Here is a 117,203-nt window from a genome sequence, read left to right as displayed (position 1 = left end):
CTGACACGTCAGCAAAAGAGTTATACAGCCCGGAATCGGAAAACCTCAAAAAACTAAGGTTTTTCTTGATTCCGGGGTTAACGATTTTTTTTTACCAAAAATACCCCCGATAAGAAAAAATATGAAAAAAAGGATAAAAAATGTAAAAAAAAATAAAAAAATGTTAAAAAAATTTAAAATTTTAAAATTTTTTAAAAATAAATAATTTAAAATTTTTAAAATAAAAAAAATTTAAAAATAAAAAATTTAAAAATAAAAAAATAAAATTTAAAAAAATTAAAAAATTAAAAAAAAATTAAAAAAATTAAAAAAATTTTAAAAAAATTAAATTTTTAAAAAATTTAAAATTTTCTAAAAAATTTAAAATATTTTTAAAAAATTAAAATTTTAAAAAATTAAAAATAAAAAAATTTTAAAAATTTAAAATTATTAAAAATTTTAAAAAATTAAAAAATTTAAAAAATTAAAAATTTTAAAAAAATTTTTAAAAATTTTAAAAAAATTTTTAAAAATTTTAAAAATTAAAAATTTTAAAAAATTAAAAAATTAAAAAAAAATTTAAAAAATTTAAATATAAATAAATAAATAAAAAATAAAATGTAAAAAATGTAAAAAAAATATAAAAAATATAAAAAATATAAAAATATAAAAACATTAAAAAAATTTTAAAAAAATATATAGGAAAAAGAGAAGTAAAAAAAATATAAATAATAATAATAAGTATAGTTGGTTTTGTAACTGAGGGTAATACGGTAAAATATTAAATTAGGATATTCATTAAAACCTTCAAACAAACAAGTTTTTGTTGTATTACCTAAGTAATCACATAATCAAGGTTATACATGATAACTTGAACCAAACACACTCTAAATGTTGCACAATTACTAATAATATAGACTCGAAAGAGTTTGATTAAGCTCGTGAAATTGCAGGAGAATCTGGTTTTTGTTAAAGGGATGAGTAATGCACAATGCAGTGTTGTTACTGGCAAAAGTGACTGCCTGCACAGTACAGTGATGCTGACCAGACTTGAGAAAAAGTAGGTCCAAACCCGTGAACCAGAAATTAAATTAAATAATAAAATATATTTAAATATTTTTATTAATAATTAAATTATCTATATATTTACCATTATTATTTTTTAATTTAGATATTTAATTTTATGATTAATTCTGGAATTTGTCACGGATGATGATAAATTTCGAATCCAACGTAATAAATCATTTGATCTCCACGAATATAATACGTTGGGAGTGAGATTCAGACTCCTCACGTTGTAAATAATTCAAACTTCTTATTTTTAAGTTAGTAATAAATATTCAAAGTACATCTAATTTGGGATGATAGGTTTATTTTCATGAAAAAATTTTATCCATGATAAAAGATAAATTAAGAAATATTCATACCAGATAATCCATTCACTCATTATTTTTAGATTAACAACCTATTAAAAAAATTAATCTATTGATTTATCACTTGATCCTTAGATAATTACAAAAATTTTAAAAAATACCCTACCGGCTATTACTTAAGGCAAACTCCTCTTTCTCTAAACGTTAATTACACTAGCCTATTCCCACATTTATGTTCAAGTTTTATTGTGTCTTTTATAGTAATTAAATAAAACAATATTATTTTATTTAATTATAAAACAAATTTAATATAAACTCAATTTTTTATATTTATTCAATATTATAAAATAAATTTAAATATAAGCGAATTTAACTCCAAATACTAGTGTCACTACAGAAAAGCACAAGAAGCAATGATCATATATACCTATGGTATTTTTCTTAATTGAAAAATACTTGCATTCACTTCACATGTCTCCCATAGTCCATTTTAAATTATGTGAAGGAATTACGTATGATACGTTGATGTTGTTTGAAAATCGTGAAGAATACTAACTAGGTCTCCCATAGTCCATTTTAAATTATGTGAAGGAATTACGTATGATACGTTGATGTTGTTTGAAAATCGTGAAGAATACTAACTAGGGATGTGACTTATAGGTTGATCACATATAAATCTCGCTTCACTCTGCAACACAAGAAATGTCAGTACCGAGCTAGGGAAGGAGCCCCCGGCGTTAGTCCTCCAATACTCAAGTCAGTCACGGGAACAATGGAAGAAAGCGGAGCAATAGTAAGCACAGACATGAATAGTGAATAAGTCGGGAGGTTTTAGTGAGAGAAGCTCCAACTTCTCTCTAGGATTCTTGGTACGTCGATGGTTTTTCTTTATGTGGACAGTCCTCTATCATGGTCGAAGGAGGTTTTCTTCCTCACCGGTAGGACGAGAGCTTGTTCTCGCTATGGGCGTCTTCCACAACCTATGGAAGGCTTTCTTGTGGCTATTTTGAGGCTCAAACAACAAGGTAAGCGTTCATATAACTGATTTTTCTTCACTCGTGTCATACGATTGTTTTTTGCACCTCCGGCGAACTTTCGACGAACTTCTCCGGCTTCAGCCATCTTCTCTGGCCAGGACTAGCCCTCCCCTCCACTCTTGTGCTGCCAAGTGGTTGGGGGAAGTGTGGAGGCTACCTACTCACTTGATGTTTGGTCAAAGACAACAAATGTCAAGGGCTCTCATAGGCCAACTCGAGTGGTGAAGTACTTCCAACGTACAGTTGGTTTCCGCTTCTTGCATGGCTAAAGGAAAGGGAAGAGCAAGAGGTACTTTGGTCAAAAGGCACCTAGGGAGGTGGCAAACAAAGATGAGGTGACAAATGAAGTATCCCATGTGGCAAGCACAAGATGATGTGGCTAAGGAACCTGGTGAGGTGGCCACGCCACAGCGTACAGGGGCTTCCCCGCAACCACTTTACTCCCAAGGAAGATCTCCAGCACCACCACCACTGGTGGGGGAGAAGGAGACCTTGCTGGAGGTAGAAGAACAACAACATGGTCTGGCAACTAACACTCAGCCAAACCAAGATAATGATGCTGTGAACGTTGGTAGGAAGGAGTAGCCACCAAAGAAGCAAGATTGGGTCAGCCACTCAAAAACAACCACAAAACTAAGCTTGCTATGAACCTAGATCAGTAGGAAGTAAAGGGTGAAAGGTTAGCCTTTTCTTTTGAAGACATAGATAGTGTGGAGGATGCAATGGGGTTTTGCTTAATTGGATGCTTAATGGGTCGTCATTCGGGCAAAGACAAGGTATGAATCATTGGCTCTCAATGGAAGACTCCTCACAAGTTCTTCCTACACAAGAGTAGATGGTTAGTATACAAGCTTGATAAAGAAGAAGATCGCCAAAGAGTGCTCCATGGAGGACCTTATTTTGTCTACGGTATCTCGATGTTCTTAAAGATAATGTCCAAGTACTTTCTATTTGATGAGGATAACAGATTTGTGTCGGCTTGGATACAAATTCATGAACTTCCGCCAAATTGTTGGAGTCAATTAGTGCTAAGCAAGTTGGGTCGGAAGTTGAGAAGCCATTGTACACCGACAATTTAACACAGACAAGGAAACGTTTGGAATATGCACGACTCATGATGAAAGTTCCGGACTTTGGTGAACGTGTTCATGAGGTCCCCATCACCCTCCTTACTGGTGCCCAAGTGGATCTGAGAATATATCAAATGGTTTCAGACTTTTACCAAACATGTAATAGATTGGGTCATCGAGCGGAGAATTGACGGGGAAGGGTTGCACCGGTTGGACATCAACATTAACAAAATAGGACTGGACAGAATGACCAAACTGATCCAAATGTGCAAAGATATGGTAGACCGAGATCTCAATCAGTTAGAGGTCGTGGAAGGACAAGAATAAGGTATAGAAATCATACAAGGCAACAGTGGCAACCAATGCAACAAAGACCAAATATCGAGGTGTCGGTTGATCAATAAGAGCTTGCAATCGTGTTGGTGAATAGCCCAATACCAGTGGCAATTGTTCCTCCCAACTGTGAGAATAAAGCCCACCAAGGAGAGAATCAAGTGCCACAACAACAAACCCCACAAGAGGTGGAAACGAATGAGGAAGTACCTAGAGAAACTGAGCAAGGGCAATCACAGAAAGTAGTCAAGCAGCCGGCACATTTAAGTGAATGGAGCTCATCCCCCTCTTCTTCTTCATCCTCCACGGCATCACAAGAAAATAGGACAGCAAATGAGACTATTCATACGAAATCTAAGGCATCGACATCTTCCTCATTGCCCTCAACAACATCGGTGAATGCGAGTGGGGATACGAGAAGTACCACACCAGCCCCTACAATTGGCACAAGATTACGGGTGCGATCAGCCTGAGGAGGTGATAAATGAAGCTAACCTCTTGGAACATTAGGGGCTTTCACAAGTCCTTAAAGCATAGAGGAGTGCAACACCTCCTCCATCAAAAAAAATATCCAAGTTATGGCCTTAACGGAGACTAAGCTCAATGAAAATTCTTTAAGTCCAATATTACAAAGAAGGTTTGCAGGTATGAGTTATGCGCATAACTTTGATTTCTCTAATCATGGTCGTATTCTTCTTCTTTAGATTTGTAAAAGGTAGACATGGACATTATTATGACCACCGATCAATATATACATTGTCATGTTCGATGCCGCATTTCTAGCAGGGGATTCTTGGTGACCTATGTTTATAGGATGCACTCCATTTCTAGCAGGGGCCCACCTTGTAGGGGTTAGTTGCTACGGTGGTCAAAGTTAGGGCAGTCAACATTCAGGTATCATATGACCAAACGAATGATAACCGTATTGGTCGGTCGGACGATATGCAAAATATAAGCCGAGCAGCTACCTTGCTCGGCCCGGCAACAGGACTCGACACGAGCACAGTGACGTTCTATCCGAGTAGCTACCCCACTCGGCCCGGCAATAGGACTCGGCACAGGCGCAGCAGAGTTCCGGTCGAGCGGACGCGGCACAGGCGCAACGAAGCTCCGCCCGAGTGGCTAATCCGCTCGGCCTAGCCATGGACCCACTGTGTTATCTCTCGACATCCTTTTGGGAGTTAGTGCCGCTGACACCAGGCATGGTTAATAAGAAGATTGTACGACGGAAGTTTTCACTATCACATCAGAGATATGCTCGGCTTATTAAGGTATTGTGTCAGAGAAACTTTACCGACAAGTCTTTTCAGGAGAAACTTCAAGAAATGTGCCCGCTTAGGGAAGCGTGCACACGCGCTACAAGAACTCTATATAAAGGAAATCCAAGTATCGACAGAGATACGCAATATATACTATTTGTACTACAGTGTTCATTATTGTTGCTCCGTCTTCTACATCATCGTCGATGACTGATTTGAACGTCGGAGGACCAACATCGGAAACCCCTTCCTTGGCTGGACACTAATATCATCTGTTTTGCAAGGCAGAACAGAGTCTACGAGCGATCAACGAGACCATCCCTAACTTTCTATCTCATCGACTTTTGGACCGGATCAATATTTATTATACTAGTTAATTAGCAACAATTATTGAGGTAAATTCCGATATCATAGCAATTCTATGTATTCCATTCACACAACAGACATAATACTAATGATTTTGCATTGTAAAAAACAATTGATGGGGTAAAAATCATTTGGGATTAGTATAAATTGCTTTGAAAAATTGGAATTGATTTATAGCACAAACAAAATTGCAATACATTGAATTCAGAAAACAAAGTACAAGTGAGAAAAGCAAATGATCAAGGACTTCTAAACACAACAGCCTCAATATAACCCCACCCATCTTCAGTATCAGGACCCTCCCAATAGCCAGATATTATTGTGTGCATATTAGGCCTAACTATATCGCAAACCATAGTTTGGAAACAATGACTCCTTTTTGGCATTGATGATACATTTTGATAGTTGCCCATACTGATTGTTACCGTCTTCAGAGCAATAAGATAAACATTGAACACCCTCATTGCTGTAAACAAGAACATGGCAGTGTTAATTGATACGGTTAGAAATTAAGCTATGAACGTCAAAGAAACATAGAAAAAAGCAGGACTGCCTCCAATCACCTATCCTGTGTGATTGGCCGGATATCCCAACCAACTCGAAAGCATGTCCGTGCAAGTCCTGCAAGAACATCAGCAGTATTTATGTAATAAGCCTGTGTGGCAGAGAGTTAAGAAACATAAGTTGATTACTAATCATAAAGCCAATGTCAATTATCAATAAGCTCAGCTTCTCAAAATTTGATGACTACAAGTATAAAATAGCAAATAAGCCTGATTGATCCTTAGGACACACGACAATGAATTACTAATCATAAGCACAAATGAATAATCGAGCAGTGAATCAAGCACCCATAATGGAACTGAAAATAGCATATATGTCACATATAGACTTGGATATTGAAGATTGGTCTTTCAGCCTGTCAACCATCTCAGCATCTATTGATATTTGAGGGATGAAGCGAGCCTAACAAATTAGCAACACCTATCCAATCATCACTGTCACGAATGTGTATGTTATCTTAAAGAACTTCGGCTTACTCTACCATTATCTATCCCGTGAAGCCCCATTTGCAGGGTACCGGTAATATTATGTATTCACACAAACAGACTTCGGGAAATAAGTCGCATACATTCTTATTTTCTGCTTGATAATGAAAACAAGCTGACAAGCTTGAATCTCGGGGAAAGCAACTAGCTTTTTTTAATCTTCCCACGAAAAGAAGAAAAAGTAAACATGGGTTTACGAAAGAAGCAATTACAGTTTACCTTCTTCCTCGGCGTCCGCCGGCAAGGGACGAACCGAGGCCTCGACAAAATGTCGACGACCCCGGCGGCGATCATGGTTTCCGCTTCGGAGGGTTGCTCTACTCGGCGGTGGGAAAGGGTTTGGGTCGCTGCAGACTCAGACTTGAGTCGCTATGAAGACAAGTCCACTGGGCCGAGCTCATGGGCCTGGTTCACCTAGTCGAACTGTTCATCTTTTAATCAAAGATAATTACGCTCACCTAGACTCCTACTCAAGTTATGTGAAGAAAGATCAATCATGGGATGATTGTCAAATTAGTTTGGCGATGGGAAAAGGTTTAGCTTACGGGCCTGCTTCACCTTCTTTAAAAGAAGGTAATACTGAATCTAGGATGATTGACTTGGTCTCATCAAAATTTTCCATCAGTAGATAAATCTAGAAGTACTCACAACTATAGGTACCTGAGTAACAACTTGATGTCTTTTTGTCTTATTTCTACTCTTAATTCATCTAGAGCTAATTGAGAAATTTTTTATCGTCTACCAAGTAAATTTGATAAGTGCAATTAGGCCATGGGGAACAACCCAAAATTACAAGTGGTTCAAGAACTGAGATAACTGGTAAGGCTCCACAGAAATTTTTCTAGAATTACGAGTAATTCAAACGCCACAAGTATTTATTTACGCCGCAAGTATTTATTCCTTTAAAAACTCATCCATCAATTTACTATCACACAAAGCCCATGGGGAGTTAATCATTTAACTATTAAATCTACTAGTCAAACAATTATTAGTCAAATATATGTCCTTTACAATAGCCAAAATAATCAATTAGTTATTAAAACTTATTATTTTAATAAAACTAAGTTACAATGCATATAATCTAACAAAGCATTAAAAAAAATTAAAAATGATTCAGTTAAAAAAGGGGGGAAATATATGAAAAAAAAAGCAGTGCCTCGGTTATTCAGGGTGTCAAAGATTTTTAAAAAACATTGACACTCAATTAAAAATATGACAACTTCAGTATCACTCAATTACTTTTTTGATTCACAACTTAAATTCAATTAATTATCAAATGTAGAAGATCATCAACTCACAAAAATTTTCTTTGAATCCTTTACAAGTGCAAAAACACTGAGCATGGCAATGCTTTTACTCCACGCACCACATCGACCTTCGGTACTGTGTTTCAATGCACCAAGAGAGGGAAAAAACGAAGACGATAAAAAGAACAGATAAAAGATGGACGATAAATGAAAAATAAAAATAAAAGTCTTCTGAGCTTGAAACATGGTAGAGCCCACGCGACAGCCGAAGACTTCAATTTACCATCATAGCAGTTGCATGTTCCAGTGCAAACTCTGTTCGTTGCTCCCGACAGCTGCTCCCTTCACCACTTTATTAAATTGTTATCCTCATGTTGCTCATCATATGTAGTCTACACTCTACACCCTCTAAATACTGCTTATCTGTAGAAGATCATCATCTTTAACTTCGCAGTCCGTTTCAAAAAACCAATGTTCCTACACAACAAGTACTTTATGCAGATCATCATCAAATGTCGTTATGCTCAAAGCAACATCATTCTTCATGGTTCTGTTTAGTTGAATTAAAATGAGTTCTACGACCAATAAAGGAGGCTGCTGCTGCATGCAGATCATCGTCAAATATCATTATGCTCAAAGCAACATCATTCTTCATTGTTCTGTTTAGTTGAAATAAAATGAGTTCTGGGACCAATAAAGGAGCTCGGGGATAGGCACATGAGCTCTCTTTTACATCTACGGCACATGTCTTCTGCCTTTTTAAAGTAGATACATTAGATAAAATTATGTGGGTAGTGGATTAAAAATATGAGACAACATGACGTCCTACCAGAAGATAGCATGAGGTAAACAGCACAGAACATGGTGCCACACACTTTGGAATAGCATCAACTGTTTATAAATCGTTCGAAAATCACAAAATCGTGCGGCGGAAATTAAAAGATAAACAATAAAGAACATTTGAACCTATTGCCAAGATCAAAACCTCAAGCAAGTTCAATCGTATAATGCATCCTGTACCAACATGTTCAAAATAACTGAAAACCAAGGAGAGAATCAGTTAATTACTGAGTTAAAGCTCTGTGAATAAAAGAAAATCAACACAGGAAGACCATAAATGAATTTTCATGAAAATAATGAAAAGATAGAAATCACATGTCGGCCATCTGTGCTTTAAGTCACAGCCACAGGGATGCTAAATAAAAGTGCTGACTTGAGTAGAACACTTGGACAGCATCACAACTAAAACCACTAGAATCATAACAAAACATTAAAAGTGGACAAATTAGATTATGTAAAAAAGTAGCATGTGCTTAAGTTTTAACCTTTGATAGGCATGATGATATTTATTTTCTTTTAAGTATAAAATGTACACAAACTAAAAACATTTTCATGACTAATTGAGAGTAATAACATACAAATTATTACAAGAATCTCAACCATATATATAGAGTTATCACAATCAAATGTAGTTTACTAAACAATCTACAAATTTCTCAATTTTCTTTCTATTTATTTCTTTTCTTTTTGGTTGAAAACAAAATGCAAAATGTTCTACTTGTTTCCTTGCTATAGTAATGACTGCTAAACTTAGGGCCCATGACAGAACCTCTGAACCTAGTAGGAGTAATTGGCATTGAATCCACACAATCAATAATGTTTCTAGAGCCAAAAAATCAGTAAGAATTGTACGACCTTTAACCATAGTTGAGTATGCTCAGGCGTTTGCTTCTCTTGATTGAAGTGTTTGAAGTGTTGGAAGTTGACAATGAGGAGGGAAAAGGCCTTCAGCAGACAATCATTTTGTTTGGTTACCCATGAGCCGCCCCATCTAAAGTTCGACAGGATCACACTCTATCATTTAAATTAATCCCTTTTTTGTAAAGTTAGAAGCAAGCGAATACCGTGAGGATACCCCATCTAAAGTTAGGTTCAGTTCATGCATTTAGAGAATTACAAGTTTTAACTGGGCATAAATTTGAAAGCTTAACTAAATCTAAAAATTCAGAATGGCTATGCGTATACACATTAAACCATTATATTTACCAATGTAGAATAAACAAAATGCTCAAAAAACAAATTAGTTGCAAGGAGAGAGTAATCTATAGATTAAATTGATAAATCTTTAACAACTTGATAAAAATTCACTGGATAAAAAAGAAAGGAAAAAAAAACTTTTTTTTTATTAAACCCCAAAAATGGAGAAAATGAAATGGAAGGTAATGAAGATTGCTAACCTAATGTAACGACAAAGGAGAGTGGATAAGAACACCGAAGCAACAGAAAAAAAAAAACAAAATCCTTCCGACAACATTAACTTCTGTCAAAATCAACCAAACAGATCGGCGAGAAAATAATAGATCTAGATAAGAGAAGGAAATGGTTGAGGGGTTTACCTCAAGATTAGGACGGCAGTCTCTCCCCTGCGCGAAACCCTAGTTTGTTCGGGTAGGAAAATAAAGACGAGGGGTACAGCGTTGGGCCGTAAATCCCTACCACTCGTGTAAATCTCACTCCATCTTTCAGTCACTATAATTTATAGTCAATTTATTCCCTTTATTTTTTTCCGCTCTGTTCAAATTAAATAGTATTTTAATATTTTAAAAAAAAAAATTAGTTCTTAAATTTGAAATATCCTATTTACGAAATTTAAATTAAAAAAATAATAAAATAATTAATGTAATATAAATTCTTTATTTAGGAAAATTGACGTGGTGCATTTTTCATTAGTCAATTTATTCCTTTTATTTTTCCTCTCTTCAAATTAAATAGTATTTTAATATTTAGAAAATAAATTATAAAATTTAAATTTAGAAAATAACTGGATAACAGATGTAAAATTTTTTTTAAGGTAAAATATAAAATTTAATATAAATTTTGCATTTAGGAAAACTGACACGATGCTCTTATCCTAAATTTAAAGAGCCCTAATCACGAGAATTCATCCAGACCGTCTATTTCAATTTTAAATATAAAGAATTACTTTTTTATTATTTAAAAAAATTCGAATAGATGGAAAGGGATGAGTAGATAGAAAATTAAGTGCGCCTGCCTTTAGTAGACGACAATTAAAATATGGTGCTGCGTTCTGTAAATTTAAAACATTCCTATAGTATATTGAAAATTATATACGGGTTTTGTAGGTAATTTACGGAAATGGTCCACTATTATAAACCCTTAATTTAGATGAATTCTATCAATATAAAGATGGGCTCCATCCAAATCAATGATCCTCTGGATCATTCTCTGATCCGTAAATTACGGACCAGAAAATTCCTACTGGTGATTAACAGGATGATTTATCCTTTAAAATTTCAGAAAATTGGACGCCCGTTTTCTAAAAAACTGCAGTCGTATATGGTACATCATTTAATAATTGAAGCGCTGCCGATGTCCGTCCGTCGGTCCCGCCGTGCGTTTCCTGACGGTCGGATCCCATCTCTGTAGTGAATATCGTCTCGATTTATAGTCGACCAATTACACTTGCTTTTGATCCCAAAGTTGCTTCTGGATCTGCCGAATTACGGTCTCCGGCATGTGGTCTCTCCAGCCGTTGGATGTGTTCCTGATCGTGGTAGTGAGCTTGGTGCTGTGGGAATTGGGGAGGAGGAGGAGGTGGGGCAGGCTGCCTCCGGGGAGCTTGGGTCTGCCGGTGGTGGGAGAGAGTCTCCGGCTGATCGCGGCGTACAAGACGGAGGACCCCGAGCCGTTCATCGACGAGCGGGTGAGGCGCTACGGGCGGCTCTTCACGACGCACGTGTTCGGGGAGCGCACCGTGTTCTCGGCGGATCCGGAGTTCAACAAGATGGTGCTGGCGGCGGAGGGGAGCACGGTGGAGGGCAGCTACCCGTCGTCGATCTCCACCTTGCTCGGCGCTCACTCACTCCTGGTCATGCGAGGCGTCCGGCACAAGCGCATGCATTCCCTCACCCTGAACCGCCTCGCCTCGCCCGCCGCCATCCGCGACGCCGCCATCCTGTCCCAGATCGACCACCTCGTCCGCCGCACCCTGGACTCCTGGTGTTGCTCGTCTCCGGGCGCGGGCCCTGCCCGCGTCCTCCTGCTCGATCAGACCAAGAAGATCACTTTCGACCTCACCGTCAAGCAGCTGGTGAGCGTCGACCCGGGAGAGTGGACCGAGTCCCTCCGCCGCGAGTACCTCCTCCTCATCGACGGCTTCTTCACCATTCCCTTCCCTTCTTTCCTCTCCTTCACCACTTACGGCAGGGCCATCAAGGTTTGGTTAATCTATTCCTCTCCTCTCTCTCTCTCTCTCTCTTTCTCACTCAATACTATACGCAGGCGCGGAAGAAGGTCGAAGCGAAGCTCAAGGAACTGATAAGGAAGAGGCAATGGGAGAAGACGGCGCCGAGCAGAGGAAACGACGACACGGCGGCGAAGAAGAAAGTGGACATGCTGGAGGAGCTGATGGATGGCGCGGCGTTGGAAGGAAAGGCGATGACGGAGGAGGAGGTGGTCGACTATCTTCTGTCGATTCTGGTGGCGGGATACGAGACCACGTCCACCATCATGACCCTGGCCGTGAAGTTCCTCACCGACAACCCCGACGCCCTCGCCCTTCTCCGGGTGCGTCGATCGGCAGCCGGCCGGACGCTTCTACACCCACACTAAAACATAGATCCGTAATCTTCAGCACCAATGCTCACAGTTCCTATTTCGTGCGCTGCATGCAGGTGGAGCAGGACGAGATCAGAGCGAAGAAGAAGAAAGACAAGGGAGGAGACGCGGAGCCGTTGACCTGGACAGAGTACAAGTCAATGCCCTTCACCCAATGCGTAAGCCCTCTCTGTATTTGTTAAATTATCAAAAGTTAGATAATAACCCTAAAAATATTTTATAACATAAAAAAAATAGAAATCAACACAGTAATATCGAGTCACTATTTCAATCCAATAATGTCAGAACTGATGTGACCTAACAAGTCATAGTTTGAATGGATCCACGTGCACTAGATTCTTGTGTGAGTCAGACGCACACACGTGTATGTAACTAGACCACTTTTGATTGGATTTGCGTATCTTCCGGTCAAAATCCAATCCCGATTTGCGTCGGACTGGGTCCACTCCAGCGGACCGGTCCATCTCCGTCATTAAACCCGTATATTATTCTAAAGAGTATATTATTTTTTAATTAATTAATAATATTAGTTAATTAACCGGTGCACTGCAGGTGATTAACGAGACACTTCGCATGGCCAACATCATCAGCGGAGTCTTCAGACGCGCCACGTCAGACATCCAATTCAAAGGTATTATACCATATACGACATTAAGGCAGCTGAGAGATTTATAGCATAGTTTTTATATTATAAACTCTTCCTTATGAATTCATAATTACTGTATTAATTCGGTGCTGATTATCTTAATTGCTTTAAATTAATTAGGATACACGATTCCAAAAGGGTGCAAACTGTTCATCTCGTTCCGAGCCGTCCACCTCGATCCTGAGTACTTCGAGGATGCTCGGACCTTCAATCCTTGGAGATGGCAGCAGGTAATTAACTGGCTAATCAGTGAACAATTACTTACTAGCTAGCTAATTGAGCACTTATTATTTTAAGCAAATTGTACATGTGTATGCTTCACGCAGGAGGAGACGCAGCAATTCGGCGGCGTAAATTACACGCCCTTCGGCGGCGGCACTCGCCTCTGCCCCGGCTACGAGCTCGCGCGCGTCGTCATCTCCGTCTTCCTCCATTACCTCGTCACTCGCTTAAGGTAATTAAGCACAACGTGAAGTGATCTGATATTAATTAATTGTCAATTATTTCAATTGGTTAATTTAATTTGCATATAAAGTTTAATGTATATATGTGATGTACGTACGTAGTTGGGAGGAAGCTGAGAAGGATAGGCTCGTGTTCTTCCCCACCACAAGGACTCTCAAGGGATATCCGATCAATGTCCGCTTCCGTGACGGCGACCACAATAACGTCGGGCTAGCTAGCGGCTCCGGGAGCTAGTTAACTTTTTCCCTTTGATCATCTTCTTCTTCCTGATCCAATGGTGTTATACTCTGAAAAAAAGGGATAAAAAGATGATTATATACACTACAAATTAAGCCCATATATATATATGAATATTTGGTGGAAACAAAGTTAGAGATTTATGGCTTTGATTGCTTAATGAGTTCCATTATTGATGATTTGGAAAAATATGTTATTGGTTATCAATGCCTAGTAGGATGATTGACAAGATTTATGAACTTTGTCATTCTTTTGTTTGGTATATAAAGCATCCGTCAATATCCCGGGCAACCATATGTTTACCAAAGGATGAGGGAGGATATGGCCTTCTAGAATTGTAAGCATGGAACACTGCTCTCCTATGTCAAACTTTATGGAACATCCAAAATCAAACAAATTCTCTTTGGGTGCGGTGAGTTCATTATTGTTACCTCCAACGCGTGGATATTTGGCAATGGAAGAGTAAGCACTCAAATTCCCCTCTTATTAAATGTTTATTACATATTCACGATGTACTCCTAGAACGTACAAGTTTGATAGGTGCAACGAAGATGAAAAGTATTGAATGATTTGTAGGTGAAAGCAATTGTACTATGTTAGCTTATGAGTTTTTCTGCCCAAGACAACCAAAAGTCATTTGGGATTTGGTTGTATGGAAGCCTTGCATATTAGCCTAGCATCGATTTTTCTCTTGGTTACATGCACACCGAACGTTAAGGACAATAGACAAACTACCGTATGAACCTTACAAATTTTGTGCTTTATGCCATGAAGTTGAGGAGTCAAATGTCCATATTTTCTTTACTTGCACTATTGCTCAAACACTATCGGTCAAAATCAAGAGATGGTTGGACATCGGATTTGATATATATATCACAGATATGAAAGGGCTGACCCAAGTTTTTCGGAGGCACTACAAAGATAATAGCTGCCATATCAAGGCTCGTTACCTTGCTATGACTTCTATGATTTATTTTTTTGTGATGCACGTAATAGATGTGGCTTTGAGAGAGTTGTACCATATATTGAGAGAATGTTTCATAAAGTTCAGGTAGCCATTTATGAACATCTAGTGTTTGTAAGTGTTGAGTTTGGTTGCATAATACATTTATCTTCCAAAAAAAATAAAAGTTAAAGACTCCACTAGAAAGGAGAATTGTTTGAATAGACGACCCCGAATTCTCATAAAATCATACTTAATTAAAGGATTAGTATAAATTGTGTGTGTGAGGAAAAAACAAATATAATGCTAATACAGGAGTTCAACATGATTTAGAGAGACTTCTCTTACTTCATCAATACCATAGTCATGGCAGTATAACTACGTACCTCTAAGATGCAAATTCACTATAAAAGGTAGAGTTCTGACCCAGAAATGTTTAGAAGTTTATGTCAACTTTAACTATTAATTTACTGTTCTTAAAACAAATTACTATCGTTGAAAAGCAAAGGACGTCTAGTTTCCAACCAAAAAGAACATTGCTCAAAAATATTATTCCTATAAATAATTATGACCATTTTAATCGAGGTATGTTAGATTGAAAATATTGCTCGGAAAGACATATTGCTTAGAAAAGACATATTGCTCTAGAATTGGATTTGTATTCTTGATGATCTTCTTGGAACTTGAAAAGGTTTATGAGCCTTTAATAATACCTCATGCTTTTTCATTATTAAATTCACTTTTATTCTCAAGACGTAAGAAATATAAACCTAGTTTAATGAGGGTTTATGAAATATAAACGGTATTTAATACATTTTGACTTATCTTGGAGAGTTGTTCTAAGTCTTCCCTTTAAAGGGTTATCATTTGTATTGTTGAAAGAGAGATTGTTTTTGAGATTAAAATAAATTTTAACTTTTAAGCTTGTTAGAAAATTTTTTTTTTTTTATTGCTCTAAAACTCTTGGTCGATTTCCTAGAGTGGTGAGTATTAAGTGCGTCTTGTTTTGCCTCATATTTCTCATATGTTTTCCATGTCAAGTTGGTATCAGAGCTTTGGTTCTCAATGACTGATCGTAAAAAACAAAAGCCAAATGATGATGATGATCTTGCAGCTCATCAAATAGACCTTCGTGATGTCTAGTTAGATGACTCAAGGAGATAAGTGCAACAACTCGAGCAACGTTTTGCACTGTTGGAACACTCCGGAGCTAGAAAAAGGAGGGGGGGGGGGGGGGGGGGGGGGGAATAGCTCCTCTCGTTCGCTTGTTTTCTTCGTAGATGTTGTTGCAGGGGATAAACTTAAAGTGACAAATTTTTCAATGCTAACACTAGGATTTACTTAGTATCTACCTCAAGAAGAGGTAATTAATCTAAGAATCCATGCTAAGCACACTCTCCAATATCAAAATAACTCCCTTTCGGAACAATCCAGAGGTGGAAAAATCTCTTACAATTCAAAAACAAAAAAAATGTAACTCAAAAGTACAAGGAATCAAATGCAAATACAAATCGAAACACAACTAACACTTTGAACCTTGAATCCCACAAGTTTTTCTTGCTTTGAGTGCCTCTGAAAGATGAAAAATGCAACAACACTTTGTCTCTCAAATCTTCCAAGAACTAGAGGAGAAGATGGAGTAAAGAGTTGGTTTCATTTGAACTCGTCATCACCTTTATATCTGCGCTTTTAGGACTTCCAATCGATTGCCACATCAGATCCATTTCATGATAATAGAAATGATAGGGTTGAACTCCTTATTACCTAGCATCTGTTCAATCATGACCTGTTAGGACTTTGTCACCAAGTGCCCGATCAATCTTTTGACCCACTTTGACTTCTCTCCTTGTTCCAAGTGTCCGGTCAGCCTTGATCCACTTGGACTCACCGTCTCGTACTAAGTGTCGGTCCTCCATGACTCACTTGAATTTCAAAACACCAGGTGTCCAGTCAGCATTGACCCACCTGGATTTCCTACCTACCTTCACTCACTAAGGCTTTTCGTCTGCCTTCACTCACCAGGATTTTCCAACTGCATAGCTTCACTCATTAGAGTTTTTCACCTGGCTTCACTCATCAGGACTTTTTTTCATCTAGCTTCACTCATTAGGATTTTTCCAAACTACCTAGCTTCACTTATTGAGACTTTCCACTACTTAGCTTCACTCACTAGGATTTTCTCAAACTGTTTGGATTCACTCATCAAAACTTCCTCATTGCATGCTTCACTCACCGGGACTTTTCACACCAAGTGTCAAATCAAGACTGACTCACTTAGATTTTCATCTTCTGCCAACCTTTTCGTTAGACTTGCTCTTGTTTAACCTTCAGTTAGGACTTCACAGTCAAATATCTTGTCAACATTGACCTATTTGACTTTTCTTCACATCAGACTGGTCAACCCCTAACTAGAGAAAAATTATACCAATAATCTCCCCAAACGGACAATTACATCTAGAATTTTCATACATTGTCAAACATCAAAAGTTAAACATCAGGACTCAAGCTTGAGTCAACTCAAGTTTAATCAACTTGATCAACCTTGACTCAGGGGAAATTGCACCAACATTGCACATGGCGAACCTTTCGAACATGATGTTGAGGGTCATGGTTCAAAGGCTAGTTATGTAAATCAAGAAATCCATTTCATGATAATAGAAATGATGATTCTATCAACACTTTGCTACATATTGTCCAAATCTTATGATTGTTACTCATGTTGATAAAGAAGACAATGAGGAAATTATGAGGCATCACCTATCTAAGATGAATACGATGAAAAAGGAAAGATTATTTATGAAGATCATGGTGAATCTTTGATGGTACAACGTAGCCTCAATGTTACTTAAGTTGAAGATGATCATGTTATCCCTTTTCAAGTGCAATCTCTTCTCTAAAAATTTCAAGATGTGGTGTCGAAGAAGAAAGATGATGCGTGGCACATATGTATTGATAGTAGAACAATGAACAAAATCACTATCAAGTATCGCTTTCCTATACCTTGACCTGATGATCTTTTCGGCCAACTTTGTGGGTTCAAAATTAGTTTCAAAATTGATCTTCGAAGTAGCTATCACACAACTGCAAAAGATCAATGATAATGCTTATAAAGTTAAGTTGTCGAGTGGTTATGGTATTTCCACAACTTTTAACGTTGTCAACCTTTCTCTTTATATTGAATCTAATTTTGATTCAAGGGTAAATCTTTTTCAACCGAGAGAGCGACATTGAAAAGTTCAGAAGCCATTTGATTTTTGTGTCAACTTCAACTATTAATCTGCTATTCTAGTGAACAAATTACAATGTACGCCATATAACATTGGAAACCTACAAATGTCTAGTTTCCAAAAAAAACGATACTAAAAAATAATATTTGTATAGAAAGTTATGACTATTTTGATCGAGGCCTTTGAGGTTGAAAAGATTGCTCGAAAAAGATATATTGATCAGGAAAGATTATTCAAGAAGGATATATTGCTCCAAAAAAACATAGTGCTCAGGAAAAATTAATGGTCGGGAATGATATATTGCTCATGAAAGACATATTATTTTAGAATTGGAAAAAATCAATCTATGTTTTAGATATTTTTGATAATCTACTTGGAACTTGAAACTATTGACGAGCCTTTAGTACCTCTGCATGCTTTTTCTTTATTAAAATCACTTTTATTTTCGAAACTTAGGAAATATAAACCTAGTTTAATGAGACCTTAGGAAATATAAATCACATTCAATATATTTTTGATTTATCTTAGAGAGTTGTTCCAAGTCCCCCTATAAGCATTCATCATTTGTATTGTTGAAAGGGATATTGTTTTTGAGATTAAAATATATTTGAGTTTTTAAATTTGCTAAAAGATTTATCTTCTTATTATCGCACTAAACTCTTGGTGGATTTCCTAGAATGGTGACTAGTGAGTGAGCCTTGTGTTACCTCCTAGCTATTTCTCATACACTTTTCGATGTTAAGTCCACTCTAGGTAGGGGTGGCAATTTTTGACCCGACATGAAAACACGACCCGAACCGAACACGAAAAAATCAGGTTAGGGTTGGGTAGTTTCGGGTTCGGGTCGAAATCGGGTCGACCCATTTGACCCAATTAATAAACAGGTCGGGTTCGGGTCAACCTGAAATGACCCGATTACAACCCGCGAACCCGTTTATAAATAATTATAAATTTAAACTAAAATTACAAATTTAAAAAAGTTAAAAACCCTAAACATAGAGATATGTTATGCTATTGATTGCAATGTTGCTATGGCTTATCATTTATGATATGAATTTTCAATTTGTGTAGATAAATGTTATTTTTAATTTTTAATTAAATATACAAATTTTATTTAATGAATTCAGGTCATATTCGGGTCAAACGGGTCAAACAGGTTAAACGGGTCAAACGGGTCGAACGAGTTAAACGGGTTAAACGGGTCAAGCGGGTTAAACGGGTCAAACGGGTCGGGTTCGGGTCGGGTTCGGGTCAAGTGCAAATAAACAGATCAGGTTCAGGTTGAATATTTTGACCCGAAATAATAATCAGGTCGGGTTCAGGTTGTCATTTGCCAACCCGCCAACCTGCCAACCCGAACCTGTCAACCCGAACCCGAACCGAATTGCCACCCCTAACTCTAGGCAAGCTCACACATCCGTCGAGTTGCTCTTGACTTAGCAAAAGTCTACCAAGACTTGAACCACTTTGGGTCAAATTGAATCAACCTAAGTCGAAGTGGATCGTACTCCAAACTCTTTCAAGTTAAATCACATCTAACTCAATCAATTTAAAGTGCGACAACTAATTAAACCTTTCTTACACTCATCTAATTATGATCATTTTTGGGTTTTCAATATATTACTATTAGTAACATTCCAATAAAATATATTCATCAACTATTACCAATATTCTTTCTAATTTATATTGATCATTTCTACCGATTAACCAAGAATAGTAGGTAAAGACATTCGGTTAAACTGAATTTTTAATCAATTGAAAAGGTAAGCAAATGCAAAATATACACCTTTATAAAGCCTCTATTAAACTCTAAAAACGTTACTCTTTGCTTTAGGAGTCTACTTTTGTGCTTAGTCAAGTTAAGTAGGATCATGAGGTGAAAGTTTTGTATTCTTCTAATATTTCCTTTATTTAAAAGCTTCTATGTTAATACTCTGTATTTTTTTATAGATAATTAGAAGTTATATCTTATCGTCTTCTCGGGGGTTCATGGATTCACTTTTTCTCTTAGGAAATATGGTAAGTTTTTTTGTTTCATATTATTTATTATGAAACAAATTTGTATTAAATTTTTTCTATGTTTGAATTTTCAGAATCTCTTTCTACGAGGAGGTCGCAGACGGAGAGCTCAGCATACAACACCTATAGAAACTGTATCTATGCCCCCACCTAATCAGGCAAACAATGCAGGACCGTCGCATACACCTTCAACAATACCTTCCTATGCACCATCGTCTACTCCTTCCCCTTCGGTTGTACCTTCGCCGATCGAGTCCCCAGTAGCCTCTTCTATTCCTTCCCGACATTCGATTGTTGAGAGGCTAGACACTCGAGAGTCTATAGCCCCTTGTGAAGATTCGTAAGTAAAATTAAAATATTTTATTTTTTCAACTTCCATAATTATTTAACATGTTTTTTTGTAAATTATAATAGGCTCGATAATTATGTCCATGTTATTCACGAAATTAATAGAATTGTGAATAACCATTGTAGAGAGGACTCGATAAGTTATACTAGCACTCCAGCACCAACTAGAGAGTTATGGTGGAGTGAATTTAGGGTATATCCCATTTGTTTTATATCTTAAATGAAAGTAAATATATAAATAATTATTTTTTTTTCTATTACAACAATAATCATTCACTTGGGACATGAGTAATGAGATGGAAATAAGAAGGATTTTCATGAAGAAATGTGACGATCACATTCACCATGTACTCAATCATGCAAAGTCAAAGAGAAAAAAACCACCATTCATCACTGAGGAAAACTGGATAACGATTACCAATTATTGGGAAACTGAGGAGTTTAAAACAAAAAGTCACCAGAATAAAACAAATCAATCTTTTAATTCTGGAGATATGTCTACTACATATGCGGGAAGATCTATCAATATTGATGAGCATAGACGTAGATTGATAATTTTTTAACACTCCCATTATTTCTTAATCTATTTGACAATATTTAATTATCTTTAATCATCTGTTTTTAGTCCAAAGAACTAGGAAAGGAGCCTACATTTATAGAAACTTTTACCCACACCTTTCAGAAAAAAGATAAGACTTGGAGCGGGGACAGAGCTAGCGCAATCAAGGTTTGAATAAATTTTGGATCTAAATTTATAACTTAGATTCTATTATTAATGTACCCACATAACTTTATAGTCTTGCGTTCCTAAATTAATGTTATTATAATTATAATTTATTTTTTATTATAATACAGGAGAAATATGATGAACTAGAGGCAGCACAGAGATGTTCTGGTTCTGCTAGTGCAGATATGGAGGGGTTTGAGCCATCTGTTGGTACTGATTTAAATTTATGGCTACAGGCAAGTGGAGAGTCAAAAAAAAAAAAGGAGGAAAGATATTTGGAATGGGTTCTTTGAGCAGAACCCATAGAGTTGGTCGTATATCTTCTTCCTCCTCACAGACCCAGCAAATGAATCACTTGACTGAAGAGGTTTCACAGTTGAAGGAGATTTTAAATAAAAGGGATGAAGAAATGAGACAAATGCACATAAATCAAGAATTGACTTTACAACATTTTCAATTAATTTCTGCTCCAAGTAAGAATCCTCCCGGTGACGGTGATGATGGTGATCATGTGGCATGGCAATGGTGGTGAATCTTAGTTAATTTATGGTAAATTTTATATTAGACTTTTTTTAGCATGTATTGTTATAGTTTCTTTTATATTTTTATTTTCCCTTGATACTTTGCATATTATGTCATGTTTTATATTTTTGATTTGTCTACTACTAATCTATGCAAATTTAGTTATATATATTTCAATACTTTTATTATGTCATAAATATTTGATACATGTATTTTTGATTACATGATCTATACATTTTTATTACACTTAATTAAAAGTTTTATTTCATGTATGTTTCATGCAAATAGGAATAAATGATATTTTTTGCTATCTAATTCTTTGATATATTATGATAACCATGTAATAGGACACATCATATCCAGATATTGATAATTCATATAGTGTGGCACAAAAACTAGATAGTAGAATCATATGCATTCATTATTGAAATCCTTAGGTAAGAGAATATCTACACTATCAAATGATCAATTGGATGAATAATTTTAAAAGCATAACATAGCATGGTGACAGGACGAGGACACAGTTGATTTGGACAAGATGTTTAACAAAAGAATATATAGGTGTATAAGAAAAAAAATCTTCGGATTAATAGTGAATTTTCTTATTCTTGCTGGTATAAACTGATGATATTACTGTATTAACGTTGTAAAAATCATTTTATGTTAAAATTATGCAATCCAACTATTTTACTTCCTCTAGATTTATTTGGTTAATCTTTCTTGGATTTCTTGCTTTTTTTTAGCTATGAAACTCCATTGTTTGCGTTGAAGTTCACTTTGATCTTCTAATAGTTAGTGGGTTTTGTGGAAAGTTGAAGCTCACCTCGAAGAGATGAAAGAAAAGGAATTGGGATAATTGAAGAAAACTTATTTCCCACTTTGATTGATTTGTTTACTCCTATCTCATCTTTAAGAGAATGACCAAGATTTCCTTATAGCCTTTAGAAACCACAAGGAAATTTAAAGAATGAGAAAAGCAAAGATAAAGGCAAGGGGACATGGCATTGAAAAGTTAGTTGCATAAGTTGTAGATGTCTTATTTCAATATGATATCATTGATATGTTTTAAATATTTTTTTTTTGTTATAAATGTTAGTTATTATTCATTTGTAATTTAACGCAGAAAAAGAAGAACGAAAAACGGAAGAAAGCGCACGAAGCTCCCAAAGCATAACAATTAGTATTTTATTTTATGCTTTAGATGTTTTGAGATATTTGTTATTTGGATTATGAGTTGTTGAACCAAACTAGTTCTTGTTTTGATGTATAAATATGATGTGTGTTGAGTTAACATATTTGAATGTTGATATGAGATGTGTAGTTTTTGTTGTTTTTTGGATGTGTATAAATATGATGTATGTTGAAGTTTGAATAATATATTTTAAATTTGGATATGGGGATGATAAGAGATTTATAGATCAGATTATGTAATGATGTATTTGATATATCAATAGGATAAAGAAAATAAAAATGTAGAGAATCTTTTATTTTTTATTTTTTATTTTGGGATAAAATTTGGGGCGAACTAGGGTTCATCTAAAATTTGAAACGAATTTGAGTTCGTCCCTAATTAGAGATGAAATCGGGTTCGTCCCGAATTTGGGACGAACCTTAGGACGAATTTGGGTTTGCCCCAAAATCTCACACCGAATTACCCATGTTCATCTCAAATTATGGACAAATTGATTCGTCCCAAATTTGGGACAAACCAAAATTCGTCTCCAATTTGGGATGAATTTGGGTTCGTCCCAAAATTCGGGTTTACCTTCAATTCCCCAAATTCATCCTAAATTAGGGACAAATTTTGATTTGTCTCGATTTTGGAACGAACCATATTCATCCCGAATTCGGGACGAACAAGATTCTCCCCAAATTCGAGACGAACCAGATTCATCCATAATCTGGAACGAACCTTGGGAATTTGGGTAAACCCAGATTTTGGGACGAACCAAAATTCGTCTCAAATTCAAGACGAACCAGAATTTGTCCCTAATTTGAGACGAAAATATATTTTCATCCCAAATTTAAAGACACTATATGGTGTATATTTGTAATAAAATTTGTGACAAAAATTATAGTTTGTTGTAAAATTTGAGACGAATTATTTTTTTTCGTTGCAAAATTTAGCAACGACTGATTTGCGACGAATATTTTTTTATCCCTAATTTCCTATTGTTTTAGTATATATATATATATATTACATCCACTCAAATTTGAAAATTAACATATGTAATTACTTAGAGATAATTCAAGTACACAAGACAATTAAGAAACATATAAATATTACTCGACGACAAATTAATTAGAAAGAAAAAAAAAAATCTTTCAAGTTCACTGTAAATGAGCATGCACCAAAGATACTACCATAACAATGCATGCATCCCATAGCATTCCAGCTTAGTAAGCATTTTAATTTCAAAACAACCCAGTGAATACTTGCCATATGTAAATTTTCTGACTAACCACCTTCATAGCCAGCTATCTACAATCATTTCACTTGCTCATTTCAGACAAATAATTGTTTGTCTCTATCCATCCCCCTCAAGAACTTAAAGACGCAATTCTTAGACCACCATAACCATTGATTCACCCTAAACCAACGGCTATGAATAAAATTAATTACAATTTTCTCGTAAAAACCCGAATAATCGATATTGGTTTCATCTTCCTTGCTTTGGCTTTTGTCTATCCGGTATTTATATAGCTAAAAGTTTGGCTACATGAGCAATCAATCCCCCCTTAGCTTGATACTTTCGGGTAACATGCTTGATACTTTGCCAAGGGATCGTTCGATAGGATTTCTTCAATATTTCCCATTCAATAGCCTTTCGGAGGGAATGGATATTCCGATGCTCGGTGAGGGCTTGCGAAAGATTGGCACGTCAAGTACTTACACTCCCTTAGATCCTCTACTTATTAATCAGGACTTGGTGATCAATGACTCCCAATTCAACAAATCTTTCCAAGAAGAACATGAGCATGTTTCAAATTTGAAGGTTGGTGATCAAATATTGCAAGAAGAGGCTCATATTGATGTGGATGGTGAACTCGACCATAAAGTTGGCATCCAAGTTCAGAAGAAACCAGATTTAGTGAAAGGGCAGTGGAGTTCTGAAGAAGACAGGTTTAAATTTTTGTTCCCCCCTTTTTAATGTTTTTTATGTGGTATGTATTTCCTAAAACATGCATATTACTTATTGATTTTGGTAATCATAACTTTTGTACATGCATCTAATAAAATAATTGACTAATTTACTTTTCTTCTTGTGATTTTATTTTGTAGAATTTTGGTTGGCTTGGTTGAGCAATATGGTCTCAAGAAATGGGCTCATGTAGCTCGAATGATAAAGGGGAGAATTGGGAAGCAATGTAGAGAAAGATGGCACAACCATCTAAGGCCTAACATCAAGGTTAATATCTCTGCAATTTCATTGTATCTTCAAGATTTCGAGTCATGGAAACAGTTTCTTACAAAAATTCAAGATATATCCATGTACAAATTGATCTAATATAGTCCGACCCTTCTCCGGGACCAAAGTTTTTTGAGTTTTTAATGTGATTGGACTATCTAGTGCAACACCTTAATTCCTTGTTATGATCCTGCAGATGGATAGTTGGAGTGAGGTGGAAGACATGATCCTGATACAGGCTCACTCCGAGCTCGGGAACCGGTGGGTCGAGATCGCCAAGCGACTCCCCGGTAGAACTGAGAACTCTATCAAGAACCACTGGAACACCAACAAGCGTAGGCAGTGTTCCAGTCGGCCGCACCGCAAGTCCAGGCAGGATGGCAAACCCAGTGCACTTTTGCTCAATTACATCCAGAGCTTGAACCCAAAGAAACACAACAGCACCAATGAGACAGTGCCAAACTATTTTAGCACGACAACAGCTCCTCTTCCTCCACTACCACCTCACTACTTGAGTAGCAACTCCGTCGAGGACAACGATGGATTACGATTCCTCGACGATAGGGACTTCGTAGACCCTCCTGAGCTGCTGCTTGATCTAAGAGAGCTGCCCGGTAAGGATGCCATGAGTTGTGTGTTTGAACAACTAGCAGGAGGATGTGAGGATGTGATGCCAATTAGTCCAAGTGATGAGTACTGTGTTAAGAAGGATATGGACCTGATAGAGATGATAAATATGACCACCAAAAAGACCACCCAGTAGAATTATGATCCTGGTCATTGTAATTTATATATTCTTGTGATATAAGACGACGACATAATTTAGTGAATAGATAAAGTAACAAAGGTTTTGTTAAGATTGTTCTGTTGCCATCTAGTGATGGTTATTGTTTTAATTTTAGTTGCAGAGGATATTATGTTTAGTTGGGAGTTATCTTTAATAATTTTGATTATTCATTTAAGATTATCAACTAAAATACTGTTTGATTTAGGAAATCAATAATTTTTGAGTATAATTCTTGAGTGATTGCAACATTTAATTGTCTCACATCCTTAATCATATGATTTTGCGTGAACATGGAAACAGTTATAATTGATTTGCAATCAGCGTGAAAAAACAAACAAAATAATAATAATAATAATAATAAACAAGAGCAAGCTTAATCGATTCACATAATTGAGCAGCCGCCGCTAGCGTTCTCATCACTGAAGAAGGTGGTGAACGGCTCAGTGTGATACGTCGCCGGCAGCGGGGGCACGTGCATGTTGTACATAGTCACCGGCGGCGTCCGGGCATAGGCCATCGTCGGCTGAAAGGCAGGCCGGTCTTGCATCATCATCATCATCCTTTGCTGCTGCTGCTGCTGCTGAATCATGGCGGCCATGTACTGCTGCTGATACGGATTGACAGCGGCGGCGGCGGCAATCACCTCGGACGGCGGCGCCAACGCACCTCCCTGGTAGTATCCTGGCGCCGGACCTGCACCGCGGGCCACTGCTGGAATATTCCCCACTTGGACAGCGGGGACTTGCATTTTCCCAGCCGGAAAATTACCATGCCCCGCCATGCCAGGATTGGCCATCGGATGGCTCACGCTGCTGCCAACTACTCCGTTCTTCCCTTGCATCTTCTTGGTTATGTTGATGTCGTGCCCATTGAGGTTAAATTTCTCTGCGCCGCCATTGGCAGAGCTCTTGTTATCTTGTGGCTTAGCTCCGCCGCCTTTCTTACCATTCTTTCGATCAATGCTGTTACACACGGCTTTACTCTGCACTGGAGGAACTCGATCGCCTTTCTTGGCTTTGTCAGCCATCATGGCTTTCGCTTTCGGCGTCGAAATCGCTGGTTTGATCTTGATGCTCTTGAAATCTTCGTCGAAGTCGGCGTCGAAGCAGTCGAACTCGTCCATGTCGTCCTCGTCCAAGTCACCCTCCTCCTCGAAATCGACTTCGTCCTCTTCGTCGTCGTAGCCCTGACATCCTTTGGGAGGCAATTTGAAGTCGACAGATTTGAGATCTTTCTGAGGTGGGAAATTGAGGGGCTTCATTTGAGGCAGCGGCGCTTTCATTTTCTGCTGTTGTTGCAAATGCTGTCGAAATTGTTGCTGCTGCTGCTGCTGTGGAGTTGGCTTGGGATGTTGAACCTTCTGATCTTTGCCGTTTCCGCCGCTGCCATTTCCACGCTTCCCGCCCTGCTTCTCCGGCTGTTGCTGTGGTTTCTGGGCCTGGTTGTTGTTGCCGGCCTTAGGAGCCAGCAGTTCTGCGTGCTTCCCAGCTTTGGCGAGCTTCTTGAGGAGAGCTGCCGGATCGACATTACCCGACACAGTCACCTTGCCTCCTTCAGCATCTATGCTGGTCGTGTACACTCCTGATCAAATTAGCAACGAACAAATGAAAAAGAAATTAAATCATCTCCGAGGCACTAATTAAGAAACAAATCCCTCAACAATCGAAGTACCATCAACTTTGTGGAGCAGTTTCTTGACCTTCTTCTTACATCCATCACAATGTATGTTCACTTTCAGAGTGCATGTCTGCACATTTGAAAGCATTACAAAGATCTCGAGTTCTCAAGAGGCCGAAGAAGTAAAAAAAAAAAAATCCAACGAAAGTTCACCTGCATTGTGAGAAACTTGGTGCCTTCTTCTTTGTTCATCATCCTCTTCCTCTGTTCCCCCGCAATGACAAGTGAAATGCAGCAGTTCTCTTCTGGTTCTCAAGTATTATCAAGGCAAGAAATGAAAAGATAAAGACAAAGAGAAATCCACAGAGAGAGGGACTTCCGGTACAGTGATTTTCCTCATTGCAGGCAGCGCAGCCGCAGAGGAAGATCGAGATGGAAGACAGGAATCGTCCTTTCTCCTCAAGAAAGTTTCAGTCGTCCCTAGAATGACCAATGGCGACGGAGCCTTTCTCAGACTGCGAGGGAGGGCCGGTCCCACCTCCTCTTTCTTTATCCGCCTCCTTGCTTACACACGCACAAAGTCTCTTTTGACTAAACCCTGAAACCAAGAAGGGCATTCTTCGATGGCATGTGTACTTAAAGCTGCACGTCGTAGTTTTGGTGACGGGTGGAGAGCAGCATGCTCATCAATGCTCCTCGTCTTTTAGCTGCGGCATGGAAGCCCGCAACCGAGCTTTAAAGACGAGGGTGTCAGAGCCTGATGCAAAACCTGACCATCGCCCTTTAATTTGGTTCGCCAGCTTGTGTGGCCAGACCTGGCGGATCATTGACTCTTCTCCTCAGTTGTCTCCTATTTTGTTCTTCTTCATTTTTTTTTTTTTTGGAGTTTTCACCTCTTTGCTGCCCAGCCTTTAAATATACTTTTAACGTTCAATTCATTTTTTGAATTGCTTATAGAATGATCAATTGGCCTTATTTTCTGAGTCTAAAGTTTAAAGTTGATGTTAGCTAGCAATAAAGCTTGCATGCGCTGCAGATCACACCCTGCAGCTAGCGCCAAGCATAATAACTTGCCTTAATTCATGGAAAAGAAGAGAAGGGAAGAGAAGAGAAGTGAAGAGAAGAATCATTAGTCGTGGGATTCAAAGGCCCGCATGACTTGTGCGAATCATTTTTCTTCTTTTTAGCTTTTGAATTATATATTAATTGTTAAGTAGAGATCTATCGAATATAAAGAAAAGAAAAACTAGCTAGCTATTAGGTCAGTTGTTTCTGTACGGAATGGATCATCCTCTAATCCATAATTTATAGATAAGAGAATCTTATCTATTTATGTATCTATAAGCATTGCTAAAGAGAGTGCATCTTCTAGATTGTATTTTGTGATTTAGAATATGGACCACTATATTAATTAGTTTATTTAAATAAAATAGATAAGGTCTATCTAAATCAATCAATCAATTTATATCCTATATAGTCATATTCTGGACTTAGGGTTCAGTTTCTATATATATATATGGTAGTAAAAGATGAAATCTGTCACCCTAACAGCTCCACACGGTTGACTACAGGACTATCTGTGAAGAGATAAATTAGAAAGTTGTAGTTGATCAGTACCGAGATTCAAATTCTTATCATATGATAGTAACTCTGTTCCGTATTAACCAATTCAATCTTATCCCGGGTGCATACGATATATTACAGTGCACTATGAAATTAAACATAACTGATATATAAAAGAATAAATCGATTGATTTTGCTGTGGGTTTAGTTCGTCAATTAATTCATATAAAATGAAGATTCAGATGTTTATTAAATTAAAAAGGTAGATTTTTCAAAGGGCACGTCCAAACTTTTCATTTTCAAAACGGGAGCAATGGTAGATATTCATAATTTTTTTTTTTTTTTTTGAGAATTTATAGGAGGACAATCTTGTTGATAAACTCTTGTTTTAAGATGGCTAGTTGCGGGAGATAAATGAAAATTTATTAAAAATAAAAATAAATTCAGATTCTGAGTTGTCAAGATGGGCTTGACTTGTTGAACTCGGAGTCAAAAAGGCCGAGCTCTGAGTCAAGAGGTTGGGCTGCCGAGCTAGATAATCGGCCTAATAGGGAAGGTTGAGCTGTTAGGAAAAATCGAGTTGGCAAGGAAGGTCGAGTTGTCGAGCTGCCAAGCTAAGAGGCTTGCAGGGAAGCCGAGCTACCGTGTTAGGAGGTTGGGCAGGGAGCAGGATTATCAGGTTGGAAGGCCGAGTAAGGAGGTACGGCTGCTAGGCAGCAAGCAATAGACCTATTCCGGACAGGATCCGAACCCATCCAAATCGAGCCTGGACCCGTAATTAACTAGGTCAGCATACGATTATCCGTTGACTCGATTAACAGGCCTTGGACCATAAGCTGGGTCGACTATGGTTCAAGGCCATTTTTAATCGAAACTGCTGGTTCAACTGTTTTTTTGTTTTTTATTTTTATTTTAGATGATATTTTATTTATTGATGAAAATGTGATATATATATATATATATATATACCCTACACATTCTTATATGGACGACCATGAGCAACATCAAACGTGGCATGATGACATAACGTCAATTTAAAATTTTTAATCTCTCTCTTCCTTCCTCCGGACTTATTTATTCTCATTTTCTTCCTTCCCTTCCCTCTCTTTCTTAAAACAAAAGCCCTAAACCATCTTCCTTGCTCACCCCACTCCTCTCTTCTTTCGCTTCTAACCCTAGATACAGGTCATCCTTTTCAACTCTCGGTTCGTGCCAAGTAAGTTAAGATTTTTTTCTCACAACTATACTGAGTTTGCGCCAAGTGAATTAGGATTTTTGCTCACAACTATACTGAGTTTGCGCCAAGTGAGTTAGGATTTTCACTCACAACTATACTGGTCATCTCTCTCCTCTCCTTGTTCTACTCATGTTTCAGAATGATGCAAAAGGTGTTATGAAGGTATGTTAAATGTTTATCTTTTACTCATTATCTGTTGTCTAAGAACTAGTTGTTTAAAAACCACTAGGAGAATACTTTAATGCTTGATTTTGAAGAACATGATGATGCTGGTTTAAAAAATTACAACATTAGTGATGGTGTTCAAAAACTCATAAACTACACGTTGATGCCGGTTTTTACAAATCAATACTAATGTTGGCGTTGGTTTTTTAAAAATAGCACAAACTTTGATGTTAATTTTAAAAAATCCATTTACATATTAGTGTTGGTTTGCAAAGATCAAAACCAGCGTTTGTGCTGGTTTGCAAAAACCAACACCAATATTGGTTGTGGTTTTTAAAAATCCATTGATTATTACATTAGTGTTGATTTTAAAAAATGAACACATTGACATTGGTTTTAGAAAATCACCACTAATATGGTGCTGGTTTCTCAAAACCAGCATAACTCATTTTTTTTAAAAAAAAAACACAGAAGTCATATCAACATATTTTAGTATATGTTTGAAAAATCAATATTAATGTGGTACTGTATATGAAAACTAGCACCATCCTAATATATTGATAAAGACATAGAAGTCAAAAAAAAAAAACATATTATTATATCAAATGTCAAAATCTCAGAAATATTATTTGCATATGTACATTTATTTATTCATGTTAATAATATACACTTTGAATAATTTTTTTGCCATCCAACAATGAAAGGACAAGATCGTGTCACTTCGTTTACATGATCAACACAAAATGATTATTAAATAGTCTCCTTTTGCTATATTTTTGGACATAAAATATTCAATAAATATATTTTAAAGTTGGGATTCAACATCCCAAACTTTTAAATTTTCAAGTACATTTTCTAGTTTTGATAGTTTGAAGCAAATAATCAAAAATTAATCATTGTAAATTTATAAGTATCCCAACTACTTTGACTAGAAGAGATGTATCTCTATTACTAGATATTTCAAATAGAGATATTTCCGTTCCTATAAACTCAACTAATGCATCAGGTGACATCTTTCTTTCTCACTTCTCTAATAAAAAAGAACCTATTAGTATAGTGTTATTTTTCTCTAATACATTCAAGATTCTATTATATTTTATAGACATTATAGATGATTTTAAAAATTTAGATTGATTCAATTAGGTTGAAATGATTCAGCAATTTATTACCTTCTAATTATCTACTATAAAAGATCTTTTTTCATTAAATGAGATATATCAAACAACGAATTGAGTGTCAGAGCACTAAATAACTCCAAATCCAATTTATTGCTTCCGAATTTACTTTGGCTCCAATTCCAGTTCCCGAGCACTAAGTAACTCCAAACCCGATTCCTGAGTGTTCTCTGACTATGATTCCGATTCTTGAGCACTTGCCTATGAGGCTCAAATACAAGGCCCAATCTCTTTACGTACAACCCTAATCAGTCACTCTATCCTTGACATTCACATATTATTGCATTGTATTAGATGGATCATAAGTTGCTTGTCTGCTCTTGGCCATTTGCACTAATGGCTAGTAGTCACCCGTGATTTATCTCCTCCGTGTTGGTCTAGGGACGAGTTGGTGGGGGCGAGCGAATCACCTTTTGCCACATAAGTTGCTTGTCTATTTCAATTTTGAGGCGGGTAAGAAAAATAATTCGAGTAATAAAATATTGATTAGTTTACTTGAGCAATTTTTGAGAGAAGTTGCTTATTTGATGGGTCATAAGTTGATTGTCTGTTTCAATTTTGAGGAAGGTAGGAAAAATAATTCGAGTCATAAAATATTGATTAGGTTGCTTGAGTAATTTTTGCCATACTAATGTACTTGTATTCTAGGATCTAAATATTATATTGCTACAATAATATTTGTAGTTATGATTCAATATAAATTAGACACAATTCTATCTATTACTCCGTGGGACTAATTTTTATTTTCCATTCAGCTTTCTAGCTGATACGACCCATGACGTGGAAACTCTGGATTGGATCAAAGTCAAGAGATTAGATGATATGACGATCAAAATTAAGGAAGCGATCAACATTCAAATTCAGCACGATCAATTGTCATGGTCGAGAGTCCGTCCGACCAGACCGATAGGCCAGTTGGACATCGAAGCCCTCAACATTGATGAATTACTCAAAACAAGTTAGCACTCCTTAGAACCCAGACTTCTTTTCCACTCTAAGATGACATGCCTAACCAGCTCGATCAAGTAGGTTGGTCGATCAGAATTATGATCCGATTGGATAGAATGGGCGTTCGGTCCAATTAAACTCATTAGCTAAACAGGTAAACCAAGTTAGGGACGAGTGAGGGATAAATCCCCAATAATACTCTATAAATCTGATTGGTGGTCCTTGCGAGCGATGGCCGATCAGGTCATATGCAAAACTCAGTTGGCTTATCATATAATCATATGGTAGGTCCCTTAACCCAACGACATCATATTCTTTTTTTTTTTTGGCTTTTTTGTCACGGAGGTTAGATAATATTTCATATGTAAGTTTTTTGGCTTTTTTTGTCACGGAGGTTAGATAATATTTCATATGTAAGTTTGTACGATAGAAGTTTCTCTTAATTATGACAAATACAATAACTGTAAGTTTATTTTGAGAAAAGTGTCAGAGTATCTTCATAATTTATTCTTTTTTAAAAAAAAATATTTTTAGATTCATGCATAAATAATAACCCTATAGAAAAGTATGTGATGCTATACAATTTACACCCTGATGGTCATTGTTCATTCGATTATTCATTATACTTCACTCGACTTAATTATTAACTTGAACACTGGAGTGTCCACACTGGGACTTCTTTTCTATTTCAGTTGCTAACGTTATTTTTAATATATAGGATCCTTTCGAGTCATCTTTTGATGAGTAAGAGTCTCCCCCACAGTCAATATTGAAGTGATATTCTTAGTCAACTATTTTTTCAATTTTCGAACAAATCTATTTAAAAAAAAAGATAAATATTTAGATACATAATAATTTCCATCGTTACTGTAATAACTTTTTTTATACATTATATTTCAATATATTTACGAGATACAACATTGCTGCTTTTTTTATATGCACCAGAGAAAATAACTTTAATTAAGAGAAGCATGCAGACACACTTAAGAAATTCTGCACACTCGAAAGACTTACATAGTCTGTCTATTCATGGTTTCGCAGCATTAACTTTGATCTCCAAAAAAAAACAATGTTCAGCAGGTTGCGGGCATTTGCTCACTGCATGAGCACTGGAAGACACAAAAAACTATCAGAAACTTTGCACATTCACTTCATCACATGTTTCAGATTGTCAATGAATTAAAACTAGGTAGATCCACTTTAAAGATTGAATTCTACAAAAACACAGACACACACAACAGGACTATTTGTTTCAGTTTCCAGCCCTCATTATATTCGAGGCTGTTTCTACAAGATAAGACATGGTCTCTTTGTGCCGGCTTAGTCCGACACTGCCGGAAAATATATGGAAGCATTCCAGCTCCGACGTCGTCTCTTCCACAGACTCCAGCAGTCTCTCCATTCCAAATTTCTCGAATAATCCGACACTGTTGCCGTCGGAGTTCATCATCCAAATGGCTTGCTCAATCACAAACCTCCTTATTCTCGGGACCCTGATATCTGGATAGTCATACTCCTTCAGTATGTCTACAAGCTTCTCGACGAGCTCAATCTCTTGAATTCCAGCTTGCTCCAGTGCTCGAGAAAACTCACCATGATTTGTGATCTTGCAGAGCTGTGTGGCTAGACCAACAGATACTTCCAATAGTTTCCCTTTTTCCTTCAAGACGGCCTTCAGTACCGTGGGCATGGCGACGGCAACTTGGCTGAGACTATCACAACATTCCATTCTAGTATAAGCACACAAATTGCGCAAAATCCTCGAAGCGTTGATCCGAAGAACAGGATCTGTTAGCACGCCGATGAGCTTCTTCAATACCTCTGGTTTCTTCAATATACGATCACAATTGTCGCCGCTTTCCAATGCCAACAACGCCAGGGTCTCTCCTGCTTGATTGCATACGTAATTCTCCTCATCACTAAATCCAGGCATGAAAAAGGTCGACAGCAGCAGATTGATGACACCCCCTGTGTTACCAATCTCCTCCTTAGCGTGCTCATCCATACTCAAGCTTTTGAGTATCTCAATTCCCAGCTTCTGCATCCGGATATCTCCGTTCTTCACGATCTCCCTTATGTTGCTCACCGTGAATACTACTTTGGATATCTCCTGCCGGAGCATTTTGCCGACCTCTCCTTCAGCATCGACTAGCATTTTCACCACTTGCAATGATCGTTTGACTACTCTGCTTTGTGCTCTGCTTGAACCAGTCAGGTCTATGATCTTGGAGAGGAGGCCTCTGGTGGTTCCGATCTTCCAACAGTTGTCATGGTCAGCGGAGAGCTTCTTGAAGATGAGCAGGCCCAACAGGTTGAGCTCAGAGAAGACGTACTCCATATCAGGATTAGTCCGATCAGAGGTCCTGCCACTGTGAAGCAACGATGACAACGACTCCATTGCTCCAGGAATCGCGGCGACTCGAAGCACGTTTCTCCTCCTCCCTGCGAGCTCTGACAAAATCTCTGCCGCGCACAGCCTGATCTCTTCTTCTCGAGGGTTCTTCCAATTCAGCATCTCGATCAGCCTCTCCATCGTCGACGTCGAAGACCCAATTTTTCTCAGCGTGCCGAAGGCAAAACGGTCATTGTGCACCAACTTCCGCAGGACTCGGAGCCCCATGAGCTGTTCATCGTTGAATTCGGAGTCCAGCAAGTCCTTAGCGAAGCTCACCAAGTTCATCTTGAAGCCGTCTAAGGCGCTGTCGTTAATGCATTTGGTGTAAACCTCGTAAAAGAATCGCCTAATCGGGAGGATTCCCGTCGGGCCGAGCTTATACTCCCGACTAACATTCTCCAGAAGACGACACCAGTAGATCCTCCACGCCCAGTAGCTTCTTTCCACCAAAAAAATGAGAGCTTCACCGAGTGCTAGTCCGTAGAATAGATTTAACGAGATCTTCCCATGCCTGTCTTGCTTGCCATAATCCTGATCAATCAGGCGCATCAAGGAGAGCGTCACGCAGGTAACGGCAGACAGGAGCTGAAGGAAAGAGAGTGCTCTGCTTATGAATTTCGATGCGACGATCCAACCAGCATCTGGTCTAAAGTACTGAAACGGTCGGAAACTGTTACTGAGAGGGTGTGCGGGGAGCTGCTGCCACTGTAGCTCATGACTGCGGCTGAAAATTCGGATGCCTTCGATGACGAGAATTATCGTCAAAAAAGCGAAGTCCGTTCCCCGGAGATTGTTCGAGAAACCACCAAGAACAACAGTTGTAGCCCAGATGAAGGCCAGCGCCCCGAGTCCGGTGGCGGACTTCTCTAGTATCGCGAGATGGAAGGCGAAGAGGGTTAGCTTCTTTTCAGGAGTAGTGGTGTGGATTTTGCTGCTCTGCCGCTCCGTCGGGGTTGGATTTGGATCGCACGGTTCCGGATGAGGCGCGAAGAGAGAGTGGCCTGCGGTGTCCAAGGTAGGGGTGGTGCTGATGGGTCGTCGTACCGGAATTTGGACATCGTGCGGCCTCGTGTCGCCTTGTGGATCTCCTCCTGCTGATTGCTCTTTCGCGAACATCATCGATCGTGCGGCCTCGACGGTTTGCTCTGGTGCATGGGTTCAAATTTAGGAGATGATCGATGATGCCTTCGAATATATAAATTGCAGTATTGTAGCGCGGGCGTGCGTGTTGCCTTCTTCTCGTGCTTCTACTTTTCCAGGTCGACGAGCGCGTGCCGCGCGGCTGACCAACAGGTGACTTGTGTATGATATTCTCAAAAAACCAAGTCAACGAAGACTTGTATACGGCTGGATGTCTAGTTACTGACGTTCGAGGAAGGTTCTTTAGGCCAAATCAATTAGCGTTTAACATTGAATCTTGTGGGTCAAAAGATTCTTTGTTCGTGCTAGACATCTTATCGATCTATCTCTAGATTAACATGGATGATATGGTGATGATGAATGATCTCATCCTGTTACTATAGTGAAAGTTAAAGGAGGCCAAAGTCAAGACGGTCAACACATAGATGACATCGTTCAGTCGTGCGAAGCACGTCCCGACCAAGGAGAGGGCTCCGACCCATCGTCGCCTTTGCTACGAAGAGAAGGCAGACAACCGACGCTCAAGGAAGACGACGTATAAAAGTTGAGCCGAGCGACTACCCCACTCGACCAGACAACAGAGCCTAATTAACATCGATAGAGTTCAACTTCGGCCGAGCGAGTATCCCGTTCGACCTAATAAAAGGTCTCGACAGTGGCAGAGTGGAACGTCGGTCGAGTAGACACGTAAAGGGTTATCGAGGTTCTGGCCGACCAGACGGGACACCAGAACGACAAATCATCGGTCGAGCGGTCAACCCACTCGGACTAGCGGTACAGTATATTGATATCCATCAACATTCTTTTGGGAGTTGATGTCACCAACATCAGGCATGAACAGCCAGATGATCGTACGACGAAAGCTTTCACCGTCATTTCAAAGATATGCTCGGTCCGTTAAAGTACTATGTCAAGGACATTTTACTAACAAATCTTTTCAGGAAAAGTTTTGAAAAATGCGCTCGCCTTAGAAAACGTGCACGCACGCTACCGGAGCGATATATAAAGAGAGGTTCAAATATCGACGGAGGTACACAATACATGTGATATTGACTGTTTATGCTACAGTCTTCTTGTTGCTCTGCTTTATTCTTTATCGTCGGTGACTGACTTGTGCATTGGAGGGTCAACGCCGGAGACCTCTTTCTGGCTCGACATTGACGTAGTATGTATTGCAGGTCTACATGAAGTCCTTAGGAGGTCACTGTGAATGTTACATCCTTAGTTTTTTTTTTCTTTGATTTTTGGACATGATCAATCTATAAAGTAAATTATGGATGATTATTAATTATTAATATAAATGGTTAAAATATGAAAAAATAAAAAGACATACTCAGGAGGAGTGTCGAATTTCGACACCAAAATCGTATAGACATTCCATGTCCGAGAAGACGTATAACATTGAATCTAGAAAATTAATTTCGTGGGTTGAATAATAATGCATCTGATGGAGATTTAATTGCCTTGTTTGACTATGGTCGGACATGAATCTAGAATCTAATGTATTTCTCTATATAGGTTTTTTTATAAAAAAAAAATATCATTTTAAGAAACATGATAATAAAAAATAATAAACAGGATAATTTATCTAAGTTTTAATAGGTTTTTAAAAAGACCCTAATATTTTATTAATATCAAAGTTCGCCCTTTGGAAAGAGATTTGGTGGTGATTTAAAATGGTAAAATATAAATAGCAAAGCATTCTGAAAATTTTCCAAATAAATAATATATCATAAATTATCTAAATTTTATTATTAAGGCATCATTTTATAATTTTTCTTATTTAATGTATAAGATTGTTATGCACGGTAGGTATTCAAGTTAAAATTAATAAACAAGAAAAAAAAATGGATTTTTAAATTCTTTTCATTATGTCGGACTAATGCCACCAATCAATTAATGCTTGTGTTTTATTCACTATTCCTCCAGTGCTAACTCCGCTAATAAGTGCGTAGGATAATGATTGTAATAAGTGAGACTAAAATTTAATAGAAGATTTCATCATTTCTATGAACTCCACTCATACACTTGTCAATTTGGGTTTCTGTTGAACTCTCTCTCAATGATGTAGAATAGTCGTGAGAGGATCGCTAATGTGACGGTACCATACTTGTGTTATATTCACTATACTATATGGCAGGGATCAATTTTCAGCAAAGCCGAACTAACAATCCTCCTCGTAGTGATCAATTACAGCTTCTCGATTTACCTCCTCAACCATATGAAACCGTTGGATGACGAATTCTATCCTTTTACTACAATACATATGAAATTATACATCTAATACTTTAACTAAATGAAGTAATGATTATAAGAGCAATGAAATTCTCAATTGCCAAAAGCTCTATTTCTTGTACTATCGAACGCATGTAATTTTCATCCATGCATTAATTTTTCGATATGGTCAAACCCAAATAGTTTTATACTTTTATGATATAGTTAAGATTTTTCTAAATGAACAAGAAATAAGAAGAGTTGTACAATAACTTACAGGTACAGAAGAAGAGACAAAGTCAAGAGTTTTCTATAATAAACTACATGTTTTTTATTGGTTTGGGGAGTTAACTAGAAGAGACGAAGTCAAGAAGACCGAGCCAGGGGTTAGGCTTAACATGTAAAAATTGCTAAGAGAGTGAGAGAAGTGGAGGATTGACTGCAAGCTTACAAAAAAAATTGAATGACCGAGATGATCGCTGCAAAATTTAATAAAATAAATCATATCTGCTGAAGGATGGATGACATGGAATTGCTGGAAGAACATTAGTTCTGGAATGAAAGAGATCTTGTTGAGTACACCAACAAACACATCGGCTGCGACATGCCGGTAAACTAATTTTTTGGTCATTTGATTGAATTCAAGCCAATGGGAGTTGGCATAGAATATACAACTCAAAATTCTTTGGGTTTCAGTTCTAAATAGATACGACTTTAAACTAGAATTTTCTCCTCTGATCCGACAACTACTTCTTGGAGACATAAGCATAATACTGTGCCATAGGAACCACAAAAGCAATCACCAGCAAACCTCCGACTACAAGAGTAAACTGTCCCCGTTTCTCTTCAGTCTCTTCTCTAGATTTGAAGTTGGATTCACGCTTGTTATCCTTGAATGTAGGTCCTCCAGGATCTGGCAGCCCATCAATGGCAGCAACTAAACGTTTTGCAGCAGAGACTACAGCCTCGTTATATTTCTCATCTGTAGCTAATACTGCAAGACAATAATAACTATGAGTAGTACTTGCAATGTTAATAATCAGAATGCAAGACAATAACAGTTTCCATAAATGCTTTTCACTGGCTAGTTCCTGATTTCATATTTTCATAGATAGAATTTATGTTCTCAAAAGAGGAAAATTGTCAAGAACATATATAGCACATTAGTGATATCGATCAGAAGCAGAAGATAGTTTTTTTGTAGCTAAAGGGTAGTACGTGTAACTAATTAAAAAATAAAAAGGCGAGACAGATGAAGCTACCCTTATTTCTAAATGTCAGTGTTCTTAAAATGCTTGCTTAAATTTAACTAAAAAGCATAGAATAAATGCTTTGTAGAAAATGCAGCTAAATTAATATACAAAAGAATGTCACCAAGTTCAGGAGTGTAACCTGTTGTTTCAATTTGAAATAAAACCATTAAATGAATACTTCCTTTTGTTAATAATTGTTTTGAATTCTTTTAAGTTTAGTAATTCAGAATTTCAAGCAAAGTCATGTTTAGAATTGGTCAGATATCAATGCATCCTTCAGCAAGTAAGATTTTTTATGTCATAGAAGCTATAAGTCATACATTTTGTGGATGCTGACAATAGAAACATATACTATAAATCATTGTTTTACTCCAGATCATGTCTGAAAGTCAAAGGGACGGAAAGTTGGGGATATAGCGTTCACGCTGACCTCCTATGGATTCCGCTCGGACCTGCAACACAACTACATCAGTGCCGAGTCAGGAAAAGGGTCCCCGACGTTGGCCCTCCGATGCTCAAGTCAATCACCGGCGATGGAAAATAAGGCGGAGCAACAAGAAGACTGTAGTGCAAACGGTGAATATCGCATACCTTCGCCGATGCTTGGACCCCCTTTATATAGAGCTCCAGTAGCGCGCGAGCACGCTTCCCAAGGCGAGCACGCTTCCCAAGGCTTTTCTTGAAAAGACTTGTCAGTAAAGTGTCCTTGACACAGTACCTTAACGAGTCAAGCATATCTCTAAAGTGACAGTGGAAGCTTCCATCATACGATTTTCTGGATATCCATGCCCGGTGTCGGTGGCACCACTTGGTTATTACCGAAGCCTACTGCCAGGCCGAGTGGGGTAGCCGCTCGGCCAAAGCCTGTTGCCAGGCCGAGCGAGGAAGTCGCTTGGACAAAGTTGAACTCTGCATACATCTGTTTAGCTGAGCGGGGTAGTCACTTAGCTCGACTTCTGCACATTGTCTCCCTTGAGCGTCGGTTGTTCGATTGCTCCCCGTGTCGAAGGTGACGGCGGATTGAAGCCTTCTCCTCGGTCAGGGCAAACTTCGCCCGACTGGCCGATACCATTTACATATTGACCGCCTTGACTTTGACCTTTTTTAACCTCTACTGTATCAACAGGGTGGGCCTTCATTATCACCGCATCATCCCCCAATAAAGAATTTGGACGGACCAACTGTCCTTCCAATATATTTTTTTTATCAATTAGATATGATACAATGTAGTCTAAACCAATAATTGCAGCAAACCTAGAGTTTCTAATAATTATCAGCTCTACACGTGGAAATTTATCAATTCTATCATATTTCACCCCCTATGTTGACAGGATCTAGATGGAAATTTCATACTGAGTAGGGAAATTCAACTCAACAATTACTTGTTACCGACACAACACAAAAGAATGGATGTCATTTTTAGTTTGTGGCGGCGTGCATTAAGAGCAAGCCATAGAACCACGACAAATTGACCTATCAAAATCAATTCGTTAGGTCTTTGTCATAGTAACAATGACTTTGGTAGTCAGATTCCAAGGAGCTTATTTTTTTTTCGAGTTTGATGGGCAATAAACTCTTCCTTGACAATGCAAATCACAGAAGAGTTGTATCATAGAGGTAATTAGCCAGAAAAACACAACAAAAAAAAACGAAGAAATCCTACCAGGAAGGTTCTCCGACACAGTCGCATCAAGAATAGTATCTCCAACTGCTTGAATGAATGCAGGTCCTCCTGTGATTGCCCCTTCCTTTTGAGTGGTAACCAATACAACTAACCCTTTGTTGTTCCCTTGTTCAACAGTAGGATACCATTTCTCGAGCACCTGATCAGCATACTCAAAAGCGTCTGCTTTACTCTGTAAATCAAAGTCATTGGATGCGTTTAGATGAAGGGAAACAACACATCTCCGTGTCTAAATGATATTGCCAATCAAAATAAAATGCACACATATTCTCGAGACTTACGGCCACGGAAATAGCCAGAGAGAACACAATGAAAACCTAGAAGAAACCCTACCATTTCTCTCAAGTAAGCTGCTCACCGTGAGTTTGCGGACAGTGACGAAATTGATGTGGAGATTCTTCCTCGACTCCAGATCAGACAACAAGGTATTCAGATCCGACTTAGTCACACGACTGAGGACGCCGGCATCATCGAGGATGTACTCCTGCGGGGGGCCCTCGTTCAGCACGTCGAACTCCGAAGCGGCGGCAGGGAGATCGAGGGAGGGGACGGGGCAGAAGTTGATGGCGAGCGATAGGGCAGCGGCTGCCAGGCCATGGTGGAGGTGGGAGATCCAGGTCTTCTTGGAGGTGGAGGAGGAAGAAGAAGAAGAAGAGGTAGAAAAATTGTTGAGTGCGCAGGCAAAGGATTTGGAGAGAAGCGGGAGCTTGGGTTGCTTAGGGAATGAGTAGGGCTTGGGGTTGAAGAGAGGGGTGAAGGTGGAAGGTGAGAGGATGGTCTCCATTGAAGGAGGGACGAAGAGGAGAGGGAGCCGGGAGGAGATGACCGAAAAGGGAAGTGGTTGTGAATTTTTAGGCAGTTGGAGGTTTTTTTTTTTTAATTTCTTTCAAAATAAAATAAAATAAAATAAAATAAAAAGTTTTCTGGTAATGGATTTGATGAGGAATTGGAGTGGCGTGATTGGATGGCTAGTTTTTTATTCGGATAAGGCATTTTGTCTGTATCGTAATGGATGAATTTCGGGCGATTTATAAATACAACTAAAAATTTGGAGCACCTTTAAAACAATTAAACTAGTATTAAAACTGCATGGCGATTGCATTGACGGCTTAGGTAGGTAAGAATCGATCGAATTTTAGTGTTGATAAATTAATAGATAAAATTTTCAGTTAATTTAAAAATACTAAGTTAATGAATTGTCTTTGGGATCGGATCATTTTAAAATTAATTAATGTAAATTGATACTCGATGTCAATTAAAGAAATCAAAGGGCGTGTAGTTTGTATTTTCTATATTATTTTCTATTTTTATTTTCTGATAAAATAGAAATTTATATTTTTCCGTTTATTTTCAAAAAAAAAGAGAAAGTATTTTTTATGAAAATGAAAAACATAAAAAAAAATATTTTCTGAAAAAATAAGAAAATATGAGTTTTTGAAAAATGAAATGAAAATTTAAACAAACTAAACGCACCCAAAGTATTCAAAAGGAACAGAAATAATTTGTTTTTCTTGCTTAAGGAAGAGGATTAATAATTTGATAATAGGACATTTCCAATACAAGATTTTTCTTAGAGGTTCATGAAATTAAAAAGTTAAATAAAAAAGTTTAAATCATTATGGACATGAGATTTGAGATTTTAATTTAAAAGTAATAGTAAAAATCTAAATTACTTTTTTCTCTCAAAATTAATTATGGTGGAACTAATAATTAATTAATTAACAATGTGATTTAAGATTTGTAGGTAGATATTTTTATTACGGAAAGTAATAAATTTTTATGTCTTTCAATGTGACATATTAAATTTTTTTTTTTTAAAACTCATTTAGAAAATTCTACCTATGGAACATGCCCTAGCAATCTTAATAATCTACAATACTTTAATAATAATAATAATAGCTTTTACAAAATGGATTGTTTAAACGTTTAATTTTTTATTCATCTCTTCAGCCCTCTTGGGTAATAGAATGTCTCTTTAAAAATGCTAAGACTAATATACCATTCATTATAAACGCTTCTCGATTTAAATTTATAGGATTAAATTAATCCTCTCAGAATTAATTGACTTAAACTAGATAAATAATATCAACTAAAAACACTTAAGTCAATATTATTTTATTATACACTTACTAAATTTGAGGCAATCAGACTCATTCAGACCCAATTGAGCTTCCGACCAAGCATGATGGGATTCAAACCCAGCTGAGCTTCGAACCATGACGGTGCACTGACACCATCAAATACGAAGGATGAATAATTCATTGCGAAATAAATAATTGAAAATTTTCGACGAAAAAACTTTTTTTAATTTCCGAATCCATCCTCCAGTAAACAAAGAACAGGATCAGTGTTGCTAGTACCTGCACTCGATTCTGGTGTTTTGAGATATACCGTGTTGGCATGTACAACCAGGAAAAAGAGAAAGGAGGTAGATTGAATTGATCAATTAAAATGATACAGCCATATGAGATCATGCTTGACAAAACAATTAAAGCTAGAATATGAGCCATAACTAAACTTGCACATAAACTAGTTGGTAGTCCGTTTCAACTTTCTTTTGTCCCAGTAATGGCAAAACTTCTTCCACATGATGTTATGTGGAACTTCATTATGCACTGCGTCTTGGAATTTATCCAAGTTCGATTGTCCGGAACATTGAGTGAAGTGGGCTTCACCAGTGATATTTGAGTGATCCAGAGATACTGCATCCTTCTGCAAAGTTAGCGTCAATGCCAAAACACAGAAATGAAAAAGAATCTTTGTAGGTTTTTATATTCAGCTTACCTCAAATGATAGCCCAAAATTTCTTCCGGCAAACTAGCACAGGCTCCATCTTCTTTTCCTCATTTTCTAACATGTGCAATGTGAAGTCCCAAAGGAACTTGGGTGCGAGATTTCGGACTGTGGACACAATAGACTCCTCGTCTCTGATTATAATAAAGCCCTGGATATATACAGAAAAAAAATGGCAATTTGGTAACTAAATAAAGCCCTGGATATATGTGGCACCATTTATGTTCAGGTTTGTTGGTAGTGCACATGAAAAACAAAATGCAGAAGCCAAATTGAAGACCAATGTGCCTTGGCGAAGCAAGTATTTTGACCAACCAATTTTGTCCCCATTAAAAATAATGTAAGACTATCATGCAAGGACGTTCCAATCCAGAATAAAGGATAACCACTTTTCTTTCGAATTATGGCAAACATTTTTTGTGAAGTTCATGTAAAGTTTATACACTGTAACTAAATAACTAAAAGTAACAAAATTATACCTGAGGACGGATCATGCGATCCATCTCTAGCATGATATCTTCTATACCACAACCTTCCACATGGTCTTTGTAATGAGAAAAAAGATGAAAAGCGTGGAGCAGATCATATGAGCGTGGGTATGTTGAGAATGGGACACACCTATAACACAAATTTTAAGCAATGTAATATCTACAATGACAAAACTATTTACTAATAATAGATACAAGTTGACAACCTACCAATCATGATAAGCACCAATTAACCCACGGTCATAAATGGCAGACAATGTGTTACTCATGGTAGCCGGAACAATATTCATCACCCACATAGGCAAGGCACTTAATGCCACCGAAAATCCTCCATAATAAGCATTCATGTCCATGACATTTCGTATTTCAGTCAGGTTGACACCAATCAACTTCCAATATTCACTAACTTGTTCTTGCCAAAATCTATTATGCCTGTCAAATTTCTCCGGAGTGACCCCTGTTGGACATATCACATATGACAGTAAATATGATGTTGATAAAGTATGAACTTTGGAAAATAAAACTTTCAAAATGTCCATTTTATGTAGGCTGTAGATCAACGGCAATTTTCCTGGAATCAAATACATATAGTGAACGGTGAACCCACAAAGGAAATAAAAATGTACTATGTCTATGTTTATATTGGAACTCAAAATCAACAGCTGAGAGCTTTGAATGGGAGATCCACACTCTTCAGAATGATCTAGGGTTAATTAGTGCCTAAAAATCAAAGTACTTTATCATGTTACAAATGTTACATCCAGTGGAAGAAAATTGAAAATGAACTATTGTTAGCACAAATAGTTAATACAATTTTTATAACACATCAAAGTTCCAACTTAGCAAATTATAAAGAGCAGCTAAAAACTTGGATGCTACAATTGATATATCCCAAAACAAAATTTCCACATTTAACAAACCATCTATTTTTCACATTTTATGTTTGATGAATGGTTGAGATACACAGAAAATTGGTTTCCCTGATTTACAATATCATGTAAGAACATAATGTTTTACTGCAGAACATCAAAACATAATGTTGATTATTCAAAAATCATCAAGTACAGATTTTCCATGCAAGTGATGTACAATAAGCATCAATTGAAGAAGCCAAAAACAGCATTGCTTGAGCAATAAATTTAGATTTCTATTTGACATGGAAAGCCAAAGAACAAAGAATGATGATATAACTAGCAGTATGACTTTGGTAAGCATGTAGAATGGATCAAGTAAAGACTGCAAGTAAAGAAACAAATCAGATTAAGAGAAAGTGAGAGTGAACATTTTTTTGATAAAGGATGTATTTAGGAGAGAAGCAGTTGGCATCTTTAAAATGCATTCTAATTCAATATTTTTTTTCAACTAAAACTGGTGAAGTTCAATAATATTAAAAATGGCAAAGGAGATATCATTAAAAGGATAAATAATGGAGCATTGAAATGGAGAAAAATTCGAGATTCAAGAGTTCGGTGAAAGGAGACAGAATATAATACCATGTTTATCTCATAATTGAGTTGGCTTTATGAGTAATATGTACCAACATAGTTTATGGGATTCAGTGTTGAATACTCAGGAAACATGTAGGTGGAGCTTTAAAAAAAATCAAAAGGTACTACTTTCTATCAATTAAGGTTGTGATAGATACTTTTTCGGAGTAACTAAGGCTGTTTCCTTCAATAGATGGAAAGAGGCTGGAGAAGGCGAAGAGGGGGAAACAGGAAAAGAAATATGGACAGAATTGATCCCCTCTGTATCTCTTAAAATGCTCCACAATTCAAGATGAAATGAACTGCAGATAATTATATTTTTAAAAAAAATAAAAATTTATTAATAATTATTTTTAAAATCTTTTTTTTTAAAAAGTTTTGGAAGAATGAAATTTAATAAATTAATTATTCTTTTCCTCTTTTCACTCAAAGGAAAATGATGGGAAAGAAAATTGTGTAAGTTCTTTCCCTCGAGGAAACAATAGAAGGGAATCACTATATATTTATGTTCTACCCACTTTCTTTCTCTTTTGACATTTCATTCTTCCACACTTTTTAACCCTCCTAAAAGACAGTATAAATATAGCTTGTTAGATGATAAAATAAAATATAAGATGACAGGAACATGTTCAAAGATGACTAATATATTCTACTATTAAAACATTGAAATAGTGAAAAGCAATGGTATGAAAGGTCCAGCAAAATCAAAAATATATATATACTTCGATGTAATTGGAATTGATTTGAAAATCTAAATATAGCCTTCAATATATAGTTCAACGGCAAGATACAATACATATAGGAAAAACAGTAATTCACAATTATTTTATTTAGTTTGAAATCGTAAAGAAGTGCTTCTAATGTGCTCAAGCCACAAGCCATGATGAGACACAACTGTTAGAGAAAACTCTTCACAGAAACTTGAAGACAGAGTTTCATAAGTGGGGAACCAAAATTATATACTTTTCAGAGAAACTTGCCCTCAGTCTAGGTGTGGAAAATCATAAGCTTACAACTAAAAATGTCAAGAACTGATATGAAGGAAAAGTATAGATGCAACAGGATTTTCAATTCAAATCCCCAAAATTACAAGTTCAAAGAGCCAAATCAGAGAGTTACATAAGTCCAAGCACAAATGAAAAACATAGAATCAATTATAGAGTAGAAACGTATAATTAGTTCCAAGCATGTTGAATTATGCTAAAAGATAGCGTGTTTACATTCAACAGTATGCGGTAGTTATGTTCTAAGCAGCCTATAAGAGCGCAGATGTCGCTAGTTAGTTCTAAGGATCTAATCCTTGTTTTTTTTTTCATGTATAATTTCTTTTGTTGATCTTCTACTTATTATCAATGCAAGTTTAAGTAATAAGGGTCAACGATAAAATGTCAACATAGCTATATAAACATGGAAAAGGCAAATAGGAACTTACCTATCTTTTCCAGACTTCTTGAATATACTGAAAGGCGTTCTGGTCTAGGAGGGAGCTTTTGAAAGTATGGTTGGTCAGGATTTAATCTAAGGCAGTTCCTTAATGGGCTTCTCCATGAAGGAACAGGATCCTCTTCTGGTTCACACAAAGTTAACAGCTTCCTCTCTGCATTTTGCTGTCGGCATAAATCATCTTCTGGTTTGACCCATATAGCAGTCTGGACTTGTTGAGCAATGAGTTTCCAGCACATTGCAGAAGTCAGATTGGACAGCTTTTTCCAAATCGTTGGAAAATCTTTGTCTTTCCTATATGCAGGTGGAGCAGAATAGACAAAATAACCGTTTGGGCGTAATAAACGATCAACCTCTTTGAGCAGTATGCCATCTGAAACATCCAGATACCAATCTATCAGATCAACTATACATTCAGTATGTCTATTTATAACCTAGCAAAATAAACTATGAAACTGAACAGAAGCTTTAGATTAGAAAAAACTATCTATCAAATTACCAAATCATATTGATCTCCTGAAACGGCAAATGAAAAACTAAAGCAAGCAACCTCCTGAATTATTTATGTACTGCTGCCTAATCCCACCATTTTAAGCAAACCAAAGAAGATTGTAGGTTTCTGGTTTCTTAGAAAATATGGTCAATTTTATATAAAGATAGAGCTCCATGTTTGTTATCTCAACTTAACAAATACCACTAAGACATTATTATCTAATTCTCTAAACATTAGCACTGTATAAAATAAGAATGTGCAAAGATATATCAAACTGAGCTAGACTATCTCATTTAAATCATGATTCAGTATATTACCCTGGTATCAAACAAGAAATACTCTAGACTTGTGAAATGATCAATGTGATAGATCAATCATTTCCCTCAATTAATTATTGAATCAGGTAAAGCATGAAACTTAGAACTCAGTTACACTAGACCATAGGGTCCTTAATTGGCATACATTCACATTTCCAATTCTTCTGTGGCCCATCCTTTAAATATATATACTATGCCCATACACATACAAGCATATGTGTGCATTGAAATTATACCAAAATAATGAAATTTTATATTTTTTTTCTACTCATTCTATTGCGACAGACACAAATGAAAGGGTAAAAACAATATAAAATGATTATAACAAGAAATGATGATGTAGAGATTAGAAAGTTACGAAATTTATTCACAAAAGAATGATGCAGTTTAAATCCTCTTTGGGAACAAAAAACAACTACTTTCCCTAGTAGGGTCATGGCCTTCAGTATCATGCAAGAAAATTTATTATTTTTACCCTACAGTAAGCTTAGTTATCACCTCTTAAAACTTTCCACTAATGAGTATTATGGTTTCTAGTGTTCTAGACATTTAGAGTATCCTTCAATCAGTCACTTCCTATCTGCCTTAGCACAAACCTCATAAATAAAATTGTTACATAGGATTCTTACTCCAAACACAAGCCACAAAAATGTTGACATTTCACTAGACAAAATGAGAAAACAAAAAGTGCAGATGCTTGCAAATTATAGGAATAAAACATTGAAAGATGATTCTGCAGATTGAAGGAACTTTCAATGTTTGAAGTGATCTTTTGAACATGAATGACATATATTCAAACTTTAAAAAACAAATTGAGTCTTGGAGCTAACTTTATTAAAAATAATTATATAGATGTTTTCTTCATTCAATTAGTTATCCAAACTGTTGTAGAATATCAAGCAAGATCAGGCATAATGAATCAGAGGCAAGAAACCACTTGATATGAGAGACAAGGACCGTAATGTGATTGGCATAATTCAAAATATCACGAAAGAAGAGTAACAAAATTAATAGAAAAATACCAGCAACTTAAAAAACTATCTATATCAACAGGGAATGGGAATTTTTACTGGTATGTAATGAGAACATAATTAAGAAAACAATACTTCTTTCATTAACAATCATTTACTAAAGTGCATTATATATCAAAATATAAGGATTAACAGCACACCATGTTTTATTATTGATGACGTGATAAAAAAGACGTTGACAAAGGCTCTTCTCAAGATGAATATGAGAAAACAGTACCATCTTCATGCCAATCAACACGGCATCTTGAACAATGAACCATCTCAAATGAGTTGCTAGGAAATGGTAATTGTTTTGTAGCCAACACTGCTATCATCGCCCCAATTCCTCTCTCTAGAGCAAACTGAATCTGATTCTCGTGCCCATCTTTTGGTGCAAACGACATAGTGTGGATGTCTAACGGAAGCAGATAAGCTGAGAAGCTGGCAACCCCACAACCAACATCCAAGACTTGAACAACTCCAGCTGTACGAAGATCACCTGTTTCATTAGTTGTCATGTTTCCCAGCCTGCATACTCAACAATTGGATATGTAGGTTTATCAAGATCTGGATTGCAAAAACAGATCAAATCCCGACTATTGGAAGATTTTTTTTTTCCCAAGCAATATACCAATAGAGTTCGAACCGAGAAATTACCTCTGAATATACTCGGCCGCCCCATGCTTGAAGTGGGTACCTCCTCCGGGAAACCACCACAGTTTCCCCTTCGCATGCACCCAATTCTGTCCCCCTTTTACCTCTGCGAGGCGCGAATGATTCACGTTGCTACGCCACACATAGTCACTGCTGGCAGGCCACCTTATGGGTATCTTGTAGTCAGCCGGCGGGGGCACCAAGCAAAACAATCTGCTCTCCGCCGGTGGACAATGGCTCTCGAGCTCTTCCTTCTTCGAAATTTTCGAACTTCGGATCAAACTTAGCGTGTAATTTGCATCGTGACAAGGAATGTGCTCATTGTACTCAACAGGGCAGACATTGACTCCTGTCGGTGGGATCGAAATCGACTTGGTTCTGTAAGTGAGAACGACTCGGTTCGGGAACCCCGTTTCGTCTGCAAAAATAATCTCCGGTTATGCGGCCGGATCTAGGAGATTTCCACAGAAAGATGAGCGAAGGCGAGAAAGGGCACCTCGTGCAGGAGGAGCGGATGAAGAACGACCGGAAGGGAGAGTGCTGGAGCGGAGGACGGCGGCGGAGGATGAGGAGGTGGCGGAGAAGAGGGTGCCGGCGTAGAAGGAAGCGACCATGAGGAGGAGCGCGATCAAGATCAACTGACCAGATTTGGAATCGAACGCCACCGACAGATTTCCCATCCCGCACGCTCTGCTGTCGACGTCGCCGCTGCTCGATCGATGTGCCGGATAAAACTCGTCGAGGGCGACGGAGGGGAAGGAAACAGATCTCCAGGTGTTCTGCTGTTTAGACACAAGAGCATTGTTTATTTAATTTTGTGGGAAATTTACAAAATATTTAGCGTCTTCTTTTTATTTTTATTTTATCCTGCACGTTTTTGCATTGAATATTCTATTTAGAAAAAAAAAAAATACATGTTCATTTTATAAAAGAAAATTATTAAATAAGTTTCTCAAGATTTTTGATCATACTCCTCTTTGCTTTAATGCAACAATAAATAAATAGTTGATGAAAAATTAACAATGAATAATTTTTTTAATAAACATTTTATCTAAAAATAATGAATATTTTTTTAGTTTTAATTTATCCTAATAATTTGCCATTTTAACATTCGAAGTTGAAACATTCTCTAACTAAGCCAATAACCACGGTTAACTTAATTTATAAGGTTAAAATTGCGATTGGCTATAAATACCCCCACAAATCTCCTAGCAAGTCGAAAGCCAAATTTTGAGGTATTTTTTTTCTCGGCTTTGTGCTGTGACCACCAATTCACCCCCAATCCGCCCTTCTGTGATCGGCGATCGATCTTCCGATGATCTAAACCGCGCTAGATCCGACCTGGTAAGCTCCGATCCTTATTGCGGCGCTCCATGCAATGAATTGCCTTGTCTCCCCCCGTCCATCTCGGTGTTTTCATCCGATGGATTCAAATCTCTTCCTGGTAGACCCTTTGGAAATTCGATATTCAAGTTTCCGCTTGATCGAACATTGGGCGCAGATTTAACCCTACTGATGGGTTTTTTTTCCCCTAAAAGCTACTATGTTCTGTGTCGGAAATCGTTCCGATTTGACTTTTGCGCGATAAATTTTAAATGTTGAATGTGTTTGTTTGCTCGCTTGTTGATTTCTTTATTTGTGTTCTGTAGAACCGATTTGTTGGTGGAGGAAATCGCTATTTGAATGACTCAATTGCCACTTTGATATGTGATTTTGTTCCCAATTTTTTTGGGGGCAGTCGGAGTGGCATTCCGATAATTGAGAAATTCTGAATGCTACTATATTTTACGATTGTTACGATTGAAAACTGCGGTTAGACTCTTAGAGGATCCTTGCATTTCCGAATATTGTTTCGTTTAATTTATTGCATCGATGGGTTACCGATTCTGTAATCTTGATATGCAGATATCGATTTGTGGCTCTACCCGAAGCTACAATGGCGTCGAAGGCAACAGTTGACGAAAATGGCACTCTCGAATCACCTGCTATATCCTCTCAAGATAAGTGTAGCAGGAACAAGAGAAAATTTCCGACGGATTCCCCAGCCCTGGACACTCTTGATCCTTCCGTTATGGAAAGTGCGTACCATGACTATGGGCCATTTCCAACTGAGGCTTCGAGCAGTCGAAATCTTGACAATCATGTCAGCTTGTGTAGTACTTGTAGAGGCCTTATGCATAGTCTCAAAGAGGTATTATATTTGGAAGATGGAAGAGAATCCTACTGGAGTGGCATGACAGAAACCCACCTCGAGGAGGTTCTTCTAAGTAATTTGGACGCAGGATACGAATCTGTAATTAAAAGGATTACCTCTTATGGATACAAAGAGTCTGTTGCAATTAATGCTCTGTTAAACATTGGCCATTGCTATGGTTGTAAAGACCCTGTTGTGAATATTGCTGAACATGCTCTTGAGTACCTAGCAAGCGGGAAAGCAGTGGATGTTTCTGAGAGAGAGAATGGACCTGAGCAGATCAGAAAGTTGGAGAAGAGATTATTGGACGACATGGTTGATGTACTTATCGAGATGAGACCTTTCTTTTGTAGAGGAGATGCAATGTGGTGCCTGCTAATGTGTGATATGAATCTTTCCCTTGCATGCACTATGGATAGTGATACCTCTAGTTGTTCAGGATACAATGGCGTTTCAGGTCCTTCTGCTTCTCAGTTAAACACCAGTTGTAATTCCTATGGTTCTGGTCCAGTTATGTCCGAATGCAATGTTCCTGCAGGTGCGCCAAAATCTTCAACTCATCCTCCATGTTCCTCTAGAGATGAAACCTCGAGTTTGACTGGCAATGCTGGTTTACCTTCTTCACAATTCTATGCCTCACGCACTGTGCATGGTTCATGCAGTCATTCAGAAAACTTGAAGGAGAATTCACTATCTTCATCTAAATCTTTAGAGGAAAATCTCTTCTCTTATGCTCTACCTATATCTTCTTTTCCACGTGAAAAATCTGCTGGAAGTAAAAAATGGCATGCCAGTACTTCTAGGGCTCGGTGCCGATCAAATCAATCTAATAGGAATGGCCGAGTTCATGCTGATAGATCAGGTTCAAAGTTAACAAAAACTAGCAATTTGGCTAATGTTCTATTACACAAAAAGAATAAATCTGTTTCAGGTTTTATTAGTGATCCAAAATCCACCCCCTTAAAACTGGATAAAACAGTTGAACTGGTCTCTTCAGAATCAGTTACAACTCAGAACTTCTCTTTTACTGCTGGTTCATCTAACACAGTTGCAACTGGCTTGGATAAAATCAGTAAGAACCCTTCCTCACCTCCTGCAAGCTCTGATGCTTCCTTATCACTTACTACTGATACTTGCCATAATGTCGCTGTTGGAAAAAATGGTAGTTATGACTCCACTAGGAGCGGTTGCAATTCTAATCTTCTACACAGCCAGGTTAGCTCAAACTCGACATCTATGAATTCCAAAGATGAACTATTGGTAAAATTACTCTCTCGAGTAGAGGTGTTAAAGACTGAGTTGCAAGACTGGACAGACTGGGGACAACAAAAGGTGATGCAGGCTGCTCGTAGACTCAACCAGGACAAGGTTGAACTTCAAAACCTGAGGCAAGAAAGAGATGAAGCAGCTCGTCTCCTTAAAGAAAAGGAGACACTAGAAGTTAGCACGATGAAGAAAGTAGCAGAAACAGAGTATGCATGGTCTAAAGCCTGTTCCCATTATGAATCTTTAAATGCTAATATTGGGAGGCTTGAAAATCAGAACCACAAACTGAGGCAGGAATTGGAAGTTGCTAAGGCACATGCTACTGAATTAGCCATCAATTGTCAAGACGCATCAATGAGGGAAATCATGACACAAAAAAAGAAGCACTCTTGGGAAAAGGAAAGAATAATGCTTGCTGAGGAGCTTGCATCTGAAAAACAGAAGTTGTTGTATCTTACCCAGAAGTTTCAAGAAGCTAACGAGTACCGTGACCAGTGTGAGGTAATTATCAACTGTGATTGTGCAGTTTGTTGTGTGATAACTTTCTTGTTTCTACTAGTGCTTATTTTAATAATTTTATGAATGCTAGTCATTGTTCTCGATCATTTTTTCCCTTTTTGATTTGAAACCTTTCCTTATTACATTGAATTGAGCAACAGAGAAATACTTGGTAAACTGTGATATCTAAGTCGATATGCTTTATGATTGCTATATTGTTATAAATGAAAGGTAACATTACCTTGCACATTATTAACTGTAACTAAAAGCAATAGTAAGTTGATTTCATCATTCATATGTTCTCCTTGTGTGTTCCTTCTTCCCACAATTACTATTCTAAGAACCAAATGTTATTTTATATTAACAGGAGAAATTCAGACATGTGAACAAATTGTAACAGAATGCTGTAATTGTGGAATCTTAGAATTAAGACAATTATAATTGATTAGTTGCCTCAAAAGCGAAGAGGTAATTGTTGGAAAGCATTCACATCATTAGTTAGCCAATAATATTGTTTTCATTTATGTTTTTAGCATTCTACCTAAGACTCATTCTTAAGTGGCACGTCTTTGGTTTAGAACAAAGGTGCAATCAAGTTTCAAGAGAATTTCAAATAAAACAATTTTACTGTATATATGTCGTGTGCTAGGGTATCCCAACAGTAGTACTGACAAGTAATAAGTCATGTTGAACTAAGAGATTATATATTCTAACAATTATTATGTGTATGTTTAGATATAGAATACATGTCTGACTGTAAATATTTGTAACTTACATTGAAGTCATCCTTGAAGGAAAACAATTTTTTGGACCAGAGAAATGGTCAAGGGAAGAACCAAGTGTGTTTTAGATGCCAGAGACCCAGATAATTTATTAGTTTTCGTATCTCTCCAATACCTTGGCTCATTTATAGCTTCTGTCACTTTTCTATGATACACTTTCTCAGTAAAGTTTGGTCATTTGAGTTGTTTGAATATGTAACTCTGGATGGTGGTTCACTTAAAAATATAAATATTACAGGATAGGTGGAAACTTGAAGTTAAGGCAAGGCAAGATATCCTCGTGCAGGTTGCTGCTGAAAGGAATGAACGTGAAAGAATAGAAACTTCGGCTAAATTGGAGGAATCAGCCATTGTATCAAAGGCGGAAAGTGATTTACAAAGATACAAAGAAGAGATCAGGGGCCTTGAAGACAAGATTTCAAAATTGAGAATTAATAGCTATCCAAAAATCCCTGAACTTAGTTGGGACACGAATGGTCATTCTAATGCTGAAATATTGGATTCCGAAGGATCTGACGATGAAGTACCGCGTGATAGAGAGTGTGTAATGTGCTTGACTGAGGAAATGTCAGTTGTTTTCCTCCCCTGCTCCCATCAAGTTGTTTGTGCAAAATGCAATGAATTGCACGAGAAGCAAGGGATGAAGGATTGCCCTTCTTGTAGGACTCCCATTCAGCGAAGGATCCATGTTCGCCCACTTTAATCTCAACTTGCAAATGCTGTCTTTAGGTCAAGGTTTGAGTCGTAGTTTGAGGTTTGATACTGAATATGGACGTTGTTCCTTTTATTCTCTTTCCTTTTAATCGTTAAAGCATTCAGACACCATTGGAGTGTAATTTCGTCCGTCCTTTTTTTCCTATTACTTCTTTCTTTTTGTTTGAATAGCACATATTACTTATCCTATCACTGTTGTCATGGACATTTTAGTCAATGGAAGAACAATAAATATGATCGGGATCAACTTTTTTGGATATCAACTTGGATCTTGAATGCGAGCTTCATCACTGCACATTTTTATTTTGAGATAGATTGAAATACCTAATTGATCTGTTTGTTAGGCCAAATTCAATCTGCCAATCGATCAGCAGCGTGTATGAATTTCAATGCAAGTTTCTTCTATGATTGACTGAAAATTTACATCCATTTATTTTAGCTACAATGGCCATTTGATTTGTTTTAATTTTATCTTGCACTCTTAGACAATCCTTACCGGTCCAAAGGCCTGGAAACACTCTCGGTCATCCCGATTCACAAGAATGTGCATACTAACACACACTTTGGCTCCGTTTGGTAGCGGTGATAGGATTAGGTTGAGTTGATTAGGATAGGATTGGGAGTAGGATTAATAATCATTCCTCATGTTTAGGGATTGTGAATTTCATCTCTAATTAATCATAATCTTACTCCTAATCAATCATACCAAACGACATATTAATAACTTTTTGAAAACATAATCTTAATCATATCATCCCTACCAAACAAAGCCCTTATATAAATTAATGTTTTAAGTAATCCTGCATCTAATAAATAAATGGACAAATATAAATTTAGGTTCGAAATAGATTGATCATAAAATACGGGATTGCAACAGAGCAGCTGATGGTTTTTGGAACTCTTACCAAACCCCCGTCGCCAGCTGCTTGTTTCCACGCCGTACGAGTGGCGGGCTCACGTTTTTTACCGATGAGCCGCTGGTCTTTCAAAAGACTACACTTTACCAATTGACTGACTGCTTGGACGGTGGGTCACCTCCTGCGTACCTTTACTCAAAACTCAAAAGATAACCCATTAAAAGTGACTGAATCCGTACCGAAACAAAAATACATCTGGTTCTACCAGACCGGGGGGCGGGAGCAAATCGATCTTCAGATGACCTCAAAACAAGCAGCAGATTCTATTTCTCTCTCTCTCTCATGCAACCCATGGAATTCCCAAAACCATCAGCTGCAATTCGGAGGACTAAACAATCGACGAATCCTCCAGCTCCTCCGATCACTACTGCCATAAAGCAGCAGCAGCTAGCAGCACTGTAAAAACAGTCTCACCCACTGCCCATAAATACCCACTCATTGCTCCATCTCACACAGACCAACTTAATTCACCTTCTCCTTCTTCGTCTTGGGATCTACTAAGCTAAATCACTAAATGGCATCGGTCACTCGCACTTCGATGGATCAGAAGCTCGTCATGGCAAAGCGCTGCTCTCATGGTATATATATATATATATATATACATATGCCTTTTGTTCATTCAGCTTCAAATTGTAATTTATTACTCAAATCTCGTCTCATTTTGATGAAATGATTATATTGGCAGAGGGAGTTGTTGCAGGCGTCAAGGCCGCCGCCGTCGCAACCGTTGCTGCTGCCGTCCCCACTGTAAGCATGCAGTAGATCAATGAACAGTAGTCTAATTATATATTATTATTTTTCTTTTATGTGCCATCAGTACTTTATATATTAACTTCTTCGGGTTCCTTAATTTTGAGAAATGTTTAATTTATAGTTGGCCAGCGTCAGAATGCTACCATGGGCGAAGTACAACCTTAATCCTACAGCTCAGGCACTCATCATTTCCACAGGTTTATTAATTCATCTTTTAAAAGCTCTCGTTTTCACTATTTTCTGATAAAAATTATTACTTATATGCAGCTGCTGGATTAGCCTTCTTCGTAGTTGCAGACAAGACTGTGCTGGCACAGGCCAGGAAGAACTCCTTCAAAGAAGCTTAATATATATATATATATATATATATATATATATATATTAAGAATCCATGCATATTATGGGGATGGATAGAATATAAAAATGTAAGAGTACTGTTCGCACTTGTGGAGGTTTGTTGTGGATGATTCCCAATCTCAAAGAAGCTGGCAGATTTGCATGTTACTTAATTTCATATCTACAAATTCCAATTTGCTTGTGTTTTAATTAGTTGATCATTGATGTATATCAAATCTGAAGAGGAGTCAAATATTACAAGAAGGCTTTATCTTTTACATTATTACTATTATAGTAGCTAGATATTAGAGCATCCATATTAATTATCTTATTCAAAAATTTTATATTAAATTTTGGATTAGATAGTTAAAAAATCTTGCATCAGATATCCTATTTATTCTCTAAATTTAGATTTAATAAATAATGTTTTCTAAATTTAAAGAATGAAACATCTATCCTAAAAGTAAAATAATATTTCTTTTCATCTCTTCTTCCAACTCATTTTTTCAATTTATCTCATTCCATTCATTTCATAAATATAATAATAAAACATAAAAGAAAGAGAAGAAAATAATAAAAAATTGAAGATAATAAAAATTTTAAGATAGTTGATGTAATGTGTAGTACAAATAATTATCTAAATTTAATAAATTAAATTATTTATCCTAAATTTTAGATATAGTGATAGAGAAATTGATATTAATGTTCTTATATTACTTTGTCGATTGAGAAATTAATAAGTTTTTTCTCTCACATTAATAAAGAGAATGAAGGGAATTAAGCAAGTTTTATACCGGATCCAAACATAATCAATTCGTTGTTTGAAAAAGTGAATAAAAAAATGAATTAATGAAATCGATCAGAATAGTTGCAATATAATAGGGCAGATTTATATTGTGAATACGATATTAAACATTTTAAAATCCTTCCAATCCTTCCATGAAATTTAATTTGAAAAATGTAATTGTAAAGTAATCTACTAATTTAAAGTGTCGATAAAAGAATAATTAGCTTCTATTTTTAAAATAGTTGTTGTCATTTATCTGGCTTTTTCTTGACTTAGCATTGAAATGATATGTCCTCTGGGCTATGATGCGATGATAAATTATGGGAGGAATTCCTTAGGGTTTGAAAATTCAAATCTCATCTAAGGTACAATTTGAATTGTTTATGATATTAGACTATCCATTATGACTCATTTGTACTTCTCAATTTATGTTGATAGTTGATGAGAAGCTTCCTTAGGATCAAATCGGATACCTCTAGAATAATAGAACTCCCGAGGATAACGAGAATTTGAATTTCACATAAAATAGTTGGAATTACTTATGTTAGTTTGCCTGTCATGATCCATCTGTACTTTTTGATTTATCTAGATGACTAATTAGAAATTTCTATGGGATCAAATTGGTCATCTCTAAAATTAATCGGATAGTAAAACCTAAATACTTCAATTATAAAAAAAAATCCCATTGTCCAACTTTAATATGGTGATGTGGGCGCCTTTCTTGAAGAAGTTAATTGACAAAGGAATATCAATATTTTTATGATTTTGATATACAATACCAACTCTGTGGCAAAATAGGTGTTGATTAGGATTTCTATTAATCATCAAAGAATAGGAAACAGAATTTATATGTGACTTATTATTATTATTATTTTAAAAAAATAAGTTTACAAATTGTTCTTCTACTCGTAATCTGGTATTGAGTGATAATCAATTGGAGAAGACAAAGAATCAATTTCTGTAAGTATTTAAATTGATTATATTAAAAACAATGATTGATTTTTATTTACTACATATAAGAAATATATTAAAAGCTTGTGCCGTAATGGGTCCATAGCTCAGTGGTAGAGCAATTGACTGCAGATCAATAGGTCACCGGTTCGAACCCGGTTGGGCCCTGTATTTTTATATTTTTCTTCAGTAGATTTACGTTAGATTTTTTTTTTTTTTTAAAGCACATTGAAGTACAAATTTAATTGCAGCCAAGCTACATACTGCACTGAACATCAGCTGATTGAATTACTGTAATAATTTTCCGTGTTTTCCGATTTAACTGATGAACGCACTTGTTCTTACATTTGTGAAATTTTTTTGTCTTAGATCTCTTACGAACACTTGTTCTTTACATTCGTGAAATTTTTTTACTCTAGACTTCTTTGCCTCTAACTCACGCTTCTCCTTACCTCGATCGGTTGTTCTCTGTGCCAATTCTCAGTGCTTAAGTGATTTATTTGTTTGTGGTGGTGAAGAACTCTCCTCTTCTGGAGTTCGCGAGCATGATCAAGGCGAGGAAGCAGCAGGCGGTTGCTGGGACTCTGCACCACTTGACGGTCGAGGTCATTGATGAGAGAAAGAAGATCTACGAGGCCAAGGTGTGGGTCAAGCCATGGCTCAACCTCAAGAAGCTGCAACAGATGAGGCACATTTCATACAAGATAGTTGCAAGAATGATGAGAGAGAACATTCTACAATTACAACAACACTTACAAGGGGCACTTATTTAATTATTCTGCTAACATATTATGTCTGCGACTATAATCACATTTCATACCGCTTCAACAAACTCCTTTCTGGAGGAAAAACGTCATTATACAACTGGACAAAGGACCATCTAGAGTTAACAACTCCCAAGTGCTTCCAAACTACTAAAAGGGTGTGGTAATAATCACTGGAGCTGTCAAAAACCGAAGGGGAAAAAAACTGTCAAAGGGTTTCTTTTACCAGTGGATGCAAAGGTTTTTCCAAGTCCTTGCCACATAACTGCAGCAAAACTCAGGTGGAACCTTCACTTTGCACTATCTCTGACTTCTCTTCGTGAAGGAAATCTTTGGGCTCGGAAGAAGCTTAAGGACGCAGTCATTTAGTATTGGTTTTGGATCATCATCTAGTCCTGGTTGAAACCTTATCTGCAGAAGGAAATGTTGTTTAGTGTAAACTACCTAGGAACACATAAACTTGTAATCTATTTCTTGCCCTCGCTGAATTAGGCGAGGAGCATTCAAATCCAATCAGTAGTACAAATACCAGCTAACTAAAAGGAACATTCAATGTTTTATGATAGATGATTCTGTGAGATCATTGCCCATTAGGGACCGAAATCATAGAATCAGACAGAGGAACAGAACTATGCAGTATCAAAGGGTTTTCAAAATGCATAAAGGACAATTGCAGACTTAACATAAAGCATGCCCATGCACAAAGCCTGAAATAACATTCGTTAGCACTTAGCAAGAATAATGAAAACCTGAACCTCATAATTCTGAAGCAAAGCCGCTATAAGTGCTGAAACCCCAAGAATAGCAAACTTCTTGCCAACACATGCTCGTGTACCATATCCAAAGGTAAGAAAAGCTGCATTTTCATTTAGTTCACTAAGAGAAGAGCTTTTCTCAGGGCCTTCATGTTCATTGCATATGCCTGGATGCCAAATAGAACGAACAGATTTAGCACTCAACTATAAGGATAATAAACTCCAAGGGGGTGCATGAACAACAAAATCACAATGCTATAAAAAGAAATCACACTATCACAAAGACAATGCAAGCACGATTAATATAAACTATACCAAGTTAATGAGACAGATAGAAGTTGTACTTAGATCAAATTGCATAAGGTGCAGTGATGAAGATAATCTATGCCAAAGGTTATCAACATAAATGTAGTTATCTTTATAACAAATAGGAACTAAATTGAGACATTTTGCAGATGAAAGTGGTGTTGCTGCTTCTTTGTTAATGGACCATGTAAAAATGACAGAAAAACTTATCAGACAGTAATATGATTGACGATTTATCCCATTTTTAATAGGAATATGTGAAAAGGAAATTAGTACACATCTTTATCCTTGACATATAAAGTCATCAATCAAGACTAGTGTAATTTATCCTTGAGATATAAAGAAAAAGAAAAATGAAGAAAAATTCATAGTAAAAGATAGCTTGGTTGCTGGTACATCAAAAAAAAAAAGATTGAAAAAAGAACACGTGCAAGTTTATAATGGGAGAAAAGAAGAATGCTGCATACCTATGCACTCTTTGCCTTCTGACAAGAATCTATATGGATTGAATTGACTAGCATCCTTTCCCCAAATAGAGTTATCCGTTTGAACCAGCTGTAAAGGCACAACTAGAATTGCACCTACTGGTACAGTTACACCAGAACTAAGGCATATATCTGTAATTCAGAATTTGGAGAAAAAGAATCCAAATGAGACAAGAACGATTTGGATATGAAATGAATAATATGTATGTCATAATAGCATCTAAAAGCTACACAAGTGTTCATGTAAATCCCCTTAGACACATTAGGAGCAACTAGACTTCAACGAAGCTTGATAATTGTTAGAAACTTCAGAGTTCCATCTTTCTACTTTCTATAAAGGGCGCTGCACGAATCTCCCACCAATGCAGGGCCCAGGAAAGGGTCTATTGTACGCAGTCTTAGTATACGAAGCTCCCGCCAATCCGGGGTCCAAGGAAGGATCTATTGTATCCAACCTTACCCTATTTTGCAAGAGGTTGTTTCCGAGACTCGAATTCATGATCTCTAGATCATACGGCAACAACTTTACCATTGCGCCAAGGCTCTCCTTTCTATATCCATTATAAACAAATTTATTTATTTGGTATTTTCTTTTATTTTAATTTTAAAATTAGAATTGTTCTATTTTGTCTAGGTCATAATTAGACTTTGCTTATTTAATTTGGTCATCAGTTTTCATAAGGAGCTTAACAAGATTGTTTGGAAATGTTTTTAAATGTTGAGTGAAGATTAGGCTCTCATCTTACCATTGTGAAACATGCGGTCAAAGATTAAAGTACTGTGTTCCTCTTTTCATTATTGTGGTTTTCCATAATCAAGAAACTCATTATGCCTACAACAACAACCAAACCTTATCCCACTATGTGGGGTTCACAAACTCCTATTTCTTCTTCTCATCTTTGCATTGTGAGATTTGAGGTCAAAGATTAAAGTACTGCATTCCTCTTTTCATTATTGTGGTTTTCCATGATCAAGAATCTCATTGCTCCTACCATCTTCAGAAATCCTTGGTATCCCACTTCCATTAGAATGATCCCTCAACACACAACATTGTTGTTAGAGGTGTTACCAAGTTCTACCCTTGCTATGATACATGCTGGCATGGCCTGACTCGGGTGCTTGCATGACCTAGAGCTAGCTCAACTTGTACCTAGAGGTAGCCAGACCTAGATATTTTCATAAGTTTATTATTTAACTTTGTAATATTTTTTGATATTTATAAAAATTAAAAATGATTAATAAAATTAAAATAATTTATTTTAACAATAAATTTAAATTTTAAAAATGTCAGTCACAATAATCAAAACAATTCTCTCTCTCTCTCTCTCAGGTATTCCGTGCTCGAGTTTGATGTCATGTTGAATACAGTTAGCAATAAGTCATGGCCATGAAGATGAAAAAGGTTTGTTTAGACACACTTGAGAGCGTTGAATGGATTTAACAATTTGTGTTGATGCAAGAAGCTTTAGTCTTCTAGGCGAGGAATGATTATCTCATCCACAATGCTTTGCCAAGATCACATATGTTTGTGCTATACTTGCTATACAAGAATTTCCTCACTACTTATTATCAGTTGTTCCTAAAGCATTGAGTGAACAAAAGCTTTGGGATTAGCCGTATGGTGAAGTTTGCAACCAAGATAGGCACTTCTTACTTTGGAAGTTGGGAGAAGTCGAGAAGATAAGGGGCAATGATTGAAATTTGGATGAATGGATGATGAAGGATGGGGGTATTCATAGAAGTTATTTAGAATTTTTTTTAATGAATTTCTAGATAATGATCTTATAAACAAAGTAACACTTAATTGAATTGAATCCATACATGTGCAACAGTTAGACAGGTCACTAGCCAATTACTTAATGACTATCAAGTTGAAGTATTTGGATTCAGCAACTCCCCAGCACAAAAAGAGATAAAAATTAATACCATGTTTAAGAGAGCATCTTTGGAGCAAAGGTCCTGCTGGCAATAATCGAGCTGATTCATAGATTGTAGCCATCAGTAAATTCATCTTTTCCACATCATGCAAATCCAACTCGGACGTTTCCCCCTGAACTGCAACAATCTCCAAGTACAACTGCAGCAAAGAGGCTAGATAAGAGAACATGAATAGCTTAAAATTTGTTTCTATTTAGCTCATTGAGCTAAGTCCCTCCGCATCAGGAAGCTGAAATAACAAAATAGCACCACCTCAATGAAAATATGCTTTATTAAGTTATGGAGTTTCAAGGTAATGTTTATGTAGCCTAGATAAATTTAAATTGTCTAACAAGTGAACAAATGATACATGAGTAGCAAGTGTGTAAAACAAAACTACATTCATAAGTTGAGAATTGAGACATTAGACCACATAGAGAGTAGGAAGATCAACTGAAAATTGTTAACTGATACCAAAGCTGAAATATGGAAGGAATAAGAAATAGATTTACCTTCTCTTGTAAATCAGGATGCATTACAAGCCTTGTCAAAATGCTACTAATTAAGCTAGCAAATGCAAGGCATCCATGAAACATCGAGGCCAGTATATTCCCACATGGTTCATCTTCGGAAATGAAATACTTTTCCATTTCTTCCAGGAACAGACCACCTGATCTCATATTATCAAGCAAAACAGAAGCATCCAATCTAGCTTCCTTTGCAATGTCCTTGTTTTCTCTGTAAGATCTGTGATCAGTTTGGCTCAGTGAGTCATATTTGTCCACGCAATATTGGATCATATCTTGTGTTAGGTGCCTCAACCTATTACACATGTATTGGTACTTCCAATATTCTCTACTCCAGAAAGGAGGGATGGAATAAGAGGCCCAAAAGCAACCATCCTTAGCAATCGTCATTAGTAGCTCTTCATATATGCTGGCATTAGGCCAATCCAAAAATGCATCCCCAAAAAATGTGCTTCCAAGAACAAAAAATGCAAGCTGTCTTGATATTTGTATGCAATCAAGAAGGCCCGCAGCCATGATTGTATCAACTCTGTCAATGACAAACTCAACAACCTTTGAAGTAATAAAATTTGTCCTCGCAGACAGTCTCCTATTCATATATTCTGCCAAAGATTCTCTTCTCTTTTGTACCTATGACCCATGAATAAACAACATTTACCTAGAAACACATTTTCTGAAGCATGCTGAACAAGGCAAGAATAATCATAATCTCCGATTATAACAAACGGAAACAAGAATACATAACCATAAAGTTATTCAAGAAATATACTATAAGTAGATGAGAGGCCTTATGTAAGCTGACGGAAAGTTGAAGTATGATACACTAGAAGGATATGATATAAGAACTGCCATAGAACACCATTATCCCATCACTCCTAAGAGAAATTTGGAACATATGATACAATTTGTTTGAAAATAATTCCATTTAGGCAAGAATACCTTGTGGAAGGATGATATAAATAAGCTTGATTTACCAAAAGCCAAATGAAATGCTCGCCCTGTCAGTGGCAACTTATCATCTGCCTTTATCAACATCTCTTTGATTAGCCTAGTATCTCTGACAGAAACAAGAAGCTGAGTTGGACTCAGCCAAAGTCTGACAATTGGTCCATACTTCTCGTGCAAATCAGATAGATAACCTGAAATTCAGTGAACTTTAGAAAATACATAACAAAATAAAGTTTCATATTCTTTTTTAGTAGTTACCGCAGCTTACTCAAACAACACAACTACGAGGTATCAAGGAATCATGCAAACAACACTTGACTATGAGGTATCAAGGAGCCATGCAAGTGATTGAGGTTCTGTGACTTCATTTCTCTTGCTAATACACAAATTAGTAAGAAAACACATGTTTAGGTACCATTTGGATGTGACAAGATCAGACACATCTAATCATAAGTTAAAACTATTGTGAAATCAACAAAGACTTTATCATGATCTTTTAGGAGCAGCTCTTGACAACTCCCATCAAATTATAGAAGGACAATGATGAAAAACAGGAATGAAATTCAAAATCATTCGATAACTTTGTCAAACAAAATATTGTCGGTTCATTTACCTTACTGATTATGAAGATAAGTGTTATCATGAGTGAATACTAAATTGCGCAATATTCTTGCAAGTGATCATTTATATTTATGTTCACCATCATCATCTACTCCCGTTTTCCCAAATATTTGAGATCACCATGCTGTACATTCATGTTATGTTCTGAGAACCACCATTCAAATTAAAGAAAGACCAATCAATTGGATCAACTTTCCCCATTCATGATGAATTGCAATTCAACTCTGTTATGACATATGTTGATAAACCATCAAGTGTCTATAAATGATTGCGATTTAAGTATAGAAGTAAATAATGGAACTGTATTCAGGGTAACATCCTAGCGTTAACAAGATTTAAGCAATTCTGCAAGATAAACTAAGATAATTTTGGCTTCAAAAGGTGATGAAATTGTAAGATCCAGTTACTAATTGATTCATAAATATTTGTTTGCAAAACAATTACATCGTAGATCATGCTCCATTGTCTAAAATTAGAGAAATAACAAACTGAAGGAAAACCTATAAGCAATGAATCCAAGGAGAAAATAGCATAAAGCAAGTCTATTTCGTGGGTAGAACATCAAGGTTTAACAAATATATCGATTTACGCAACATGCATGCTGTACAAATTGATATTTAAACTGGATCTAGTCAGATGGAATCAATAAAAATTTGATTTGTTTATTAAAAATTAGGTTGAACTTATGTTATTTCTCACCAAAAACTAGGGTAAATTATATCCAACATAAGTTCGCATGCATTTCAGTAACTCCCATTTTTCAAAAATCTCCACTTTAGTTATATCTTTTATTTAATCTAATAGAACATAAATTTATAGAGATATTAAATTATTTTATTATTCTTTATATTATCAATTAAGGAGAACGATAAATAGTAAAAAAACACTTATCGCAGAGTTAAGGCCTAATCAAAAGATGTAAAATGAGTTAAACAGCAGTAATAATCTCCTCTCCCCCACAACGCAAAACCAAGAGCCAGAAGACTAAATTTTCCAATAGATAAAATGCCACAGGATCTAAATTTGCATCCCAAAAGAAAGACAAAAAAATTAATCAAAAAAGCACCAGACTCTACCGCTGAGATTCCCCAGGGATCCACAGCCATGGATCAGGGCGAGGAAGGGTGTGGAGGGAGGCCCAGGGATCCGGCTACCCTGGACCCACAGCCGCACCAGCCTAGCGAGCCTGCGGAAAAGGACGGTGGTGACCGAGATGAGAGCGATCCAGAGGAGGGCGTTGGTGGCCCGAGACGCGTAGTCCCGGAGGAAGCGGCCTGCGCAGGCCACGGCGCCAGGGTGCCGTGGAGGCGGCCAGAGTAGAACCCCGATGAGAGTGTAAGGGAGCGCGACGTCGCACAAATCCATGCTCCAATCAGCGGAATCCCGTGGATGAATACCGCCGAACGACGACGACGACGACGACGACGACGACCACCGAACCACAACAACAAGTGTGTGGCGAAAAAAGAGGTAGAGAAGAAAGGCAACGAGTGAAGGGAGATTAAAGACTGAGTTGATAGTTATTCAAGTGGCGTTTGAATTGAGGAGGAGAAGTGGAGAAGAAAGGAGAGGAAGAAGATGAAATGAAACGTGGCGGTCTCCCGTTCACCATCCATCACATGGGTTCCGTGACCGACTAACCTGCCTGTGTTTTTATAATCTTACTTGCGAATATTATTGATTATTATACCACCCTACGTCGTCACCCTTTCTTACGATTGGTGGGGAGATGTGTTGGCCAATTAGCCAATTATTTTCCTCCAAAGACGAGGCTGGTTTTTTTAGGGTAACAATGTAGGGATATTAATTCGATTCAATTTCTTTGACGAGCGGAGGTTAGATACTTTATTAAACTCACCCGTTCAGCTACCCGGTAAATGATGCGGCTGTTTCGTGATCTCTGCTGATTGAGGAGATGTTATGCAAGATGAAAACAGGTATCTCAGTTCGATCATCGAAGACATTTTTTCAACGAGCAGCAGTTCGTACCTTGGCAGGAGACGCCCATTCGATGTACCTAATCCTCAACGGGGTGCGAGGTGGACCCCATTCGAAGTCGTGGATCGACGTAGGAAGCGGATTATTCATATCAGCTACTTCGTAGTTAAAAAACTTTTACTCCACCTTTTCGTTCTATTCATTATTTTCATTCTCTTTTCCTCCGTTCATTTTAAAAATATAATAATAAATAATAATAATAATAAAATTAAAAATAATAAAAAAATTTAGAATAAGTTATATAGTATATAATAAAAATTGATTATCTAAATTTAATAAAATAAATTATTATTTTAAATTTTAAATATAGTAACAAAGCAACTTTTGATAGTCTCATTTTACAACCAGGCTCAAGGATATTCTGTACTGATGGTGACCGGAATAGCATATTACATGAGAGATAGATCGTTTCGAGAAGAATTATCGTTAGATGTTAGCAATAGATTAGGAATATAAAATTTGAGATTACGTTATAATATGTTATTAAAAAAATTAAGAATATTATCTGTCGAATGAATCTTGACATGTATTTTTTTTTTTTTGTTATTTACTCTCGACGACCGATAATTTTTTTTTTTTTACCGAATCATCACCCCAATTCAACTGATTAGTCATTTATTTATATATATATATATATATATATATAGAGACGCATAGATTTAAATAATAGTCACGGAGTTCGCGTGGGCGGCCAACCGCATGCGGATAATTCACTATTTCACAATCACCGATTGTCAACTTGGATTTTTTTTGAAGTTTTTATAATAAAATATTAGAAGCCCATTTTTTTTCTTATTAAAAGAGGTTTTTAGTATGCCTTATGTAAACTGTTAAATTTAACTTTCTAAGTTCACGTAGACATATGTATACATATTTATGTAAACAAAACTAAGGGACGTTTGATTTAAATCGAAATGGTAATGAATTTAATTATGATCAATAAGATTGGAAATCAGGATTATATTATTAATATTTAATTTAAATCAACTTAGTAATAGAAATCAAATAAATTTTAATTTTATTCTTATTTATTAATGCATACAAAAATAATTTGAGTTTTTTAATTTTAATAACTAGAATATAAGATTTTACTGGTTTTGGTTTAAAAAATAACTATAATATAAGATTATTTTTTTTTTTTATGTTGTGAGGCATAATATCTCCTCATATCAGGTCCACGTTGGATCTGATATATCTTCATATCAAGCTCAATAATAAAAAAAAAAAGAGAGATTTAGGTTTTTCAAAATCTCTGGTCCACCACTAGGATGCCAAAATATATTAATGGAGAGCATATTTGGACTCTTGTAATTTTAGAAATCCACAGAACCTGAAATGACTACAATCTGAGATCTCTAGGTCGATTAATGAGTTACGATCAAAACTCATTAATAGACCTAAAGAGCTTCGATTGCACCCATTTTAGTTCCTGTGGATTTCTGATGTTGCAAGGAGTTCAAATATGCTCTCCATTGTTATTTTCGGCATTCCTAGTGGAGACCAAAGGTTTTGAAAAGCATAAATCTCTCTTTCTTTATTTTTTCCTTTTTTCTTTTTTCTTTTTCTATTGTTGGATTTGATATCTCCTCATATCAGGCCCAACCTGATATCTCTTCATATCAGACTCAACAACACCACAAAATAAAAAGGAAAAAAAGATAGAGATTTAGGTTTTTCAAAACATCTGATTTGCTATTAGAAATGCTAAAAATAACAATGAAGGTCATATTTGGACTCTTTGTGATTTTAGAAATCCACGAGACCTGAAAATGAATGCAATATGAGGTCTTTAGGTCGATCAGTGGATTTCGGTCAAAACTCACTAATGGACCTAGAGAGTTCCAATTGCACTCGTTTCAGTTCATGTGGATTTAAAATTCCAAGGAGTCTAAATATACTCTCCATTGTTATTTTCCGTATTCTTAATTCCTAGTGATGGATCAGAGATTTTGAAAAACCTAAATCTCTCTTTCTTTTTTTTCTTATTGTTAGGTCTGATATCTCCTCATATCAGGCCCAATGTGGGCATGATATGGAGAGATATCAGACTCAACATGGGTCTGATATTCTATAATAGGTTTAAAAAAAATAAAAAAAAAAGGATAGAAGAGAATACACATTGCATGTATAGTAGGAAAAAAAAAAAGAGAAATGACAAAGAAAAAAAAGGGAATCAGTTAAATTTATCATGAGGGTAGAATAGAAAGACGACTATAAAAAGGTGCACCCTTTGATAAATATTAAAATAATATATATCTTTTTAGTAATTTCTATTTTTTTATGTTTTTTAAAATTTTCCCCATGTTTTTTAAATTTTTTTTCTATTTTTAAAAATTTTAAGCTTTTTTCTATTTTTAAAATTGTTTATGTTTTTTATTTTATTAAAAGTTTTTTATTTTATGTTTTATATATTTTTATTTTCTATTTATATTTTCTTTTTTATCATATTTTTTTTCTTATTCGAAAGTATTTTCGGTAAAAAAATTTTGTTAACTCCGGAATAGAAAAAAAATCTTAATTTTTCGATTCGGAATTATATGCCCCTTTTACTGACATGTGAGATATGAAATATTATTGATTATCTAAATTAAATAAGATTTTTTTTTTATAATTAACTTTGATGATAATTTTAAATGAATAATTAAAATTATTAAGGATAATCTCCAATCACACTTACCATAAGTACATCTTTTGATTAAATTATTATTTTTATATATAAAAATCGCATAGATTTAAATAATAGTCACGGAGTACGCGTGGGCGGCCAGCCGCATGCGGATAATTCACTACTTCACCATCACCGATTGTCAACTTGGATTTTTTTTTTTAAGTTTTTATAATAAAATATTAAAAGACCATATTTTATTATGATAAGTGGTTTTTAGTATGCCTTATTTAAACTGTTAAATTTAACTTTCTAAGTTCATATAGACATATGTATATATACTTATGTAAACAAAACTCAGGGACGTTTGATTTAAATCGGAAAATTTATCTTTATTTGTTAATGCATTAAAAAATCAATTTGAGTTTTTTTTTATTTTAATAATTAATATGAGATTTTACTTATTTTGATTTAAAAATAACTACAAGATTTTTTTTATTGATAATTTTAACACTTTTACTTTTCTTTTTCCTTTTTTTTTTTTTCTTTCATCGATACATCTCTCTTTTCTCTGGTCATTTCATCTCCCACCTTACAGCCCTCGCTAAGGGAGAAAAATTTAAACCTATGATTTAAATCGGCTACGCTGGCGAGCGTCACGATAAAGTTGGATTGCTTTTGCTTCCTCCTCTAGATCTGTGGATCAGTGGGACGACGACTTTGTCGATTAAACTACGAGTCCATTATTCGTCGATCGAGGACAGGTAAATTAGCCGAGGTGGTTGTTGAGCAATGGTTTACGTTTAAGAGATAAAAACTGTGACCTAGCAAAGGACCCTTAACTGGATGGCCCTAGAAGATTTGATGACGTCCAAATTCTTTAGGTCATCATCATCCGTTATTCTCATCTCTATCTTTATTCCTCTGAATCAAACACCCATAAATAATCCTTTTTTATCTTGCATTTTGCTCAATCCATAACAGATATTATAAAATTATTCTAACTCTTTAATTCTATCAAACCCATGAATATTGCTTCAACTCGCTAAAGTTCTCTTTTTTTAAGTCTGCATTGTCATTCATTTATTTTTCAGTGTTTTTTTTTTATTTTTCTTAAAGGGCAAATTCAAAATACGTATATTTAACTTTAGAGGTAAAAGAAATGCATAGTAGTACATTTTATAAAAAAAAATATAGAATACGTATATCAATTTTGTTTGAAATTATTATATAGTCTTAAATTGAAAAATAAATGAATACATTGATGTAATTTTTATACGAAAATAAATTCATACAACACTTTAGAACAAAAGTGCTAGATGGATTAAAACTTATATAAACTATTGATCCTCCGCTGAGACTTTTGAGATTGATATATCATTGATGATTGATGAAATGAGATATTGACTGTTGCCACTGCAGTCGGCTAAAGGAAGGACACTGAAGGGAGGAATCATCGTCTTCTTGAGCGCATAGAGAATCATAAAAACTAAAGAGATTAGAATGATGCTGAGATGCCCCAGTATTATTACTCCAACTCCCAAGTCATAATCAACAAGGAAGTAGAAGAAGAATATAGGCAACAAATAGTAAAGTTTTTGAGATAAGCATATTTACCTTTCTCTGTTGTTCCCTTTTTATATTCTTTATTAATGACCTTTTACCTTCTATGTATTAATATATGATCTTTATGATTTCGATAGTTATGATCATCCGATGACTTTTGACATTTTTCTATATTAATAATCAATGATCATCTAATGATTTTTGACCTTCTCTTATATTAATGATCAATGATCATGGTAATTTTTTTATTTTTTAATAGTTTCTTGTCTTTTAGGATACGCGTTTAATTCAAGTTATTATGTATAATCTTGGTTATATGATTACCAAGTAATCACATAACCAAGATTATCGAGAATAAAGCATAATCAAATGTTGGTAATACAATAAAAACTTATTTGTTTGAAGATTTTAATAAATAACCTAATTTAATATTTTACTATATTACCCTTAATTACAAAACTAATCGTATATATCTTTTAACCTCCATGTTTTTTTTTCACATTTTTCTTTATTTTTATATTTTTTTTCATTTTTTTATTTATTATTTAAAAAAAATACATTTTTTATTTTTATATATATTTTTATTTTTTTAATGTTTTTTTACGTTTTTATTTTTTCTATTTTTTATTTTTTATGTTTTTTTCTATTTTTTATTTTTATATATTTTTTAATTTCCCCCATTTTTTTATTATTTTTTACGTTTTCTAAATTTTTGTTTTTTTTTCTATTTTTCTATTTTTTATGTTTTTTTTATCTTTTCCCATTTTTTATTATTTTTTCCTATTTTCTATTTTTAAATTTTTTTACATTTTTTTATATATTTTTTTCTTTACATTATTCTCTTATTCGAGGGTATTTTGGGTAAAAAAAATTCGTTAACTCCGGAATCAAGAAAAATCTCAGTTTTTCGAGGTTTTTCGATTCTAGATTACATGCCCCTTTTGCTGATATATCGGACTTGAAATATTACTCGGGAATCATCGATTACCTAAACCTTGGATTAATAACCAAGATTATCAAGGATAACCTTTAATCAAACGCACCCTTAATGTATTGATAATAGATGTTTCAAGACATATTAATTATGTATATATATTAGGGACTTTTGGTTACTTTGGTATGAGATCATGAGAAAATGATCTTTTAAGTATTGTATAATTGATCAGGAAACTAGGCATATAACTTTAGTATTTGTCGCTCGGGTGACCCAAGGCTTGCACCTTTGTCCCGTCCAATCTCTCGAATGATGTTTCATGTAGCTAGTGTCTGGCTCAAGTGATAGTGACACTAGGATGGGTACGGTCGTCAAAAGTGACATTGGCTCAGCGCCTAGCTCAAGTGACACTCGACAGACATGACCAGTCGAGAGTATTAATCGGAGTAGCCTTACGAATCCTTCCCTAGTCGGCATGGTTCGAGTCGATCTTACCCAATTGAGTTATCTTTGATTTGACTTTTGTTTTCCAAATAAATAGATATCTTGGAGGTAAAAGGGAAATACGTTTGTCCCGTCTCAAGATCAATATGGAGGAGATAAAAATAAATAGATATCTTGACCCTTATGAAGATACCAAGATTTTGACCATTTCCACATCAATTATAAAAAAGACAAATTAGCTCTGAAGATCTATGAAACTTTTAAAAAATACTTCTTTTTCATTTCAAATAAATTATTATCATATAGCAGTATTGGGCAGATTGCTATAAAAGTATTTTTTTAATTTAAAATAATTTGGCATCATGTAACAATTTTGATAAAACTACATATAACAACTAAAAAGTTTAAAAACTACTATATCATAATAAGAACTTTTTTTAATAATTCAAAACTAATGGCTACACTATAATTGAACAAAACCTGATTTAAAAGATTACCCGTTCACTTATTTAAAAAAACACAAAAAAAAATATTTTTTTATGTCATGGTGAAGCAGCTAAGTTTTGCATAAAAATAATATAAAAAACAAATATAAATTATGGCGTATCGTATAATATTCTCAATACCGAGACCCTGGATAATGCACGCACAATTTATATATTAAAATTTGAATAAAAAGACATGAGTATAATTAATAATGCTACACCTCATGCTTTATAAAAATTAAAAATATTTAAATATTTTCAACTTATCATATTTTTTTTCACATAATAGTTCTATATAAATATAATTTTCTATGAAATATATAATATACATTTAGTCAGTAAATGAGTTTATTTATTTAAAAAGTAATATTTTGAAAAGCTGAGATTCTCGACGGGGAAGAAAAAGAGGGGCCGGTGCTTGTGCCCGGTATCGTCCCTGTTTCGCCCCTTTTGCTGCATACGTTGTCGGGAATTTGATCTGCTTCGAGTTTGGTTGAGGATCCGTGGCGAGGTACAAGAGAAGGCTTACTGGTAGAGACTTAAGAACTAGGTCATCGTTCTATTCGCTTTGTATGATTTTCTGGGGTCTGTTTTGTTTTTGATAGTTTATGCCATTGGTCGAGTACAAATATATTTCTTGCACTAGTTGTTATTGACTTGCAGGTCTATTGATCGAGGCCCATGCTAGAGTAGTTTGTTGATTTTTGACATTGAAAGCAGAGATTCTTATAGTGCTTTGTCTTCAAAAACCAATTTTTGTCTTATCTTACCTAACTCCAGTTTGTGGTAAATTTTGCTGGGCGAGGAAACAGATTCATGGACAATTTAGTGTGGTCATACATTCTACTAAATTATTTGAGCTATTAGAGTGGCCTTAGACCTAAAAATCTTGTGATGCGATGCTGATTATTATGAGACCTAGAACAATACATTACTTCAGTTGTAATGCTATTAGTCTTCAGTTATACTGTACTTGCGTAGTAAAAATAGTAATTATTTTGAATCATAATTTGTGAAGTAATAGTGGAGGAAACGAGATGACAAAAGGGCAGCTTGAACAGGAATTTCATAATCGGTACAAGGAAAAAAGTAGACAAAGCCGGAAAATACAAGGCAGAACTACAAATGTGGGTGTAGGATGAAGCTGAAGTATCTAGTCTCATATCCAAGCTTGGGGAATGAGGAACATTTGCCCAGGTTAATTATGGAATTTATGTTGATGCTACTCTTATACAACTTTGTGTTCTTTTATTATATTTATTCTTTTTCTAATCTAGATAAAAAATCTACCGGCACATTTAAGGAATAGTACGCTAGGATAAAACCACTGTTACAGGGTTTAAGGTAGAAGAAAGAATCATACAAATTCTTAGACATTCAGTCACCTAATAAATCAAATTCATCAATGAAATTCTATCTCCAATCAGGTTGATGACCATAATAATTATTCAATTAGGTAGAGCTGAAGTCTAACTTTTGTGCTTAAAATGGATCTGGTTTCTATTTTCCAAAGGAAAACACTAAGCTTCTAGCTACTTACATCAAAACTAACTTACGGTTTGGCAAATGCAGAATTTGCACTTATAGAAGGGTAATATCCACATGATTGTCCATTTGGGTTTGTACGGTCACAGTTGGACATTCATTGACGTCACTTGCGGCTGGATTTTGCTGGGAATTGTGAGGATATGAATCCTATATAAATAAACAAAGATGCTTAGTGGTAAAGGGGAAAAAAATTGTGGATAAATATGGGAGAAGAGGACTTTACCACAATTACAAATGAAGAAACACAACATATCGGGTGGTATGTAACCTCATCTTTCCAAAAAAAAATTGAGCATATGAACATTGTAGGACTTGCAATATCAAGTAGGTGCTTTTTTTGTGCTTAGTGATACCATTGTGATGTGTTATATAAGTATAGATAGTTTAGTGGATGAAGTTTGGTGAAGCACATAGACAAGAAACAATAAATTGTAAATAAATTAAGGGCATTAATAATGCCTATCATTTTGATGGGAATTGTCAATTTCATAATAAGATATATTTCATAGACCAACTTTGAATACATCAAGGAACCTAAAACGGGTTTTCAAGGAAACACCTTATGTGAGAACGACCATTAATAAATGGATTATATCATTATTGGAAGAAGTTGTACCCAAATGTTAGAATGAAGAAGATAAGAGAGAAGTATAGTAATAGTAATAGCAATAGTCACCATGCTAGAGCAGAATAAGAGGAGGATGGACTTATAACTGTATGTGTAGTTGGGTGTCGTCCAATAATGCTTTTTATGGCTGGTTAAAGTTATGATGGATAAAAACTAATAAATATAATGCATTGAAGCAAAAAAAAAGAAAAAAAGAAAAAAAGAAAAGAGTATACATTACCAACAAAAGCAAGTGATTAAATTCAAATGCACTTGATTTGTTACTTAACAGTTAGAGGGCAATACTTCTTAATTATACTGTCAATACATTTGTAAAATTTGAATTGAAGCAGGAAATATGCAATATATATATATATATATATATATATATATATATATATATATATATAGGGTTATACATTCACTTTTTTTTATCTTAAGTGTCAAATATGCAACAAACTAGTTCACTGCTTAAGTTGCCTTTAGTATATTCTCGGATAAATATAGGCTCTAGGTAGGCAATTCTATCTGCTTAGAGTTGATAGCTGATAACTTGTTTGGCTTTATGTTGTCATGGCATCTCATATCTAGTCATAGTTAACAATGAGAGCATGCAACTTTAACTCTTTCTTATACTACAAAAAAAACCACCAAAAAACGACGAACTTTACGATGGAAAACAAATTCCGTCTAATTAGCGACGGGTTCTATTTTCCGTCGAGAATTAGCGACGAAAAACAAATTACACAATTATCTATTTGTCGCAAATTTGCTATCCAAAGGAGTCAACATAATAATATTAACTTTATCCAATTACACAATTATCATTCAATATATATTTATAGATTGTATGTGGATATTGATTATTTATTTATTTTTTTACAAGATGAAATGATAAATAGAATTGCACAAGCATCTCGTACAGAGGGAGAGGAGTCACATACTCTATCCATTGATGCGATTAATGACATTTATTATGATGTCGTCGGTGGAAGGAAGAAGACCTCTCTCTACGGCCTTGGCTCCCAAGACAAACTTGTTTTTGATCGTATGAGGCCTCCTCCTTGATCAAGAGTTGTCCTAGGTCCTCGTCATCTAGTGAGGTACAAGAGTTGCAACAAGAAAATCGAGAATTGAGGGATCAGGTTGTGACATTAGAGTAGTCGATGATTGCTCGAGACGCTAGAGCTGAAGAGAAGTATCACTATATGTGTGCCGTGGCAGCTTAGTTCACTCCAACGTAGGAGCAACAGCCGCATCGTTTTGAGTCCCAGGATATCGAGAATCCCAATGATACCCTGATGAGTAGCTCATTTTAAGGTGTGTTATCATATAACTTAGTTTTTTGTTTATCTCTGCGTTTCAATGAAAAATATTGCTATGACTTTTTAAATTATATGCATCTCTAATTGTATTAAATTTTTTCGTGATCCATTTCAGTGGATGATATTTCTATCACCATCTGCAGATATATCCAAAATTTTTGAACTAAGGTATGTTTTTTTAAAGAATGTAAAATTTGTGTTTACCAATTTATGTATTTTTATGATAAGTAGTTATTCCTTACTTAAAAAACTATTGTTGTATTCATAACCTATCATACCTTATTTTCTACATGACTGAAGATGATTTTGTATTAGATTTTGAGTTCGATGTCTTGTATTGGATGATATAGATTGTTGTGTTGGACTTTTCTTGATTGTATTTAGATGTTTGGTTTCTATCGTTTCTTATGTTCGGATTGGATAGGTTTGAATTTTATTATCGTTTGTCATGTTTTGGATGTTGTGTTTGGATTATATTATTGATTGTATTTTTAGACCTGTTTATTATGTTTGGATTGGATGTTGTGGTGTTTAGCTCTATAATGTAAATATTGTGTTGTTTAGTTCTATAATGTAAACGTGTTGTGATAACCATCGTTTGCGATGGTTTATTGGTTGTTATATTTTATGTAAACATGGAGAACGCTAAAACGAAGAGATTATGGTAAAAATTTGTCAAATTTACCAATAGAAAATTATAATTCCATCGCTATTTATCGTAAAAATAGCGACAGATTTTAAACTCTTGCCGCTATTAGATACAATAAAATAGTGACGGAATATTATATTTCTATCATTAAATTATATCTCCATCGCTATATTATGAAATATAGCGACGGAAATCTTAATTTTCCATCGCTAATCTTAAACTAGTTAAATATCGAAATTATTAGAGGTAAGCGACGGAATTTATATTTCCGTCATTAAGCTTAAACTAGTTAAACAGGAAAATTATTTAAGGTTAGCGATGAAATTTATATTTCTCGTGCTTAATTAGTGACGAAATATAAATTATCCATCTCTAAATCTAAGATAATTATATTGTACATTAGCAATGGAATTTATATTCCGTCGCTAACAAAGTGACAGAAATATAAATGTCGTATACGGTAGCAACCCAAATCATGGGAACGGAAAGATTCAGTCGCCAAGCGGTCGCTAATTGGGATTATCGACCGATTAGCGATGGATATTTCCATCGCTAATCGCGGGGTGTTTTATAGTGTTAACTATTGGTTCTTGAAACATTGGAGTGTCAATATAACACATTCACCCCATGGTTGTCATTCTGGGTTGTGTTTTGGGTTGCAATGACGAGCTCTTCTGCAATAGTCTATATATCTTGATCAATTTGTTGAGTGGACACATTACCACCTTGCATCGTCATTACATATGATAAATGTCAAATATAGTTTTAGATTTTACGATATTTTATTAAATTATTGGATCTTACATCCTAAGCTTCATTCCTATGGTTTGAACTTATGGACCGCCTTCCTATTCCTGGTTAGAATCTTGATCCTCACAAACTTGATTGGCTCCCCTCCCCTCAACTAGATTGCTTGCACTACCATCTACATCAATGTGACCATTGTGGACCTTGCGTAGTACTACACTATCTTAAGGGATAGGGCTCTCCACTTCAATGGATTCTTCTTGTTGACAACTTTCAAGGGCAGCTAATCCTTTCATGACTTGGTCCTTTCTCTGCATTTGGCCAAGATGTCGAATGAAGATTTGGCTGGGATGGTGTCCAATAGAGTTGTATGAAGAAATATAGCATTGCAGTTGGATGAAAGTTGGGAGCATTACAACGTGAATGGAAATTGAAAGCTTTGTTAATCACCTATGTTTCACACTTTATCTAAATGAGAACAGGTAATATATCTGACGTATACACATTAGATATTCAACTAGATTCATATCATAATTCATGACCAAAACTGCCAATTGTCTGCTAAACAAATCATGGCATCACAATAGATAGATGACTGGTTCAACTTGTTCATTCCTTCACTGGCGGCAGGAAACGATACTCCAGCATGCAATTTCAAAAACACAGTTCTAGTCTACGTATAATGTTTCAAAAGTCAATATTTTCATTTTTCTTCTTCAGAGAGCTCCTTTTGGACACGAATGCACTCTGATCACTCCATATTGGAAGGCACTAAAAAGTATATGTTTCTTTCATCAGCCACTCAGTTGTGGCTTTTTTCACACACAGATAGCAGTGTGTATGACGCCAATTATTTAGTATTATTGGAGTCTGAGTGTACTCCACTTTTGTCCAAATTGTCCAATTGATTCACCAATGCTTTTGCCTCTATTTTGAGTTCAAGGACGTTTCTTTTATTCTTTTTTTTTTTTCAGTCTCAGAGGGATTCTGACTGCCATGCTTTTGGAATTTGCCTCCTCAAGTTGCTCAAGTTAATGAATCATGTATCCACTCACCTTTCATTAGGAAAGAGTGTAAATTTACTTTCCATTGAATATATAACTTCAAACTCGTGCTTCTGAAAAATTTGGTATTCTGCAATTAGAAAAAAAATGATGACTCAATCAGTTGCAGTGCGTTATTTTTGTTGAAAGGGAGCCATCCGTTAATTATTGCTAGAGAAAGAATGCAAAAGATTTGGTGGTAGGATTTTCTCTAAAAAAAAAAAAACCATGGATGGATAAACAAGATGATGATATAGGAAACGGAAGGGGAAAAGTGACGATTATTATTATTATTATTATTTTAAAATAGATTTAGCTTTGAAGTGTGCTGAGAGGTTATTTATTATGAAAGGGTTGCATACTGATTAAGTTTTACATCTCTGTTATTTTTTTCCGCTTGTCTATAGAAATGCGTCTAAAAGAAGATTGATGATGTAGGTACTTTAGCATTGAATTATAAAGACCTGCAAGGAAGATAAAGTAGACATTTCTCTTCCTTAAATCCCTTTGGATTATTACTTTCAGCAAAGATAAACCAATCATGTAGTACCTCACCTATTTGATGGAACTAGGCTTCTTTTCCGTAGCGTTAAAATTCTGAAGATTCAGGTTTAAAATGAGAGTTAAAGATTTAGAGTGTCTTATCTCATGATAAATAATGATTTTAGATGATAGCATGATTAACAGTGAAATAAATTGCTCACTGGTTTCACTTCATCTTAATAATTCTCATTTGCTTCTTGTTTTCCTCTTTCTAATTGAATTTTTCTTCTTCCAAGGAGAAGAAATGGTATATTGAAAAGGTGGTTGATTCCTAAATGAGTTTGCCATGGCTGCCTGTAATTGATGGTATCACTATGGTCAAAATCCCACTTTTCCTCTTAGAAAAAGAAAAGTGAAAAATTAAGCACAGTTTGTGGAAAATGGAAACACCAATGCCTTGTTTGAAACAGTAGTGTTGCAATCAGTTACAGTAAGCTTACAGAGAAAGAAAACTCCACAGACAGTCATCATGGACTCTCTTCAAAGGTCTGAGGCAAGAAAATGAGAACAGACGATGTTTATGACATGCTTTGGTTTGCCTCATCTTAGATGGTCTATTATTTCACAAAAGAGGAAGAATTGAAGGTATCTACAGAGTGTGGAGTGATGTTGAAATGGATTTATCAGGTATGACGTAATCAGTTTTTATGTTGTGCTGGGCGAACACAAGACCAAGCCAGATTTATTATGACATAACTCAATTTTCTAGATAGTATGGTTGGCCTGATTCCCGCTTTATTAGAGCAAAAGGTGATATCGTTCATTTCAAGCAGTTTAATATCATCGGTCTCATCGCAAGATACAGACAGTTAAATTATGTGAGACATTTTATGCTAACACAACGGTCATTTGAATACTATATCCTTAAGTACTCATGATTCTTAGTTAAAATAAACGTCACTTTCTTTATTATACTGTCGAATAAGAGTATAATTAATACATTTATTCAGACAACACCCCCTAGAAATTACACTATCAGAAACGTGAGACGAACATTGCTCACATTGAAAAAACACCTCACAGTACACAGGAACAAACTTTCTTTGCCAGACCAGTGGATCATAAGATGGCTTTGGATCCAATTTGTTCAGATTATGTCTCTTAAGTGGCCTTTGCCTGGTCATTTGCACGATGCAAAAGCCTAAAATCTCTTTTAAGCAGTGCAATAAACCAAGCAAATCTTCCACTAATACGAAAAGAACACCATGTAGCAGTGTTGTGTTGGGATCTCATACCACATCACCATTAATTTATATTCTCAAGTCATGATACTGCATACAAAATTATTATTTTTCTTTTTTGGCCTTCCTCCGTGTAAGGTTTTCTTTTTATACAAAAAAGGATTAAGACTCTTAAGCCATTACTGAGGCCACATCAAGATTCCCCATAAGAGGGCTTCATGATTAGGCAAGTAGTAATTAAGCGTTGTTGCTCAATGGACATATTAAATATGAGCTCAACTTTTAAAAAAATATATGATAATATACAGATACGCTGGGAATTGCTGTTGTTGCTGCTATCAATAATGGATTTGTTCTTTCCATAGTGACTTCCAAATACACACCCATGAACTTGTTTGGCTAGTGGAAGAAAGAATTGTCATGGCTATTAATTAACCTATTGAATTGGAAATTCCAAAATAGCACTGTTCTTAATTATTATCCATTTAGTGAGGATGGTATGTGTAAAATGAGTGTGTATATCCATTTAGTATAAGATTCTGTGAGCTTTTTTGTTGGTGTGGATTATGATTCTGGCTTTTCTTGTTATTTGTGTAGTGAATATGAGAGTATTTCTTATCATAAAATCTATTTATGTGATCTCTTTCCCCACGAGGGAGAGGGTTATTTACTAAAGATCTTGAAATGGATTATGAACTAAAAGTGAAAGATGCCAAATTGGCATGAGATTCTTCATGAACACCATGCAACTGGAGGATGCCCATAACTTGGATTACAGGTATCAATCAACTCCATGTTAAGTATTAAGAATGAAGAAAAGAAATCAGACTCTAGAACGTAAAATTCTGCATGATATTCCTCTCATGATCTTTGTGCCACAAGTTGCTCACAAATCTGCAGGAAATGGAACTCGGAATCAGTCATGCCTCACTAAAAAAAGATGTCTGTTTGTGCTGAAACAGATCGCTTTTGGTTTGTTAAGCATCATTTTCTTTATCCACTTTGTATAAACACTAATTAATATTAAATTCCAATAACTAGTTCTTAAGGTATCTTGTTTAACTTTGTATATATCCTCTTTGCATACTTGTCTGTTCAGTGATTATCTTTGCCTTTTATTATTCTTCTTCTATACGTTAAAATCACAAGATGGTGTTAGCATTTTACACTAGTTGTCATCCATGATAAATAAAGGGTATAATTTTAATTTAAAATATGTATGAGTGCTATACCTATTTTCAGTTAAGGCATTCTAATCAATTTCATCATGCGATATCTGATGAGGCATTCTAAGAAAGATGAGCCAATAGAGGAGTATTAATTGTTGGATAAAAGGTCGGAGATTTTAAGGACTTAGTTAAATTTAAAATTACATAGAATTTAAGTAGGGGTTAGTTTCTATCAGGTGATGAAGGTAATATGCATAGTGTTGATAAAACGGGCTGATCGGTCGAGTATCATGAGCGGGCGCAGCAGATCAGAAAGGCCGATCGGGCGGACAGACAGACCTGGTAAGAGGTCTGAGATTGATATAATTTCCTTGAAACATATTCGCCCAACCTCCGGCTGTACTTCGAGATCTACTCGGGTCATCTATTTCTTAGAATAGGACGATTGATCGTGGTTGTGATCGCAGTCTCCTTATATAAGAGTTCAGATCAACGACAACGTTAATAGTCCATTAACGACCATTACTCGTTGAGCAGTGAAACGTCATCATTCTGCATTAATTTCGAATTTAATGCATCTATTATAGAACAACAAAATATTGGTTACATCTATTATACAACAACAAAATATTGGTTATTCCACTTGGGTCCGCACACGAGTCAACATGGTTTAGTACAGAATTCAATGAGAAAGAGTCTCTTCCTATACATTTGTTCTTATTTTCAATGCATGTGAATCAATATAAACCAACCAATATACCATGAAACTCCCAATGTGGGATTAAAATCCTATTCACAATAGAGCCTCTTTCCTTTTCTACCTCTTCTCCATTCACATCACTTATATCCAACTTTAATTATAACCTCAAATGAGTGAACTAACTTTAATTTGACCATGGGAAGAGAGCTCACTTGGGGCATGACAATTGAAGCATCAAATGACCTACTGAAATGCTAATTAAGGATCACAATGACTATCTTCAAGACTGTTAAGCAGAGGTGTAAATTGATTTCTAGCAGTGAGAAAAACATAATTGATCAATAACTCTTGATGCGACTTTAAAGCTCTTAGTTCTCATTCCTTGCAAACTTACAAATCATAACTCGCACAAGGGAAAGAAAACTAAAAACTGAAGAAAATCCACCTCAGACCCTGTACCTACTCATCTTCCTCCCACTATAGATTCACTCCCTACTCATGGCTCTTCCTTGGCATTCATGGATTTACCTTCTACTGGGACATCCACAGCCTTGTCAAGGGAGGAGATCACCAAGTTGTTGACTTGTATGACCTCCTTCGCTTTCCCATTTCCTTCCACGTCCTTCACTGCTACTGGTATGTCCAAGGCTTCCATGGTCTTCTCCCTGTTCTCCTTGTGTTTGCCCCAGAGAACAGAGTAGAGTCCGAACACTATGAGCACCGCGCCCAGCACGCTGCACATACCATACCATATGAGTTTTAATTAGTCCACAGTCCTTGTTATATGGAAGCCCTTTAACTTGTTGAATCAGTATAGAAAGCTACCCTCCCAAATAGATCTTCTCAGCGAGGATAAAGGACCCCATGATCGCCACGATGATCATCATCAGTGGGCTGAAGGCAGAGGCAAAGACTGGCCCTTTCTCCTGTATCACCAGACCCTGAACGTAGTAGGCAATGCTAGACGTCACGATCCCCTGCATAATTGATCCAAATCCAAACCGGAAAAACTTGTCAGCATCGATCTTCTCACGAACTATAGATTTATGATCAGCGAGAAAGATCAGTGAGACGGACAGCATAGGCAGCAGCGAGGAGGTTCATGTCGAAGCCGATCTTCCAAACAGAGGGCTTGTGCTCCATTATCAGGGTCACGGCGACAGCTTGCAGAGTGCCGACGCCGCATATCAAAGTGGTGAGCGACAGGGGAGCGTCGTATTTCTTGATCGTCGCCGCCTGGAGGACGAAGAGCGAGGCCCAAGCTAGAGTGGCGATGATGAGGAAGATGCAGCCTTTGAACCAGTCCTTGTCGGTCGAGCCGTCGGCGGCAGCACCAGATTGGTGCGGGCTAGCCTGCTTGGTCCAGGCCATCTCCATGAGAGGTCCCTTGTACAGCGTCATCAACATGGCACCGGCCACCGTCACCAGAGTTCCTACCATCTTGGCTTGGCATCTCACCTTCTTCAGCTGCACCTTCTCCATCCTTTTGATGAATCAATTAGCAGAGACATCCATAGAATATATGATATTAATCAACCTTAATTATGCATAGACATACCTGCACAAGATGGCTAACACAAAGGTCATTGCAGGGAGCATGTTGCTCATGGCACAGGAGAAGGTCGGCGAGGTGAACTTCAGTCCGGCATAGTAGAAGTTTTGATCAATAACCGGCCTGAAATTCAGTGGAGAGTATGTATATATATATATAGGTTAAAATCTTTGAACTAACTACGAACAACTAAAGTCTTGTAATTCTTTCAAGGCATCAGTACTGACCCGAGAAGACCTAGAACAAATATCTGAAGGAAGATTGGGAACGTAATCTTAGGCCTGACTTTCCTGTGAACGTTACGTTTATATCAGTGGTTAGAATTATATTTGTGCATGGCCTATATATAGTACAGTGTGAAGTGATTAGAGATGAATTAGAGGAATGGGTACCTCTCGAGGATGATGGCGAAGGGGGCAATGGACAAGGTGGCGAAGGCATGGCGGTAGACGACGAGGACGTAGTGGCTCATGCCGTGGTTGAGGGAGACCTTGGTGATGATGTTCATGCCGGCGTAGCCGAACTGGAGGGAGGTCATGGCCACATAGGGCTTGCACTTTTGCAAGAGCTTGCTGCATCCCTCCATCTTGGCTTGGCTTGGCTTGGCTAGCTGTTCGAGCTTGGAGAGGAAGAAGAGAAGTACTGAAGAGAAGAGGCAATTCGTTCGGTGCGTACCGCGCGCTCAGTCTCCTGAGAAAGGACACGGCCATTTGGCGCGTATTTATAAACTCCTCTTCAGAAGCATCTTCTATGCGTACAAATGTGGAGGATATTTGAGGGAGGTCGCATGTTTATGATGGTGCGGGGAACGGGCTTTTCCCAAAAGGGTGCGCGAGTTGCGTCGGACGTGGCAGCATTAATTAGGTTGGGGCCCAGTGGCACTCGCCAGTGATGTGATGAGGTTACCAATTATTAATTTAAACACGAGTAGAGTGAATTATTTCCTTTTTATATTTTATTTTATTAATGGTATAAAATTTTCTCTTTTTAATTAATTTCATCGTATAGCTATATCATGATATATATATTGAAACGGTGCATGATGATAGAACTCGATAAAAATATGATAGTCAAAAGTTGACAGTCAGAAGTCAAGGAGATATGACAGTCAAAAGTCAAGAAGACGTGACAGTCAACAGGTCGAGAACGATGTCAACAACCTGATTCCCGACCGAATTCCAACAGATCGGGATTCCAGACCTAAAACACTGGGGTAGACAGGCGGATGACACCTGATCAGAATTTGATGAGTTGGGTCCTCACAGTCTGGCGGTACGTAAACCCGATGCTCTCAGTAAACTAAAGCACTCGGTCAACCAACTCCAGGCTAGCGCCGGGACTATCTCTCGACAGCCTCGACCTCCCAAGTCCAGACCAGGTGTTATACCCGACTGGTCGTCCCGGGTTATCCTACTCCTTCCCGGTCGGGACGAATTAAGGGCGCTATAGGACAACGAGGTCAGAGAATCATAACCGTTTGTCAGAGAATAACTGTCAAGTGTTAGGGAATATTCCAATGGTCTGCAATCATCTACGAATGAAACCTTCCTTCAAGCTACAGGAGGATGTCACGTGTCCTTCATCGTCCGACAAGTCCTGACACTTGACATTTTCTGACATTGGTCAGGCTCTAGAAGGTACACGTTGTCATATAAAAAGGGAGATCCTCTCCCTCAGATAGGTACGCTCTCTTGCACATTTGCACTTGTCTTCTACTTTCCTTCTTTTTCATACATTGTTCTTCTGAGGAAAAAGTACCTGACTTGAGCGTCGGAAGGCCTACTCCGGAAACTTTTTTCCTGGTTTCTGGCCTCTAACGACCGTGTGCCTATTTGAGTGTGTGCAGAGCTCAGGTACTGCCGAAGCAGTCATCGTCGGCCGACAGCACTAAGTGGGTCGGGAGTTCATTTCTGGAAGCACGCACGAAAAAGGCATCTTAGCCATTCCTCTGTCAACGTTCATAATAGTTCATCCGTCCTACGTCTGACTCATAAGATCATATACATTCATTGTTAGTGTTACGTTTGGTTAATTAATTTGTAGATAAATTAACATTAATGTAATTAGGCATTCCTTACTAACTAATTAAGTGAGCTAGCTAGGGAACAAGACAATTAATCTTTAGGGAGGGGCATCACATTCACACGCAAGCTAGGAACAGATGCACGCAGAACACCAGCAGCTGAATTGCCTCCACTGACATGCATTAATTGTTAAATTTCCTAGCTGGATATATAAATTATATACTTTCACCTTTGATCGATGTGAGAGCTATGTTCATATACCAACAAAGTAAATTTTACTATATTAAAAATAAAGATTACAAAGAGAACTTCCTTACAAAAACTCCAGAACCAGTTCTCTCCAAACTTCTTTTCTCTGTTTTTCTCTCTTGCACTCCACGTCTCAAAAACAAAGAAACCATCTAGTACCATAAAATATATCTTATTTAATTTTAGGACTACAATGTAATATATGTCAAATGCTTAAAATATTCTTAAATAAATAATTAGGCTCCATATATATTAACAAACTCCTACTTGGAGATTAATCCACCATCAACCGTTTCTATTTGTAGCGACGACGACTTCCCAATCTTTACTGGAGAAGTCCAACTGAAGTTGCACACAACATCAGTTTCTCAATAGTTACGGTCTTTGTTAATATATCAGCTGCATTACGACTTCCTTGTATCTTCTCAAGAGCCAACCCAAAATTCCATCCTCCAAAGCTGATCTTATGAAGTGGTATCGAACCTGTATATGTTTAGTCCTAACATGATATATAGAATTCTTTGCCAAATGAATAGCACTTGTGCTGTCACAATATATATAACACACTTTTATCATATTTGTTAGGATATAAACGAGCCGAACCGAGTCGAACAATATTAAGCTTGAGCTCGGATTGTTTAAGTTATATTCAGACTCGAACTCGGCTCGGTTTGAAATTACTAAGCTCGCGAACAGTTCGAGTTTGGCTCGTTATTAGCTCGATTATTATAGTTAACGATCCTAACTCGTTAAGCGAGCTCGAGCTCGTTTTTAGGCTCGTTTTAGAACATATTTTTGGGCTCGTTTTGCAAGCTTGTTAAGTGAGCTCGAAAACTCATTTGAATAAATATTCAACAAACCTAACAACTAAAATAATATAAACTCAACACATCATTGAATATCCCAAATTACTACATTAAACTTCCAAACTCAACACACCATTGAATATGTTCGCGAGCCGTTTAATCGAGCCCAGCTTGAGCCCGAGTTCACGAGCCTATAAACAAACATGTTCTCGAGCTCTTTAAACGAACCGAGCTCGAGCCCGAGTTCACGAGCCTATAAACAAACATGTTCTCGAGCCCTCTAAACGAGCTGAGCTCGAGCCCGAGCTCGTGAGCCTATAAACGAACATGTTTGTGAGCTCACGAGCCGAATATCCTTAAGCTCAAGCTCGACTAGATAAAACTGTCGAGTTCGAGCTCGTCTCAATAAGCTAAACGAACAAACTCGAATGAAATTTTTACCAAATCGAGCTCTGAATAGCTCGCGAACCATTGGATTTATTTACACCCCTAATATTTGTGACCAACTCTCCCAAAAAGACTATAACCGCATCATCTCTTTACTAGCCTCAGTTACTCAGCTACTGCAACATACTCTGCCTCAGTGATAGAAAGTGCAACTATCTTTTGCAATTTAGAACCCAACTAACTCTCGTACCACCCAGAGTGTAGATAAATCCAGTAGTACTCTTCCTCCCATTTACTATTAGTATTAACCCTAGTATCAATTATGAGATGATGGGAAAGAGCTCTTTTTGTATCATAATTCATTATTAATAAAAGGCAAAGTTGGTTATTATATTTACTTCAATTCAGTGCCGAATGAATAAGTATAATGTTCCTGTCGGGAATATGAGAAGACGGAATTACCGGTGTGATGTGTCTGGAATGTTGACGACATTTCTATGACCTAGCTGGTGAGCTGTCTTTGTTGTTGACCAAGTCGTCAGAAATCCTCTGGTCAACAGTACCTGTATCCAGCGATCGGGTTACCCCGGTCCCTGGTACCCCGATGCTCGAGGTGGGTCCCATGAATATATAAGCAGCCGAATAATGATAGAACAACTAAATAAATACAAGGCGAGTACAGTGACATACCTTGGCTCGGGGGGGGGGCCTTCGGATGGATCAGTGAGATGATCGCGGTGTTGATCGAGTCGTCGTGGTCCTGACGGGTGGATGAATGTGAGTCAGCTGAGGAGCCGGATCTGAGGTCAGCGATATGGGATCCGATGCAGCAGGGATCCAAAGAGACGGCATGTAGGCCAGACATGATAGGACTAGTAGGCCGGCACACGACACGCCGGCCGGATAATATCAGTAACTCACAAGCATAATAACGGTGCGAATAGCGAAACACATCGGCTCGATGGCCCGAACCCCATCTCGACTCGAAGGCCGACGTAGACAAATAGTACGAGCGGCGTCGGCTGGAGGTGGTGCCCGTTGTTGGAGGCGACGGTGGTAGCCGCAGGAGGCGGCGGCAGTGGCCGCAGGAGGCGGCGGCAGTGGCCGCGGGAGGCGGCAGTGGCCGCAGGAGGCTGAGGCAGCGATGACAGCAACCGATGGAGGCGGCTGCGACAACGGTGAAGGCTGCTGGAGGCGGCGGTGGTCGCTGGAGGTGGTTGCTGGAGGCTGTGACGGCGGTGACAACAGCCGATGGAGGCGGCTGCGACAGCGGCGACGACCACTGGTAGCGTAGACGATCCTCCTAGGCGGCGTCGGTGGCGTGAGGCGCCGGCGGCAACAGTGAGAGGCACTGAGGTTGGAGGAGAAGGGAGGACGTGGCCCCGAAGATGGTCGTTGCCGGCGGATCTCTTCGGCGGCAGCGGCGAAGGACCAAGAAGAAGCCGGAACCCCTTCTTGTGGCGGCTGAGGCAGAACCCCGCCTGAAGAAGCCCTCCTCCTCATGGTGGCAGCGCCAGCGCGAAGAGGCCTAAGGAAAGGGGTAGAGGAGAGGAGGAGGGGAGCGGCCGACCGCCGGCAAGGTGTGTGAAAGGAAGCAAGCCCCGTTCCTGGCGGCGGCTCAAAGCACGAACCCCCTCCTTTAAGATGAACAGTGTTGCCTTTTAACACCAAACCCTACTCATGCCAAAAGACCGAAATGCCCTTCCTCTTTTTCTTAATTCCCTTTAGACCCCTCTCCATATATTTGCATCATATAATAATGTCCTAGAGTAGGTGATTCTAATCTACAACATATCAATTGGTTGAATTGATAGTGAGATATTGTAAATATACATAGAACACTACTCTTAACTATTCCTCTGCAAACATTGATATGCAGGAATACTGCTGGCTTATCGAATGCTCTGCTCTGCCAGGAAGACTGCTGGCTTGACTTGGCCTAGAAGACCGGCATGTTGGATGCTCTATTCTACCAGCAAGACTGGCTAGCTCTACCCGGCTAAGAGGACTGGTGGGTCGAATGCTCTGCTCTGCTAGGAAAACATAGAAATTACAATTTGAATTACAATTTGAAATACAATTGCTATATAAATTAAGTGCAGCAATAAAACATATACCGACAACTTTTAAGGATCTTAGAAGGTCGTGCTTTCGGTCGTTGAAGTCACATCACTTGGTCGCCAGAGTTGCATCACGGAGTCGCAGGATCATCTTTTAGAGCAGTGCGCTGTAGAATGATCGCAGAAGTCAATGTTGTTAAGGCTCAGCTTAAGACTGCCTTATATAGGTTGTTGAAGGTGCCTTCAAGCTCCATGGAAGGCGCCTCCATCTATGCACTTATCCCCGTAAATTTGGTTGTCGATAAAATCCGCTTTCTAAGAATTTGATCTATCTGAAGGCACCTTCAAGCTCCATGGAAAATGCCTTCCACCTAGCATCCAAGGCGCCTTCAAGATCCTTGAAGGTGCCTTCGGGCCTTGCTGAGCGAGGCCTTCGACTAAGGCACCCGAGGCGCCTTGGACACTGTTCATCTAAGCTTTTCCTTGTGCAACTTTCTTCCTACAAGCCATATTAGTCTATAGACAAAGTATACTTGTAAAACAAAGTTAGCACAATAAAATATGAATAATAAATTATTTTGACAGTCTCTGGATTGTCCGATTCTGACTTTTGGATTTCACGGAAATCCTAGGTCGAACCGATGCCTACTATTCTCAACGGGGTGTCCTCACCTACTCCTCTCAGGAGAAATTACCTTGTGTCAGACTAGTCCTCTAGACCGAGTGGACTTTTGCTCAGTGCTCAAGACTTCAGAACTTTCCCGCTGGACGTTCGACCTCGACCCGTCTAATCTTTCACCTAGTCTGTGACCACCAAGATTTTCACCTAGAGTCTCCGACTCTAGGATTTCGCCCAAAGTACTCGACCCACCAAAACTTCACCTTACCTAACCGCAGTTAGGACTTTCCATCACTTAGGGTTACCTCCCCCTAGGATTTTCCACCTTCCTAGAATATACTAGGACTTTTGCCTAAGGACACTTAGGACTTTCCTACAAGCTCATTCAACCTTGTTAGAAAACAAGTAACCTTAACTTTAGACCCTTTGTCATAATCAAAACTTAGGTTCGATCGTCTGGTGCTCTCTACACCAACAAACTGCTGACTTGACCTGGCCTGGAAGACTGGCGAGTTGGCTCTACTCTACCAGAAAGACTAGCTAGCTCAACCAGGCCAGGAAGATTGGCGGGTTGAATGCTTTGATCTGCCAGGAAGACTGACTGGCTTTAGGATTATAAACGAGCCGAGCTGAGCTTTAGGGAGTTCAAGCTTGTTTGATAAGGTAATCGAGCCAAGCCGAGCTGAGCTTAAAATGAACTAAGCCTTTGAAATGATTGTTCAAGTTTAGCTTGGTTTATTTTTTATGAGCTTGAGCTTATTTAAAACTTGTCTCATTTAGATATTATCTCCCTCTCAATTCAAGCTTGGCTTGAGCTTATTTAAAGCTTGTCTCATTTAGATATTATCTCACACTCAATTTAAGCTTGGCTTAAGTTTGGTTCGAGCTTGGTCCGTTTAAATATTATCGAGCTCTCAATTCAATCTTATTTGATTGTTTGAAACTTTTAGTTGTTTGATTGGTTATTAAGCTTTAGAATTCAAACTTATTTATTTATTTATTTTATTATTTATTTAACATATTGATAAGAGCTTTATTAATAAATATAGTTCGTGAATATTGTTCACGAACATTATTTATGGACGTTAAGTTGTTCATGAATATTATTCATGAACATTGTTTATAAATGTTAACGAGCTGAACACATATCTGTTCAAGCTTGTTTTTTTGTTTAACGAGTTCTTCAAACTTATTTATTTAATTGATCTTATGTATATTGATATAAATGAACTTTTACCAAGCTGAACACCAAGCTTATTCACGAACGTTTGGTTCATTTATAGTCCTAGCTGACTCAACCTAGCCAGGAAGACAAGCGACGAGTCGTATGTTCTATCCTACCAAAAAAACTATCTAGCTCGATCCGGCCAAGAAGATTAGTAGGCTGGATGTTCTGCTCTGTCAGAAAGGCTGATTTGCTCGACCTGACCTAGAAGATTGGCAGGTTGAATGCTCTGATCTATCAAGAAAGCTAGCTGACTCAACTTGGCCTGAAAAACTAACCAGTCGACCCAGTCAAGAAGAAATGATCATTGACCTATCTTGATTCTAACCCAACTTAACCTGCCGTTTTGACTTGTTTTACCCTCGTCACATCTCTACTACTCGACTCGTCGTATCACCAGTTGTTGGGAATTAAAATTCCAGTCTTAAATTACCGAAAGCGATAAGAATTTGCGAGAGAAAAATAAGAATATAGAAGAATATTTTATGATTCACCCTCAATGTGAGAGCTATATCCACATACCACCGTTAAAAATTTCACTGTATTAAAAGCTAAGATTAAGCTTACAAACAGAATTTCCTTACAATAACTCATTCTCTCCGAACTCTTTTCTTGCCCATCTCTATGTTTTTTTCTCTCTCTTGCACTCCACGTCTAAAAAAATATCTTGTTTTAGGGCTAAACATAATACATGTCCAATTGACCTAAAATATTCTTAAATAAATAATTAATTAGGCATAACATGCGTCTGTGAAGATGTCCACTGCGTACTACATGATATATATTTACGTTAGAGAACCATTTATTCCCTCGGACGATGTAGTCGTTAGTATATGAGATATTATCATTAAGAGGTGTGAGATTCAAATCTAAATAACTCCTTTATGTGTTAGTCATTATTTCAAAAGTTAGTAATTGTCCGTGATTTATCTCTTTCATATTAATCTAGGGACGAATTGACGGGGATGCTGGAGACGAGATTATTCGTCTTTTGCCACCACTTTAGAGAACAAATCATCTGTTATTTGAAAAATGAAATGACTGGGTGAGCAAAAGTTATCTGTCAAAAGCGAAACAGGTCCGATCCTAACAAATATAAACATATCATAATTCCAAGAATGATGATGATGTTTGAGACAGAGCCATGCATGGAATGGTTTTATTGAAGAACAAAGTGAAAGGAGATGGGACATGAATGAAGAAATGTGTTTGGACAGATCATGATAAAGTATTAAAGTCAGAGCAAATTTTAAAATCAACATGAACACTACTGACAAACATGCATGCCATTCGATTCAAGTGACGACTTGTCATCTCTCAATTCTATGCATCAAAACCTTCAGAATAGTTCGTGTTTGCTTAATTAGTATCCTAATCCTTGACTACATCGAGCTAGGACACGTTGACTCCACTTAAGTCAAATCAAAGTCAATTAAAGTGAGAAGGTATCTATCCTTCAGCTCTATTTTTTTTTTTTCAAGCTTCCCTGCCAATGCAATATCTAGTCGCATCCTTTGCTTTTCCTCCTCCGAGTGCATTTATATACTCTTTTCAGAGGAGAAAGATGCTCGCCACTGTTTGTTGTCTTCACAAGGTTATGACAAGAATCCGCCTCGGTCCTATCTCTGGTCTCTGTCTTTTAGTTCCTTTACTCTTGGTGCCTTTCATTTCATGCTAAAGAATGTCTTGCACTGCCATGGCAGTGGCTTTAAAGCTAAAAATTCAGCTTGTCTGGTCAAAGATTCATGCAGTAGTACCTCACTCCTTGGACCTTTTACCTAGCCTTTTCTTATTGCTTTGGAGACCTAGTCATTGTATTTTATTTTTTAAAAAATTTATTTAATTTGCTTCAAGATCAGATTGATTACTATATAATGGTTAATGTTCTCTATATTTAATATATATATTATAAGAAACAGTAGAATGATCATGCCATTACCAGCTTTAAGAAGAAAAAAAGCTTAAGCTTTTCAGAAATGCATTTTTTATCAGAAAGCTACATCTATATTAATTGCCTATTCTGCGAGGTGCATATTTTCTTCAGTAATTGCAGCCATAAAGCTAAGTGCTTATTTGTTGTTTGAATGGTCTAAAGATGAATATTTGATTATATACCTATGCAGTGGCAAGTGCATAAAAAGAAGGATGCAGATTAGTTCTGCATCTTTCTCATCTACACAAACATTGTTTAACTGGTTTATGTTAATAAGATCAATTTGATGGAATAGAGAATTTGAATCATATTACACTTAGCTTGCAACTCTGTGAAGAAGAAAAGGAACTGCTTTCAGTGGCAAGAGAATCATTCATATGAGATAACTATGTATGAAACCAAGATGTGTTCTCTTAAAAAACATTGCTAGCTAGCTGTTACTTTAGCAGAGCTGTAGTGCCTAATTTCATCATCAGAATTACAGAAACAATGAAAAGAGGTTTTTGAATTGCCACAAAGAAATCCATAGCAGTTGCTTAATGCATCGCGCTAGTATCTGATTCTTTCTATGGAAAACATTAAATTTCTAGCTGCTTCTTGCCTAAAATCCTTCCATTCAAGTGTCATTCCAAATTCCAGGTGGTGGCAATCTTAAGGAGCTCCTAAGAAGTAGAGTTTCAGAATATTATGCTAACCAACTTCAATTGGACAGGCCTTAACAGTGATAGGTATGAAAGTTTTGTTTTTATGACAGATCTCGATGATGGTGGGTGATTAAGATGGGCATATGTTCCCTCTTATTTCTTGCTCAGTGGATGTCTACACCGAGAACATAGTTGCAGTGAGAAGATAAGTGCTATAACCTTTCAGATTTAAGTAATGGTTAATTCACTGAGAATTAATATATATTAGCTAATTGATAATAGGCTCTATATATGTCAAGGATGGTTACCTCCTTGAGTTAAACCTTCAAGCTACACTCTGAAAACATCTTGTGTCAGCATCTTTATTCTTTATAATTCTCATGATGATTAACATAAGTATATGCATATATATCTGATTGGCAATTAAAGATAAAATTTAAAATATTAAAGTGTCATGCGGTCCAAAAAGGTTTTCAAAATTTAAATTTAAAATATAAAATTTATCAATTTTTGCTAATATCACATTGAATAACTTATAATCTATGGTAGCAATCAAAGCAGATTATATTTGTTCAAGCCACATAACGAATACCATCAACCAGTGGTAATGATGCCATGAAGAAATTATTTCATTTAATAAGTATCATAATTCATAAGTTAATTCTAGGAAGATTTTTCTTAAGGTAAAGATTATTTCGTAATTGAAAACCGTGACCAACTAGATAACTTTCTCTTACACTAAATCTCACTTCTTTTATTTGAAAAATTTTTAAATAATTTTTTTAATGTTAAACTTTCAAGCATACTTTATTAAAAATAATAATATATTTATCTAATGAATATTTATAATTAAATAAATTAAATTAAATTAAATTTCATTAATAAAATATTGAAATGTTAACTAATTTAGCAACGAATAATAAATTATTGTAATATATTAATATACATTTGAATTGCTATTTTTTTATTTATCAATTTTAACTTCGATGAAAGGAAGTGTTGATCCATGGAGAATCAGAATCAAACCTATATTTTCGATGTTGTCAAATGTTTAAAGTCAAGTTCTGTTGTGTTTTAATTTGATTACCAAGTGTGCAGGCTGAAGGATTTGACGGATTTAGAGGACTTGACATCATGCTGAATTCCATTTAGGTTAGGAGGATCAGATAACTGACAAAAAGTCTAAATAGATCAGGGAGGATCAGATATCTAGCAGGAAGTCCAATTGGGCCACTATGACCTAACAACTACTGGAGTCCAGATGGGGCATCTGGCAAAATGACTTGGTGGGTCAAACATCCAATCAAGTAAGTCTGCAAATGGTAAGTAAGATAAGTACTGGAGGAGAGAGATCCAATAAGTATGAGTCCCAGTGAGATTATAGGTGTTGGTCCAACTTAAATACATTTTAAAAATCTAAGTTGAGACTAAAATTAGATTATAGTTTTGGTAAGGCGGGATATAATTCATAAACATAAAATATATATTTGTACTATCTAGATAAGTTTGGTTATTTGAACTAACATGTTTTGAAGGAGTTTGGAGTGCAAAATTAAGCTCAAATAAATAGTACTCAAGACATCTTAAGTGAGAAGGATGCCTTGACTGAAACATTGAGGGTGCCTCGGATAACTGAGGAGGCCCAGAGTAGACAAAGTTTGAGGATAAAAGTTCGACGGTGGAGGCACCTTAGGTGGAGGCGCCTAAGGTTGTTGGAAGTGTCTCAGGTTGAGGCACTGGAGGCACCTAAGGTTGTTAGAGGCACCTCAGGTTGAGGCACAGGAAGTGCCCTAGGTTAGTGAGGGTGCCTCCAAGAGGATAATGATCGAAATTATCGAATTAGATCAATATGCATGAAGACGCACCAACGCATGATAAAAGGAGTCTTCAGCCAGTGCTTTAAACATCAATTCTACTCTAAGTTTTAAATCATTTCTACTACATTGACTCCTTACAATTGGTATGTTGCGACTCTACTACTCTGAATCTACGCTCAAACAAGCTTCTACGACAAGAACAAAAACTATATTCATCTACAAGTGTTGATAACAATTTAAAATTAAATTGTTAGTTATTATTAATTATACATGCATAGGAAAGTGTAAATTGTTACACTTTCCTCATTCTTATATTCGATATCTCTGCCCAAAAGTTCTTTAGGAGAGAATTTAATGGATTGCCCAATTGAAACTGTCCAAGAGATCGTGGGCTTGGAGTAGTGTTTTTTTCTTTTATGCAATTCGTATTCTAATTTTTCTACTGTGTACTCGAGTTTTCGAAAAGTTTTTAAAAGACGAAAATAAAAGTTTTAAAAATAAAATTCACCTTCCCTCTCTCGTTCGTTTCAATCTTACAAGAAATTTTGATGTAACAATAAAATTATTATTGTGTGACCTAAAAATAACATGTTCAAGTAGTGAATATAGCAATTATGTATAATAGACCCTTCTCCGAGAGCCCGTATTAATAGGAGCTTTGTGCATCAAACTACTTTTTATCAATTTTAATTCCGATAAATTATCAATCAAAATTATTTAAACAAAAATATTTAACGGTGAATTATATATAAAAAAAATGTGTATGGTAGCTAGTGGAGAAACAAGAGCACAATAATAACAATATAAAACTGAGGATGAAGGAGCAAAAAAAAAACTGAAAAAAAAAAAAATTTAGATAGAAATAATAATGCAATATTAAATATGTTTTGGACTTTCAAAAAATATTTTTTTAAAAAAATATATAAATTATTTTGGTCAGTCAATAAAAAATAAAAGTAAAAAATTATAGCTCAAATTTTAATAAAAAAATAAATAAAAATTACCAACCAAATATATCTTTAATAGGAAAAAATTAAAATTATCACAAAATTTAACTTTAACACGTAAAAAATTAAAAATAATAAAATTTAGCTTTGATATACAAAAAATAAAAATAAAAATAAAAATTGTTGGTCAAATCTACAAAATTAAAAATTATTGACAAATCTAGTTTTAACCGTAATATTAAATATTTAACAAATCTTGATTTTAACCGTAACTTTAAATATTTAACATCTAAACACGTACATTTAGGCCGGGCCAATGTAGGGCGGCCGACCTAGAGTCACAGGCTATACGGAGTTGTGATATGCCAGGTTGAACCTGATCCAGCACGCTAATAAAACGATCTGAATAGACCCATTTTGACAACTCTACAATTCATGCACATCAAAAGCTTTCACAGAATCTGGCTGCATATAAATCATGGCTTGACCCATATAAATCTGGCTGCAATTCTCATTCTAAAGATCCAGCTCTGTAGGACGCCGGAAACGCATCTATATAGATCCACAGAATCTAGCACAAGCCGTTCGGATACCAACTTCATATGTAACTTTTATAACTTGTCTGTTGCATTGCATAGCCATCAATTGAAGGGGAGGGCAATTAGTTGGTTTCTTGGTGTTTGGATGTGATACAGGCACACGTGCAGAACACAAATGGTCCTCCGAAGGTCAGATTTCTCCATCTTCTCGTACAAAGTTTCAGCTACCAACTGTACGCACGCAGATCCACAATTAGATTTTCAAACTTATTGACCAGGTCAGAGTCAGAGCCCATGCCAAAACTAGATTCTCATGAATCCATGTGCTCACAGCATCCTCCACCGTGAAAATTGACCAAGTCCTTCGTGCGAAACTTGAGCACTTGAATCCACAAAAACCAAGTCTGTAATAAACAGATCTAACAATATGAAAAAACCAGGTCTTGCTTTTCCCCACAACTCATCGTTATCGCCGGCGAGAAGCTTAGAATTTGCCGAGGGCGTGGTGTAAGAATTCTCCATGTGTACACGGTCCAGCGTGCCAGTGTATCCAGAACCAGATAGAATTGAAAAATATGCAGTTGAATCTCTGAATCTTTTCGATCAATAGGGATTGGTGTCATCACCTCCCAATTGCTCGACCATGGCAGGGTTGAAGGTCTCCCAGAAGCATCACAGGCACATCAACAACCCCTTCCCTTCCACCCCTAAGCGCCTGCCTTTCATCCATGGAAGCCTCTATTTCGATTCGGACAAGCTGTTGCAAGACCAGAGTTTTTGTATTGGGCAGGACTTCCAGCTTTCTTGGAGCGCAAGAAATGGTGGCCATCTTTCAATCTCACACCGAACTCAGCCGAGCCGAAGCGTATGGTCTACAATCCCTGGAGAGGCGTTTATTTCGGCGGCAGCAGTTCAAAGTCATGCCGAGGAAAGCAGAGGTTCCTTTGTTATCCATGACGGTGATGCTTATTTCATCTGCAAGCACCAGACAATAGAAGAAATAAGAGTTATTCATGAGACGGACATTCAAAAGAAGCCTAGCGATATTTTTCTCACATCTGGGTTTCCAAATTCAAGCAATGAAGACATTCGTGAGTTGGTAGAGGAATCAAAATTCCCTATTCTGATGATCGCGGGAAGGGTCTTCAATCAAAAGACTAACTCAACTGCTAAGAAGAACTTGGGGAAGAAAAGATTGAGATTTGGTTGTTCCAGGAAATCTTCACTTGTTGCAAGGTATTGGTTTCTGCTTGAGCAAAAGAGTAAGAATCAAATTGGGTTTCATCTCAAGTTTGGCGAATTCGATCAGAAATGCAGTCCTGGCATCATTTACAAAACGAGTATAAAGATCTCCAGGTGGAAATTAATTCGAATGAGGTGCCAGTGGCTCACCTGTATGTCAAGTAATAAAGGTTTTGTTGCACTTTCATCGCATGATGAACAAGAGGGAAAGAAGGGAATTATCACCGAGTTCAACAAAGTTTTCATCACATATGCAAGCGATAAAGATGAGAGGTTTTATGGTTTCGGTGAGCAGTTTTCCCATGTCGAGTTCAAAGGAAAGAGGGTGCCAATTCTGGTGCAGGAACAAGGTATAGGACGAGGAGATCAGCCTATCACCTTTGCTGCCAATTTGGTTAGTTACAGGTACTACTACCAGCCATAATTTGCTGCAGTATTGTCATGAAATGGAATCACAGAATTATAAGTTCTACTTTTTACATCGTCAGATCAGGAGGTGACTGGAGTACAACTTATGCTCCTTCTCCTTTCTACATTACCTCAAGAATGAAATCCCTTTACCTTGAAGGGTACAATTACTCAGTTTTTGATCTCACAAAGGTTGACAGGATACAGATTGAGGTAGTTGAACCTGAAAACATCTATGACACTTTTAATATATTGGTAGCATGCTCACAAAACCATTATCTATGCCAGAGTTGAGTTTTTGTTTTTCAATGATAAATCTTATTTATTAGCAAGCTTCTTGTTATCTTTGCAAAGAAATGAAAATTGTTTTAGGGGAATAAAGTGAAACCACATGAGCAGTGAGTTAGTTAAATTCTTTGTTTCTTGCAAGTAAGCAATATATATGATCCATAAATAAACTTCATATCTTCTGTCCTAAATGAGCAATCCTTTGTTCATGGTTACAATCGTGACCATTTGGCTTTCTGAGCAGTGACAATTTATTCTTATTTTTATTATAGATACATGGAAATTGTGCTCAGGGAAGAATACTGAATGGAAATTCACCTGTTGAGCTCCTTGAGCTTTACACAGAGACGATAGGAAGACCCCCCATACTTCCAAACTGGATCATTTCTGGAGCTGTTGTTGGCATGCAGGGAGGCACGAAAGCTGTCCACACAGTATGGGATCAATTACAACAATATGATGTTCCAATTTCAGCATTTTGGTTGCAGGTGATTGAATTGCTAATAAAGTATGCTCACTTTATTCTTAAAAGAAGTACATATAATTCTCAAGACAACTTTAAAAGTTCAGACTCAGCCAGGTTACACTATCAATGAGTTCAATCAAGACATCATCATCTAGGTTGGAAACGTGCACAGCCATATATAAACAAACAAACAACAAACACAGAAGATTCCTTTGGAGATGAGAAGAAGTTGTAAGTAATAGAACCATAAATTTGACAACAGAGGTCGAGGAAGTTTATCTTAACCTGTGGGTAATATATGTCAGACGGGTATCCTTGTATGTTTCATAATATCAATGATAAGATTGTGGGGGCTACCTAGGGTTATTCATTGAGGAATAATTCCTCCTAAACTAACACATACTCACTCCAATGAATAATAAAATTAGTGTACTCTGTCAAGATCTTTAGGAAGGGAGATGATTTATCACAATTCATTTGAATAGTGAAGTTGATTAAATATGTATTCGCAGAATTATATTCAAGCTGTATAGCTTGGAATTGTACTAATCACAATCCATAAAGAAGTTGAATCATTTGACCAACTCAAATCTATTTGAGAAATTTGGATTTTAGACACAGACAGATCTTGCTTAGAAAGGATTACTAGATTAAATTTGATACTATTCGACATGAACTCTTTACTAGACCACTACTGCATATTTGATACACTGACATACTAATAAAGATTTTAGCTTTAGATTTGAATATTCACGGACATATGTTCAAATTAAGAGAAACACAAGATAAATTAGAATAATCACTAATGACAAGCTGGAACTTTTAATGGGGTGATGAATATTAGTAATTAAACATTAAAAACTAATTGCCTTAAAACGACACGGCTTCATATTTTTTTTCATGATGTTGATTAAAAGTTAGATGATCATCTTGCAGGATTGGGTCGGCAAGAGAGAAACTGTAATTGGGTCACAACTTTGGTGGAATTGGGAAGTTGATGAATGCCATTATGCCGGATGGAGAGAGCTAATAGATGATTTTCGTGCTCATGATATTAGAGTGATGACATACTGCAATCCTTGCCTTGTTCCGGTAGATCACTTGCTTACTCAGTCTACTCAAACAAGTAACACATTCATTTATTAGTTCCCTGAAAAATGAGATAACTTGCAGACTGATGAAAAACCAAACAAACACAAAGACCTGTTTGAAGAAGCAAAGAGATTAGATATTTTAGTCAAAGACAAAGCTGGCAGAACATACATGATACCAAATACAGCTTTTGATGTCGGAATGTTGGACTTTACCCACCCAAAAGCAAGCAGTTGGTTCAAGAAGATTCTTCATGAAATGGTGGATACTGGAATTAGGGGCTGGATGGCAGATTTTGGTGAAGGATTGCCTTTAGATGCTTACCTGTATGCAGGTACTTGTGATGTTCGTTTATCATAATAGTTGCATATAGTTCAATGACAGAATAACTTCCAAGTAGACTTACCAAATGGTTGGACATGCATTATATATGATTAATATATCATTACTTTGATTTCACTTAATCTTTCAACATGCCAACTGACCAACTGCATCTACTTTTCACGTAGATGAAGATCCTATTCAAGCTCATAACAGGTATCCTGAACTTTGGGCCAAGGTCAATAAGGAATTTGTGGATGAGTGGAGATCAGACAATGATACTAATGGGAGAGACCCAGAAGAAAGCCTGGTCTTTTTCATGCGTGCAGGTTTTAGAGGTAGTCCCAAATGGGCTATGCTATTTTGGGAAGGTGATCAAATGGTAAGTTGGCAAGCCAATGATGGAATAAAAAGCAGTATAACAGGCTTGCTCAGTAGTGGAATTTCAGGTTTTGCCTTCAATCATAGTGATATAGGAGGCTACTGTGCAGTAGACATACCTATTATCAGGTATCAGAGAAGTGAGGAACTTCTCATTCGTTGGATGGAACTAAACGCATTCAGTGTAGTATTCAGAACACATGAAGTAAGCATCACAAGTTTAAGCTATAAGGAAACTCACTCCACCAATAAGTCCAAGCAATACTGATGCAGGTTAGCATGTGCAGGGAAACAAGCCAGCCTCAAATTGTCAGTTCTACAAGAACGACAACACATTATCTCATTTTGCTCGTTGTGCCAAAATCTACAAAGCTTGGAAGTTTTACCGAATCCAACTAGTAAAGGTAAGGTCTCTTCCCATATAGTTAGATGATGCAAGAAATGTTCCTTTCAATCTATATCTAAATTCTAATGCGATCCTCTTCATGAGCTTTATCAGGAAGCAGCTCAGAGAGGCTTGCCTGTTGTCAGACATTTGTTCCTACATTATCCAGATGACAAGCATGTACAAAGTTTGACATATGAGCAGTTTTTAGTCGGGACAGAGATAATGGTAGCACCTGTACTTGACAAAGCCAAAAAGGAGGTCAAGGTTTATTTCCCTACAACAGATGGATGCTCCTGGCAACACATTTGGAGTGGAAAGATCTTCACCAGGCCTTTCAATCATTCAGGGAATATACAAGGGCATGAAGCCTGGGTTGATGCTCCCATTGGCTACCCAGCTGTGTTTGTAAAATGTGGCTCTCATATTGGGGAAGAATTTCAAAGTAACCTAAGACTTCTTAAAATACTGTAAGAGTAATTTGTGTACCGTACAATTCATTTGTTCAATTAATATCATTTATTTTAATTCTCTCAATAGTAAACTGAGTATTATCTAGAAAGCAATGTATCATTCCAGATCAGGATATCCATTCATAGAGAGAGTGCAATGATGTCGGTACAATACCAACTTTAAATTTAACTACTTAGATAAATATGGGTATATTAAAATTGTAAATTTATATAATTAATTAAATTTCAAAAGTAATAAATCATATTAGTTAAATTTAATCAACTTATAATTTATATTAAATTCGATGAACCAAAATATTAATTTTATAATATTTAATATAATTATAAAATAAACTTGATCAACCCTAAACCAATTCTCCCCATCTCCACCTCTAACGTTGTGCTATGTCCTTCCCCTCTAGCCATTGTCCTTTACAATGTGTCCTTCATTGATGTTTCCTACATATCTCCCTCCACTGCATTGGCATTCCTCAACTTTCCTATCATTGTAACCCCCCAACCTTTCCCTCATACCACACCTAGTACTAGTTGATTTCGCTTGAGACAAGGCAACTAATCCACTAATGCTAAAACTATGTCAGCAAGGGCAGCATACCTACAAATAGCCAATATCAGTTCAATGCTAATTTCTATTAGGGGTTGAAACAAAACATTTCAACACTCAGGATCATGAGTTGAATATAATTTCTTTTACCACTATCATGTTGGGGATAAATTTAAATGACTACATATGGTCTCCTGGTAAGTAGTAAACAAATAGAAACATTAGAACTACTAGAAACAATAAATTATGCAGGATTGACTTAATAATATTTTTCTGCATTGAAGGAGAGATTTGATTGTTTGTTCCTAGTTTTTGAGCATGCTAAGTCTTTTTTCTAACAAGTTACCTAAACAATCCTATATGCAATCACTCGGTTAAGAACTTAAGTGGTTTTGCCCCTCTATCCAATTAACCTCTTTGAATAGTCCTGTCTCTTACTAATGTATCAGTAGGACACCAATAATTATGCTCTACCTATGCTTCTAGATGCATGGAGTCAATTATCATGCCATTCTTTGTTTTCACGCAAAATCTTGCAATCATTGTTGCACTCATCTTATTGCTCATGACATATCCTTGGTCCCATTGCATAGGGCAACACTCCCGTTGGCCCGACTACACTAACTCTCATCAGTTAAGAGTGAAAGGTCCCTTCTATTTCATATATTATCAAGAAAAGGTTGGTTACTAACAAAAAACTGACAAGTCATTTGAGTGATGTTGTCCCTTCTCCCCATTAAAACCAAAGGGTATCCTACCTAAGGCCTTTTTTTTGTAAGCTAAACAAAAAACTAATCCTTCATTAAGAGTGACAATTGGGATGTAAGGTTATCTCTGGATAGCTCTTGCATCGTTCTTTTTTTTTTAATATTAGATTACGATTTTGAACATGAAATGTAAGAATTTGGGAAGATCAAGGTGGCTAGTAGGATTAAATTCTCAGGAACAGAGAAGGTGAGATTATTTGATGGAAGGAAACAAAGTGAAGCTAAGAAGACATTAAGGAGTCACCCAATGTAATCCTAACTCATTTTAAGGAGGGAAAGTCACTCAATGTTTTAAATGATGGGATATAGCTAAGCAATCTAATGAAAGAAGATCAAAGGAGAAAGTCAAGTCGTTGCAAACAGCCAAAGTCCCATCTTTATGATCAATCAGATATAAAAAAACAAGAGGACAAAGTATGTTGATATTCACTTCCACTTCACAAAAGAAGCCAGCAATTAAGGTGTTGTTATATTTCAGGCAGACACGTTAACCAAACTACTTTCTTAGCCAAGTTCCGTGATTTTTGGAGTTGGCTAAGGTTTATAGAGACTTCCACAAGGCCAGCAGCAGAGGATCTGCTTTAATTTCCAATTTTCATAAAGGAGATGAGTACAATTCAAGTTAATCATTTAAGCCATGGAGATGGTATCTCAAGGGGATACATTATTCTCATATGGATCTGAGCAAACTGAGAAAAGTCTCCTTGGTGGTATGCATAGATGTATAGTCCTCTCCACATCCAACAACATACAATGGAGGTTGTTCTAAGGAATATAGCATAGATAAAGTAAACGACCAAAGACTGAGAATATTACCGCATCCATCCAGAACAGCATCACCAGGTCATGCCCATTCCTCGATCTTCATCAGCAGCCATTGGAACGTCATCAATGTTTCAGTTCTCCGGCCTTTCCCTTCCGGAGAGCACTGCTGCAGTCTGTAGCCTTGCCAAAACCATTGCCCTCCTCCCATCGCCCAGAGCGGAAACCACGACGAGGATCCACAGACCTGTATTCCGAGAAAAAAAAAAAAAAAAAGAGGAATATCAAACGATTCGATATAAAATGCTTGTTTGATGTCTAGGGTTACCGCCGGACAAATCTTCTAACAATGCCAAAATGTTGTTGTTCCCATTTTTAATTTCTTCTCTGAAAACCACTAAATCTGGATAATACCATGTCATTTTGGCATGCTCTTAGTTAAATCACGGACGACTACTAATCTTTGAAATAATGACTAATATATAAGGGAGATATTTAACTCGATTTTACTGAGATTCGAGCCTCAGATTTCATTGATGACAACACCTCATGTGCTAACTACTAGACCCATCCGAGGGGACCAAAACACTTCTGTCTTTGTACCATAACATGAGAACATGATTCTCACTCATTTTTTTTTATTTATTAGGTATTTTACAATCCAATTAATTTCATATCCCCTCTAGTAAATAAATTGAAAAGTCCAGCTTTATCTAGGTTTATTATTCTATTAGAGAAAAATTATTTTGTAATACATTATTCGAGGTAAGGTTTGTTATTTTATTAGAAAAATTTCTAATGTTCTATAATACATCCTAGTTGAAATTTAAATTTTATATGTTCGATTAATCGTTAGAATGTTTAACTATACATCAAAGTCTCAAGGATAAATTTTCTGATCCACAAATAAAGTCTCTGGGATAGATTATTTTGATCTATAATTTACGAATCGATGATTCATTAAAAGTATTGATTGATTTTAGTGGATCCTATCTATTTACATATAGGGTCCATCAAAATCTACTAATCAAAATTTACAGAATTCGTCTGCAAAGTCTCGGAGGCATGATTCTCATTTTTTTTAGTTGATAATGACAAATTTTATTTTATCGAAATTTTGTATACTACTAAAATAAATCAAGAAATCAAGAAATTCTTATAATAAGTGATTCACCGGTAATATTTTTAGGTCGACTGTATATTAAAGAAAATTTATATATTAATTCGTTGAGGTTAAAAATATCCGAGAAACTATTCTCACGTTTTTAGTTCATAGTCTATTGGGTTTAATGCATTTTGGATGTCTTTTGATGATTCATTTAATTTTCACCCCTATAATTTAATCAATTTAAAGATATTTATGATATATTTGGAAATTAAATGGACATACAAATTTCACATTTGTGGACTAGCGACTAGTCTGTTAGTCAGGCATAATTAATTAATTTTAAAAAAATAGAAAAAAAAACTACAATAGAAAAGCCATAAAAAATACTTTAATTTTAAAAAATAAAATAAAATAGAATGAGAGGGTGAAGAAATTAAAAGACAAACAACTGATGGGGGCATTTTGGATGTCTTTTGACAATTCATTTAATTTTCACCCCTATAATTTAATCAATTGAAAGATATTTATGATATATTTGGAAATTAAACGGACATACAAATTTCACATTTGTGGACCTAGCGACTAATCTGTCAGTCAAGCATATTTAATTAATTTTAAAAAAAATAAAAAAAAAACTACAATAAAAAAGTCATCAAAAATACTTTAATTAAAAATAATAATAAAATAGAATGAGAGGGAGATATTTATAAAATAGAATGGGAGGGAAGACATTTGTGGACCTCGCCAGAAAAAAAAAACTAAAATATAAAATGTATTGTTTGAGTGTTTGAATAGAAAACTGGGACAACGACTCATTTCTTTCTAAGAAAATAATCGATAAAAAAATATTTTATAATTATTTTTCTTAATTTGTCCTTTCTTATTTGTCCAAGCTAAATACGTTATTGATCACTCAATTAAAATTGGGAGTTGACTCATTAATTGAAGGGACGGCCACTTTCATTAGGTTTTAGGTGAGTGGACGCTGCCCACCTAATGAATTTTGCGTAGCTTCCTTTCCGTAATCAACGTCCTCTCATCATAAATACATTCAAGTATTGTAATTTATCAAGCAACCAACCATTCCAAATTTTTCCACCGCGCGCGATTGTTTTCCCAATAAGCACGCTCAGGCAGGCCTTCGCGGGACCAAAGTTCGCCATCATCACAAAGCCACTTTTGAAAAAACAAAACAAAAATTATCCACTCCAGTTGTTGTTGGCCTGCAGAACAAAAGTCACTGAACGCATTTCCACCTATCTAACGCTTTCAAGTTTCAACATCAACCCATCACAAGTGGAGCACAGCATTCAAGGTTTAGCTACATATATATGTGATTATATATAGTTCGATACAGTCATGATTAAGACATTCCTAGTGCCTCCTTTAAATGATCATGTATGTCTTGATCATGAGCCAGTTAAATTAGTCAGTGCAGAATTCAAGAACAGATATGCTGCCAGATAAAACTGATCACGAGATATAAGAATGGTTCGATGCCTCTGCTTTTTTCCCAATCTTTCTTTATTCTATTGCTTTTTGAGCTTTATTCTTTCAGCTTTTCTTTTCTTTTCCTTTACTTTTTCTTTTAGATTACACTATGTGTTAATTGTTCTTCCCAGCTTTCAGTGCACCGAGTTAATTAAAGCAGTCGTCGACGACAAATTAAAGGGAATTGATTGAAGAAGAGTTAAAGAAGAATGAAGGAGCTGAGCTACGAGGAAATTGAAGCCGCGACCCAAAACTTCGATCCCTCGCAGTTGATCGGGAAAGGAAGCCATGGAAGTGTCTACAGAGGCACGCTCGGAGATGGCCGAATCGTAGCAGTGAAGAAGCCGTCAGGAGGAGTCCAATCCCTTCAAAACCACGCCAAGCTGAACAACGAGATCGACGTGCTTGCGTCGCTCAGAGACCCCCCAATCTCCATCGTCGAATTCGTCGGCTTCACTCGAGCTCCGGCGAGCTGCAGGCTCCTCGTGATGGAATTCCTTCCCAATGGCTCCCTCCACGCCCTCATCCACTCCGCTCCGACTCCGCCGGAGTGGCGCCTGCGCGGCGCCATCGCCCTGCAAATCGCCCGCGCCGTCCTCTACCTCCACGAGGCCTCGCCGGCGTCGGTCGTCCACCGCGACGTCAAGTCGGCCAACGTGCTGCTCGACGGGAAGTGGAACGCGAAGCTCTGTGACTTCGGACTCACGGCGAGGCCTGGCAATGACGACGAGCGCTCGGAGACGCCGCCGCCGCCGGCGGGAACGATCGGGTACATGGACCCCTGTTACACGGAGCCCGGTAAGCTGGGCCCCGAGAACGACGTGTTCAGCTTCGGGGTGGTGCTGCTGGAGCTCCTCAGCTCGAGGAAGGCGATAGACGTGGAGCGGGATCCTTCGTCCGTAGTCGCGTGGGTTCTGGGGATGGCGGCGGCTAATCGGAGTGGCGGGATTTGCGACGAGAGAGTGGCGCTGCCGGAGTACATGAGGAGGGCGGTCGGTAGGATGCTGAGGGTGGCGGTGAAATGCGTGTCGGAGAAGGCGGAGCGGAGGCCGGCGATGCGGGAGGTGGTGGGGGAGCTGGAGGCGGTGGTGGAAGGGCTGGCGGTGTGGGCGGCGTGGGGGTGTGTGAGGAGTAAGGTGTCGGAGAGAGTGCAGGAGTGCGTGCGGGCGTGGAGGAGGTGCGCAGAGAAGAGGGTGGGAGCAGCTGCGACTGCAAGGATCGTGTGCGGGGATCACTTGGTCGATGGTGGGGACCACGATAGTAGGGAGGACGACCGTGAGCGTGGACCGTGTACGTAGTTTTGGCTGAAGGCCTGGGACTTTTGTTTTGATTGGAGAGGAAGTATTTGGTTTAAATTAAGGAAAAATTTACATGCAGTTGGTAATTATAATTTAAACTTTACAAATAGTCCTTATTATTAAAATACAATATTTTTATATTCTAATTAAATATAATGAATATTAATTTATTTAATTATCTCTTATATTTTTAATATAAAAAGTCTAAAAAATACGTATAATTTCTCTTAAATTAAACATTAATACAGTGATAAGGAGGGACTCCACCCTGCGAAGGATAGTGGTCATTGTGGAGACCAAAGTTAAGACGGTCAACGCGCAGATAATATCGGTCGGTCAAACAAGTATGCCCCGATCGGGTAGAGAAGGTCCCAATCCGATATCGCCTTCAACACGACAAGGTGTCAAACGATCGACGCTCAATGGAGTAGAGGACGTCGGATGGAGGAGGAGACGATGTGTAGAAGTCCGGCCGAGCGGCTACCTCGCTCGGCCAAGCAGCAGGACTCGATATTGGCAAAGCGGAACTTCGGCCAAGCGACTACCCTGCTCGATCAGGCAGCAGAACTCGACATTGGCAGAGCGGAACTTCAGCCGAGCGGACGTGACACAAGCACAGGGGAGTTTCAGCTGAACGGACGAGACAGAAGAGCAGCGTAGTTACAGCAAAGCAGACGGGACACAGGAACAATAAGGCTCCGGCCAAGTGGCCAACCCGCTCGGCCTAACAACATACTCCCCTCTGTTAGCCATTGACATCCTTTTGGGAATTATTACCGCTGACACCGGGCATGGACAACCAAAAGATCGTATGGCGGAAGTTTCCACTATCACTTCAGAAATATGCTCGGCCTGTTAAGTATTGTAGCAGAGATACTTTACTGACAAGTCTTTTCAGGTAAAACTTTAAAAAGTGTGCTCACCTTGGGAAGCATACACGCGCGCTACAGGAGCTCTATATAAAGGAGGTCCAAGCATCGGCGGAGGTACGCAATATGCGATAGACACTGCTCTCGCTAATGTTTATTCTTGTTGCTCCGTCTTCTACTTCATCGTCGGTCGGAGGGCCAACGCTGAACACCCCTTCCCTAGCTCGGCAATTACGTAATCTGTGCTGCAGGTCGGAGTGAAGTCTACAGGCGGTCAGCGGGAGCGCCACATCCCTAGCTTTCCATCTCATCGACTTTTGGACAGGATCAAGCACATTAAACTATAATCTAATATATTTTTATCAAATTGGGTATGATTTTTTTCCCGCCTCAATTAGATGAAAAATACACTAGATTTTCTTTAAATGGTGCTAAATTTAGGAGAAATTATATTAAGTTGAAAAAAAAAACGTGCTAATGAAAAGTCCAAAAATAATTTTTTTCATTTTAATTGAATGAAAAATGTACTAGATTTTCTTTAAATAGTACTCAATTGGATGAAAAATATACTATATTTTTTTTAAATGATGGGAGAAAATATATTAAGTGGAAAAAAAATCGTGCTCAATTGAATAGAAAATATATTAGATTCTCTTTAAATAATGCTAAATTTAGGAGAAATTATATTAAGTGAGAAAAAAATCGTGTTCATAAAAAGTCCAAAAATAAGTATATTTCCTCTTAAATTTGGCATTTTAAATTAGAATTGAGTATATTTTCTATCAGTATGATTTTTTTTCTCACTTAATATAATTCCTCCTAAATTAATACTATTTAAAGATAATCTAGTATATTTTCTATTAAATTATGTCCGACTCTTTTGTCCACCTCAATTGGATGAAAAAATATACTATATTATCTTTAAATAGTATTCAATTGGATGGAAAATATACTAGATTTTCTTTAAATGATACTTAATTTATGAAGAATTATATTAAGCGGGAAAAAATCGTGCTCAATTTGTTAGAAAATATACTCGATTCTAGTTTAAAGTGCTAAATTTAAGAGAAATTATACTTATTTTTGTACTTTTTGTATCTAAAAAATATAAGGAGCAATTAGGTAATTATATTTACCTGAGAGAGTTAAAACAAATAAAACTTTGCATGTATGGAATGAAAATAAAATTCTTTTTGAGATAGGGACTACATGGAAAGTTAAAGTTGTATTTAGATATTTTTCTCCAATTTACTCTTAAATTAACTAATTAAAATAAATATGTAATATTATAATTATATAAATATTGTTATAGGCATAATACATTAGCCAGGATTCTCTGGTGTATTTTTTAATCAGGGGATAATCTATAATGTAATTGTATCGGACCATAGTCGTAATTTGACCACAATTATTTATGATCCCTCCCTGAGTTTACCTTCCCATCGGGCACCGATGGATAGGTGCCCGGACTATCGTGTTGGTGCAACATCCCTTAGGTCAAGGTTGACCTGGTTGACCAAGCTTGAGTCTTGGTTTGGGTTTCGATGTTTGACAATGCAAAGTTGATTGAAGAAGAGTCAAGTAGGTCAAGGATGACCGGATACTTGACTGGGAAAGTCCTGGTGAGTGAAGCCAGGTGAAAGACCTAGTGAGTGAAGCTAGGCAACTGGGAAAGTCCTGGTGAGTGAAGCCAGGTGAAAGACCTAGTGAGTGAAGCTAGGCAATTGGGAAAGTCCTGGTGAGTGAAGCCAGGTGAAAGATCTAGTGAGTGAAGCTAGGCAATTGGGAAAGTCCTGGTGAGTGAAGCCAGGCAAGAGAAATCCAGATGGGTCAAGGTTGACCAGACATCTGGTGAGAGTCCAAGTAGGTCAAAGGGATTGACCGGATACTTGGCACGAGAAAGAAAAGTCCAAGTAGGTCAGAGGGACTGATCGGATACTTGGCAAGAAGAGAAAAGTCCAAGTGGGTCAAAGGGATTGACCAGACACTTGGTGAGAGAGTCCTAGTTGGTCAAGGGTGACCGGATGCTAGGTCTTATGTACCAACAAGTCATGGTTGACTAGATGTTGGTTTAGGGGGCTTTGGACTTGGTTTTGGGCAAAAACCAAGGTTTGGATTGATTTTGGATCCAAGGTTTGGATTGATCCGTGGATTGATCCAGCAGGTTTGGATTGATCCGTGGATTGATCCAACAACTTTGGATTGATCCATGGATCGATCCAGCAGATTCGGATCGATCGGTGGATCGATCCAGCGATCCGCCGATCGATCCGGTGAGTCCCCGCGAACAGAACCCCTCTGGATCGATCCGTGGATCGATCCAGAGGTCCCAATCGATCAGTGGATCGATTGGAACGCTGCTGCTTCGCGCGATAAGCGCTGGATCGATCCGTGGATCGATCCAGGCATGTTTCCAGAGCACAGAGGCGCTCTGGATCGATTCGTGGATCGATCCAAAGCCTCCCCGATCGATTGGGAGCAATCCAATCGATTGGGATTCGACCGTTGGCGTCGTTTATAGCTGTTGGCGTGCGATTCCTTCGGGATACCTTCACCGTTTCATCTCAGATCTTCGCCAGCTCCTCCACAGCACTCTCAAAGCTCGTGATCGCCAGTTCTTGAAGGTTCTTGGAAGCTCTCCGAGTCAAGAGGCGGATCAAAGGCAAGAAGAGAAGCTAGGGTTAGGGTTTTCTGCATTCATTGTAAGCTTTGTGCTTGTATTTTGTTTCCCTTTCCTTCTTCTTGTACCGAGAGTCTTGTAGGGCTTCTCCGCCCTCGGTAGTTACCGAAAAGGAGTGTTTCATAGTGGAGGGTGCGTGCGTGGTGTGGATCCTTGGATTAGTCACCTCCTTTGGAGGTGGATACCAAGTAAAATCCTAGTGTTAGCGTGGTTGTATTTGTTTCTGTATTCTCCGCTGCATATTCTTGAAGAAACAAGCAACGCCGAGCAACGCCAAGCACCGAGCGAACGCGACGAGCTATTCACCCCCCCTCTAGCTACTTTTGGTCCTAACAAGTGGTATCAGAGCGAGGCCGCTCTTCACCGGAATCATCGCCGGAAGGGTCAAGCATAACAAGAAGAGCTAGAGGGTGAAGAAGTTGAAGCAAAATTGTCAAAGTCAAAGAAATTCAAAAGCTCAACTTCTACAATGGAATTCCGAGATGGGCTCGGATTCGACACAAGAGTGGCTCCACCATACACTTCCACGAGCTTCGATTCTTGGAAATCAAGAATCGAAAATTTTCTTATGATGGAGATAGAGCAATGGTTTGCTCTTATGGAAGGCTTCAAGACTCCAACAAACTCAAAGGGCAAAGTTCTCAAGAGGAGCAAGTGGAGCCAAGAGCAAGTCCAAAGGTGCGAGGCCAATGACAAAGTGACCAAGCTTTTGGTCAATTTATTGCCAAGCACCATCCTTTGCAAAATTGGAGAATTTGAAGATGCAAAGGAATTATGGAGTAAATTGGCCAAGCTTCATGAAGAGATCCCCTCCACTGCACAAGAGCAAGAAGAATCCAGAGAGGGTGACTCTTTGGAGCAAGACCAAGAGGAGGACTCCGAGGTTGAGAGATGCTCAACCTCCGAAGAAGAAGTCCAAGAAGAAGCTTCATCTTCAAGGGAGTGCAACGAAGGGAACAAGGAGGGAGCATACTCCTTGTTTCATATTCAAGATGATGAAGCCTCCACCTTTAGGATTGAGGGGGAGCAATCCTTGGTGACGCCGGATCAAGAAGAAGAAGAAGCTTCTACCTCCACGAGTCAAGAAAAATCAAATGGAGGAGAATCAAGATCGGATCAAGAGGAAGCTTCTACCTCCGGATCCAAAGGAAAAGATGCCACCCCTACAAGAAAAGGTATAAATATTTCAATTAAAAATAAAAATCATATTATATGCTTTGAGTGTAGGGAACATGGGCACTACAAGAGCAAGTGCCCTAAATTGGCCAAGAAGAAGGGCCAAGTGGCACAAAAGGGCAAGGCGAAGCCCAAGGAGATCATCCCCAACACAAAGAAGAGCAAGGAGCATATTATATGCTTCTCTTGCAATCAAAAAGGGCATTACCGAAGTCAATGCCCCAAGGGGAAGAAGGTGGTCAAGGCTCAAGGAGGCACTAGTCAAGGGAGAGCCTCCAAGGTAAAGAAGAAGGTATCTTTTATTGAGCCTACCCCCTTACATTATGGTGAAAAGCATGATAGTTCTAACTTTTATCATTTTAATGCAATTTACCATAAGAATAGAAAGCATGAGGGCTTTAAGGAAAAACATGTGGCCTTACATGCCAAAACTACCCAACCTAAGGTTAGGAAGGTAGATAGACACTTGGGCGGGAACACTAAGGAAAATAGACACATGCCCAAGATCAAAAATGCTCATGGACCAAAACCTAAGGATTTAATGATAGAAAATCAAGTCTTGAGGTCAAGACTTGACAAACTAGAAAAGACCCTAAAAAGGATGGAGAATATCCTTAAAGGGCAAAATGAGCAATACCTAGGGCTAGGAGCACAAAGGTCATCCAATGGCTATAGAGGTTTGGGATACAAACCCAAAGCTAAAAAGGATGTGCCTAGTTATCATAGGGTTCCATATAGCTATGGAACAAACCCTAAGTCTAGAGGTCAAGTCAAAGATACAAGGGAAGATATCTCTAGAAGTATCTTTGCAACCAAAGTGACTAAGACTTCTAAGAAGTCTAAGAAAGTCACTAACAAGGTCACAAGGGAGGCTATCCCTAGAGTTGACCTAGAAAATGTGACCAAGGCTTCTAAGAAGCCCAACAAGGTCACTAGGAAGGTATCTAGGGAAGTTATCCTTAGTGAGTACCTAGAGCATCCAAGGAGCACCAATAGGTGTTGGGTTCCTAGGAGCATCTTCTCTACCCCATAGATGGGTTAGAGAGTGTCAACTCCGATTAGAAGGGTAGTTAACCCAACTTTGAGGAAATTGACACTCAAGGAGCATTTTCAAGGTTTTAGTTAACCTTTGAAAATGAAATGGACCTATTGATTACTCCTTGAAAGAGTAAAATGTGTCTAATGGTGAAAAATGGATTTTATCTTAAAATGGCACAAATTGGGAAAACTTTGAGAAATACCAAGTTGAGATTTTGGTATTCTCTTGGAAATTTAAGGCAATCCGGGTCTTGATTTATGTAATCACTCTTAAAAAAAAAAAAAATGGAATATGTCAACATTTGAGGACATGTTTATTTTCAATTGACATACATTAAATCAAGGAAATTAGAAATGCCAATTTAGGCTTTGGCATTCTCTTGAAGCACTTTAGGGCAATCTAGGTTTAAGTTGTAAGTCTAGCTAAGACTTTAAGGATACTTAGATAGTTAATCTAGGTATATTTTATTTATGCTAAATCTTGCCATGATTGTTTGCCCATCATATGCCATGACATCATGTCTAGTTTTGCATTCATGTTTTATTATGAAAAATCCAAAAATACCATGTCATGACATTCATACATCATGTAGTTATAGAATATTTTTCTTTTGAAAATTATTTTATTTTGATGTATGCCATAACATAATCATGCGTTAAATTTAATTCCTTGTAATTAAGGACAAATGGCATTTAACAACACTTATTGACAAGTGACATCCTAGGTGGATGTCTAATATTTCTAAAATGCCTAGATAGATATGCATGATCCCTAGATTAGGGCAAAAACCAAAATCTACATCTCACAAAGACTATAAGGTGACTTGTATGTGATTAGTGCACATTAGATACAAGTGAGATGTTAGGATGATGAACAAAGCTCAAGATGTTGATTTAGTGCATTCTTTTGAGTTTTAGGTTCATCAAAACACATAGTTATGTGTTTTCCCATCATTGGGAAAGCTAATGTACAAGTCATGTGCATTAAGCCCAAGGAACATGATGGGATATTGGTTTTAAAAGGTTTTTAAAATGTTTTGGAAAACCTTGGTGAAGGCTAACTTTTGATAGTAATCACCATTGAATAGTTAGACACAAACTTGAAGAAAACACTAAAGTTTTTGCGAGTTTTCAAGTTTGTGTCAATCTTTGAAAATATGAAGTATTTTCATAGAAAACTATTTTTCCTTGATAGTATATGCCCTAAATAATGCCTACACGAAATTTCATGATTTTTGGATTTTTATAGAATTTTCTAGGGGTTTCTGAAGTTGGCTGATTTTGAAATTCAGCAACTATCAAAGCTCCGATCGATCCATGGATCGATTGGAGTGCCTGAATCGATCCGTGGATCGATTCAGGAGGCAAGTCTCCCGCGAGCAGAAGCTCGCTGGATCGATCAGCCGATCGATCCAGGTAGTCTGAATCGATCAGTGGATCGATTCAGAAAGGTTCAATCGATTGGATCCCAACTCCAATCGATCCAAGTTGCTGATTTTGGCTGGGAAGGCCTGATTTCAGCATCTTTGAACCATGGTTAGTCTATGCAACCATTCCAAACCCCTAAAATACATTTGTATACAATATAAGGGTGTTTTCGTGTTGAAAACAAGGATGGAATGGTTAAGGAAGACTTCGTTGAAGTTTAGGTTGAGGTTTGTTTCAAATTTTGAATATTTGAACCTCAAAACTTCTAAATTTGGGTTTCCTAAAGGTTTAGGAATTCCAAGTCATTGTTGGTGCAATGACAGAAGTTACCACCATGTCTTTAGGGGGAGGGACTCTTTAAAGACATGAAAATTATTTTTCATGAACCTTGGAAGGTGGTCAACCTTCCGTTAAGAACATGCTCAAGGTTGAGCATTTGAACTTTAATGGGGAGTGGATATCCTCATTGTTAAAGTGTTTTCAAGTGGATAATGCTCAAGGATGGGCATTTGCCTACATTGGGGGAGAATGTAGGGTTAAGGTTAATGAAGGGTATGAGACCTTCATTATCGTGTTGGTCACAACGAGTGAAGTTGTGAACAACGATGAGCAACTCTTCAGGGGGAGAGTTTTCAACAATGGGGCATTTGTTGAAGAGTGCCCAAAATTGAGGCACGGGTTGATGTGTGCTCAAAGATGATTTGATGTGTGCCAATAGGGGGAGAATGAAAGGGAGTAAGTTAGGCTTTCATTACCTAGAGGGAGTTTGCCCTCTTAGGGGGAGAATGAAGGGCTTAACTTATGTATTCATTACCTAGTGGCATGAAGAAGGTTTAGGCTATGGGATTAGCCTAACTTACATGTGGTATTGTAAGTGATAGTGTTGGTATTGTCAAACATCAAAAAGGGGGAGATTGTTGGTGCAACATCCCTTAGGTCAAGGTTGACCTGGTTGACCAAGCTTGAGTCTTGGTTTGGGTTTCGATGTTTGACAATGCAAAGTTGATTGAAGAAGAGTCAAGTAGGTCAAGGATGACCGGATACTTGACTGGGAAAGTCCTGGTGAGTGAAGCCAGGTGAAAGACCTAGTGAGTGAAGCTAGGCAACTGGGAAAGTCCTGGTGAGTGAAGCCAGGTGAAAGACCTAGTGAGTGAAGCTAGGCAATTGGGAAAGTCCTGGTGAGTGAAGCCAGGTGAAAGATCTAGTGAGTGAAGCTAGGCAATTGGGAAAGTCCTGGTGAGTGAAGCCAGGCAAGAGAAATCCAGATGGGTCAAGGTTGACCAGACATCTGGTGAAAGTCCAAGTAGGTCAAAGGGATTGACCGGATACTTGGCACGAGAAAGAAAAGTCCAAGTAGGTCA

At 37.1% G+C, this 117,203-nt stretch overlaps 13 protein-coding genes, 2 long non-coding RNA genes and 1 other non-coding gene across 18 annotated transcripts; 8 read left to right on the top strand and 8 right to left on the bottom strand.

Annotated features, from left to right (window-relative positions):
• Nucleotides 1-5,568: 5,568 nt before the first annotated feature.
• On the bottom strand, nucleotides 5,569-6,806 carry LOC122036629. Its single transcript, XM_042596012.1, has 3 exons — nucleotides 6,686-6,806; nucleotides 5,981-6,038; nucleotides 5,569-5,883 (listed from the first exon to the last, which is right to left on the bottom strand). Exons 1-3 carry the CDS (start codon nucleotides 6,758-6,760, stop codon nucleotides 5,657-5,659), a joined length of 360 nt encoding a protein of 119 aa, XP_042451946.1. The 5' UTR covers nucleotides 6,761-6,806; the 3' UTR covers nucleotides 5,569-5,656.
• Nucleotides 6,807-11,113: 4,307 nt separating this feature from the next.
• Nucleotides 11,114-14,103, top strand: LOC122036630 (cytochrome P450 90A3-like). Its single transcript, XM_042596014.1, has 7 exons — nucleotides 11,114-11,950; nucleotides 12,016-12,300; nucleotides 12,408-12,509; nucleotides 12,904-12,982; nucleotides 13,118-13,227; nucleotides 13,324-13,451; nucleotides 13,564-14,103. Exons 1-7 carry the CDS (start codon nucleotides 11,249-11,251, stop codon nucleotides 13,694-13,696), a joined length of 1,539 nt encoding a protein of 512 aa, XP_042451948.1. The 5' UTR covers nucleotides 11,114-11,248; the 3' UTR covers nucleotides 13,697-14,103.
• Nucleotides 14,104-25,091: 10,988 nt separating this feature from the next.
• LOC122036606 (transcription factor MYB119-like) lies at nucleotides 25,092-25,658 on the top strand. The gene has a single exon (XM_042595987.1). It carries the CDS (start codon nucleotides 25,092-25,094, stop codon nucleotides 25,656-25,658), a length of 567 nt encoding a protein of 188 aa, XP_042451921.1.
• A 302-nt stretch (nucleotides 25,659-25,960) lies between these two features.
• LOC122036602 (heavy metal-associated isoprenylated plant protein 32-like) lies at nucleotides 25,961-27,829 on the bottom strand. Its single transcript, XM_042595982.1, has 3 exons — nucleotides 27,513-27,829; nucleotides 27,354-27,429; nucleotides 25,961-27,263 (listed from the first exon to the last, which is right to left on the bottom strand). The coding sequence occupies exons 1-3, from the start codon at nucleotides 27,552-27,554 to the stop codon at nucleotides 26,065-26,067; spliced, it is 1,317 nt and encodes a 438-aa protein (XP_042451916.1). The 5' UTR covers nucleotides 27,555-27,829; the 3' UTR covers nucleotides 25,961-26,064.
• A 5,810-nt stretch (nucleotides 27,830-33,639) lies between these two features.
• Nucleotides 33,640-35,901, bottom strand: LOC122036605. The gene has a single exon (XM_042595986.1). The coding sequence runs from the start codon at nucleotides 35,899-35,901 to the stop codon at nucleotides 33,640-33,642; it is 2,262 nt and encodes a 753-aa protein (XP_042451920.1).
• Nucleotides 35,902-38,747: 2,846 nt separating this feature from the next.
• Nucleotides 38,748-41,924, bottom strand: LOC122036635 (UPF0603 protein OsI_019212, chloroplastic-like). The gene is made up of 3 exons (XM_042596018.1): nucleotides 41,432-41,924; nucleotides 41,053-41,245; nucleotides 38,748-39,130 (listed from the first exon to the last, which is right to left on the bottom strand). The coding sequence occupies exons 1-3, from the start codon at nucleotides 41,855-41,857 to the stop codon at nucleotides 38,883-38,885; spliced, it is 867 nt and encodes a 288-aa protein (XP_042451952.1). The 5' UTR covers nucleotides 41,858-41,924; the 3' UTR covers nucleotides 38,748-38,882.
• Nucleotides 41,925-43,487: 1,563 nt separating this feature from the next.
• Nucleotides 43,488-50,559, bottom strand: LOC122036633 (probable methyltransferase PMT7). Of its 2 annotated transcripts, none has more exons than XM_042596016.1 (8): nucleotides 50,255-50,559; nucleotides 49,762-50,176; nucleotides 49,343-49,632; nucleotides 47,274-47,657; nucleotides 44,565-44,811; nucleotides 44,346-44,484; nucleotides 43,858-44,017; nucleotides 43,488-43,785 (listed from the first exon to the last, which is right to left on the bottom strand). In XM_042596016.1, exons 1-7 carry the CDS (start codon nucleotides 50,436-50,438, stop codon nucleotides 43,859-43,861), a joined length of 1,818 nt encoding a protein of 605 aa, XP_042451950.1. In that variant the 5' UTR covers nucleotides 50,439-50,559; the 3' UTR covers nucleotides 43,488-43,785; nucleotide 43,858. The 2 variants fall into 2 exon arrangements, with proteins under 2 accessions (XP_042451950.1, XP_042451951.1); XM_042596017.1 differs by having other exon boundaries at nucleotides 43,488-43,775.
• A 407-nt stretch (nucleotides 50,560-50,966) lies between these two features.
• On the top strand, nucleotides 50,967-55,320 carry LOC122036620 (MND1-interacting protein 1-like). The gene is made up of 3 exons (XM_042596006.1): nucleotides 50,967-51,102; nucleotides 51,664-53,719; nucleotides 54,737-55,320. Exons 2-3 carry the CDS (start codon nucleotides 51,695-51,697, stop codon nucleotides 55,199-55,201), a joined length of 2,490 nt encoding a protein of 829 aa, XP_042451940.1. The 5' UTR covers nucleotides 50,967-51,102; nucleotides 51,664-51,694; the 3' UTR covers nucleotides 55,202-55,320.
• Nucleotides 55,321-56,546: 1,226 nt separating this feature from the next.
• Nucleotides 56,547-57,399, top strand: LOC122036624 (early nodulin-93-like). Its single transcript, XM_042596008.1, has 4 exons — nucleotides 56,547-56,707; nucleotides 56,815-56,876; nucleotides 57,004-57,079; nucleotides 57,150-57,399. Exons 1-4 carry the CDS (start codon nucleotides 56,644-56,646, stop codon nucleotides 57,227-57,229), a joined length of 282 nt encoding a protein of 93 aa, XP_042451942.1. The 5' UTR covers nucleotides 56,547-56,643; the 3' UTR covers nucleotides 57,230-57,399.
• A 1,653-nt stretch (nucleotides 57,400-59,052) lies between these two features.
• On the top strand, nucleotides 59,053-59,124 carry TRNAC-GCA. Its single transcript has one exon. It is a non-coding gene; the product is annotated as a tRNA-Cys (tRNA).
• Nucleotides 59,125-59,676: 552 nt separating this feature from the next.
• On the bottom strand, nucleotides 59,677-66,916 carry LOC122036610 (probable cytochrome P450 313a5). 2 transcript variants are annotated; one of them, XM_042595992.1, is made up of 7 exons: nucleotides 66,356-66,916; nucleotides 64,650-64,849; nucleotides 63,696-64,340; nucleotides 63,193-63,343; nucleotides 61,249-61,398; nucleotides 60,470-60,642; nucleotides 59,677-60,131 (listed from the first exon to the last, which is right to left on the bottom strand). In XM_042595992.1, exons 1-7 carry the CDS (start codon nucleotides 66,642-66,644, stop codon nucleotides 60,021-60,023), a joined length of 1,719 nt encoding a protein of 572 aa, XP_042451926.1. In that variant the 5' UTR covers nucleotides 66,645-66,916; the 3' UTR covers nucleotides 59,677-60,020. The 2 variants fall into 2 exon arrangements, with proteins under 2 accessions (XP_042451926.1, XP_042451928.1); XM_042595994.1 differs by having other exon boundaries at nucleotides 60,476-60,642; nucleotides 66,356-66,915.
• A 6,769-nt stretch (nucleotides 66,917-73,685) lies between these two features.
• LOC122036632 lies at nucleotides 73,686-81,035 on the top strand. Its single transcript, XR_006127414.1, has 5 exons — nucleotides 73,686-73,842; nucleotides 74,330-74,508; nucleotides 76,353-76,786; nucleotides 76,907-76,959; nucleotides 80,010-81,035. It is a non-coding gene; the product is annotated as an uncharacterized LOC122036632 (long non-coding RNA).
• Nucleotides 81,036-83,171: 2,136 nt separating this feature from the next.
• LOC122036601 (WAT1-related protein At5g07050-like) lies at nucleotides 83,172-85,064 on the bottom strand. Its single transcript, XM_042595981.1, has 6 exons — nucleotides 84,768-85,064; nucleotides 84,603-84,665; nucleotides 84,382-84,498; nucleotides 83,901-84,306; nucleotides 83,649-83,800; nucleotides 83,172-83,557 (listed from the first exon to the last, which is right to left on the bottom strand). Exons 1-6 carry the CDS (start codon nucleotides 84,959-84,961, stop codon nucleotides 83,320-83,322), a joined length of 1,170 nt encoding a protein of 389 aa, XP_042451915.1. The 5' UTR covers nucleotides 84,962-85,064; the 3' UTR covers nucleotides 83,172-83,319.
• Nucleotides 85,065-98,268: 13,204 nt separating this feature from the next.
• LOC122036614 (sulfoquinovosidase-like) lies at nucleotides 98,269-102,737 on the top strand. Its single transcript, XM_042595999.1, has 8 exons — nucleotides 98,269-99,272; nucleotides 99,356-99,488; nucleotides 99,836-100,051; nucleotides 100,966-101,121; nucleotides 101,203-101,455; nucleotides 101,631-102,028; nucleotides 102,111-102,227; nucleotides 102,323-102,737. Exons 1-8 carry the CDS (start codon nucleotides 98,269-98,271, stop codon nucleotides 102,680-102,682), a joined length of 2,637 nt encoding a protein of 878 aa, XP_042451933.1. The 3' UTR covers nucleotides 102,683-102,737.
• On the bottom strand, nucleotides 98,463-105,111 carry LOC122036615. The gene is made up of 5 exons (XR_006127411.1): nucleotides 104,809-105,111; nucleotides 99,882-99,986; nucleotides 99,018-99,498; nucleotides 98,682-98,944; nucleotides 98,463-98,600 (listed from the first exon to the last, which is right to left on the bottom strand). It is a non-coding gene; the product is annotated as an uncharacterized LOC122036615 (long non-coding RNA).
• Nucleotides 105,112-107,134: 2,023 nt separating this feature from the next.
• On the top strand, nucleotides 107,135-108,726 carry LOC122036617 (serine/threonine-protein kinase-like protein At5g23170). The gene is made up of 2 exons (XM_042596001.1): nucleotides 107,135-107,353; nucleotides 107,485-108,726. The coding sequence occupies exon 2, from the start codon at nucleotides 107,563-107,565 to the stop codon at nucleotides 108,649-108,651; it is 1,089 nt and encodes a 362-aa protein (XP_042451935.1). The 5' UTR covers nucleotides 107,135-107,353; nucleotides 107,485-107,562; the 3' UTR covers nucleotides 108,652-108,726.
• The last annotated feature ends 8,477 nt before the right edge of the window (nucleotides 108,727-117,203 follow it).

The sequence above is a fragment of the Zingiber officinale genome, unplaced genomic scaffold (genome assembly GCF_018446385.1).
Source record: "Zingiber officinale cultivar Zhangliang unplaced genomic scaffold, Zo_v1.1 ctg182, whole genome shotgun sequence".
Taxonomy (NCBI): Eukaryota; Viridiplantae; Streptophyta; class Magnoliopsida; order Zingiberales; family Zingiberaceae; genus Zingiber; species Zingiber officinale.
Note: the sequence above shows the minus strand (reverse complement) of the source record. Positions and strands in the feature narration are given on the sequence as shown.

What these genes read in the sequence shown, in the direction of transcription:
- LOC122036629 (XM_042596012.1), bottom strand. Translation starts at nt 6,760, where the DNA reads ATGATCGCCGCCGGGGTCGTCGACATTTTGTCGAGGCCTCGGTTCGTC. An exon ending in GGCGGACGCCGAGGAAGAAG is followed by an intron (nt 6,039 to 6,685) that starts GTAAACTGTAAT and finishes ATGTTCTTGCAG; the next exon opens with GACTTGCACGGACATGCTTT. An exon ending in CGGCCAATCACACAGGATAG is followed by an intron (nt 5,884 to 5,980) that starts GTGATTGGAGGC and finishes TCTTGTTTACAG; the next exon opens with CAATGAGGGTGTTCAATGTT.
- LOC122036630 (XM_042596014.1), top strand. Translation starts at nt 11,249, where the DNA reads ATGTGGTCTCTCCAGCCGTTGGATGTGTTCCTGATCGTGGTAGTGAGC. An exon ending in CTTACGGCAGGGCCATCAAG is followed by an intron (nt 11,951 to 12,015) that starts GTTTGGTTAATC and finishes TACTATACGCAG; the next exon opens with GCGCGGAAGAAGGTCGAAGC. An exon ending in GTCAGACATCCAATTCAAAG is followed by an intron (nt 12,983 to 13,117) that starts GTATTATACCAT and finishes TAAATTAATTAG; the next exon opens with GATACACGATTCCAAAAGGG.
- LOC122036606 (XM_042595987.1), top strand. Translation starts at nt 25,092, where the DNA reads ATGGATAGTTGGAGTGAGGTGGAAGACATGATCCTGATACAGGCTCAC.
- LOC122036602 (XM_042595982.1), bottom strand. Translation starts at nt 27,554, where the DNA reads ATGATGAACAAAGAAGAAGGCACCAAGTTTCTCACAATGCAG. An exon ending in CCAAGTTTCTCACAATGCAG is followed by an intron (nt 27,430 to 27,512) that starts GTGAACTTTCGT and finishes TCAAATGTGCAG; the next exon opens with ACATGCACTCTGAAAGTGAA. An exon ending in ACTGCTCCACAAAGTTGATG is followed by an intron (nt 27,264 to 27,353) that starts GTACTTCGATTG and finishes TAATTTGATCAG; the next exon opens with GAGTGTACACGACCAGCATA.
- LOC122036605 (XM_042595986.1), bottom strand. Translation starts at nt 35,901, where the DNA reads ATGATGTTCGCGAAAGAGCAATCAGCAGGAGGAGATCCACAAGGCGAC.
- LOC122036635 (XM_042596018.1), bottom strand. Translation starts at nt 41,857, where the DNA reads ATGGAGACCATCCTCTCACCTTCCACCTTCACCCCTCTCTTCAACCCC. An exon ending in TCACTGTCCGCAAACTCACG is followed by an intron (nt 41,246 to 41,431) that starts GTGAGCAGCTTA and finishes TTTGATTTACAG; the next exon opens with AGTAAAGCAGACGCTTTTGA. An exon ending in TGTGTCGGAGAACCTTCCTG is followed by an intron (nt 39,131 to 41,052) that starts GTAGGATTTCTT and finishes ATTGTCTTGCAG; the next exon opens with TATTAGCTACAGATGAGAAA.
- LOC122036633 (XM_042596016.1), bottom strand. Translation starts at nt 50,438, where the DNA reads ATGGGAAATCTGTCGGTGGCGTTCGATTCCAAATCTGGTCAGTTGATC. An exon ending in TGTTGATTGGCATGAAGATG is followed by an intron (nt 47,658 to 49,342) that starts GTACTGTTTTCT and finishes TGGATGTTTCAG; the next exon opens with ATGGCATACTGCTCAAAGAG. An exon ending in AAGAAGTCTGGAAAAGATAG is followed by an intron (nt 44,812 to 47,273) that starts GTAAGTTCCTAT and finishes TATGTCCAACAG; the next exon opens with GGGTCACTCCGGAGAAATTT.
- LOC122036620 (XM_042596006.1), top strand. Translation starts at nt 51,695, where the DNA reads ATGGCGTCGAAGGCAACAGTTGACGAAAATGGCACTCTCGAATCACCT. An exon ending in AGTACCGTGACCAGTGTGAG is followed by an intron (nt 53,720 to 54,736) that starts GTAATTATCAAC and finishes TAAATATTACAG; the next exon opens with GATAGGTGGAAACTTGAAGT.
- LOC122036624 (XM_042596008.1), top strand. Translation starts at nt 56,644, where the DNA reads ATGGCATCGGTCACTCGCACTTCGATGGATCAGAAGCTCGTCATGGCA. An exon ending in GGCAAAGCGCTGCTCTCATG is followed by an intron (nt 56,708 to 56,814) that starts GTATATATATAT and finishes TTATATTGGCAG; the next exon opens with AGGGAGTTGTTGCAGGCGTC. An exon ending in TTGCTGCTGCCGTCCCCACT is followed by an intron (nt 56,877 to 57,003) that starts GTAAGCATGCAG and finishes TTTAATTTATAG; the next exon opens with TTGGCCAGCGTCAGAATGCT.
- LOC122036610 (XM_042595992.1), bottom strand. Translation starts at nt 66,644, where the DNA reads ATGGATTTGTGCGACGTCGCGCTCCCTTACACTCTCATCGGGGTTCTA. An exon ending in TTATATCATCCTTCCACAAG is followed by an intron (nt 64,341 to 64,649) that starts GTATTCTTGCCT and finishes CATGGGTCATAG; the next exon opens with GTACAAAAGAGAAGAGAATC. An exon ending in TTCAGAATTATGAGGTTCAG is followed by an intron (nt 60,132 to 60,469) that starts GTTTTCATTATT and finishes TTCCTTCTGCAG; the next exon opens with ATAAGGTTTCAACCAGGACT.
- LOC122036601 (XM_042595981.1), bottom strand. Translation starts at nt 84,961, where the DNA reads ATGGAGGGATGCAGCAAGCTCTTGCAAAAGTGCAAGCCCTATGTGGCC. An exon ending in GTGTTAGCCATCTTGTGCAG is followed by an intron (nt 84,307 to 84,381) that starts GTATGTCTATGC and finishes ATTCATCAAAAG; the next exon opens with GATGGAGAAGGTGCAGCTGA. An exon ending in TCCTCGCTGCTGCCTATGCT is followed by an intron (nt 83,801 to 83,900) that starts GTCCGTCTCACT and finishes TCAATTATGCAG; the next exon opens with GGGATCGTGACGTCTAGCAT.
- LOC122036614 (XM_042595999.1), top strand. Translation starts at nt 98,269, where the DNA reads ATGGCAGGGTTGAAGGTCTCCCAGAAGCATCACAGGCACATCAACAAC. An exon ending in TTTCAGCATTTTGGTTGCAG is followed by an intron (nt 100,052 to 100,965) that starts GTGATTGAATTG and finishes ATCATCTTGCAG; the next exon opens with GATTGGGTCGGCAAGAGAGA. An exon ending in AGATGCTTACCTGTATGCAG is followed by an intron (nt 101,456 to 101,630) that starts GTACTTGTGATG and finishes CTTTTCACGTAG; the next exon opens with ATGAAGATCCTATTCAAGCT.
- LOC122036617 (XM_042596001.1), top strand. Translation starts at nt 107,563, where the DNA reads ATGAAGGAGCTGAGCTACGAGGAAATTGAAGCCGCGACCCAAAACTTC.